Source organism: Trachypithecus francoisi, unplaced genomic scaffold, assembly GCF_009764315.1.
Source record: "Trachypithecus francoisi isolate TF-2019V2 unplaced genomic scaffold, Tfra_2.0 Lachesis_group6, whole genome shotgun sequence".
Classification (NCBI taxonomy): domain Eukaryota; kingdom Metazoa; phylum Chordata; class Mammalia; order Primates; family Cercopithecidae; genus Trachypithecus; species Trachypithecus francoisi.
The window spans coordinates 87,214,097-87,346,784 of record NW_022681471.1 but is presented as its reverse complement, the minus strand read 5'-3'; the positions used below and the strand labels follow the sequence as shown (position 1 = coordinate 87,346,784).

Sequence of the window (132,688 nt, the reverse complement as noted above, 5' to 3'; positions counted from 1 at the left end):
TGCACCCAGCCCTGTTAAGTCTTAATCATCAATGACCCTCAGATTTTTGTTTTGTTTTGTTTGTTTTTTGAGATGGAGTCTCACTCTGTCACCAGGCAGGAGTGCAGTGGCTCACTGCAACCTCTGCCTCCAATTCTCCTGCCTCAGCCTCCTGAGTAGCTGTGACTACAGGCGTGCACCACCATGCCCAGCTAATTTTTGTATTTTTAGTAGAGACAGGATTTCAGCATGTTGGCTAGGATGGTCTCGATCTCTTGACCTTGTGTTCCGCCCACCTTGGCCTTCCAAAGTGTTGGGATTACAGGCATGAGCCACCATGCCCAACCGACCCTCAGTTTTAACCTCAAACCTGTTAATTATTCCACCATCAATGTGTCTATATTCTAGATCTTAAGCCTAGGTCTCTGTTAACATTTTTTTTAAACCACCAGTGCTCCTGGGGCTTTGATCCAGGGTTCAGGGTCTCTGTTGAGATTCCATCAATTTCTTTGTTATAACTTGAACTCAGGCCGTTGATGCAATTCTGACATAACAGCCTGAACCCCTCATCTATGCCCATCTTATGTGAATTTAAATCTGATTCGAACCATTGATAGTTTTCTCTTGTTAATACCCCATGCTTTAATCAAATCTTCCACCCCCATTGGCCTTCTGGTTTGACTTAAACATTGAGCATTGTGGTAGACAGATTAATAGCCCCCAAAAGATGTCCCTCTCTCAACCTCTAGAACTGTGAATATGTTACCTACATGGCAAAAGGAACTTTGCAGATGTGATTGAGAATTTTAAGATGAGATTTTCCTGGATTATCTAGATGAGCCCAATGTAATCAAGAGTCCTTACAAGAGGGAGGGAGCACTTTGGGAGGCTGAGTTGGGAGGATTGCTTGAGGCCAGTAGATGGAATCCAGCCTGGGCAACCTAGCAAGACCCTGTCTCTACAAAAGGTTAAAAAATTGCTGGCGCGGTGGCTCTGCCTGTAATCCCAGCATTCTAGGAGGCGAGGTGGGCTGATCACAAGGTCAGAGATTGAGACCATCCTGCCCAACATGAAACCCCAGTCATAAAACAAATCCTAGTTAACGTAAATACAAAAAATAGCGGGCATTCAGGTGGAGGCTGTAGTCAGCCCTACTCGGATGCTGAGGCAGGAGAATGGCATGAACCCAGGAGGCGGAGGCTTGCAGTGAGCTGAGATCGCACCACTGCACTCCAGCCTGGGTGACAGAGCGCGGAACTATCAAAAAAAAAAAAAAAAAAGTTAAAAAATCAGCTGGGCATGGTGGTGTCTGCCTGTAGTCCTAGCTACTCCAGAGGCGGAGGTGAGAGATCACTTGAGCCCCGAAGTTAAAGGTTACAGTAAGCTCTGATCACACCACAACACTTCAGCCTGGGTGACAGAGCAAGATTCTGTCTCTATTATTAAAAAAAAAAAAAAACAGGGAAGGAGAAGGGTTTGAGTTAGAGAAGGAGACAGAAGGAGATGTGATGATGTGATGATGGAAGCAGAAGGTTACTGTCAGAGAGCGATGTGAAGATGCTACACTGTCAGCTTTGGGAGGGGAGGAAAGGACCACGAGTCAGGAATACAGGGAGTGCCCAGTGAACACATATCATATTTCTGATCTGTAGGACTGTAAGATAATAAATTGTGTTGTTTTGATCAAGTAAGTCTATTGCTAGAGCAGCAATAGGAAATGAATACAGGCATCTTTGAAATATTCCACCATTGATGCCCATCTTGTCTATACTCAAACCAAGTCCTTCTTAACTCTTCCACCATCCCTATCCCTCTGATCTCACCTCAAACCCCAGCCATTGTTAGCAATTCCACCATCAAAGTATCTTATCTGTGCTCTCCAACCTGGGCTTCTATTAATTCTTCCAGTCTAAATCAACCCTTGATTTTACCTTGAACTGGGGAATCTGTTATCCATTCCACTATTAATGGGTTTGGATCTAGAGACAGAATTCAGGGCTTTGAGGGTGAAAAATTAATAATCCCGGGTCTGTGTATTAAGCTTGAGGGTCTGTTCACTTTTCCATTACCAGGGCAATTTACATGTGAATCTTTTTGCATGTCTGTTAACTCCTTCCCCATTACTGTGCCTCAGGTCTTGCTCAACTGCAACCTCCGCCTCCCAGGTTCTAGTGATTCTCATGGCTCTGCCACCCAAGCAGCTGGGATTACAGGCACATGCCACCGCGTCTGGGTAATTTTCGTATTTTTAGTAGAGACAGGGCTTCGTCATGTTGGCCATGCTGGTATCGAAGTCCTGGCTTCAAGTGATCTGCCCACCTTGACCTCCCAAAGTGCTCGGATTACAGGAGTGAGCACTACACTCTGTATCCCTCAGATCTTTATACTGACTGCGGACTTCAGTTAAGTCCTCTCCACTATGATCTTTTGGTATATACAGAAAATCAAAGCTGTACTAACTTTTTAGCTACTTGTGCCCCTTCTCCTGTATCCGCCAACCCCAATCCTCAGTTAACATTTATTTTTATAGAGATGGAGTCTCACTATGTTGCCCAGGCTGGTATTGATCTCCTGGGCTCACATGATCCTCAGGCCTCAGCCTGCCAAAGTGCTGGGATTACAGGTGTGAGCCACTGTGCCCGGCCCTCAGTTAACGTTTTTATCATGAATGCCATTTGGTTTGACTTTGAAGTCAGACCTTGATTAATTCTTCCACCATCATTACCCTTTAGGTATAGGCTGTGAATTCTGGGCCTCTGTTAACCACATCACCTTTAATGGGTCTCTGGTCTGTGGCTCAGACTTGAGTCTAAGTTAACCTTCCATTCAAGGCCTCTCTGAAATAACTTCGGAATTGGGTTACTATTCCACCACCAGTGCCCCTCTGATGTGATCTTTAGGCAGGGTATTTGTTCATGTTTTCTCCATCCATACACCCTGATAGAGGTATTGAATCTTAGGACTTTCTTAACTATTGCAACCATCAGAGCTCCTGCTTTGTATAGAACATTAACCTTTGGTAACTCTGCAATCCTGTTCCAGGCTGACTTCCAATCCAGCCATTTGTTAAACTCTTCTAAAATCAATGTCCCTTAGGTTTTACCTCGAACGTCTGACTCTATGAACTCTTTTAGTTTTGATATGGGTTGCAAAAGGCCATATAAGCCTACTTGAACTAAGGTGGGCAGAAGTCCAGGCTGTAAATGACAGGTGAAGGCAGCCCTTCCGTGTTCAAAGGAGCCAATGGAGGACCGGTGGGCAGTGAGTGACAGACGGGGACGGGTCCTGAAGCCTAGGAGAAACAATAGGAAGGCGGGAGGGCGCCGAGGCCAGGTGGGGAGAGGTGGACGAGTATGTGTGAGCCCCCTGAATGACTGTATGATGTCAAAGGTCTCTTCCCTTTCTCCAGACGTTTTAGGAATCCGCTTCTGCAGAGGAATCTCCCGGAGGGTGCTCTGTCGGCCTTCCCACTTTCCCCGCTTCCCACCCTGCCATATCGCCACGCCTATGCTCAGGCCGTGCCTCTTCTGGTGGCCGGGAACGCCCACTCACCCGCCCGGGACAGTCGCGGCCCTTCCAAGCCTCACACTGCTTTCGTAGGATCAATTTCGAATACCCAAACTCGGAGATATCACGAGGACTCCTCCGGGCCCCCAAACGCACCTCTCCTCTGGCTGGAATGGGAGCCTCCAGAAGCAGTGCGAGATCACGGCCAGCGACAGAGGTCCTGGCGCTGGAGGAATGACGCCATTTTTATTACTGGTAGAGCTCGGTTTCGCGGCTGTTTCGGAGCCAGCGAAAGATAAGCTCCCGCGTCACCCTGACATCTCCCCGGGAGGACTGGAAGGGGAAATGGCCTTTCGGGGGATGTTGAACGCATTTGGGCAGGCGGAAGCCAAGCCCGGCTTGAGAGCAGAGCCGGGGTGAGGGGCCTGGCTGAGCGCTGCGGGTCTATGTGATCAGTGACGGATGGGGACAAGTGGAGGGCCTAAGGAGGGGATTGAGTGACGTGGAGAAGAGTGATAGGGGAGTCTGTGGGACCAGGGGTAACAGTATGTGGGTTACGCGAATGGGAGTTTGTGGGGTGATGGGGGATCTGTGCGGTGTTTGATAATGTCTGTAAGGGTGAGTGATGGGGCTTCTATGGGATGGGTGAAGGGAGTCTGGGGTGAGTGATGGTTGGTCTGTAGGATGAGGGATGCTGGTCCATGGGGTGAATGGATAGGGGGATCTGGGGTGAGGGATGAGGGTCTATGGGGACAAGAATGGAAGTGTGTGGGGTCAGTGTTGACGTTTTGTGGGGTCCATGATGGGTGACTCCTTCAGATCAATAATATGTCCATGAATAAACAAAAATCTCTGCCCTTGTGGTGTCCACATTCCCATGGAGGAGTCCGACTCGGTGGTTTGATTCGTATTTCCCTCATGGGACCAATAAATTTGAGCACATTTTCTTATAAGGATTGATCACTTGGAGATCCTCTTTTGTGAGGGGCCTGTCTTTTGTTCATTTTTCTGTTAGACTCTCTGCCTTTTTCTTAATGATTTGTAGGAATTCTTTCTTTTCTTTTTTTTTTTTTTTTTTGAGACGAAGTCTTGCTCTGTCACTCAGGCTGGAGTGCATGGAGCAATCATGGTTCCCTGCAACCTCTGCCTCCCGGGTTCTAGCAATTATCCTACCTCAGCCTCCAGAGTAGCTGGAATTACAGGTGCCCGCCACCACACCTGGCTAATATTTTTTGTATTTGTAGTAGAGACGGGGTTTCACCATGTTGGCCAAGCTGGTCCCGAACTCTTGACCTCAGGTGATATACCCACCTCGGCCTCCCAAAGTGCTGGGGTTACAGGCGTGAGCTACCGTGCCCAGCCAGGAATTGTTTTTATATATTCTGATACCACTCCTTTAGTAGTGGTATGTGTTTGCAAATCTTCCAATTTTTGGCTTCTCTTTTCATTTTATGGCTTTAAATATGAAGATTTTAAGCTAATTCGAACTGTAAAGCACATTCTCAGTTAAAAAACAGACAACGTCCTGTGGAATTTAGGAGGATAACTAATTTTTAGGGCATCCAGAAGCAAATGGTGTTGAATCTCTGAAAATCTTAGTGCCAGGACAGCTTGGGAGGAGTTCTTTACTTTTTGTTCTTCTATCACCTCGTTCTAAATCACTGGCAATGTGATCTTAGACAACTCATGAAACCTCTCCAGGCCTCAGTTTCCCCACTGCAAAATGAGGATAATAGCAGGGCCTACCCTGTGAGGCTTGGGATGAGAAGTGAGTTAATACCTGAATGTTACCTATTCACCGTAGTTTTGCAGCACTGATTTTGTATATATTTCATGGATCTTCCTTGAACTCAAGGTTACTGCTGCTCACGTAATACCAAAATCTGATGAAGGAAATTAAATACCAAGGAATAAGGTTTTGTCAGCTAGGGTTGCTTTGGAGGGTCACAAACCATTATAATATCTAATAATTTTTCTTTCTTTTATTTGACCACCAAGAACTAATTTTTGCCCCCTTGGGGGCAGTATCACCCCCAATGAGAATGTGTGATCTACATGGTTGTTTTTCTTTTCTTTTCCTTTTTTTTTCTTTGACAGAGTGTTGCTCTATTGCCCAGGCTGGAGTGCAGTGGTGTGATCTCAGCACACTGCAACCTCTGCCTCTTGGGTTCAAGTGACTCTCTTGCCTCAGCCTGCCAAGTAGCGGGACTACAGGTGTGCACCACCACGCCGGCTAATTTTGTTTATTTTTTGTAGAAATGAGGTCTCACTATGTTGCTCAGGCTGAGCTCAAACTTCTGGAATCAAGCAGTCCTCCTGCCTTGGCCTCCCAAAGTACTGGGATGACAGGTGTGAGCCACCACCCCGGCCTGTTATTCTGTTATTAAACAATTAGGAACACATTCTTGTGTTCTGCCTCTTCTTCATTTTACAGTGATGTTTCCATGCCATTAACTTAATTTTCATAGTACTACTTAGTTTATTTCTATAGTAATACTTAAATATAAACCTTTCTTATGGAAATTTTCAAGGATCCACAAAAAGAGAGGGAATTGTATAATGGACCCCCATTATGCCCACCACCCAGTCTCATCAGTCATCAACTCATGGCCAATCTTGTTTTATCTAGACCAGGGGCTAGAAAACTGGGCAGTGGGCCAAATCTGACATGTTGCTTTTTAAAAAAAAATACAGCCAGGAATTAAGAATGGTTTTTTCACACTTTTTATCCTTGGAAAAAAATCAAATGGGGAATATTTTGTGACCCATGAAAATGATATAAAATTCAAATATCTGTGCCCAAAAATGATGTTATTTGGAACACAGTGAGCACCTTTAGTTTATGTATTGTCTAGGGCTATTTTCAACCTGCAATGGCAGGGCTGAGTAGTTACAGCAGAGACCACAGACCCACAAAATCGAAAACATTTACCATATGACCCTTTTACAGAAAAAGTTCACCAAGTCCTCATCTAGGCCACCCTCTCACTTCTTCCTCCCATAATGCCCTTCCTTCCTTCTTTCTTCCTCATTCCCTCCCTCCCTGCCTTCCTGCCTTCCCTCCTGCCTTCCTTCCTGCCTTTCTTGCCTTTCTTTCCTCTTTCCTCACTCACTCATAGTCCAGACTGAAGTGCAGTGGCTCAATCTCGGCTCACTGCAAACTCCACCTCCTGGGTTCAAGTGATTCTCATGTCTCAGTCTCCCTAGTAGCTGAGATTACAGGCACCCACCACTATGCCTGGCTAATTTTTAGTAGGGGCGAATTTTGCCATGTTGGCCAGTTTGGTCTCAAACTCCTGGGCTCAAGCCATCTGCCCGCTTCAGCCTCCCAAAGTGCTGGGATTACAGGTGTGTGCCACCAGCCAGGGTAATTTTTTGTAGAGATGGGTCTCCCTATGTTACCCAAGCTGGTCTCGAACTCCTGGCCTCAAGCAATTTGCCCTCCTCCACCTCTCAACATGCTGGGATTACAAGCATGCACCACCATGCCTGGCTGATTTTTGTATTTTTTAGTAGAGACGGGTTTTCGCCATGTTACCCAGGCTGGTCTCCAATTCTTGAGCTCAGGCAATCCACCCGCCTTGGCCTCCCAAAGTGCTGGCCCACCACACCCAGCCTATATATAATTCAATGACTTTTTACATGTGTAGTCTTTATTATTTTGAAACAAATCCCAGACATATCTTTTCATCCATACACGCTTCATTATGTAAAAGATAAGGCCTTAAAGGTCGATGCTGTTACCTTAAGGTAAAATAATTAACAATAATATCTTCAGATAATCAATGGTTAAATTCCTTAATGTTATCAAATATCTAGTCAGGGTTCAAACTTTCACGATTATCTCAAAAATTTCTTTTGTCTGTTCAAGACCCAGACAAGACCATATTTTACATTTGCTGGCAGTGTTTCCTGAGCCTCTTTTAATCATCTAGAGTTTTGCTTTTAAGGGCTGCCTGCCTTTCAAGCCTTTGGAGGTTCTATAATTTATTTTCCCAGTCTTTAGTGCTGCGCATTTATATTATTTTCAGTAATATGGTGTTAAAGACAAAACTGTGTTGAAGGTTTCTGTGGTTAAATATCTGCACGTATCCATGATTATTACTTTAGGACAAAGTTCCGGATATGGAATTACTGAGTCAGACGAGAAACACAAGTCATCAATGAATTAACAAGCAACACATTGTCACATCCAGCTATTGAAGAGTGGTTAATTCAGCTTGATCTCCTAGACTCTTCTGCACCCCACCCTGTCCCCAATTGCTTTCCAAAGAGAAACAGGAAATGATTGAGTCCCAGGTAAGTTATTTGTTTGCCACTTGGTTTTCCACAACAAAATGGGAAAGGGCAATTCGTTGAAAATAAGGATTAGAGAAATTTAGAAAGAATAGATGATCAACAGGCAAAATTGCTGTAAAGATACACAGATCATCTGGCCTTCATAGAAACTTAACTAAACATTTTGACTATGAGCCTCCTGGCAGCTCCAGTGAAAAGGGTAACATAGCATGATCAATTATGTGATTTGCATTCTCCACAAAAAGAAATCAGTCCAGCTCCTTAGCAAGTCAAGATTTCTGGGACTTTAACCTAAGGAATTTTGTTACTGAGTTTTCCTGAAGGCCAGTGGTTTTCAGTTCAGGGTGGTATTGTCAGTAGTTGTTCTAAAGAGAATGTTTTTAGTTAAAGTTCTCGGGCAGGGGCTTGGAGAGTGGGATAGTTTCCTTGTTTTCCATGGCTCCTTTGCTGTCATCTCAGAGTTTGTGGGGTCTCAACCCAACTCAAGACCAGTTCCTTCTCTGCTCTTCCAATTTTAGTCTGTCTTTTTTCCCCCTCCCTGAAAAGGTAATCTATACGTGGGGCAAAGAATATAAACAATATAGTTAAAAAAAAAAAAGAAGTGAAATATCTCCAATCTCACTCTTCCTCCTTCCCTGACATAACTAGGATTATCTGGTTTGAGGAGTATCTCTTTTCTTTATGCATTTATAACTCCATCTATGTGTGTAGATGGGTGTGTAAATGTGTGAAAATGATCTCATTGTCACATATTTTTTCTTTACCACACACAAAAAAATACACACACTGTTTCTGTTCTATTCTGCTACTTTCTTTTCTTGCCTAATATAAAATATACTCAATAAATGTAGTTTTAATACCTTTTATTGTGGAAAATTTTAATTTTGAACATATACGAAAGTAGAGATTTTAGTGAACCCTTTTGTAATTATCCATCTGCAAATATTATCAACTGATAGCCAAGCTTGTTTTATCTATCTTTTATCCCCACCTACTCCTATTATCATCATCATGATCTAGCCATCCTTTGTTAATATTTTGTTTAGGGTTTATACTACTATGTTCATAAGACGTAAGGGCCTGTAATTTTACTTTCTGGTATTGTTTCTTCCACGTTTTGGCATCATGTTACATTGGCCTCATGTTGGAAAGTATTCTCTTTATATTCTCTGGGAAAATTGGGGTAATATTGGTATTATTTCCTCCTTAATTTTTGTTTTTTTTTTTTTTTTGAGATGGAGTTTCACTCTTGTCGCCCAGGCTGGAGTGCAGTGGCGCGATCTCGGCTCATTACAACCTCTGCCTCCCAGGTTCAAGCCATTCTCCTGCCTCAGTCTCCCAAGTACCTGAGATTACAGGTGCCCACCACCACGCCTAGCTAACTTTTGTATTTTTAGTACAGATGGGGTTTCACCATGTTGGGCAGGCTGGTCTCAAATTCCTGGCCTCAGGTGATCCACCCACCTCGGCCTCCCAAAGTGTTGGGATTACAGTCATGAGCCACCGCACCCGGCCTATTTCCTTCTTAAATGTTTGGAGGAGCTCCCCAGTGAAGCCATCAGGGTATGGAGTTTTCTTTGTGGGAAGGTTTTAAATTATATATTCAATTTATTTAAAAGATATACTACCATTCAAATTTTCTATTTCTTTTTATGTCCGATTTGGTAAATTGTAGTTTTCATTTTGTTCAGTTCCTCTAAGTCAAGGCTCAGCAAATTTTTTTCTGTAGAGGTACAGATCGAAGTATCTGAGGCTTTGTAGGCCATACAGTCCCTGTTGCAACTATTCAAATCTGCTGTTTTAGGTAGAAAGCAGCTATCGACAATATGTAAACCAATGAGTCTGGCCATGATTCAGTAAAAGTTTATTTATGGACACTGAAGGTTGAATTTCATGTAATTTTCATGTGTCACAAAATATTATTCTTCTTTTGACTTTTTTTTTCAATCATTAAAAATGTAAAAACCAGGCCAGGTGCAGCTGTTCACGCCTATAATCCCAGCACTTTGGGAGGCCAAGATGGGCGGATTGCTTGAGCTCAGGAGTTCTAGGCCAGCCTGGGCAACATGGCGAAACCCCATCTTTACAAAAACATACAAAAATTAGCCAGGCATGGTGACATGCGCCTGTGGTGCCAGCTACTCAGGAGGCTTATTGTAGGAGAATCACCTGAGCCTGGGAGGAGGAGGTTGCAGTAAGTCAAGATTGTTTCACTGCACTCCAGCTTGGGTGATAGAGCAAGACTGTCTCAAAAGAAAACATGTAAAACCACTTCAGCTTGTGGACCATTGAAAAACACATTATGGGCTAAATTTGGCCTACAGGCCATAGTTTGCTATGTCCTGATCTACATTGTCCACTGATCTACGTTGTCAAATTAATGTCCATTAAATGTCCATTTAATGTTTGCAGGATACCAGAACCTTGTTGATGGGCTGTAAAAAAGTTATTCTAGTTTTTCTTTTATATACAATAGTAATAATAATAAGAATAATCATAGCTACTGTTTGCCCAGTGCTTATCATGTGCCAGGCACTGCTATTATAAAATACCATGGAATTAACTCATTTAATTTACCCAGGAACCCTCTGTGCTAGGTACCATTGTTATTCCCATTTTTCAGATGAAGAAAACGAGGCACAGAGATCACACAGCTAGTACATGACCTAACCAGACCTCTCAAGCAGTGAAGTCACAAATAAAACAACTTTATAAAGACATCTTTTTATATTTGTGAAGTATTTGTGTAGGCCACATTCTTAGACATGAGTGTGCTAGGTCAGAGGCACACATGCTTAAAATTTAAAGAATATTTTTCAAATTGTATATATATATTTTTTGAGACAGAGTCTCACTCTGTCCCCCAGGTTGGAGTGCAGTGGCGTGATCTCAGCTCACTGCAACCTCCGCCTCCCAGGTTCAAGCGATTCTCCTGCCTCAGCCTCCCGAGTAGCTGGGATTACAGGTGCCTGCCACCATGCCTGGCTAATTTTTGCATTTTTAGCAGATACTGGGTTTCACCATGTTGACCAGGCTGGTCTCGAACTCCTGACCTCGGGTGATCTGCCCATCTCAGCCTCCCAAAGTGCTGGGATTACAGGCGTGAGCCACCCTGCCTGGCCCAAATTGTATTTCGATCCTGTGTAATCAGCTGACACATGTGGCCACAAATTGTTTACAAGAAAGTCCACCTGTTTCCCAAGGTCCCCTTCCCTCCTGCCACCATTAGCCATCATCTGTATTTTTCATTCTTGTTGTTTTTATGATTAAGCATTATATTTCATTTTCATTTGCTTTTCTGTAGGGATTAAATAAGCTTCAGCATCTTTTCACATATTTATTTTCCACTTTGTATTTCTCTGTGAATCCCTCTTTCTTTGTCTTTGCTTATGGTTTCCCAGGAGCTTTTTGTATACGAGTGATTTTGAAGTGCACATTGCAAATTTTTTTTTTTTTTTTTGCCAGGTAGTGATTTTTCTCTCAATCTTTTTGTCTGTCTCCCATCACTAGAATATAAACTCCTTCATGGAAGGTATTTTTGCCAGGGTTTTTTTTCCTGCTGTATCCCCAGTTCCTAGAATAGTGCTTGGTATTCACTAGGTACTCAATAACTGCTTGCTGAGTGAATGAATGCTTATTTTCATTTAACAATATATCTTAGATATTGTGGCATATCAATCAATGTAGAGCTTCCTTGTTGCTTGCTTGCTTGTTTGCTTTCCTTTTTTTTTTTTTTTTCAGGGTTTCACTTCAGTTGCCCAGGCTAAAGTGCAGTGGCACTATCTTGGCTTACTGCAGCCTTGACCTCCCAGGCTCAGGTGATCCTCTCACCTCAGCCTCCCTAGTAGCTGGGCCTATAGGTGTGTGCCACCACACCCGCTAATTTTTTTTGTATTTTTTGTAGAGACAGGGTTTTGCCATGTTGCCCAGGCTGGTTTTTTGTTTGTTTGTTGTTTTGTTTTGTTTTGTTTGAGACAGAGTCTCAGTCTGTCGCCTAGGCTCGAGTGCAGTGGCACAGTCTTGACTCACTGCATCCTCTGCTTCCCAGGTTCAAGCAATTCTCCTGCCTCAGCCGTCTGAGTAGCTGGGACTACAGGCATGCACCACCATGCCTGGCTAATTTTTGTATTTTTAGTAGAGACGGGGTTTCGCCATGTTGGCCAGGCTGGTCTCGAACTCCTGACCTCAAGTGATCCACCTTCCCCTGCCTCCCAAAGGGTTGGGATTGCAGGTGTGAGCCACCACATCTGGCCCCTTCGTTGTTACTATTTATAATTGCATATAGTATTCCCTTATGGAGATTGTAGCATAATTTATTCATCCAATCTCCCATGAGATGATTTCCATTCTTTTGCTATTATAAATAGTACTGTAAAGCAGTGTCTTCACACATGTCATTTGCTCACATATGTGAATGTTTATGTTTATGTAGAATAACTTCTAGAAACCAAATTGCAAGTCAGAGGATGTGTACATTACAAATTTTGAAAGATATTGCCCAATTAATTGCCTTCAAAATATACCATACACCACAGACAACTTGAGTATGCCTGTTTTTTGACATCTTCACTAACTTACACTAAGTCACTGTGACTTATCCCCAGTCATAGCATTTGACCAGTGACTAATCAAATGCCCATCTTTGATAATATGTAAGGGAAAAATTGTGTCTTGTTTTAGCTTGCATTTATCTTCATGTGAGTGAAGTTGAGCATCTTTTTACGTGTTTAAAAAACATTTGCATTTTCCTTTCTGTGAAATGATGGCCATGTCCCTTGACCACTGTATTAGTCTGTTCTCATGCCACTATAAGGAAATACCCAAGACTGGGTAATTTATAAAGGAAAGAAGTTTAATTGACTCACAGTTCCACGGGGCTGGGGAAGCCTCAGGAAACTTACAAACATGGTGGAAGGGGAAGCAAGGAAGCAAGGACCTTCTTCACATGGTGGCGGGAGAGAGAAATGCCAGCAAGGGAAATGCCAGACGCTTGTAAAACCATTAGATCCTGTGAGAACTCACTCACTATTACGAGAACAGCATGGGGGAAAGTGCCTCCATGATTCAATCACCTCCTTCACTTGACAAGTGGGAATTGCAATTCAAGATGAGATTTGGGTGGGGACACAGAGCCAAACCATAGCAACCATTTTTTAAAAAGTTATTGGTCGTTTTCTTCTTGCTTTGCAGGAGCTCTCTCTATGCATGGAAGAAATTAACTCTTTGTCCATCCTATCTGTTGTGTGTATATTTTTTTCCCTAGTTAGTCATATCCTTTGGGTTTGTTTGATGTATTTTGCCATGTAATACATAAAGTAGTCACATTTATCAGTGTTTTCATTTGTGGCATCTGGGTTTTGGGGCATGCTTAGAAGAGTCTTCTCCACTCAAAGATTATTTTTTAAAACCTGTCCTGTCTTTATTTTATAGTTTCTCTTTTTCATTTAAATTTTTGTCCTGAATTTATTTTTGTATGTAGTGTGAGGTAGGGGATTCAGTTACATTTTTTTCTGATAGCTCTCCAGTTTTGAATAATCTGTTTTTCCATAACTGTTTAAAATGCTACCTTTATTATATATTAAATTTCACATTTTTATTTGTATCTATTTCTAGACTGTCTGTTCTGTTCCATTAACTATGCTTGCTAATGGGAGGGTTTTACATTGTTTCTCTCATAAAGTATGCTAGGCAAAGCGCAAAGTAGGCATCCTACATGTATTGCTATGGTAAAAATGACCAGAATGAGCAGATTGTACAGGAATGTGCTGTTATAGGAACCAGTGACATTTGAGGATGTGGCTGTGGACTTCACCAAGGAAGAATGGCAGCAGTTGAATCCTGCTCAGAAGACCCTACATAGGGATGTGATGCTGGAGACCTATACTCACCTGGTCTCCGTGGGTAAGGGCAGATTCCCTGTGTACCAATGAATCAAATCCTCCTCATCCTTCTTTTAGAGCTGTCAATACCATGACCTTTATGATATTCCTTTAATAGAGTGTGTTCTTTTATAGTTTTGGTTTTTCATGTTTATACTTTTGTTATATCTAGAATTTATTTTTATGCTATGGTGTGAGTTAAGGATTCAACTTTGCTGGGAGGCCCCTGCAAGTGCTTCTCTTCATGAATTTCTGAGCTGCCAAGTCCAAAGCCACTACAATTTTCTCTTAACAGGGTGTTCAGGTATAAAACCAGATGTAATCTTTAAGTTGGAACATGGAAAGGACCCATGGATCATAGAGAGTGAGTTGTCAAGGTGGATCTACTCAGGTAAGTGAGAATTGGGTAGATGGTCAAGAGGGCACCTTCTTCTTCCTTGACATCTCTGACATCTGCTACCTTTTTTCTTCCTTAAAATTTATCAGGCCTCCTTTATAACATTCATTCTACAACAGCCACCTTCCTAGTACCTCTGTTCATTGCCAACTGTTTTGTGTGTGTGTGTGTGTGTGTGTGTCTGTCTGTTTGATTTTGCCTCTTTCTTCTTCCTTCAGACAGCGTGAAAGGCCTTGAATCTTCCCAGCAGATCATTTCTGGAGAACTTTTATTTCAAAGGGAGATACTAGAAAGAGCCCCAAAGGGTAATTCATTGTACTCTGTTTTAAAAATCTGGCATATTGATAATCAGATAGATAGATATCAAGGAAATCAAGACAGAGTTTTGAGGCAAGTCACAGTCATCAGTCATAAAACATTGACTGATGAGACAGGTTCCAAGTATAGTGCATTTGGGAAAATGTTCAATCGGTGCACAGACCTTGCTCCTTCAAGTCAAAAATTCCATAAGCTTGATTCATGTGAAAATAGCTTGAAGTCCAGTTCAGACTTACTAAATTATAACAGGAGCTATGCAAGAAAGAACCCTATTGAGAGATTTGGATGTGGGAGACCACCTAGGTATAATGCTTCCTGTTCTGTGCCTGAGAAGGAAGGCTTCATTCACACTGGAATGGAGCCCTATGGAGACAGTCAAAGTGAAAAAGTTCTCAGTCATAAGCAAGCCCATGTTCAGTATAAGAAAGTTCAAGCCAGAGAGAAACCCAATGTTTGTAGTATGTGTGGGAAAGGCTTTATCAAGAAGTCACAGCTCATTATACATCAAAGAATTCATACTGGAGAGAAACCATATATATGTGGAGATTGTAGGAAAGCCTTCAGTGAGAAATCACACCTCATTGTGCATCAGAGAATTCACACTGGGGAGAAACCCTATGAATGTACTGAGTGTGGAAGAGCATTCTCCAGAAGTCACCTTTCATTGTTCATCAGAGAGTCCATACTGGAGAGAAACCCTATGACTGTTTTGAGTGTCCAAAAGCTTTCTCCCAGAAGTCACATCTAATTATACATCAGAGAGTTCATACCAGAGAGAAGTCCTTTGAATGCAGTGAATGTGGGAAAGCCTTCTGTGCAATGTCTCATCTTTTTATACACCGGATAACACATACTGGGGAGAAGCCCTATGAATGTACCGAATGTGGGAAGACCTTCCCTCGGAAAACACAGCTCATTATACATCAGAGAACGCATACTGGAGAGAAGCCCTATAAGTGTAATGAATGTGGGAAAACTTTCTGCCAACAGTCCCACCTCATAGGACATCAAAGAATTCATACAGGAGAAAAACCTTATGTGTGTACTGACTGTGGGAAGGCCTTTTCCCAGAAGTCACACCTCACTGGTCATCAAAGACTTCATACTGGAGAGAAACCTTACATGTGTACTGAATGTGGAAAATCCTTCTCTCAGAAATCACCTCTTATCATACACCAGAGAATTCATACAGGGGAGAAACCTTATGAGTGTGGTGAATGTGGCAAAGCCTTCTCCCAGAAATCACCCCTCATTATTCATCAGCGAGTTCACACAGGGGAGAAACCCTATGAGTGTACCAAGTGTGGGAGGGCCTTTTCCCTGAAGTCACATCTCATTCTACATCAGAGAGGTCATACTGGAGAGAAACCCTATGAATGTAGTGAATGTGGAAAGGCCTTCTGTGGGAAGTCTCCACTCATTATACATCAGAAAACCCATCCTAGTGAGAAACCCCTGAATGTGCTGAGTCTGGGATGACTTTTTCCGGAAATCACAGATGATTACATATCAGAGAAGATACACTGGGGAGAAACCCTCCAGATGCAGTGACTGTGGGAAGGCCTTTTGCCAGCATGTATACTTCACTGGGCATCAGAATCCATATAGTAAAGACACCTTGTATATGTGCTGATTGTGGGAAGGTCTATTCCCAGAAGTCAGTCCTCACTGTGCATGGGAAAACTCACATTGAACAGAAATAATGACAACTTCTCAGCTGTAGAATAGACTCATATGTTCCCCAGTATATATGATTACCCTTCCACAGAATGATCTGGTTAGGCCCTCAGAGTATTTTCAACACCACAAATATGGAATCGATTTGCTCACCCTCAAAACTATCTTGGCCCCCTTCACAGGATAAATGTATCTGCAAGAATTAGCACTACTTTGGTGTTGTCTGGTCCTTAAATGCTTTATTGAATTCTCTTGTGAATTTATTTGGGCATGGCGCATTATTTGAAGGGTATCTCTTTGTCATCTTTCTCTATTTCTTCCATCATATTTTTCTGTTTAGATTATATATACATTTATGTATTTATTTATTTTGAGATGGAGTCTCACTCTTACCCAGGCTGGAGTGCAGTGGTGCAATCTTGGCTCACTGCAACCTCCACCTCCTAGGTTCGAGCGATTGTCCTGCCTCACCTTCTTGAGTAGCTGGGAGTATCGGCATGCAACACCAGGCCCGGCTAATTTTTGTATTTTTAGTAAAGATGGGGTTTCACCATGTTGGCAAGGCTGGTCTCGAACTACTGACCTCAGGTGATCTGCCCACCTCGACTTTCCAAAGTGCTGGGATTACAGGCATGAGCCACAGCACCCGGCCTATATACGCATTTAGATTGAGATATTGATATATCAATATATAGATGTAGAAATATGGACTCTTTGTAATTTTTTAAAATCATGTCTTTCCTCAAGGTTCTTAATATATTTGTATAATTTTGGGTAAAGTAGTCTCATGATTAATTTCCTTTATATCTGGGGTTATTTCTCCAACATAGTTCTCATAGAGTGTATTTGTGATTTTTCCCTCAATTAGGTAAATAAATGCTAATATTTTATTTATTTTACTTTTCCTCACCTGTATTGCAGTTCATGCATTTTGCCATTTTTCTATTTTCTAATTATTCATTTATGCTTTTATTTCGCTAAAATCCTTCCATCTGCTTTTAACTTTTTTTTCTTTTTCTAACTTCTTAGTTTAATGTGTAATTCAATTAATCTCGCCCTTTCTGGTTTATTATAGGTATATTTGGATTATGTATCTTAATCTGAGAACTACTTTAGACATTGTGGTCCAATCTGAGAGCACTCTGTTTTTCAGTAGGTAGATCCTATTGTTCAGCCCAATTTTGTTTGTTGGTATAACAAATCTATTTGGTCTTAGGACTCCCAGCATATTTCCTGTTGTGCATCCTGTTTTCGTTGCTTTATTATCTTTTGACCCTTCATCATGTGGTCCTGATTTCATTTGTACTGTTTTAGATGTGTTACTTTTGTTCCAGGGTGTAACAAAGGGAGGGAGTCTCCCAAAGGGTTTTCAGGACGCTAAGGATAATCCTGATATTCTTAATCTTGATAATCCATAATACCTGGAAGGTGAGAGTTTAAGCTGCAAAGAAGCATGATGGCAGGCCAGTGGCTATAAATGTTCAGAGGACATTTTTACCTTTCCACTTAGTGGCAAGATTTTAGATGGATGATTCCCTTATCGTTTATCTCAGTTCACTTTGTACCTCTACAACAGAATGCCTGAGACTGGTAATTTTTGAAGCATAGAAGTTTATTTCTTACTATTCTGGAGGCTAGGAAGTCCAAGATCAAGACACTAGCATTTGGGCTGGTGAGGGCCTTCTTGCCATGTCCTCACACGGCAGAAGGCAGAAGGGCAAGCTAATAAGCTAATGAGCTAACTGAACACTTCCTGAATCTTCTTTTAAAAGGGCATTAATCCATTAATGAGGGAGCAGCCCTTGTGACCTAATCACCTCTTAAAGACCCCACATCTTAATACTAGCACATTGGCAACATCTGAATTTTGGAAGGGACACATTCAAACCATAGCACAGTCCCTTGGGCAGAGGTGGGCTTTTTTTTTTTTATACTTTAAGTTCTAGGGTACATGTGCACAACGTGCAGGTTTGTTACATATGCACACATGTGCCATGTTGGTGTGCTGCACCCATTAACTCGTTATTTACATTAGGTATATCTCCTAATGCTATGCCTCCCCCCTCCCCCCTCCTCCCACCCCACAACAGGCCCCAGTGTGTGGTGTGCCCCTTCCTGTGTCCAAGTGTTCTCATTGTTCAATTCTCACCTATGAATGAGAACATGTGTTTGGTTTTCTGTTCTTGCAATAGTTTGCTAAGAATGATGGTTTCCAGCTGCATCCGTGTCCCTACAAAGGACATGAACTCATCCTTTTTTATGGCTGCATAGTATTCCATGGTGTGTATGTGCCACATTTCCTTAATCCAGTCTATCATTGATGGACATTGGGGTTGGTTCCAAGTTTTTGCTGTTGTGAATAGTGCTGCAATAAACATATGTATGCATGTGTCTTTATAGCAGCATGATTTATAATCCTTTGGGTATATACCCAGTAATGGGGTGGCTGGGTCAAATGGTATTTCTAGTTCTAGATCCTTGAGGAATTGCCACACTGTTTTCCACAATGGTTGAACTAGTTTACAATCCCACCAACAGTGTAAAAGTGTTCCTATTTCTCCACATCCTCTCCAGTACCTGTTGTTTCCTGACTTTTTAATGATTGCCATTCTAACTGGTGTGAGATGGTATCTCATTGTGGCATTTCTCTGATGGCCAGTGATGATGAGCATTTTTGCATGTGTCTGTTGGCTGCATAAATGTCTTCTTTTAAGAAGTGTCTGTTCATATCCTTCACCCACTTTTTGATGGGGTTGTTTTTTTCTTGTAAATTTGTTTGAGTTCTTTGTAGATTCTGGACATTAGCCCTTTGTCAGATGAGTAGATTGCAAAAATTTTCTCCCATTCTGTAGGTTGCCTGTTCACTCTGATGGTAGTTTATTTTGCTGTGCAGAAGCTCTTTAGTTTAATTAGATCCCATTTGTCAATTTTGGCTTTTGTTGCCATTGCTTTTGGTGTTTTAGACAAGAAGTCCTTGCCCATGCCTATGTCCTGAATGGTATTGCCTAGGTTTTCTTCTAGGGTTTTTATGGTTTTAGGTCTAATATTTAAGTCTTTAATCCATCTTGAATTAATTTTTGTGTAAGGTGTAAGGAAGGGATCCAGTTTCAGCTTTCTACATATGGCCAATTTTCCCAGCACCATTTATTAAATAGGGAATCCTTTCTCCATTTCTTGTTTTTGTCAGGTTTGTCAAAGATCAGATGGTTGTACATGCGTGGTATTATTTCTGAGGGCTCTGTTCTGTTCCATTGGTCTATATCTCTGTTTTGGTACCAGTACCATGCTGTTTTGGTTACAGTAGCCTTGTAGTATAGTTTGAAGTCAGGTAGTGTGATGCCTCCAGTTTTGTTCTTTTGGCTTAGGATTGTCATGGCAATGTGGGTTCTTTTTGGTTCCATATGAACTTTAAAGTAGTTTTTTCCAATTCTGTAAAGAAAGTCATTGGTAGCTTAATGGGGATGGCATTGAATCTATAAATTACCTTGGGCAGTATGGCCATTTTCACGATATTGATTCTTCCTAAACATGAGCATGGAATGTTCTTCCATTTGTTTGTGTCCTCTTTTATTTCACTGAGCAGTGGTTTGTAGCTCTCCTTGAAGAGGTCCTTCACATCCCTTGTAAGCTGGATTCCTAGGTATTTTATTCTCTTTGAAGCAATTGTGAGTGGGAGTTCACTCATGATTTGGCCGTTTGTCAGTTATCAGTATATAAACATGCTTGTAATTTTTGCACGTTGATTTTGTATCCTGAGACTTTGCTGAAGTTGCTTATCAGCTTAAGGAGATTTTGGGCTGAGACGATGGGGTTTTCTAAATATACAATCATGTCATCTGCAAACAGGGACAATTTGACTTCTTCTTTTCCTAATTGAATGCCCTTTATTTCTTTCTCCTGCCTGATTGCCCTGGCCAGAACTTCCAACACTATGTTGAATAGGAGTGGCGAAAGAGAGCATCCCGGTTTTGTGCCAGTTTTCAAAGGGAATGCTTCCAGTTTTTGCCCATTCAGTATGATATTGGCTGTGGGTTTGTTATAAATAGCACTTATTATTTGAGATACGTTTCATCAATACCGAATTTATTGAGAGTTTTTAGCATTGAAGGGCTGTTGAATTTTGTCAAAGGCCTTTTCTGCATCTATGAAGATAATCATGTGGTTTTTGTCTTTGGTTCTGTTTATATGATGGATTACGTTTATTGATTTGCATATGTTGAACCAGCCTTGCATCCCAGGGATGAAGCTCACTTGACCATGGTGGATAAGCTTTTTGATGTGCTGCTGGATTTGGTTTGCCAGTATTTTACTGAGGATTTTTGCATCAATGTTCATCAGGGATGTTGGTCTAAAATTCTCTTTTTTTGTTGTATCTCTGCCGGGCTTTGGTATCAGGATGATGTTGGCCTCATAAAATGAGTTAGGGAGGATTCCCTCTTTTTCTATCGATTGGAACAATTTCAGAAGGAATGGTACCAGCTCCTCCTTGTACCTCTGGTAGAATTCAGCTGTGAATCCGTCTGGTCCTGGACTTTTTTTGGTTGCTAGGCTATTAATCATTGCCTGAATTTCAGAGCCTGTTATTGGTCTATTCAGGGATTCAACTTCTTCCTGGTTTAGTCTTGGGAGAGTGTGTATGCCCAGGAATTTATCCATTTCTTCTAGATTTTCTAGTTTATTTGCATAGAGGTGTTTATAGTATTCTCTGATGGTAGTTTGTATTTCTGTGGAGTTGGTGGTGATATCCCCTTTATCATTTTTTATTGTATCTATTTGATTCTTCTCTCTTTTCTTCTTTGTTAGTCTTGTGGTCTATCAATTTTGTTGATCTTTTCAAAAAACCAGGTCTTGTATTCATTGATTTTTTGAAGGTTTTTTTGCGTCCCTATCTCCTTCAGTTCTGCTCTGATCTTAGTTATTGCTTACCTTCTGCTAGCTTTTGAATGTGTTTGCTCTTGCTTCTCTCGTTCTTTTAATTGTGATGTTAGGGTGTCAATTTTAGATCTTTCTTGCTTTCTCTTGTGGGCATTTAGTGCTATAAATTTCCCTCTACACACTGCTTTAAATGTGTCCCAGAGATTCTGGTATGTTGTATCTTTGTTCTCATTGGATTCAAAAAACATCTTTATTTCTGCCTTCATTTCGTTATGTACCCAGTAGTCATTCAGGAGCAGGTTGTTCAGTTTCCATGTAGTTGAGCGGTTTTGATTGAGTTTCTTAGTCCTGAGTTCTAGTTTGATTGCACTGTGGTCTGAGAGACAGTTTGTTATAATTTCTGTTCTTTTACATTTGCTGAGGAGTGCTTTACTTCCAACTATGTGGTCAATTTTGGAATAAGTACTATGTGGTGCTGAGAAGAATGTATATTCTGTTGATTTGGGGTGGAGAGTTCTGTAGATGTCTATTAGGTCAGGCAGAGGTGGTTTTATTTCAAGCTCATTCTTTCACTCAAATTGAAGCCATTTTTGTTCCCAGATTTATGTCAACAGTATTTACTCACTTTGAGCAGGCCATGTTCTTGAGAATTGCAGCTTCAGTAATCTTGGTTTGGCAGATACTCTCCAAGTGAAGGGGTAGCAATAGTGGATGCGTTTGTGTACTCCCCAAATTCATATTTTGAAACCTAATTACCAAAGTGATGATATTAGAAGGTGGGGCCTTTCGGAGGTGATTTGATCTCATGGGTTCTGCCCTCATGAATGGGATTAGTGACCTAATAATAGAAGCCTGACAGAGCTCATTTGCCTCTTCCACCATGGGAGGATACAGCAAGGAGATGCCATCAATGATAAATGGGCCCTCACCAGACAACAAATCTGCTGGCACTTTGATATTGGACTTGTCAGCCTCTAGAGTTGTAATAAAGAAATTTCTAGGCCAGGCATGGTAGCTCAAGCCTGTAATCCCAGCACTTTGGGAGGCCAAGAGGGGTGGATCATGAGGTCAGGAGATGGAGACCATCCTGGCTAACACGGTGAAACCCCGTCTCTACTAAAAAAATACAAAAAACTAGCCAGACAAGGGGGCGGGCACCTGTAGTCCCAGCTACTCGGGAGGCTGAGGCAGGAGAATGGTGTGAACTCGGGAGGGGGAGCTTGTAGTGAGCCGAGATCACGCCACTGCGCTCCAGCCTGGGCAACAGAGCGAGACTCTGTCTCAAAAAAAAAAAAAAAAGAAAGAAATTTCTGTTGTTTATAAGTTGCCCAGTTTATGGTATCTTGTTATAGCAGCCCAAGCAGACTGAGACAGTGGAGTGTCTGTTTTGTTGAGGTGCTGTGGCTGAGCTTCTGCTGTCTGATTTCCTGTGAAGTCAGTGCTTTGCAGCAAACCACAGGAACAGTGAAGAATTTCCTAAAAATCTCCCATGGTGTGGATAGGCATTGTTTTTTGTTTGCTTTTTTGTTTTTGAGACGGAGTCTCGCTTTGTTGCCCAGGCTGGAGTGCAGTGGTGTGATCTCGGCTCACTGCAAGCTCCGCATCTTGGGTTCACGCCATACTCCTGCCTCAGCCCCCTGAGTAGCTGAGACTACAGGTGCCCGCCACCATACCCGGCTAATTTTTTTTTTTTAATTTTTGTAGAGACAGGATTTCACTGTGTTAGTCAGGATGGTCTCGATCTCCTGACCTCATGATCCACCCGCCTTGGCCTCCCAAAGTGTTGGGATTACAGGCGTGAGCCACTGCGCCCAGCCAGACGTTGTTTTTCATGTTCAGCAAACCTTTGTTGAGCGTGTACTGCATAGCAGACACTATTTTGAAGTTTGTGGGGTTTTTTTGTTTTTGTTTGTTTGTTTGTTTGTTTTTAAGATGGAGTCTCGCTCTGTTGCCAGGCTGGAATGGTCTCGGCTCATCACAACCTCTGCCTTCCGGGTTCAAGCGATTCTCCTGCCTCAGCCTCTGGCGTAGCTGGGACTACGGATGCACGCCACCATGCCTGGTTAATTTTTTTGTATTTTAGTAGAGACGGGGGTTTCACCATGTTGGCCAGGATGGTCTCGATCTCCTGACCTCATGATCCGCCCACCTCTGCCTCCCAAAGTGCTGGGATTACAGACGTGGGCCACCATGCCCAACCTATTTTGAGTATTCTACAGTGAACAAAGCAGAAAAACTAGCTCCTGCTTTGTGGGGACATGGGTAATAAAAAGGTGATATATAGATAGTTATACGTTTTTGTTGTGTGTGTGTGTGTGTGTGTCTGTGTGTATAAGTATTCATCCTCTGATGATGGTATGGATGAAAGTAAATCAAGATAGGAGAACCAGGAATCACTTGTGGATATGGGGTGGGTAGGGAAGGTCTCAATGATAGGGTGCCATTTGAGCAGAGATCTGAAGGAAGTGAGGGAGGATTTGAAGTAGGGCATGCCAGGCAGAGGGAATAGCAAGTACAAAAGCCCTGAGCCAGAGGAATAGCTGCTGTCATGCTTCTTCGCAGCCTGAAGTCACATCTCCAGTGTATCAGCAAAACACCTCAAGGATTTACTTGAAATGGTCCCAGGTTGCAGTGACCCAAGATGCCTGAGAGAAGTAAACATAAATCTACTTTGGTGTAAGCCACCTTTCAACCCACAGATAAAATTTCAAAATATAGGAACTCACAGTGGAAAAAATCATAGCACACAGAAGAAAACAAGACACAAAACACTATTAGCAAGACTCATAAGAAACAACAGTCAAACCTATACAACTTCAGATACTGAAGTTATTAGACATAGACTGTTTAGTATAGGCTGGGTGTGGTGGCTCACACCTGTAATCCCAGCAATTTGGGAGGCCAAGGTGGGAGGCCAGGAGTTCAAGACCAGATTGGATAACATAATGAGACCCCATCTCTATGAAAAATAGAAAAGTTAGCCAGGCCCGGTGGTATGCACCTGTAGTCCTAGCTACTCAGGAGGCTGAGGTGGGAGGATTGCTTGAACCTGGGAAGTTAAGGCTGCAGTGAGCCATGATTGCACCATTGCACTCCAGCCTCGGTGACAGAGTGAGACCATGTCTCAAAAGAAAAGTACACATTTAAAGTAACAAAAGAAGGTGTGCTTGTTTGCTAGGGCTGCCATAATAAGTACCATAGACTGAGTTGTTTAAAAGATAGAAATGTATTATCTCACAGTTCTGGAGGCCAGAAGTCCAAAATCAAAGTGTTGGAAGGGTTAGTTTTTTCTGAGGCTTTTAGGGAATGACCACTCTGCCACTAGCAGAGTAGTCATTGAAAGAGAATAGAGACCAGAAAGAGAACCAAACACAAGTGAGAATTTACTAACATAAGTGACTGATATGATTTGGCTGTGTTCCCACCCAAATCTCATCTTTAAGTGTAGTTCACATAATCCCCATATGTCGTGGGAGGGACCTGGTGGGAGGTAATTGAATCATGGGGCCGGTTACCTCCATGCTGTTCTCATGATAGTGAGTTCTCATGAGATCTGATGGTTTTATAAGGGGCTTTCCCCTCCTTCACCCTGCACTCCTCCTTGCTGCTGCCATGCGAAGAAGGATGTGTTTGCTTTCCCTTCTGCCATGATTGTAAGTTTCCTGAGGCCTTCCCAGCACTGCAGAGTCAATTGAACCTCTTTCCTTTATAATGACCCAATCTTGGGTATTTCTTCATAGCACTGTGAGAACGGACTAATACAGTGACATTTCATGTACCTGGAAGAAAGATTATTCAATACTGAGTAGTCATCAGAAAAAAATATGTAGTTGGACTCTTATCCACTGGACCTTCTACCTATTTCATACCATACATGAAATAAATTCCAGATGTAACAAAAATGTAAACATTTTAAAAATCCAGAAACTACAGAAGTTGTAGTGTAGCAGGACAAACCGCAGACAAAACTCTTCAGACACCGGGTTAAAGAAGTAAGGAGGCTTTATTGGCCGGGAGCTTTGGCAGACTTCTGTCTTAAGAGCCGAACTCCTCAAAAAAGAAGTTACTGGCCCTTTTAAGGGTTTACAACTCTAAAGGGTCCACGTGAAAGGGTCATGATAGATCAGGCAAGCATGGAGAACATGACTGGAGGCTACATGCATCAGCTAACAGAACAGAAAGTTTTCCAGTGCTTTCTTATACAATGTCTGGAATTTACAGATGACACAAGTAGTTTAGGTTAGAGGTTGATATTATATTATTATTATTATTATTATTATTATTAGGGTCATAAATGAGCTGCCGAGGGAGGGGTTTCTTCTGAGGCTTCACATCCTCTCTTGTCTACCTTGGGTGGCCTAGAGGTGTGTGCATCTTACAGAGATGCAAATGCTGTGGTCTCAGGAGTGGGGAGGCTCGCTCTCTGGCAAGGAGAAGGCACCACCAAGATCACTGGTGCCATCTCCTGCCATGGGTCTTCTGGTGTTGGGTCAGACAGAACTTTAGGAATTGATTTCTTTTTTTTTTTTTTTGAGATGGAGTCTCGCTCTGTCACCCAGGCTGGAGTGCAGTGGCCGGATCTCAGCTCACTGCAAACTCCGCCTCCTGGGTTTACACCATTCTCCTGCCTCAGCCTCCCGAGTAGCTGGGACTACAGGTGCCCGCCACCTCACCCGGCTAGTTTTTTGTATTTTTTTTAGTAGAGACGGGGTTTCACCATGTTCACCAGGATGGTCTCAATCTCCTGACCTCGTGATCCACCCCTCTCGGCCTCCCAAAGTGCTGGGATTACAGGCTTGAGCCACCGCACCCGGCCAGGAATTGATTTCTTTCGTCAGGTGGAGTCGGATCTTTCCTTGGCTATCTGTCTCTATACTACTAGCATTGCTGCTGCCTGCCTTCTTAGCCACTGTAGGAGGTCTAGTACTAACTGTAACTAAGTGTCTCTATACCGGAACTGGTCTATGTGTCCTGGCTTTCTAGTTACTTTGTGCCATGCCTTTGAAACAAGAGACATATCTAGGCTTCTTTCTGACTGCTAACCTGCTCCTAATGCTGGCCAATTTATCTTACACAAAGTTCTAAGTTTCTTTGGTGTCACAGTAACTTTATAGTCTTTATCAAATCTTTTCTTGAAAACTTTTAACATAGTCCTTAGCGGAGTGGGCTTACTTTGTGTCTGACCCATTTTCCCTTGAGACAAAACAACATTTACACTACAAGAAGGAAAGGGTAAAAGGTCACTTACTTGTCTAATTTACACTGAATTAAAATTAAAACTAAAGTTAAAGTGTCATTAAAGGCACAGCTGTTCGTCAAGCAATTCAAGTCAAGTCAAAATCAAAACGAAACTAAAGTGCCAATAAAGGCACACTGTGGGTGATCAGGCCAGGCTTCTACTCTAGGGAGTGGGCAAGTTCGCAGGACCGGTCTTACCATATTCCAGATGTCTGGACTTCAAGCGCCAGTTGTTTCCTGGTGTTCAACTACTGGGTTGATCTTCCGTGGGGGGCCTGCCGTGCACTGCTGTAATGAGGCGTTCCACTGGGGCAAATGCCTACCCAGGAGTGCTCTCAGGATCCGCCTCACTCGTGCTGGCCAGAGTCTCCCACAGGAATGCTCCACAGGGCAGGCCTAAGTCGGCTGCCTCGACCATCCGTTAATCACCTCGATTCCCGGTCAGGGAACCAAGAAATGTAGCAGGACGAACCACAGGCAAAACTCCTCATACACCGGGTTAAAGAAGTAAGAAGGCTTTATTTGGCTGGGAGCTTCAGCAGACTTACGTCTTAAGAGCCGAGCTCCTCAAAAAAGAAATTATTGGCCCTTTTAAGGGCTTACAACTCTAAAGGGTCCACGTGAAAGGGTCGTGATAGATCAGGCAAGCGTGGAGAACGTGATTATTATTTTTTTTAACCACCAAGGCCAGGTGGTGGTGCCAAGGTTGTCTGGCCATTTATCTTCTGTTTCTTTCCAACTTCTTGTTTTCTCCCTTTCCTTTTGTCTTATAAACTAGGCAAGACAAGGGGAGAGGAAGGCAGTAGGAGAAGTGGTGGTCTCCTTCCTTAGTAAAAGAAGAAACCTTACATAAAAAGTTCCACATGACAAAAATTTAAACATAACATATTGAAATTGTAAAAGTAACAAGAGAAACACAAGATAAACAAGATAACTTTTTGCTTATAAATTCTTTGTGGGGAAGCCCTTTTAAAGCATTACAGAAAATCTAGGTTTCATAAGAGAGAAGATTGGTAGGTTTTGCTTTATAAACTTTTTTTCAAATTATGCTGAAATCTACCATGAACAAAGCAAATTGCAGGGCACAATATATAGCAGATTTTTTTGTCAAGGAAAATACAGAATATGATGAACAGCACGCTCATTTTACACAAAATGACTCACAGATAGACAGGATTATATGTTTAGTAAATAAAGCCTGTTAGGGTCTATTTCAAACCAGATAATCGTGGTTAGGTTGAGTTGGGAGTTAGAAGTTAGATTATGGAGGATTTTCCTTGTCCATTTATAGAGGCTTTTCCTTTCCTGATGTTTACATATTTATGCTGTTTACATATTTTGCTCCACATGTAGATCATATTTGTAGGGAGAAAAAACAATAAAGACTTTTCTAGTGGAAGAGTGTAGGAGAAGGAATTTGCCTTGAGTTGGGCATAAACTCACAAACAGAGACAACAGCAAAGAAGCCATAGAAAACCAGGAAATCCCACTCTCTGCTCTGCAAGCATCTACCAGAAAATTTAAAAAGAGTTTCATCGGGAGAATCCTGAGCTGAAAATCACTACTGACCTTTAGAAAGAACCAACAATAACATTTCTTAGGCCTAAGTGCCTGGTTTTTTTTGTTTGTTTGTTTTTTGAGATGGAGCCTCGTTCTGTTGCCCAGGCTGGAGTGCAGTGACTCAACCTTGGCTCACTGCAACCTCCACCTCCCAGGTTCAAGCGATTCTCCTACCTCTCAGCCTCCTGAGTAGCTGGTATTACAAGCGCATGCCACCACACCTGGCTAATTTTTTGTATTTTTAATAGAGATGGGGTTTCACCATGTAGGCCAGGCTGGTCTCAAACTCCTGACCTCAGGTGATCTGCCTGCCTCGGTCTCCCAAAGTGCTGGGATTACAGGTGTGAGTCACCACACTCGGCCTGGAAATTTTTACTTCCTAAGAAGTTGATCTATTTTTTCTTTATGGAGAATGAAATCATGTAGCTGATGATGTTTGCCCTTTTCACAGACAATGTGCAGTTTATACAGAAGTGAGGTCATATGAACTATGATTTTCTCTCTGTTTTTTTTCTTTTTTCTCTTTTTTTTTTTTTTTTTTTGTTGTTGAGACAAAGTCTCACTCTGTCACCCAGACTGGAGTGCAGTGGTGTAATCTCAGCTCACTGCAACTTCCACCTCCCAAGTTCAAGCAATTGTCCTGTCTCAGCCTCCTGAGTAGCTGGGTTTATAGGTGCCTACTACCATGCTCAGCTAATTTTTATATTTTTAGTAGACACAGGGCTTCACCATGTTGGCCAGGCTGGTCTTGAACTTGTTGGCTGGGCTGGTCTCGAAGTTACTAATCTCTATTCTCTCTAAATTTCTCTGATGCTGGTTATTCAATTATTTTTCTTTTTCTATTTTGTTTGTTGTGTGGAAAACCTAGTGGGGAATACTATGTTGGGGGTCCCCTAAACCACTCTCAGACTTGATATTTCACTAGAAGAACTCACAGAACTCAGAAGAATGGTTCTATTCATGGTTATGGTTTATTATAGATAAAGATACAGGTTAAACCAGCAAAGAAAAAATGTGCATAGAGCAGAGTTCAGGAGAAACCAGGTAGAAGCTTCAGGTTATCCTTTCTGAGTAGAGTCACGTGAATAGCACTTAATTTTCCCAGCAATGATATGTGACAACACATATAAAGTATAGCCAACCAGGGAAACTCACCTGAGTCTTGATGTCTAGGGTTTTCTACTGAGAACCAGTTCTGTAGGCATGGAATGCATATGACTTGACCTTAGCCATTTAAACCCCAGCTCGCCAGAGGTCAGACTGATACAGTGTGACCCAAAGTCCAAGCATATAAAAATAGGCATTCACATAGATCACACTGTTAGCATAAACTATTTGTCTTGCCCCAAGGCTTCAGGTATACAAAGACACTCTAATCAGGCAAGATATTCCAAGGGCTCAGAGATTATTTCTTAGGAATTGATCCAGGGTCAATTCTAAGGACATTTGGAACGTGTAGGGTTTGGGTAGCCCAGGCCTGCTGAGTTAACACTTTACTGCATAGTCCACTCTTCTGGCCCTTGGCCTAGCCTTCCTTACAGCAAAATGATAAAATTTGTTTGAGCATCTACATTTATTATGGTATTTAACACAGCATATACCAGGCACAGCAATAATATCAGTTTGCATATTCCTAACATTGGAAAAACGAGTGTAGGGTAGGGGTAGATTTAAAGAAACAACCAATCCACCTTACAAAACCATTACATTTCATACTAATTTGATTATTTATTTATTTATTTTGAGACACAGTCTTGCTCTATTACCCAGACTGGAGTGCAGTAGCACGACCTCGGTTCACTGCAACCTCTGCATCCTGGGCTCAAGTGATCCACCCGCCTCAGCCTCCCAAAGTGCTGGGGTTACAGGCGTGAGTCACTGTGCCCGGCCGAATTTGATTATTCATTTACCCTCTTGATCTACTGCTATTTGTACCTTATGACAAATTAGTACAGAACTATTTAGGATAAACATTAGCTAATGGCTAGCTAAATCTAATTCTTCCTCGGACTAGTGATCCCCCATCAGTACTGCATTCTGAATAAGCTTTAACTCAACCTTCCAATAAATTTGATTATTATATCTGTATTATCACATGAGTTATTTATATAAGGCAATTTAATCTTGCTAACAATGTCAGTGTTACACCCTATCACAGTATGGTCAGAGTATTGTTCATTTCAAGTCAGTAAGAATTATAGAGGTATTTGCTAAGCCTTCCTAACAGAATCAGCACTTGTGCATATACCAGATATTATTCCTGACGAGTATTATTACAATTAACTATAACTCGATTATTGGTTATTTCTGGGTTCTAAGACAATTGAGGACAAAACTCATCATCTATCTCAGTCCACAGGCTTGTACTGAGACTGATTTCCATTATGTGCTGTTACAAATTAGGACCCATCTCCCTTCTATGGGGAGGACACAGGTGTCCTTATGGCCATTTCAGCCTCCATCTGTATTAAAATAGTCAAGAGGCCTTGCTGGGTCTGGGTACAAACCCTTTCCCAATACTGGATCCTAGCATTACCCAGCATTGTTTGTTGAGTCTGCCTGCCCACTCACTAAGGCCTTGTTATCTTTCCAGGCTGACACCCATCCTTTGTCTTTCTCCTGGAAGACAATCTCTCTAGTCTACTTATTCTAGTTAATACATCTTTTCCTCTGAATGCTGCTTCTCCTTAAAAGCAAATTCAACTTGTCCCATGATGCCTAGACCAGCACCTATCTCCCCTAAAGCCCTTTTCTGTTCCATGGTCAATGTTGTTTAATCCACTATGCATGTTGTTGCCATTGTGCACTGCTGACCTGAGTGCAGCTAGGACACATGTTGCGTATCCCAAAATGTTGGGACCCCCATAACAGGGTTAGATGAGTGGTAAATCTAGAGGTAATTTAGTCTGAGTATGACATAAAGTCTCACATAACCTTCCTCATCTCAGGGTGGGGCATTTCCCTAGGGAATCTGAGCCTACCACCTGATGTTTACTGCTTTAATCCCACTTGAAACCCATTGTTTTTTCTATTCTGGTTAATATTAGGTTGGTGCAAAAGTAACTGTGGTTTTTGCCATTACTTTTAATGTAATATAAAACTGCAATTACTTTTGCATCAACCTGATAACTTTCCGTCCACAAAACAAGGGTGATATACATTTGTGCATGGCTAACTGTAGCATGTCAGACATGCTGCTGCTATATTTTGCCTCTTAAAACCAGGGACCTTTCTAAGCACTCTATTGTTAAGGTCTGTAGTTACACAGTAATCAGTCTGCTGGGAATTTACAACACACAGTCTGATGGCCTGGCAGGTGTAGCTCCGAGAAACTACTTCCCAAATGATTTTTTTTTTTTTTTTGGAGACAGAATCTCGCTCTGTTGCCCAGGCTGGAGTGCAGTCGTGGTGATCTCGGCTCACTGCAACCTCCACCTCCCAGGTTCAAGTGATTCTCCTGCCTCAGCACTCCTGAGTAGCTGGATTACAGGCACCTGCCAGATGCCAGGCTAACTTTTGTATTTTTAGTAGAGACAGGGTTTCTCTATGTCAGCCAGGCTGATCTTGAACTCCTGACTTCAGGTGATCCACCCCTGTCAGCCTCCCAAAGTGCTAGGACTATAGGCGTGAGCCACCGTGCCTGGCCCCAAATGGTATACTTTTGACAAGAGTCTAAAGATAATGTCATGTAGAGTTTCACTCAGTCATCAACAATTGGTCCAGTTCATCATCAAATGATGTACCCAAAATGTCTCCCAGAATGATGTTACTCAGGTTTGCAGGCTTCCATTCAACCTTGTCAGGTTCCAAAAGGAGAGGTAGTTTCAGCAGACATATGGCCTCACCTTTCAGGATCTGGCATAATCGTGCTAGGAGACAGTATCATTCTCTTGATCTGAGCCTCTCTTGAGGCACCAATGTAATACTGGATTTCCCCCATTCCATAAACCATTTATTCATTCATTTCCTCTCAACTACCATTTCTTCTTCTCTCCATTTGTCAATTATTTATATCCAAACTTTTTTGCCTTTGGAAGGGATGTTAGGTTCAGTCACTGTACTGAATCAGATTTCTGTCAGTAATGCCAGTCTAGCAAGTGCCTCCCCCTCAGTCCATTCCCATTCATATGGGGGTAGGGTTACATAGGTACAGAACTACTGAGCTATTAATATTTTGCCACTAGGTAATACAACTGTATTCACTGTCAACTCCAATTCTGCCAGAGATGTAGGAGGTTTGAGGGATTTGGGGGCCAATGGAGGAATGATATTATCATGAGGTGGCGGTAGCATACACAGCTTTAGTGGGTGGTGCATCAACAGGCTTGTATGTGGCAGAAGTCCCTCACAGCAGGAGTATGTACAGAGGTTACTCAGAAGGGAAGGAAGGCAAGGCATTCTTAGGGGAGATGGGGGTCAGAGAGGGGACTTACGTGTCTAGATGATGTTGCTCAGCCCGCAGTGTGAAGTTATTGGGTCAGAGAGCTCAGAAGGGCAGCAGAGGCTTGGGGTCTTTATGGCCCAGGGCTTATCTATTGTCAACAGATGTGGGGTGAGATTTTGTGGAGTATGCAAAACAGGCAGGATGTAAATTGCTTAAAAATCTGCCTCTTTGGTCTAGTTTTAAAAAATAATTGAGGCTGGGCGCAGCAGCTCACGCCTGTAATCCCAGCACTTTGGGAGGCTGAGGAGGGCAGATCACGAGGTCAAGAGATCGAGACCATCCCGGCCAACATGGTGAGACCTCATCTCTACTAAAAATACAAAAATTAGCTGGGCATGGTGGTGAATGCCTGTAGTCCCAGCTACTCGGGAGGCTGAAGCAGGAGTATCACTTGAACCCGGGAGGCAGAGGTTGTAGTAAGCCGAGATCGAGCCACTGCACTCCAGCCTGGTGACAGAGCAAGATTCTGTTTCAAAGAAAAAAAAATAAAATAAAAATAATTGGATGTGCAAATATTTAAGTTTGCACTGGTGGGCCTTTGAACTAATGGATCTCAGCCTGCAGGGAAGAAATAACCTGGGGGTTAATACATAGATGTTGGGAAAAGGGCTTGTGGGTTTCCTGCATAAACTGTCCATTGTGTATCTGTTTGTACGGGCACCTTAGCCCTTTTCCCAACACATAGAGGCCATGTTTGGCTCATTTATATATGAGAAAACCATCCTGGGCCGGGCGTGGTGGCTCATACCTATAATCCCAGCACTCTGAGAGCATTGCTTGAGGCCAGCTTCGGTGACATAGGTGCAGTGAACTACGATTGTACCACTGCACTCCAGCCTGGGTGACAGAGAGACCATGTCTCAATAAATAACTAAGACATAAAAATCAAAATCCATGCCCTGAACCCAGGTGGCTTTATAATGTTAGTTGTATGTTATTTCATAATAACTGATTTTGGTGTCAGTGATAAAGCAACTATGAGAGTCGTATAAGATTCTTGGTCTTATAGTCCACAAACTAAGATTTCAAAGCCCGTTTGCAGCCAGTCTGCCCTTTTAGTTGGGGAAAGCCAGGAGAAAAGATCAGAAAGGGAGAAGACTGTGATTTGTTTGTCCCTTTGGTGCACATGCTAGCTGTAAGCCTTGGAGTGTGTCATCTACCCTGATCAAGGGTTCATAGTTGTCTATTGCTTACCCTCTGCTTGTCCTTAAACCCGAACACAAGAATCAGGGCATGCCCCTTGCTTGTCCATCTTCCCTTCCAAAGATTGTTTATCTCTGCTTGCCTCCTCCTTCCTCCATAAAGGAAAAACCTTTTTCTGTTTGGCTTTGAGAATCTTGCAGACCTTATAGTTAGAGCATTCTCCCTACTGCAATCATCCTCCTCTCCCTATTTCAATAGTCTTTTTCCCTCCCTTGTAATAACCCTTTTAAATAAAAGTCTCTCCTTACTAAATCCTGATTTGTGTTTCTTTGAATACTAATGGTGCCGTGACTCAGACGGAGTGCTGGCTGTCCCTCGGACCTGTGTCTTCACCCAGGTATTCATGCTGACTTCTGGACCCTTTGCGTCTTTTTCTGCCTGGAAAAGTAGGAATCCATGGTGGTGAGTCATACTTCCTAATCTAATCCAGTGCTTTGGACGTTTATCTGTTGTAATGTGGTAGTCAGGAGTTACGTTTATTCTTCCTGGCAAAGTGACTTCTTTATCCCTTTCTGTGAACCCTCTTCTGTTTTATTATTGGCTTTCTAAACTGGGGGATTATGCATAAGAATTTTCTTGGCATCTCAAACATGGGGATTGTGTGTGGGAATTTCCTCATCTCCTCAATCCCTGGTGATTGCATGGGGCAGGGGGTCCACTTGACTCCACCCCAGAAACTGTCCGTGGGAGTTCACTGGGCTTTCTGCCGTGGAGATTATATGAAGTGTTCCCTTGGCTCTTCCCATCTTGGCTTAACTATCTGTTAATCCCATGGGGAACTCATTCTCTCAGATGCCTTCCCTCCTCTTCTTTCCTGTTTACTACATGCCTTGCCACTGGGGCACTGATTCAGTCTAATGTATTCATATATGGCCGTTACCAGAGGGAATTTGGAACTTCAGTAGCCTATTTAGGGAACTTGAGATCTCCCCAAATTAGCTCATCTAAGACCTTTCCCTTTCCATGGCCTCTACTCCTCCTTCCTTCCCTTAACACCTTTGATCTTCCCTTCAGTTTCCTTGGATCCTTTGATGTGTCCCCATTCATACACCTACCTCCTCCATCTCTCTGTCTACCCCTGCCAGACCTTTCCCTTCTCAAACCAGTACCTCAACTCCCTATAGTCATTAGAACTTTAGTCCTTCTGCCACCACTGGGGGACTCTTGAGGGACTCAGGGACTCCAAAAGCAAGCATCGAAGACTGAAAAAGCTAACTGGAAACATACTGGATATTTTAGCTACTCAGATGGTCTTTGGAGATACCCAGATGGCTGCCGGGTGTCTGTTCAGTCCTTCACCAAATATTTGGTCCACAACATCCATCAGATTACACATCAGTGCAAAGAACATCTTAAAAGTCTCCTCCAGACTGGGCATGGTGTCTCACACCTGTAGTCCCAGCACTCTTGGAGGCCGAGGCGGGCAGATCATGAGGTCAGAAGATTGAGACCATCCTGGCTAACACAGTGAAACCCCGTCTCTACCAAAAAATACAAAAAGTTAGCCAGGTGTAGTGGCGGGCGCCTGTAGCCCCAGGTACTCCGAAGGCTGAGGCAGGATAGAGAATGGCATTGAACCCGGGGAGGAGAGCTTGCAGTAAGCCGAGATCGCGCCACTGCACTCCAGCACTCCAGCCTAGGCGACCGAGCGAGACTCCGTTTCAAAAAAAAAAAAAATGTCTCCTCCACAAATATTGATGGGAAGCTTTAGCCCTCATATTAAATAGGTAAACCTCAACTTGTCCCATCTGCCAGAAACAGAATTCTGATAAAAATACAAAGTGGGGCAAAAACAAGAGGCAACTCCGTTGTATTGACTAGTGAGTTTTGTATTTCTGTGTTTATGCCTGAATCGTGGCTAAAATTTTAGAATGAAAACTGTAAGATCTTTGTTTGCATCTGTCTATATGTTTATGTATTTATTTTATGCATATGTGATATTTTTCTACCTCTGGATGATACTATCAAATTAATTTATAGAATTCCTTAAAAATCCTAAAACTCTCAGAAAAAAAAAATCTGAATGTCTAATACTTCCAGTGTGGGGGAAAAAGTATTCTCTAAAACCTAACATAAATGTTTTAAAAATTCAAGTTACGGCCGGGCTTGGTGGCTCACACCTGCAATCCCAGCACTTTGGGAGGCTGAGGCGGGCGGATCACCTGAGGTCAGGCGTTCAAGACCAGCCTGGTCAACATGGTGAAACTCTGTCTTTACTAAAAATACAAAATTAGCCAGGCGTGGTGGTGCATGCCTATAATCCCAGCTACTCTGGAGGCTGAGGCAGGAGAATCGCTTGAACTCAGGCATGCAGAAGTGGTGGTGATCCAAGAGCACACCATTGCACTCCAGCCTGGGCAACAAGAATGAAGTTCATCTCAAAGAAAAAAAAAACAACAAAATTCAAGTTACATAATTTAGGTAAATCTTTGGCAAACAAATTAGCTTAATATTGTTGTTGGTTTAATAAAATAGCTATGTTTTATGAATTATTACCATTAAGTATAACAGAAGTATACACTTTTGTTCTACTTGGTATGTTCTTCCTAAATGTATACAGGTTTACTAGTCAAATAAGCCAATATTGTATCTACTAGATTATGAGATATATATTCATAAGCTTTGCCAGCCTGCTCTATGATAGACTGTTCACAGTTATCTACTTCCTAGTTTTTCTCTGCAAAGCAAAAGTCATTAGTGGTTAAAATTATAATCAATATATGTAAATGAAGCTACTAGAACAATGGGGCAAAGATAAACTACTTTTATGTAAGATATGCTAAGTATGTTTCCTCAACATTTTTTACAATTAAATCTTCAAGCACACAGAAGATACAAAGAATTGTTTGGTAAGCGCCCATATACCCTACACCCAGACTGTGACATGTTGTTAACCTAGCTTTATCTCATCTTTTATCATCTATCCATGTTTCTATCTGTCCATCAATCCATGTTATTTTTTTAGTGCAATTCAAAGTAAGTTGAAGATTTCAGTGCACTTTGCTTCTAGATAATTCAGCATACATATCATTAACTGGAGTTCAGTATTTACAGTTTTAAGTAAAATTTTATACAGTGAAATGTACAAATCTCAAGTGTATCATTCAAAGAATTTTGACAAATGTAAACCCCTATCAAAATTAAACATGACCATCACCCCAGACAGTTCCTTCATGCCCTTTTCTTATCAATCCCTGCTGCCACCCCCTCCAGAGGCAAGCATTGTCCTGACTTTTCTCACCATAAATTAGTTTAGCCTCTTCTAGAAACTTCACATAAATTGAGCCATGCTGAGCTGGCTTGTGCCAGTTCGCTGGGGCTAGCTGTTATTACACACCACTGATTGCAACCCAGGATTTTGTACTTCAAGGCTGATCCCCTTCTGCTGCAAGACAGGAATGTGTTGTGCTAAAGTCTTCCAACACAGTTTTACTTGATCTGCATGGGAATCTCATGTAATGAGCCTGGCCTCAATTTACAGATGGTGAAGGAGAGTCCCAGAGAGGGTAAAACTTTAGGTCATTGGAGATTGAGTTTTTCCATCAGTTTAAGCTTTATTGTTTGTTTGTTTTAGGTTTCGTTGTCTTTTACAGATGGGGTCTCACTATGTTGCTCAAGCTGGTCTTGAACACCTGGCGCTTTGACCTCCCAAAGTGCTGGGATTACAGGCATAAGCCACTATGCCCAGTTTAGCAAGCTTAATTTTAATAGTCCATTAGGTCTGTCTATCATTACAGGGGAGATAGATGATAAGAATATTCTGTTCTAATATTTTGTCTTTGACCCCAGTTTCTGATACAAGGCTCTTAAGACTGTTGTAGTTTCTTTTTTTTTTTTTTTTTCTGAGACGGGGTCTCGCTCTGTCGCCCAGACTGGAGTGCAGTGGCCGGATCTCAGCTCACTGCAAGCTCCGCCTCCCAGGTTTACGCCATTCTCCTGCCTCAGCCTCCCGAGTAGCTGGGACTACAGGCGCCTGCCACCTCACCCGGCTAGTTTTTTGTATTTTTTTAGTAGAGACGGGTTTTCACCGTGTTAGCCATGATGGTCTCGATCCTGACCTCGTGATCCGCCCGACTCGGCCTCCCAAAGTGCTGGGATTACAGCTTGAGCCCCCCGGCCCGGCCTACCATTGTAGCTCTTGTGTGATAGGAGTGTCTGACACAGAGCTTCTAAATCCCTTGGAATTTCCTGGTGAAGAAGCATCTTTTGCTCTAATGAAATGACCTCTTAGTGGCCTCCTGGATAGCCTCAGGATGGGAGCTGGTTGCCAGGGGAATCAACCATGTGATTAGAAGGTTGGAACCTCCAGCTCCATCCCTCAACTCTGGGGCTGAAGGTTAAATTGATCATCAATGGCTAATGACTTAATCAATCACATCTAGGTAATGAAGCCTCTATAAAAACCCAAAAGGACAGGGTTTGGGGAGCTTCCAGACAGCTGGAAATGTGTGGGTTCTTGGAGGGTGGTGCCCTGGAGGCGGCATGGGAACTCCATGCCCCTTCCCTCATGCCTTGCTCTATGCATCTTCGCCATCTGGCTGTTCATCTTCATCCTTCATTATATCCCTTATTAATAAGCCAGTAAACATAAGTAAAATGCTTGCCTGGGTTCTGTGAGCTGCTCTAGCAAATTAATTGAACCTCAAGAGGATTGTGGGAATCCCGACTTATAGCCAGTTAGTCAGAAGTACAGGTCTCAATATGTGCTTGCGACTGGCATCTCAAGTGGGAGACAGTCTTGTGAGACTGAGTCCTCAACTTGTGGGAGTTCACTCTATCTCCAGGTAGGTAGTCAGTAGTGAATTGAATTAGAGGACCCCAACTCTTCATACCTGTGCTTTATGTTGACTTTTCATATCCTTAGTTATTTAAAAGAATCAAGTTTTTCCACTTTTTAAAGAGCTAAGATATTTTTTGACAACCATGTTACATTCTATATTTACTTTAAAATCACTTTAGTTAAATGGTAGCCCAGTATTGTTTTATCAGTGACCCATGATCCTATTTAACCATGTTTTCAACTATCCTGACGATTTTTGACAGTTTGCCTTCCCCAATCTAATCTTTTTTCTTTTCTCTTTTTTTTTTTTTTTTTTTTTTTTGAGATGGAGTCTCGATCTGTCACCCAGGCTGGAGTGCAGTGGCTCCATCTCGGGTCACTGCAACCTCTGCCTCCCGGGTTCAACCGATTCTCGTGCCTCAGCCTCCCAAGTAGCTGGGATTATAGGCGTGTGTCACCACGCCTGGCTAATTTTTGTATGTTTTAAGTAGAGACGGGTTTTCACCATGTTGGCCAGTCTGGTCTCAAACTCCTGACCTCAAGTGGTCCGCCAGCTTCGGCCTCCCAAGTGCTGGGGTTATAGGCATGAGCCACTGCACCCAGCTCCAAATCTAATATTAAATGGTATGTTTTATACCTAAACCTACGTTTGAGATTTTCCAGAGGGTCCCAAGGAAATCACAAAAGGATTTGTTCTTTCACTTTTTAAAAGGAGGTATTAAAATAATTAGATTTAGTTAATATTATATAAAGTATATGGGAAGTGTTGTAAAAAAAAATACTTAGCCTTCCCTAGATTAACAGGGCAGGTGTTTTGCACATGGACAATTCCATCAGCTCTTTTTAAGTGGCTGAGGGACCCATTTCACCAGTAAAGTAATCTAAGAAATCCAAGTCATTCTTCCTGTATCACAAAAATATGTTGTCCTTGTTATCTCTCCAGATCATCCTTTGTCATCTATCTCTCCTGTAATGATAGACAGACCTATTGGACTATTAAAATTAAAACTTGCTAAAGTGGGTATGGTGGCTCATGCCTGTAATCCCAGCACTTTGGGAGGCCAAGGCAGGAGGATCACTTGAGGCCAGGAGTTCAAGACCAGCCTGGGCAACAAAGCAAGATCCCATCTCTACAAAAAAAAAAATTAAAATAGCTGGGTGTGGTGGCACATGCCTATGGTCCCAGCAACTTGGGAGGCTGAGGTGGGAGGATTGCTTGAGCCCAGGAATTTGAGACTAGCCTGAGCAACATAGTGAGATCCCATCTGTAAAAAACCAAACCAAACCAAACCAAAACAAACAATAAAGCTTGCTAACTGATGGAAAGACTCAATATGCAATGGCCTAAAGTTTTACCCTTAGCCCTGATTGCCTTCTGATCCTCTCTTGCCAGATCACACCAACTATACCCTTATATAATAATAACTGGCAAGCCCCTTGAGAATTCGCTATTCTATTTAGGCTTTCAAATATCCTTACCTGGTCAATTCAGACATTCTAAATTATTTCAAAATATTTATCAATTATACTCAAACTTACCTTCAATAGGTTGAGGCTGATTTTCCTCCAATTTTCCTATCCAAACCATTGTACAACCTAGAAATTGGAGACCTCGTTCTCTAAAGTCAACATCACCAGAAAACTAATCTTAAACCCCGTTAAAAGGGCATCTGCATTGTCCTCTGTACATCACTAACACTGCTGCCAAAACCTGGGAGGTCTACCCCGGATTGATGTTTCTCAACTGAAAATATATTAAAAGCTACTCTAAGTGGAAATCTGCCCCAACCAGAGACTTTAAACTGAGACTGTCTCAAGAGTCCCAAGAAACAGTGTCTCGAAGTAGACAGCTCTCCCAAGAACTTCAGACCAAGTAGGTGACATCACAAGGTGGTCAATTTCCACCCAAGATGCTGGAACATTACCCTGCAGGATTCCTTTGCCAACGTCCTATTCTTACCCTTTTTACTGTCCTTTGCTATGCCCTCTTTTTTTCTCCGTCCCCTCCAGCATCACCTTCACTCTCTGCATAACTTCCTCCATTGCGACTTGCAGTTTTCCATGACGAGGGTTGCTTTGTATTATACCCTCTTCCCCTTCACTCAAGTTATTCTCCCTCTTAACAATTCCACCATCTCTGCAAAGGCCCCAGAATCTAAGGCATTCATTCATTCAACTCATCTCAATCTCAGTCTCACAATCCTGCTTTTCATTGCTTGCTGTGTGTTTCCTTCCCTTTGGCAGCCTGCAGTTTTCCCTAAGTTCCTATACGTGTCTCAGAATTAAAGGCATCCTTTTGCTATCAGTCAGGTTCCTTTAGCTTTTCTCCACAGCACCTTTTAAAAATTTTTTTTAATTTTACTTAAAGTTCTGGGATACATGTGCAGAACGTGCAGGTTTGTTACATAGGTATACGTGTGCCATGGTGGTTTGCTGTACCTAGCAACCCGTCATCTAGGTTTTAAGGCCTGCATGCATTAGGTATTTGGCCTAATGCTCTCCCTCCCCTTGCCTCTCACCCCCAGATAGGCCCTGGTGTGTGATGTTCCCTTCCCTGCGTCCACATGTTCTCATTGTTCAACTCCTACTTATGAGTGAGAACATGCAGTGTTTGGTTTTCTGTTCCTGTGTTAGTTTGCTGAGAATGATGGTTTCCAGCTTCATCCATGTCCCTGCAAAGGACATGAACTCATTCTTTTTTATGGCTGCATAGTATTCCATGGTGTATATGTGCCACATTTTCTTTATCCAGTCTATCACTGATGGGTATCTGGTTGTTTCCAAGTCTTCGAAAGGAAGCTTTTTTCAACTTCAAAACTTTTCGAAAAGGACAATCTATGCTTAACCAGACTGACTGGCTTATTCTTTCACCTCAACTACTCTATTACATCTAAAGTTTTCCAGACACTAGATGAGCCAAAGGGTCCATGGAAACCTGTTACAAGTTTAGGCAGAAAGAATCCCAGCCCCAGAGGGAGGCTGTGACCTTCCTTTCTCATCAGGTTTTCAAGAAGCCTTAGAACAAAAGGCTAAGAGATTGGGAATTAACCAAAAAAATATTGATTGCTACAACATCATATATGGGCAACTTTTATGCATAGAGCCGCTGCTGTGTGGGCCACTCAGTTCACTGGAACTCCTGCATGTTCCATGTTCTGCTAGATGAAATAGCCATAACTATGGACAATCTTACCAAAACCACCACCATCATTGCCAGAGGATGATAAATACTTCTGCAAGCAGAGTGATCCTTCATAATCAACTGGCATAGGACATGATCTTGGCTTCTCGAGGGGGCACCTGTGAAATGATCAGAAGCAACTCCTGTACATATGTTCCCAGAAACCTCTCTGATGTCTCTGCCATCACCAAAAACAGGCTACAAACTTGGAAATTCGTCAGATTGCTACTGTCATCCTCATTCCACTCTATGAATACGCTTTAGACCAAGGGCTAGGAATCTTCTTGACTGGCTTCCTCCAAACCACAAATCTCAAATTTTGGTTTTACTCCTGTATTCTACTTGTTTTTTTTTGTTTTTTTTTTTTTTTTTTTGAGACAGAGTCTCTCACTGTTGCCTAGGCTGAAGTGCAATGGCACGATCTCAACCCACTGCAACCTCCACCTCCTGGGTTCAAGTGATTTTCGTACCTCAGCCTCCCAAGTAGCTGGAATTACAGGCATGCACCACCATACCCAGCTAATTTTTGTATTTTTAGTAGAGACCAGGGTTTTGCCATGTTAGCCAGGTTGGTCTTGAACTCCTGGCCTCAAGCGATCTGCCCACCTTGGCCTCCCAAAGTGCTGGGATTACAGGTGTGAGTCACCGTGCCTGGACTTTTTTTTTGTAATTTATTTTGTAGATGTGAGGCCTCACCATGTTGCCCAGGCTGGTCTCGAACTCATAGGTTCAAGCAATCTGCCTGCCTCGGCCTCCCAAAGTGTTGGGATTACAGGCATGAACCACCACGCCCAGCCTTATTCAACTTTTAAAAACTATTATTTTTATTTTATTCCTATGTATACCTCTCATTGAGCGCCTAGTCTCAAAGTCCTTCTGACAGCTGTCAGTCTGATAGCATACTCAACAGATAATACAGTCGTCCTTCAGTAACAAGAATGTGAAGGCTAACACACTCATGGACACTATTTGAAGAAAATTCAACCTCACAATGCCTCTTATTCCATCCTTAATAGAATTTCAGGATAGACTTTGCACTTATTAATACATCTTGCTGTATGTGAGTTGTCAAAGAAAAATACTTAAAACAACAGGGGAAACAGATCAAGGGTTCACAGTCGTGCATTGCTTACCGTCTACTTAGTCTCGACCAACTTGAGTCAGGCTTCTCTCTCTCCTACAGGCCCCCAAACTCTGCCTGCCCCTAAACCTGTGCAAACACACGAAAAGGAGGAGTGTGCCCCTGCTTCTCTGCCTTTCCCGGGAATGGGCCAATCATGGTGGGATACTTTCCTGGCAGGCCCCACTGGGCATTCCCCCTTGTCTGTGCAGCTTCCTCTCCACAGATTCTGCTTATCTCTGCCTGCCTCCTTACCCTCTACAAGAAAAGCCTTTTTTCCCCCCTGGTTTTTATCGCCTTGGAGACCTTATGCTCACAGTATTCTCCCTATTGCAATCATCCCCCTCTCCCTGTTGCAATAGTCTCTTCTCCTTCCCCACAATAATCTTTTTGAACAAAAATTTCTCCTTAATAAGCCCTGATTTGTTTTTCTTTGACAACTCACATACAGCAAGATGTATTAATAAGTGCACAGACCTCCCCTTCAGCAGCCAGTGGGTAATCTAGGAATATGCAGTTATCTAACACCACGGCCCCCATGGTTGGACAGTACAATAGGATTTGACCAAGAGCTCTGGTTCTTGGGCCATTGTCTAATTCATGTAGACAACTCCTTGGACATAGCTATCTGCATTTCTTTTTAAATTGTGGTGTCCTGCACATATGCTGTTCCTACTGCTCCTAAAATTAGTGATTCTAAGGTGGTTAGTTCCAGGGGAGGTATTTGGAAAGCTCGTTTGTGGCATCAGAGAATTGTAGTCAGCATGGTTTATAGAGGCAAGTCCTCGGAGAATTCCATTGCTGAGTAAAAATCTACTGAAATTTTGAGCCAAATCCAAATGCAGGAAATATTTTACAGTGTCACATAAGGGGAAGCTTGTGATAAGCCCTTTGATTCCCTTACAGACCCACCAGGGTCCTTCTGCTGCCTGTATTCTCTATGTTCCTATGAAGGGAAGTTTGTGTGGCTTAGGGCAAATCCAGGTGATGTCAATAGGAGCTTGTAATGTCATAGGGAAACAAATGTGCATGTTATCCACCGCATATTCAGTACCTGGGTCAACCCAATTGGTTATGGGCTCAGCCCACCATTGTCCACATATTTACATGAGATACCTCTGGGTATTGCTGTTGGATGTCTATAGCCAGGGGATTAGGCTCATCTTGATAAGAGGTTTGTTGGGGAGCTTGGCTGGGAGAGAGGAATTACACTATGTGGATTAAAATCAGGTTGGCAGAAGCAAGCATGCAGTTAAATTTGCCATTTGTGGATGACTGTGGCTAAGGCTATATATATGCACGCTAGGTTTGGTGGGCAATTATTATGTTCCTCTTTGTTCTGATTGGTGTGCATGGTATTCAAGTTTCTTGCCAATTGTCCATATTAAATAGCATCTTTGTACTTCCATGGGTATGGGATAAACTTTGCAGGTGTTCTGAGCATTTTTTTAAAAGTTGTTAATTTAGCCCCATACCAAAGTAGATTCTGTACTATGGGGCACTCACATATGGGATCTTCACAGGGGCATCCAAGTTATTTCAAACATAGACATCAATTGTATTCTATGTTTGAGCCATATCTGTCCTGTGTTTAAGAGATTGGGAATTCCCAGTTGTGGGGACAGTTGCTCCATCCCTTTCATCCTTGGGGATAAACTGTTCTAGGAAAGCCATTTGTGCAGCTTTTTTTTTTTTTTTTTTTTTAGATGGAGTCTCACTGTATCGCCCAGGCTGGAGTGCAGTGGCGCCATCTCAGCTCTCTGCAATCTCCACCTCTTGTGTTCAAGCGATTGTCCTGCTTCAGCCTCCAGAGTAGCTGGGATTACAGGCACCCACCACCACAGCCAGTTAATTTTTGTATCTTTAGTAGACATGGAGTTTCACCATGTTGGCCAGGTCTCCAACTCCTGACCTCAGGTGATCTGCCTGCTTCAGCCTCCCTACGTGCTGGGATTACAGGCGTGAGCCAGCGCACCTGGCCATTTGTATAGCTTTAATAGCCTCTGGGTTGGCCCCTTGGGAGCAAGTGGTGTAAACAATTAGTTGCCAATTTGAGTGGAGAAAGTCCCATGTAGAAAGCAGTTAGATTTCCCCATGGGATCAAATGTGGCTTTTTTTTTTCTTTTCTTTTTTAGAGACAGGATCTCACTCTTGCCCAGGCAGGAGCGCAGTGATGTGATTACAGCTCATTGCAGCCTCGAAACTCCTGGACTCAAGCAATCCTCACGCCTCAGCCTCCTGAGTAGCTAGGCATAGGTGGTGCTGCCATGCCCCACTAATTTAAAAAAAAAAAAGTTGGGTCTCACTTTGTTGCCCAGGCTGGTCTCAAACTTCTGGGCTCAAGCAATCCTCAGCCTGGCCTCTCAAAGTGCTGGGATTACAGGCATGTGCCACCTTGCCCAGCCCAAATATGGTTTTGGTAAGAACTGTCTTTGCTGTAACACCCAAGAACTTTGATGGCTCACTGTGGGCAGCCAGTGTTGCAATTGTTGCAGAGCACAGAGCCCGTTTCCACTGAGTGTGATGTAAAACTTGCTGTTGGGATTGTGAGGTTAGGTTAGGAAAGAGTTCCTAAACTGGTTGTAATCCCTAGTATTGTAGACATGCTTGGTGCAGATAACATGGTGTAACATGCATCACTTTTTTGTATATATTGAAGAGGCCAGGGAGAGGCTTCATGGAAAGATGTCCTCGGCCACTTGGTTAGTGCAATTTCTTTCTCAGCAAGTGGGGCTTGTACTGGAAGGGTACAGAGATCATTATGAGAAGTAGAAAAAGAGGCCAGGAGTTGTAAGGGCGTACACTGGTGGCAGGGTTTACATTTATCATCATCCCAGTGATTTGTAAGAGCTAGAATTTGATCTTTGTAATCCTTAGGGTTTGCTGGTACTGGCTGGATTTAGCATTTTTACTTCGATTGCACCAGTCATGAGCATCCCGGTTGCAGTGTCAGATCCATAGTATCTCCGGGCACACCTTCAATGAGACTCCATAGGTATGGCCCATTGCCCTGTTTGATGGCAGTTGTTAATAATGGTTTTATTGGATTTGAAGCAAAGTTGCACTGTAAGACTTACAAGGCACCCATACTTTGCAAGTGGTATCTGAGTCTGGCTTAGTTGGAATGGATGTTGGTTGCAGTAGCAGAGAGAGGAGGAGGCATGCTAGCCTCAGGGTTAATGTCTGGTTGTGTTAGTAAGAATGATCAGCTCAAATAGCCAACAGTGTGGTTCCCATCATCCCCAGATGCCCCATGTCATGTGTAACCCCATGGGGTGCATGTGAAATAGTATTTCCAGAAATACTTTGATCCACAGTAGGGTGTAGATATCAGGGTAGGGTGATTCCTCAGTGGATGTGTACTTCACACTGGCAAGGGTACGAGCTTCTCAGGTAAGAAAAGGGCACAGCAACAGAATAGGGGTTAAAGTCAGAGGTCATCTGTGGCCAGGAATAAGGATCAGGTTGTCCTTTGGGTATCGCTTAAGTGGTATTAGTGGTTCAGAGGTGATGAGTGCACATCCTGGGTGTGGGGAACAGGTCCAGGTGTGTCCCACGGTACCTCCAGTGGAGGACGTGGGCGGCAGATAAGGCGTCTCTCTCTGCAGATGGTGGCAAGTGGTTTGCTGCTCCATGGGGTGAGGAGACACAGCTGAGGATGGTCCTGGTGGGTGGTCCTCACAGATCTTCATCGGGATTGAAGGGAAGTGGCTCGGCCCTGCACTCTCCAGAAGGGAGGAGGTAAAGATGAAAGTACCAGCTAAAAGTTCCTTTGCTGTGGGAACTACGTCAGCGCTCCCAAGTCTTGTGAAAGCCGGTAACTATCTCTGGTGTGGATGTGTACGCCAGCAGGGGTGGCAGTGTCCTGTTGGTGGTCTCCTCATTTATTGTGAATTTCCATATGGTGTAGTTACGGCATAAGCATGTGAAATAATGATCAGGCCTATGGGCAGTATTTTATTTTTTGCCACTTGGGGGGCCATATTCCTACAGGTTCTCTCAATAGTCCTTGTTTTAAAAGCCCAGTGTGGGCAGGGCACGTTGACTCGTGCTTGTAATCCCAGAACTTTGAAAGGCTGAAGGGGAGGATCACTTGAGCCTAGGAGGTCAAGACCAGCCTGGGCAACATAGCAAGACCTCATCTCCAATTGTTTTTTTTTTTTTTTTTTTTTTTGAGACGGAGTCTTGCCCTGTCCCCCAGGCTAGAGTACAGTGGTGTGATCTCGGCTCACCGCAAACTCCGTCTCCCGGGATCAAGCAATTCTCCTGCCTCAGCCTCCCGAGTAGCTGAGACTACAGGCATGCGCCACCACACCGGGCTAATTTTTGGATTTTTAGTAGAGATGGGGTTTCACCATGTTGGCCAGGCTGGTTGTGAACTCCTCACCTCAGGTGATCCACCTGCATCGGCCTCCCAAAGGGCTGGGATTACAGGTGTGAGCCACCGTGCCTGGCTCCAATTCTAAAAAGAAAAAAAGAAAAATCCCATCATGTCTCTCTATGATACCTGCCTCTGTAGGGTAATGGGGTAGGTGGAAAACCTAAGCAATGTGATTTTGTAACATCCACTGCTGCATTTGTTTGCTGTGAAGTGGGAGCCTTAATCTGATCATACACCTTGTGGCAAATCCAAATGCTGTAAAAGCTGATGTGCTAACCCCGCAATAACGTAAATAGAGCTGCTACCTGGCATGGGTAAGCCGATAGATGCCTGTGTAGGTATCCACCGCTCTTCAGGCATATTCACGGTTCCAGCGCTGCAGGGAGATGCCCAACGGAATCGATTTGCCAGTTTTGATGTAGCCCTTCTCCTCTCTAAATGTTTCCTCCCACGTGGTGGTCCCAATGTCTGGATTGCTGGCACCTGGTACGGTCCCTAGTGACTTTGTTTAACTGTCCCTCCGCTGGGTCAACTCCTCTCTTAACAACATATTTTCACAACCTCGTGGTGCCCAAGTGCCTTGACCTCATGTGCCCATTGGTAGAAGGGGTCAGGGCTTGTCTCCAGGGTCTGAGGACTCGCCCTCCTTCGCAGCCCTGCCTGCTTGGCTGGTTGGGTTAGCTCATGTTTGGGATGGTATCGCGCCTCCTCCGTGTCTTGTTTAATGTGAGCAGAGGTATGGTACACAACCATGGGCAGAGCAGGGTGAATTTGGCTATTTCCACCCCGGCCCCTGCCCCATCTCTTTATCTCAGATGTCTGGGCCTTGTATTTTCAGCCTTGATTCTGCTAACGCCCCAACTATGTAGTCAGCCCATTAGCCTCTGACCTGGAGTAAGTGAAATACCTTGGGAAAATATTTGCCAAGAGCATGGTCTGTGCTAGGAGTACTGCGCGCAGCTCAGCCCGCTGGCACTGGGGCTCCTCCCCCACATGGAAAGTGGACTGGTGGCCTGGGGTGCGGGGCTGTGGGTGTCTGGCTCTCGTATTCCCCATGTTCACTCCATCTGTAAAGAAAGAGCATTGCTTTTCTTGTTTTGAGAGTGCTGTGGCCTTCTTCCCTTTGGTCCCCCTTGAACGAGGGGTGGAAGCATTTCTAGGGTTTGGCAAGTTCGCCTCACAGGCAGGGCACATGGCAATTTGCTCAAGGAGGTTGTGGCATTCCAGGAGGGCCGAGTTTAGCTGGAGCCAGTGGAGCCCATTTCTATTTTGATCAGGGTTTTAGGGGGAGCTTCTCCCACTGCACAGGGCATACTAGGAATCTCAGTGTGTAGGGTGATGGACTGTGTCCCAGAAAGGGCCTCCATTTCCAGAAGTGCCCAGGGCGCTGCCAGGTGGTACCTTTCTCATGGAGAATACCTTTGGGCTGAGGCTGGCAACCACCTACAGCTGAAGTCCATGGGTAGGTGCTTGCCTGTGCATTTGGGATAGATGCTCCAGGAAGCAAATTTGGAGGTGGCTGGACCTTCTCACTGTGAGTCCTGCCCTTGGGGCAGGTTGGGGAGCTGAAGTAACAGCCTGCATGCGTTTGTGGGGCCTCTGTTGCTCAGGTCCCACTGGAGAGTGGAAGAGGTAAGGGAGACTCCACAGATAGTGCCCAGCAAATATTGGAAGTAGGGGATGTGGTGGCACCAGAATCCAAATGCGCCTGCTGCAGTTGGGTGTCCTTGGCAATGCAGGAGTCTGCAGCTCTGGGAGCTTATCTTTTTTTGTTTTCTTTTGAGACGGAGTTTCTCTCTGTTGCCCAGGCTGGTGTGCAGTGGCATGATCTCGGCTCACTGCAAGCTCCACCTCCCAGGTTCAAGCGATTCTCCTGCCTTAGCCTCCCAAGTAGCTGGGATTACAGGTGCCTGCCACCACGCCCAGCTAATTTTTTGTATTTGTAGTAGCGATGGGTTTCACCGTGTTGGCCAGGCTGGTCTCAAACTCCTGACCTCGTGATCCGCCCACCTCGGCCTCCCAAGTAGCTGGGATTACAGGCATGAGCCACCGTGCCCGGCCAGAGCTTGTCTTTTATGGGATCAGGATAGTTTGCCCTTCTGAGTTCTACACGTTGCCCCCAAATTCAACAGACCGGGAGGGGCCGTGGACCTTTTGGAGGGGCAGTTGTCCATCCCCTCACAGTGAGGTACACACTCAGGGCTGTGACAACCTGTGGGACAGCGTCTTGGTTCCTTTCAGTGAGAAGGATGTTTCAGATGTGATGGCAAAGCCGAGCTCTGCTGGGTGTGCAGGCAGCACTCAGGTCCTGTGTGCAAAGCCTGTGTGCAATTGTGGTGGGGGGCAGCTACTGAACGACCCCAGAGTCGGCCAGTACAAGGTGTCTTGTTGGTCCCGAAAGGGGAAGACGATTGTGGTGAGTCTCCTGGGACATTTTCACGCAATAGAACATGTCAGCAGACTCTTCAACTCCAAACTATTTAGCCAGGTTGTTTTGAATGTCATCCTAAGGCAAAGATGTCTGGTAGAAGCGCTCTAAGCAAGGGGACAGCCTTGTTTAAGGCTCCGTAGTCTGGAGTTAGCCTCACACCTTAGTAGTGGCTTTCAGCACAGCTCATACTGGGGAGCTGGAAGGTGAGAAGGTGGATGGTAGAGTTCGTTCCCCTTCCCTAACCAAGTGAGCACAGCAGGACTTGCCTCCGCTACTATGGGGGCTACTATGGGGCGTGTGGACCCCCACACCGGCAGGGGAAGGGGCTTGGTTAACCGGCTCCCACCTGGCAGTGGCAGCAATAGTGCAGGACCCTTAGACGGTTCTCTGAGGTCACCCGCTGACTGAGAGGGCCCGTTCCAGAGATGGGAAAGGGGCGGATTGGGGACAACAACCAGGACAGAAACGTCTTTTAGCAACCCTGAGCCAACCTGAAGAGGGAAGAGGGTGATGATGCTTTCCTGGTTCCTCCTCCCAAGCGGGCCACCTCCTGGGGAGGGCCCTTTAAAGCTGGAATGTCACCTGAGATGAGGGAGATTCCAGCACTCTTGTTGAGAGCCAGCCTATGGCATTGATTTGCTGGAGTACTCCTGTAGGTGTTGACTTGCTGGAGGGCAAACCACAGTTGATGTGGTAAAGGCTGATTGTCTGCCAGAGGGGCCTGCTTCCATGACCAGGAGATCCGTGTGGGGAGGGTCCCTGTCCCTGGCAGAGATCAAGGCAGGTGCTGAAGGTAAGGCCGCCTCGGACGTGGAGGCCTGCCACAGCTGTCCTCCCACCCTGTCTCGTATTGTGTTGTTCCACTGATTTATCAGAGCACATCCGATTTGGGATCCTCTTGTCCCTTAGGGCTCCATACCACCCGTGATGGTGAACTGTATGTGTCAACTTGCCTAGGCCACAGGGGTGCCCAGACACTGGGTCAAACTGTTCTGGGTGTGGCTGTGTGTTTCTGGGTGAGATTAACCTTTCCCTGGAAAACTGAGTGAAGCTGACCTTCCTCCCCGATGTGGGGGGCCCCACCCAGCCAGTTCAAAGCCTGAGGCGAACAAGACTGCTGACCTTCTGTGAGTCAGAGGGGACTCCTCCTGCCTGAGTGCTGGGGCTGGGACATCAGTTTTTTCCCACCTTGGAGCATGAACTAAAACGTCAGCTCTTCCTCGGCCTCAAGCCTGCTGGCTGTCACACTGGACCTGCACCACCCACTCTCCTGGGTCCCCAGCTTGCCAACTACAGGTCTTGGGACTCGTGGGCCTCTGGATCCATGTGGGCCAATTCCTTATAATAAATCCTGCATATCTCCACCTAGACATAGACGTATCGCCTCCTATTGGTTCTGTTGCTCTGCAGACCCTGACTAATAGATGACCTCTTCCGTGCATCTCAGGGCTCCCGCTCAACTGGGGGCCTGGCTGGTGGTGGTTTATTTGCACTACGAGGGGGCGGCCTTGCCAGTGATGTTCCTTGTGATTTAGGCCAGGTGGGGCATTGTCTTCATAACTGCAGGCAACACTGGGCTGTGAGTTTGTCCTCCATGAATGTCTATTCCATCCAGGGCAGCCATGGCCTGGTGGATTGTTTAGCTTTAGCTGTCACTGACAGAAAGCAGGACTTGTACTTGTCAGGCGGCCCCTGAGAAACTACTGTGTGGACTCAGCATTCCATTCAGCCTCCTCAGACTACAGAGTCCTCATGCCACGCCATCTGTCACCAGATAATCCCACTGGAAGGTGCAGAGCTGATGGAGGACATCTTTGGCCTCAGCTAACGTTTTCCATCGCCAGTCTGCCCAGGGGGTTGTGAGGCCTCATGTAGTGTGGGCAGCTTTCCAAGCCACCACAATTCACAAAAATGCAAAATCCACATCAACTAGGTGTATGTGGACTGTGGTGCAAAGCCTCCTGGGGGTCATGCCCAGCTTCTGCACTAACTGTGCAGAATCCTTTAGTAGGGAAGCCACTTTTCCATCCTGTCCTGGGCAGCCAAGTGCTTCACTTCAGCCCCTGTCAGGTGGAGCTTGCTGTGTCTGTGGCTTTTTTTTTTTTTTTTTTTTTGAGATGGAGTCTCACTCTGTCACCCAGGCTGGAGTGCAGTGGCACGATCTCGGCTCACTGCAAGCTCCCCTCCCGGGTTCACGCCTCTCCTGCCTCAGCCTGTCGAGTAGCTGGGACTACCGGAGCCCGCTACCACGCCCGGCTAATTTTTTGTATTTTTAGTAGAGACGGGATTTCACTGTGTTAGCCAGGATGGTCTCCATCTCCTGACCTCGTGATCTGCCTGCCTCGGCCTCCCAAAGTGCTGGGATTACAGGCGTGAGCTACCGCGCCCAGCCGTCTGTAGCTTTTTCGTTTGGTTCCCTGGCTAGGTCCTTAAGGACAGGCAGGGTGAGACAGAGGGTGTCTCCTCCTCCAAATGAGAAATGGCCTCTCCTTCTTGACCCTTCCCTGTTGTCCCTCACAGCAGGAGTCTGTACAGAGGTTATGACCACTGGTCAGCTATTCGGAAGGGCAGAACGACAAGGGAACTGTTGTGGCATCAAGACGGGGGCTTTGAAGTGGATTCAAAGTCTTTTTGACTTTGCTGGTGGTCGCTGGCAAAGGAGAGGGTCAAGTTCCTCCCTCTCTCATGGTGGTATTCTGCTGCATTATCCTCTAGAGGGCGCCGGTTCTCTTCTCCGGGGTCTTCTCCGCCTTCTGGTCTCCTCTGATGAAAGATTATATGACCACAAGGTGACGTAGCACAATAAGGGTTATTATTATTCTCTGCCCCAATCACAGAGTAGACAGCCAGGCTTGATGTGGCTAGTATGAATGAGAGACCTACCCTCTGGGCCGTGTCCTAGCGAGAAGCGAGCAAGCCCAACATGGGTCCCCTGGTTTGGATTCAAGAGGACAGCCACCTCCTTTGGAGTCCTGGTTGGGACAACAATATAAACATCTTGTCTTAGTCACGTGAAGTAACAGTTTTGCCCCACCTCAACAAATCTGGGGTCTTGATATTGCTCCGGAAAGGAACAGAAGTGACGTCGTCTGTAATAGCAAATTCAAATGCGACAAGAGCAGAGGCATGCTAGCTGTTTACAAAAGCGCCTCCCCCAGCTGTGCTTAGGGCATCCACGTCAGCCTGACGTTGCTGCCTTAGAGCCATGTTCACGAGTCATATGCATCTCAAAGTACCCCAAATCACAGGGCCAACACACGGGGCTCCTCCCACTCTAGCCAGTCATGGGGTCAGGATAGCCCACCCTCAGCCCAGAGATGTGTACTCCCCCCACCTTTTGTGTTCAGACCCACAGGCCTTATAGTGTCCTGTGGGTGCCCCAGCAGTTCCCTGCCTAGTGGGGCCCCAGGCGGGTAGGGTGACCTCCTTCCCCAGGCAGTTCCACACCTGATCCCAAAAGTCAGTTCTAATGAAGTGGATTCCTTCAAATACTGGTGTTACTGCTTAGCCAGGCTAGTGAGGCACAGAGAAAACCCACAAATGTAGAGTATGGGACACAGCACAGAGCAATCCCATGCCAAACTGATGTAATGGCATTCCAAGTTTTGAGTTCCACCGCTTGAGACCATCCAGGATTGTTTTACCAATTAATTGTCCTACTGTCTCCTATCTATTTCACGATTACCAGAAATCCTTCCCTTTCCTCCTTGTCACTACAGGGATTTTGAGCGATTTAGGGCGTTGATGAAGGAAATATATGACCACAAGGTGGCACAGCATAATAAGGGTTATGGGGTGATTCTGTGACAGGTTTGCATGAAGTCCCTCACAGCAGGAGTCTGTACAGAGGTTATGGCCACTGGTCAGCTATTCGGAAGGGCAGAACGACAAGGGAACTGCTTGAGCATCAAGACGGGTTTTATTTGTCTAGGTGATGTCACTCAGCAGCAAAGCGAAAAGTCTCTGGGTCAGAGAACTCTGAAGGGCGGCAGCAGCAGCTTTGGGTATTTTATGGCCTGGGGCCTAACTTATCTATTCCCCAAAGATGAAAGATGTAGTGCCAGGTTTTCTGGGGTATGTAAAGCAGGAAGGCTCTCAATAGGCTCTCAATGGATAAAAGTCTATTTGTTTGGGCTAATTATGAAATAATTGGGTGTGTAAAATTTGTTTGGTGCCAGCAAACTTTTTAGTTAAGGGGTCTCAGCCTGCAGTGAAGAAATAAACAACTTGGGGGTCAATACATAGAGACCATGTTGGCTCATTTATATAACAGTGAAGGTGTAATTCATCCTAACTGGTCCTTAGAAATTCTGGTATAAAAGTTTAAGGGTAGAGAGTTATAGGAACAAGATAAGGATGCCTGCTTTCGTCACTTCTATTAAAGATTGTACTCAAAGTTCTAGCCAGATAAATTTTCAGGCAAAAGAAAGAAAGAAAAGGTGCCCAAATTAGAAAGAAAGTAAAACTATTTATATTCCAGATGATATGATTTTTATATATATAGAAATCCTAAAGAATCCACAAAAAAAAACTATTAGAACTCATAAACAAATCCTGCAAAATGGCAGACTACAAGATCAACACACAACTATCAATTGCTTTTCTATACACTATCAATGAAAAAGCCAAAACGGAAATTAAGATAACAATTTTGTTTACGATAGGATAAAAAGAATAAAATACTGAGAAATAAAGTTATCCAAGCAGATGCAAGACCTGTACAAAACATTGCTGAAAGAAAGTAAAGAAGGCCGGGTACGGTGGCTCACGCCTATAATCCCAGCACTTTGTGAGGCCAAGGCAGGTGTTCAAGACCTGAGGTCAGGAGTTCAAGACCATCCTGGCCAACATGGTGAAACTCTGTCTCTACTAAAAATACAAAAAAAAATTATCCAGGTGTACTGGTGGGCGCCTGTAATCCCAGCTACTCAGGAGGTTCTAAGGCAGGGGAATTGCTTGAACCTGGGAGGTGGATGTTACAGTAAGCCAAGATCACACCATTGCACTCCAGCCTGGGTGACAGAACGAGACTTCAAAAAAAAAAAAATAATAAGGAAAACTAAATAAAAAATAAAACTAAATAAAAGGAAAGTGTTCGTGGATAGTTAAGGAAAACTTAACATTGTTAAGATGGCAATACTCCCCAAAGCAACCTACATATTCAATGTAATCTCTAGCAAAATCCCAAATCCCTTTTGTGCCTAAAGGGGAAAGTTAATCCTAAAATTTATATGGAGTTGCAAGAGTCTCCGGATAGCCAAAACAATCTTGAAAAAGAAGAACAAAGTTGGAAGACTCACACTTCCCTATTTCAAAACTTACTGCAAAGGTACAGTAATCAAAACAGTGTGGTTCTGGCACCAGGATAAAATATAGATCAATGGAATAGAATTGAAAGTCCAGAAAAAAACCCATGCAGCTCAAATGATTTTTGATTAGGGTGCCAAGATCATTTAATGGGGAAAGAATAGTCCCTTCAACAGATGGCACTGGAAAAAATAGATATCCACATGTAAAAGAATGAAGTTGTACCATAACCCCATACCATATATAAAAGTTAACTCAAAATGGATCAAAGACCTAAATATAAGAACTAAAACTGTAAAATAACTAGAAGAAAATGAAGAAATAAATCTTCATGACTTTGGACTTGGCAATTGTTTCTTAGATATGATTCCAAAAGCATAAGGAACAAAATTAAAAAATGAATAATTTGACTTAATAAAAATGAAAACTTTTGTGTATCAAATGACATTATCAGGAGAATGAAAAGACAACCCAGAGAATGGGAAAATTATAATCTGATAAGGGTACCCAGAATATATAAAGAACTCTTACAATCTAATAACCAAAAATCCCCAGTTAACACTGGGCAAAGGACTTGAATATATATTTTTCCAAATAAGATATACATGATACACACATGGCCAATAAGCTCATGAAAAGATTGTTATTAGTCATCAGGAAATTCAAATCAAAATCACAATTAGATACCACTCTACATCTGCTAGGATGGCTACAAAAAAAAACCAACGAAACAGCAAGTGTTAGAGAGGATGTAGAGAAATTGGAACCCTAATACACTGCTGGTTGGAAAGTAAAATGGTACAGCCACTGTAGGAAACAGTTTGGTGGTTCCTCAAAAAGTTAAACATAGATATACTATATGATCCAGCAATTCCACTCCTAGTTATACACGTAATAAAATGGGAAACAGGTAGGTATTCAAACAAAAACTTATCCACCAATGTTCATAGCAGCACTATTCATAATAGCCAAAAGGTAGAACAGCTCAAATATCTATCAACTGATGAGTGGGTAAACCAAATAGGGTATAGTATATCCATACAATGGAATATTATTCAGCCACAGAAAGGAATGAAGTACTGTTACTGATTAACCTTGAAGACGTTATGCTATGTGAAAGAAGCCAGACACAAAAGACCACATAGTGTATGATTCTACTTATATGAAATTGTTATGCCCAGACCGTTTGTTCCCTGAAGAAGACCACCAGAGTCCAGAGTCAAAGCCAAGCGGCAAGGATCTTTAATGCAAGTTCGAACTTGGTCCCTCTCTTCTACAACATACAAGAGGGCCCCAAACAATGCGTGCGCTTGCTATTTATAGCTCGAGGTAAACAGGACTTGTCAGGTTACAGAGGAACAAGGCATTTCTCTAGGCTACAGCATTACAATTGGTTTACATGTTAATGTTAAGTTATGCTTTTAGCAGCCTTCTTATCGGTTCCTGCGCTTTTACAAACGGTTGTAACCTTATTGGAGCTTCCCCAGGTGTTGTTTTTCTTAATGTGTTTGTGTCGGGCAGGCATATGGGGCTCAGGAAGTTGGGACACAATAGAGGATTGTTTGTACTGGGCCCAGGACTAAGATATGTGGCAGACACTGGTAATTAGAGCAGGACAGAGACTTTCACAACTTTTGTCCTTACAATGTCTGGAGTCTATAGATAACCTTAATCGGTTAGGTCCGAGGTCGATCTTTAACTAGGCTCAGGGAACCGCCCGGGCTGTTTGCCTGTGGACTTCATTTCTGCCTCTTAGTCTCTTCATTTGATCTCTTTCAAAATAGCCATAATAGGCAAATCTATAGCACCAGAAAGCAGATTAAGTGGTAGCCAGGGACTGCGGGGAAAGGGGAATAGAGAATGATTGTTTAATGGGGATGGGGTTTCCTTTTGGGGTGGTGAAGACGGTCTGGAATTAAATAGTGGTAATGGTTGCACAATACTGTGAATGTCCTAAATGGCACTGAATTGTACAATGTAAAATAGTTAAAATAGCTAAGTTTCACGTTATGTGTATTTTACCACAATAAAAAAAAGGTGTTTATACGAGGTACAAGATGTGTGAATGGTGGCCATGAAGCAGAATGAATGAAAGCAAATGGCAGTGTGACTGAATGGGGGAAATTGGGGGCACCGTGGGAGAGAATAGATGTGAATGATTGGTAGAGTGGGAAGGAGTAGGAGCCATGAGGGCAGAGTGAGCCTGAAGGGGAGTGACGGTGTTACTTTATATCTGAATGGGTCCTGTGCTCTTGGAAAGCAGTCATGGTTACAAAATTCTCACAGCTCCCAGCTCCCTTTGGGGTTCCAGCAATGGGCTAACTTTAAAAGTCTCTGGATTACCTGCTCGGGCTACCATAATAAAATGCCACAGACTGGATGGGTTAACCAGAAGTTTATTTGGCATAGTTCTGGAGGTTGGGAGAAGTCCAAGATGAAGAGGCCAGCTGATTTGGTTCCTGGTGAGGGTTCTCTAAAAAGAAAGCCATAAGGCTTGCAGACAACTGCCTTCTTACTCTGTTCTCACATCACCTCTTTTTTGTGCAAATGGAGAGAGGGTGAGCAAACTCTTGGACGTCTGTTTTTAAAAGAGCACTAATCCCATTACACCAACGCCCCACCCTCATGACCTCATATAGCCTTAATTACCTCCCAAAGGCCCCATCCTCAAATACCATCACATTGAGAGTTTGGGCTTCAACATACGAATTTGGGGGATGGGGGAGGGGCGCAATTCAGTCTATAGTAGTCCCTAATGTATCTGCATATTCTGAGATAAGACCTATCGATATCTGTCCTGATGACTCAAGGATGACTCCTTTGCTTACCTGCCTCTATACAACCCGAGGTCTCCTTATTTGTCTTTGGGATGTTCCACATTAAGGAAAGTTTTCCCTATTGCAATAGCCTGAAAGGGCTCACCTGTGCATTTTCTTTCAGGTGATCAATTGGTAGAGTGTGATTAATAGGGCAGAGTGTTTGAGGTCGGGAACCTGATCACTGTCTGTCTCCGGTTATTCCCCTAGGCCTCAGGAGGCCCCATAGGACTGGGACTCTGGAATCTCCGCCCTCTCAAATCTCTCTGCAACAGGTTCCCGGGAGGAGGATGGAATGTAGGCCTGGCGGAGTCACAGTCAGATCTGTCTTCTCACCTAGTCTCCGACTAAGATCCCACCTCACCCGGGCCCTTTATCCCTAGGCTTCTGTCTCCAACTCTCCCTGCGCCTATGTTTACCAATATCACTTTCTTCACGTTTCTTTCTCCGAGGACAGATTGTACCACACCTCCCTATTGCACCAGTGGTATCTTCCAAAACGGACTGTACCAACCTGAGCCTTCGCCACCGCTAGGTTTATAGTATTTATCTCCCTACTGTTATTTTCTTGAAAGAACTACCAGCTCCACACGTTCTCCCTATCTGCCCAGTGATACTGACCTGTGGAGGGAGGAATGTATTTTCACACCGACTCTGCATCCTTTTTCCCAAGCGTTAGGTACTAGGGAGGTCCGTACCATTTCAGGCCTCCCCCATCTCCTCAGTGGTATCTCCCAGCGGAGGGGGTCTGTGGTCCTGAACTCTACATTTTTACACACCCGTTCTCTTGAAACCCCCCATATACGCCCATAATTTGCCCGTCACTAACTTTGCACAAAGGGCCCCACTTTTATCGCCAAGTCTTCAAAGTCCTCTCGGAGTTCTATCTTTTCCAAACCGTAAGAGGCATATTACTCTCCTGTACGGAATGGTAAGGGCTCTAAAGATGCCTGCTCCCTTGACAAGCTGGTTTACTGGCACGGCCATTTTTCTTGCCAGCCAAAGACGTACAATCATTGCAGTTAAGGAACAAAAAGTTTTGGTGTCTATAGCACTGTTCGATAACTATAGTTAGCAATAATTTATTGTACATTTTAAAATACCTAGAAGAGAAGATTTGAATATTCCCAACGCAAAGAAATGATAAATATTTGAGGTGATGCACATGCTAATTACCCTGATTTGATCATTACACATTCTATGCATCTATTGAAATAACCACTCTGCACCCCACAAATATGTACAATTTTTAAAAATTTAATCCTTAAATTAAAGAAAACCACAAAACAACTTTGGCTGCAAGTGCCAATGGCTTTGGGAACGGTACTGCGCCTGAGCAAGTATAGTGACTGGCAGTACCTAATGCAGGGTAAAGGTCGGGAAAAGGTGGCTGTCAGAGGAAGTTGTGACTGATTTTGGAAACACAAGGGGACCTTGCCCGAATAGGAATTCGGATCTTAACATCAGAGCAGGGTATGAGGCAGGGCAGAGTTCACATAGAACGGAAGTGAGAGGGCTGGTGGTCTGCGGGCAGAGTCGTCATTTAACCTCTTTGTGCCTTAGTTTCCCTAACTGTAAAATGGGGATGATGATGTTAATGATAATAATAATAATACCTGCCTTGTATGGTTGTTGTGTATATCAATTGAGTCAATATAAGTGTTTTACAACAATGCCTAGCATATGCATGAGTTTAATATTATAATATTATTATTAATACCATAAAATGGATACATATAAACACATAAAAAGGAATAGGGAAGTAGAGCAAACCAGGGCCAGGCTGAAATGTCTATATATATATCATAGGATTCTACATAATTATGTTGAGCTACAGTTATTTTTCTGAGCTTCCTAGAAGCCACAACGTAGAGGGGGAAAAAGCTCGTTTGCTTTCTTTATCTCACCCATACAAAGAAAGTAAGCCACTTCCTCGAAAGCAAAGATTTCCTTGATAAGACAGTTCTCTGATGCATCAACCAAGTCCCTTATCAGCAATCTTGTGATAAATACAGGGATAGGATTGCTCTGCTGTGACAAAATCCAAACTCTTGAGGAATAGCAATCTAAAAGGGGAAATTCACTTATAATCCCATATCACCACTCATTCCAAATAACCAATTTCTGATGAATTTGGTTAATTTCCACCTATACACCTCTCTCTCCCCCTTGTTCTTTCTCTTTATATTTACATACACATATAATATATATGTATGTAAATGTCTTCCTTTTGCTAAATCTGCTCATTAGGTAAAACTGTTTTGTCATTCCTTTTGCCCTTTCCAGAATATATTAATAATGGTCACAGTAGTAATGATAATGATAATACAAATGATAATGATAATAGAAGTGACACAACAGGAGCCGACATGTAGTGAACTCACACTGCACCTGACACCTTACTCAGCATTATATATGCATGATCACTTTTAGTTCTCATAATGACCTTAGGAAGTAGGTACCATTGTTATCTACCTCTTACAGATAAGGAAGCCGAGTACCAGAGTGGATAAGCAGATGGCATGGGCTTGCACAGCTGCTCACTGGAACTTAGAGCTGGAATAGCCCTGACTTAACGAACACTTGTTGATGGAAGGTATTTCAGTATCAGGACATAGTGATATTTTTAAGAGATGCTTTTTTTCTTATATGCATGTATCATGATTTATTAATCAGCCCCATATTGAAGGACTTCTGTGTAATTTCTGCTACAGTGTGGCAGTGATCTCTCTTGTCTTTTTCTTTAACTTTTATTTTAGGTTCAGGAGTACATGTGCGAGTTTGTTATATAGGTAAACTCATGTCACGGGGATTTGTTGTAAAGGTTATTTCATCGCCAAGGTACTAAACCAAATGGTTATTTTTTTAATCCTCTCCCTCCTCCCACCCTCCACCTTCAAGTAGGCCCCAGTGTCTGTTGTTCTCCTCTTTGTGTCCATCAGTTCTCATCATTTAGCTCCCACTTGTAAGTGAGAACATGCCATATTTAATTTTCTGTTCCTGTGTTAGTTTGTCAGGGTAATGGCCTCCAGCTCTATTCATGTTGCTGCAAAGGACATGATCTTGTTCTTTTCAAAATTGTTATTATTATTTTTTGTAGAGACGAAGTCTAGAGATGAGGTCTTGCTATGTCGTCCAGGCTGGTCTTGAACTCTTGGGCTCACATGATCCTCCCACCTTGGCCTCTTAAAGTGCTGGGATTACAGGCATGAGCCAGTGCACCTGGCCTGATCTCATTCTTTTTGATGGCCGCATAGTATTCCACGGTGTATACACACCACATTTTCTTTGTCCAGTCTACCACTGATGGGCATTTAGGCTGATTCCATGTCTTTGCTATTGTGAATAGTGCTGCAATGAACATACGCATGCATGCGTCTTTGTGGTAGAACAATTTATATTCCTTTGGCTATATACCCAGTAATGAGATTGCTGGGTTGAATGGTAATTCTCTCTTTAGCTCTTTGAAGAATTGCCACGCTGCTTTTCACAGTGGTTGAGTTAATTTACATTCCCACCAACAGTGTATAAGCATTCCCTTTTCTCTACAACCTCAGCAGTATCTGTTATTTTTTTATCTTATCATCTATCTTTGTACACAGTGGTGAGCATTTCTAGAATGTCTGGTTCAAAAGATGGCACGTTTTGAACTTTCGTAGACATTGCCAATTGCCTTTGAAAAGTTAGTTCAAGTTGACACCCCCCACTAATAATGAATGAAAATACCCTTTCTAATCTTCTTGTCATGGTTTTAATCCTTGCCATTTGATAGTTGAAAATATCTCATTCTTTTGTGTGTGTTTGTCAATGAAGTTGAGTATCTTTTCATATTTTTTTCCTTTTATATTTCTTTTGTGAATCATTCACAAATGCTACTTTTTTTTCTGTGGGAGTTTTAAATCTTTCTCTTACTTTTTTTTTTTTTTTGAGACGGAGTTTAGCTCTTGTTGCTCAGGCTGGAGTGCAATGGCACGATCTCAGCCCACTACAACCTCCCCCTCCAGGTTCAAGTGATTCTCCTGCCTCAGCCTACGAAGTAGCTGGGATTACAGGCATGTGCCACCACCCCCAGCTAATATTTTTTGGATTTTTAGTAGAGATGGGGTTTCACCACGTTGGCCAAGCTAGTCTCAAACTTCTGACCTCGGGTGATCCACCTCCCTTGGCCTCCCGAAGTGCTGAGATTATAAGCATGAGCCACCATGCCCGGCCTTTTTCTTTTCTTTTTTTTCTTTTCTTTTCTTTTTTTTTTTTTTTTCAGGCAGAGTCTCACTCTGTTGCCCAGGCTGGAGTGCAGTGGCGCAATCTTGGCTCACTGCAACCTTTGCCTCCGGGTTCAAGCCATTCTCCTGCCTCAGACTCCTGAGTAGCTGGGATTATAGGCATGTGCCATCATGCCCTGCTAATTTTTGTATTTTTAGTAGAGACGGGGTTTCACCATGTTGGCCAGTCTGGTTTTGAACTCCTGGCCTCATGTGATCCACCCACCTCAGCCTTCCAAAGTGCTGAGATTACAGGTGTGAGCCACTGTGCCCAACCCTCTTACTGTTTTTTAAAATCTTTTAGGGAAAACTAACTTAGATGAAAATGTTTTGGGTCAGACCTTTTATTGAAGCAGAACATACAGAGAAAAGCATATAAAGTATACGGTTTAATGAACTTCCGCCAAGTGAAAACACCTTTGTAACCCATACCTGGATCAAAAAGCAGGAAATGACAAGCCACCCAGAAGCCTTTATCATGCCACTTCCAATCACTATCTCTTGATTCACGGCTAACGACTTTCTGATTTCTACCACCATAGATTATTTTTCCCAGTTCTTGAATGTCATATAAATGGAATCATACATTATTATTCTTTTGGATCTGGCTTCTTTTACTTACCATAATGTTTTGAGATCCATCCTTGTTACTTTATGTGTCAGTAGTTTGTTCTTTTTCCATACTATTCACTATTCCTTTTGTATAAACATATCACAGTTGTTAATCCATTCCCCTGCTGGTGGATATTCCATTTTAGCTATTACAAATAATGCTTCTGTGAGTGTTCTTGTGCATGTCTTGGTGAACATATGTGTGGCATTTCCACTGGATATATACCTAAGAGTGGAGTTGCTGAATCCTAGGTTAGGTGTATCATCTACCTCTTGCAGATAAGTTAGATAACTAACTTAGATGTTAATTTAGATGTTCAGCTTTATTAAATTCTACCAATCTGTTAAGTGCCTACACCATTTTACTTCCAACAATGTATGAGAGCTTCAGTTGCTCTACATCCAGCCAACATTTGGAGGGAAATTGGAAGGGTTGAACAGATCCAGGATTTAGGGGGAGAAAGACTCAAATAGAATGCAGATAGCCGGGCCTGGTGGGGTGGCTCACGCCTGTAATCCCAGTACTTTGGGAGGCCGAGGCGGGTGGATCACGAGGTCAGGAGTTTGAGACCAGCCTGACCAACATGGTGAAACACTGTCTCTACTAAAAATACAAAAATTAACCAGGCGTGGTGTCAGGCGCCTGTAATCCCACCTACTTCGGCGGCTGAGGCAGGAGAATCACTTGAAACCGGAAGACGGAGGTTGCAGTGAGCTGAGATCGTGCCACTGTACTGTAGCCTACGTGATGGGAGCAAAACTCCGTCTCGAAAGAAAGGAAGGAAGGAAGGAAGGAAGGAAAGAAGGAAGGAAGGAAGGAAGGAAGGAAGGAAGGAAGGAAGGAAGGAAGGAAGGAAGGAAGGATTCAAAAAGCCTTTCGGGAAAGCTGAAGATTTTTGGTCTTAATTTTAGTTTTCTGTTGGCATATAGTGGTATCTCATTGTGGTTTAAGTTGGCCTTTCTCTGATGACTAGTGATGGTGAGCACCTTTTTATATATGTATTGGCCATTGGATATTCTCTTTTGTGAATTACCTGTTCAAATCTTTTTTTCTGGTTTTTCTATGGATTATCTATCTATATTTATCTTATTGTTTGTAGGAGTTCTTTATAGTTTCTATAGTATAAAAGTCCTTTGCTATAGATAGGTATTGCAACTATCTCAGAAAAGCCGTTTTTGAAATGAAATATTTCATTTCAAATGAAAAAGTCCTTTTGAAATGAAATATTCTCTCTGAAGAATATGTTCTTTATTTTGAAAGTATTATCATTTTGATTTTTATCCAACCTATTGAATAGAAGCATTCAATTACAGGGATCATGTCATTTGATGATGTGGCTGTGGATTTCACCAGGAGCAGTGGAATGGACTGGTCCTCCTCAGAGGACCCTGTAATGCTAGAGAACTATAGAGAGATATAGAGATGTAATACTATGGAACTTTAGCCATCTGGTCTGTGGGTGAGGATGGCTTCCGTGAGTAATTCATGGTATATCTAGTAGAATAACTTTCCATCTCTGAAGTGCTTCAATATTTTGACCTCAGGTTCTAGGGATTAAAGATTCTTAATCCCTCCTAGACTGAACAAGGTGTTTCTATTTTTCATCTCCATGTGAAATTTACCTCTCATGAATATGTACCTTTCTAACTTTTTGAGATCCCAAAGCCCACACAGACGTGCCCAAGTCTTGTATCATTTCTGTACAGGGTATCCTGTGACCAAACCAGATGTGATTACCTCTTTGGAGGAGGGAGGACTTTGGATCATAGACAGAGAAGTCTCAAGTTTGAGTTGTACAGATAAGAAAGAAATGAGCAGGCCAGGCACAGTGGCTCACGCCTATAATCCCAGCACTTCGGAAAGCTGAGGCAGGCGAATCACTTGAGGCCAGGAGTTTGAGACCAGCTAGGCCAACATGGTGAAACCTCTTCTCTACTAAAAATGCAAAAATTAGCTGGGTGTGGTGGCCACATCTGTAGTCCCAGCTTCCTGGGAGGGTGAGGCACAAGAATCGCTTGAACCCAGGAGGCGGAGGTTGCAGTGAGCTGAGATCGCACCTCTGCACTCCAGCCTAGGTGACAGAGTGAGACCTTGTCAGAAAGAAAGAAAGAAAAAAAGAGAGAGAGAGAGAGAGGAAGAAAGAGAGAGAGAGAAAAGAAAGAAAGAAGGGAAGTGATGAGAAGGATACTGCAGTGGGTCAGTGAGGGCTGGACATCTTTGAAAGCTCAGAAATATCTTCTTAAAGGATATTGCTAACTGCAAATTGTTAAGTTTTGTGAGCTATTGTCTCACAGTAATGTTGGAGTGAGATGGTGAAGAGCTAGCCTCACCACAATCTGGCCTCGTCCTTCTGCTTATTCTCTTGTTCACCTCAATTGCTTCCAGCTTTCCTAAAAGGTTTTTGCGTTGTTTGAGTCCTTCTCCCCACAAATCCTGGATGTGGTATCCTTCTAATCTCCCTTTCCCCTGCTCATGGCTCCCTAAACCTATTTTTACCTTCTCTCACTTATTTAGTTTTATTTGTTTATGTATTTTTGAAGCACAATTTCACTCTGTCGCCCAGTCTGGAGTGTAGTGGCGTAATCTCAGATCACTGCAACCTCCGCCTCTTGGGTTAAAGTGATTCTCATGCCTCAGCCTCCTGTGTACCTGGAATTACAGGTGCATGCCACCACGCATGACTTATTTGTGTGTGTGTGTGTGTTTGTGTTAGTAGAGACGGGTTTTTGTCATGTTGGCCAGGCTGGTCTCGAACTCCTGACTTCAAGTGATTCACCTGCCTTGGCCTCCCAAAGTGCTTAGAGGCATGAGCCACCATGTCTAGCCTCTCCCCAGTTTTAAAGTATTTTTCTTAAACAATAAAATTCGCTTATATTTATCATCACTTTCCCATTCCAATTTCTATTACAGCAACTTGGGTTTTTTGTTTGTTTGTTTGTTTTTTCTCAAGCTCAGAGTGTAGGAAAGAAATGTACTTGGAATTTCTTTCTGACTGGTATATAGGCTTGAAAGAAAAGTCAGTCCCACCAGAGACCTGCTTCTGACAAAGTTGTATTCATAGGCTAGAGTGTGGATTATTATTATTCTTTCTAGAAGCCTGGCAAGCTGATGACCAGCTAGAGAGGCACATTTTGAGGCCTCGAAGATATGAGGGCTGTCAGTTGGAAGCCAAACCTCACCATAAATCTAGCCACAGGTATTAAGGGAAACCCAATTTAATTAATTAAGTAAGCACAGTCCTTGGAAATGATACTCAGGAAAAATGTCTCCAGATTTAATACCAAACTCGCATAGAACAATTCATAAAATCTACTATTATTAAGAATCGCTGTTTTGTCATAATGGAGAATAAGTGCCATACAAGAACAAAAGGGTTTATCAAATGATAGGTAGCTACAGATTTAAAGATAGCCACTAAAGAACAGCAATTAAAAATATACTTTAGGCTGTGTGCAATGGCTCACGCCTGTAATCCCAGCACTTTGAGAGGCTGAGGCAGGTGAATCACCTGAGGTCAGAAGTTCAAGACCAGCTGCCCAACATGGTGAAACCTGTCTCTATTAAAAATACAAAAATTACCTGGGTGTGGTAGTGGGTGCCTGTAATCCCAGCTACTCGGGAAGCTGAGGCAGGAGAATCGCTTAAACCCGGGAGGTGGAGATTGCAATGAGCCACTACACTCCAGCCTGGGTAACAGAGCAAGATTCCATTTCAAAAAAAGAAAAAGAAAAAAAAGAAAGAAAAGAAAAAGAAAGAAAAGAAGAAAAAAACAAGAAATCAGTATCTAAAGCGTTGGCACCCTTTATGGACCCACAGGGAGATGTGAGATTTGATTACCTAGGCTCGTTGGGGCACAAGGCGGGGGAAATCCAGTTGGCATTAAGGAAGGGGGCTCTGGCATTCCTTGGCATGCAGTGACAGCTAGCTGTTTTCATGATCATCTGTGATTATCTTGGTTGAAGTGAACACTTCAAGGCCTCAGGTACTTGAGTATCCATCCCAACCAAAGAGTACAAAGAACATGAGGGACTGCTTCCTTATGGGAGTGGCTGCTTCCAAAGGTGCTGGCCATTGCAAAGAATGGCAAATTGAAATTCCTAAATTCTCTGCTCAAGACACAAAGTGAAACTCAGGCATTCTGTAAGAAGAAATTATTACCATGAGTGTCCATTGAATGTTTTGCCTACATTCCCGCTCTGTTATTTGAAACTTCAGGCTTTGATCATGAAGAGGGGCTGGGGGGCTGGAAGAATGGTGTTGTGTGGGAGGAGTGGGAAAATGTACCTTAACTCCTAATTCCCCTGACTTCCTGTGTAAGCACAATCCTTTTGGATTCATTCTCCCCCTGAAGAGACTGTATCTGCCATAAATAAAGACCCTGTAGTGACCTGAACTGAGAGTGATTTTTTTTTTTTTTTTTTGAGACAGAGTCTTGCTCTGTTACCCTGGTTGGAGTGCAGTGGCACGCTTGGCTCACTGCAACCTCCGCCTCCTGGATTCAAGCAATTCTTCTGCCTCAGCCTCCTGAGTAGCTGGGACTCACCACACCCGGCTAAATTTTTTTTGTATTTTTAGTAGAGATGGGGTTTCACCATATTTGCCAGGCTGGTCTCGAACTCCTGACCTCATGATCCACTTGGCTTGGCCTCCCAAAGTACTGGGATTACAGGCGTGAGCCACCGCACCCAACTGAGACTGATTCTTTTTAAGGGAAGCCAATTTTCATCTCTCCCATCCCACTCCTCTATCTCCAAACCTATAACTGTCTTATGTACCAAGCACTTCATGCGTTTTACAAATATTAATTCATTTAACCCTCCCAATAACCCCATCAAGTAGCTACTATTATTATCATCCTTATTTAACAGATGAGGAAACTGAGGCACAGAGAAATTAAGTATCTCTTCCAAGGCAACACAGCTAGTAGGTGGTAGAGATGGTTTTTGAACCCAGGAGAACACATGCTCTTGATTCACGCTATCCTCCCTTCCTTCCCCACCCTGAGTGATCTGCTATTTCTTAATTAGAGCTTTGAATATATGGAGGAAGTGACAGAATACTGTGACGGAAGGGTACTTCTGGGCATTGAATAAATGAAGAGAGTCAGACATCACAGCATTTTTTGCATTGTTTATCGATACCATCCTTTATTAAACGCACAAGAGAAAGAAATGAAAGGAAAATAAAATCTGTCTCTTCGAATCTGAGTCATGGATGAATTTTCGGATCAATTTTCACGTTCATATCACACCCCTTGAGCCATTCAGATAAATCATGGCCAGAACAGTGCCGCCTCCAAGAATTCCTGGGAAATGAAGGAAAAGAGAGAGCATGAAGTGGACAGGTTGAGGGGTGGCAGTGACACTATCCCTGGCTGCCCACAGTCCGGGTCATCCCCATGAACTTACCAGGCAGACAGTCATTCTGTGAGGACACAATCTGCTTGGCACACATGATGTCATCCAGAATATGGCGATGAGCAGGTCTGAGGGGAAGAGAGGGACATGCTGATCTAGTGCATTGGGGATAGGGTAACAGTGAATGGAGGGCCCAGGGGTTTTGGGTTCTTTGGGGCCTGAAGAACCTCAACCACTATGTTGGCTGATTCTGGATGACCTTGATTCTCTTGTCATTGGTTATAAATGATCTTAATCACCATGTTAGCTGGTTCTGTACAACCTTAACTCATGTTGACTGATCCTGGATTATCTGGATGGTCATGTTGGCTAGTTATGAATAATCCCAACCCCCATACCATTTGGTCCTGGACAACCTCAATTTCCATTTGGGCTGGCCCCAAATAACCTCAGTCTCCATTTTTTCCTGTCTTGGACAACCTCAACCACCATTTTGGCCAACACTGAACAACTTTAACTGCTATTCTATTTTGTCCTCACCCACCAGTCTTATCTGGAAAGTTCTGTCATTTCTGCATGGAGGTTATCTGTTTCTGTTTCTAGAATCAGACATTTGCTTCTTTCCTCGGGGCCTGGGTAACTTCAACCCCAAATCAGGACAGTCTCTATCGCTATTCCACATGGAGATAAGTTTCCTGTTTCCTGAGTCTAAGAAAACTTCAGTGTCCTTTCTGGGTGAGGATTGGGAGCTCTGAGCTCTGAGCTCTTCTGTCCTAAACAACCAAAAGTTGCTCAGGCAACTTTTCTCCTTTTCCCATCACTTTTCTCTTGTTGCAGGAGATTATGGCTTAAACAACCTTGCCCTCCCAAGTGTGGGAGAGTAGGGCCCAGCAGGGCTTCAGTGTGTCCCCAGGGCTGACTTACCATGACAATCCATGTGGCAGAGGTTCTTGGTGGGTGTAATGCCATTGTCACACCACCAGGCAGAATTCAGTTGGAAAATGCCATATTCACTGCTGCCATCAGGATTGTGGTCCACGAAGGCGGTGTCAAAGCCACTCTCATAATGAGCCATGCACAGCCCTGGGGCAGGGAGAAGGGAGGCAAGGAGTAGGTATAGAGCCTGGGAATAGGGAAGGATAGGATGGGGGGAGGACAGGGATGGTTGTCATCTCAGTTGTGAGGGTGGTGATCTTGGTTTAGTGGTGGTGATGTTGGTGATTCTGGTGAGACATCAGTGATGGTGGTAGCAGTGGTATTCATGATGGTAACAGCAGTGATATTGATTGTAGTGATGGTGTTGATGGCAGAGATGGAGGTGATGGTTGTGAAGGCCATAATGGTGGTGGTGTTAGAGTTAGTTAAACTACTCAGCATAGTCAGTCAGGGAGTGACTCAAGGGATCATGCCCTGGCCTGGAGAGGTGATAAAGGACAAGGGGAGCCTGGGTCTGAATGTGGTGGGTGGCTCAGGGGCAACTGGGATTCTCACAGTCTCCAATGCCGTAGCCCTTGTAGCCGTTCAGCCCTGCCCGCTCCATTCTTGCCGCCAGCTCGCAGCGTTCATAGATCTTGGAATCCACAGTGACAACCATCAGCGTGGCCAAGGTCACTACCACAGTGCCCCAGGCCTGCATTATGGCACCTGTAAGCCCTCCCAGGTGACTTGCTCCAGACTCACCCTGTGGTGTTCGGAATTAGGGGCATTCTGGAACTCTGGGCTCTATGAGCAAAGGTCTAAGTGGTAGATTCTGGAACACGGAGCACAGAAACCTAAACACCTCCCAACACTGTTGCATTGGGGATTAAAGGCCCCACCTCCCAACACTGTTGCATTGGGGATTAAGTTTCTGACATCTGAATTTTGGAAGGGACAATATTCAAACCATAGCACTCATCCTTGGTCCACCTCTCTGCACTTAAAGTGCTGTTCCATCCTAATTTACTGGAATGTGCCCCACATTTCATATTACAAATGGCATATTACATATACATTCTTATGCCTGCTTTTTCAACTTCATTCTCATTCTGCCTTTTGTTCCTCCATTCACTTACACTGCCTTTCAGCCACTTATATTCACCCATACTGGGCCTCATATTATCACAATTCCCCACAGTCTGCTTAGCATTACCCAAATTCTCTCATGTCATATTCCTTCTTCACCCCACTCACTCTCGCTCAGACTCATTTCCTATATTTATCTTTATTTCCCACCCCTGCATCAAATGACTCTGGCTTACTCGCACGTGGCCCAGCCTTCAGCTTCTTTCATTGACCTGGGGCCTCATTATTTCCCCCATTCATTCCCTTTCTGCCCCTCCTTCACCTCTATTCTCTCAGATGCTGTCCCAGGAACACCCCCATTTCCTGGAGCTCTGTCCCTATTACTCCCAAACACTAGGTGAAGTTACCCACATATACTTAGCCTACGCTTGGTCACTGTTGTTTCTCAGTTTTCTCTTCATTGCCTCCATTTACTCTTACTCTGCCTCTCACTGCCTCATTCATTTAAATCTATTCCCATTGTAACCCCTATCACCCTCTTCTTGCTCATATTCTGCCTCCCAGTACCCACATTCTGTCACACTGTGCCTCAAATTTGTTACTTTTGCTCACATCGGGCTCCCCATGGTTCCTCGCTTTACTCACCCAAGTAAAGGTGAGTTCCACTCTCTGCCTCGCAATACCCACCTTCACCCATCCTCTGCTCTTCACTTTCATTCCCTCTCACTCTGCCCAACATCACCTCCATTCATGCACACTCTTCAGCTTATTCACATTTGCCGATTCCCACTGGGATCCCTGTACACCCACGTTCCTGGGCTACTACCCTGTATTACGCCCATCTAATCCCAGTCATCTCTAGTCACCCTTCTCCCTCATAGCACCCGCACTCAAACTCGGCCTGCTTCACATTCTACCATGTCTCCATCTCCACTCTTTTCTTCTGTCCTTCCCGCACCCCATTCTTCCCTTTCCATCCCACATTACCCACATTCACTCCTACTGTCTCCCTAAATTCCCCTCTCTTCATTCATCTTGTGCCTCATGAAACCACCATTCATTCACACTCTAATCCTTATAAACTCCACTCACATTCACCCCCTTCAGTTGCCCCATTCAGAGTCTGTTCCCACTTTCACCTTTTTTCCGCTGAGATTGTGCCTTATTTCCCAGCATTTACTTAATCTCATCATAATCTCATATTCATTCATAATTGAATGCATGCATAGTCATTCCCTCACTTTGGCCCACATCCACTCCACTCTGGTGTTCATTCACCTCCATTCCATTGCCCTTTGCCTCTCCTTGCTCTCATTTACTCCCAATTTGCCCTTCAGTCACCATTATTCATGCTCCTCACCCACCAGTCCCATGTGTCTCCTGTTCGCTGACACTCACATTGGCCAACACAGAAAAGTCTGATGGATTGCTCAGGATTTGATTTGGCTGCACGCACCAATCCCACCACAAACACCAGTGGCTTCAAGAGGAGGGAAGCGATTCCTCTTTTGGAGGCAGGTAATCCAGGGCTAGTGTGGTGGCTCCAAGGTCACCAGAGACCTGGCTCCTTTTGTGCTGTTGCTCTGTCAACCTCACATGCTGCCTCTGGTCCAAAATGACTGCTCACAATTGGCGAGGCTTTTGTGGTCTTGATAAAATGTATCTTAAGAGCAATTGTAATGATAACTCGCCAGCCACGTGGGGGCTTCTCTCATTGTCTTTCAGTGGGAATGTCATGTTGTGCAGACTCTGTGGTGGGACCAGCCACCTGTCAGCTTCTCACTCTCCTTCACCTAGCTACCTGCTGCTTAGGTTACTGTACGAGGAGGTCATACCTGTAGGGGCTGATGGTAGAGGTGGGAGTCCTCGCTCTGCAGCAGCAAACTTAGCCTCACATAGCTTGTGCATGCACACCGTGGGCCCTGGGATAGTTTCTGAGGGGCTGTATCACTGGCTCCTCTGCCCCCCAAACTCCCACCAACCCTAAAGGATTTCCTCCTTTGTGTAGGTGTGTGTGTACAAGGTGGTTGGAGATGACGTTTAGGTGCTAGAAGGGGCGACACTGTGATGGGCCCTAAAGGACCAGCCCTTTCTATTTTCTACCCCCTAATACATTGAGAGAGTGGATAACTTGTATACCCAGGAGGTGCTGATGTGTCAGGGAGCAAGAGATGTGAGTTCCTTTTTTACTTTCTTTCTTTGTCTTGTCTGCTGGGAAGCTCCATTCCTTTTTGTTGTTGTTGTTTGTTTTATGTTTTTGAGATGGAGTCTCACTGTGTTGCCCAGGCTGGAGTGCAGTGGTGTGATCTTGGCTCACTGCAACCTCTTCCTCCCGGGTTCAAGCGATTCTCCTGCCTCAGCCTCCCGAGTAGATGGGATCACAGGCGCACTACCAAGCCCGGCTAATTTTTGGTATTTTTAGTAGAGACGGGGTTTCACCATGTTGGCCAGGCTGGTCTTGAACTCCTGACCTCAGGTGATCCGCCTACCTCGGCCTCCCAAAGTGCTGAGATTACAGGTGCGTGCCACCTCACCCAGCTCATTATATGTGTATTTTTAACGTTACTATATAGTGTTAGATTGCTTCAGACTGTTCTTTACAAATCGGATCCTTTTTATGGTTTCCCATATGTCCAGAATGAAATATGAGCTCCCTGGCCAAGGAGGCCCTACAGCACCTGGCCCCAGCCTACACCTCCTACACTCCCAACACACTGACACTGTCTACTCATCCAGAAAAAGCAACCTGTTAGCCACCACTTAATACACCCCTTCACCCCTGGTGTGTGTGTCTCATATCGCCGTTTATTTTTCAGCTTGTCTGCATACCGACCTACCGTCCTTCAAACGCTACAACGTAAACTCCCAGTCCTGACCACTGGATGAAGCCAGTGGCTTTTCCCTACCTCCTACTCTTTGTGCACGCAGAGCAATTTAGCCACAGACCCCGCCGTCCCGTTCTTTTACACTTGCAACCCTGTTGCTGCCCTCTAAGTTCAAAGTGCGAAATTGCCGCCTGCTAGAATCTTTTCCTTAGTTGGGCACTTCCTCTCCCCGCCTTGCCGTAAGAACATTGGTGTCTGAAGTCTTAGGAGTACCGGCCTCTGCAGAGCTAAGTAAACACCTGCTCTGCGACGCAGCCCCAGAAGCAAAAATACACGGTGAGCGCGGCCCTCTCGCCTGGAGGAGTGACGTCACCGGCAAGACTACCTTCCCTCTGCGCCTGCGCTGAGGCCCCATGTTGACTATTGGCGGACGCGGGGTGGGGGTCTCAAAGGCGCCACTGAGCGTGCGCAGAACCGACCGCTGCAGCCCTTTAGGCTGCGGTGCCAAAGAGTCGGTCCCGAAGCGGAAGTGCTTGTTGGGGCCGGGCTTTGTAACGGTCTCCTGAGCAGCGAGCAGAAAATCTGTTATCGAGAGAGAGTGAGGTTGAGGGGGCAAGTGCTAGGGGTCGTGGGCTGAGTGATGGGGAGTTCTGCGGGATGAGTGAAGTGGGAGTTGGGGGTTGAGTGATGGGGGACCGAGAGGTCAGTGGACGAGGTTCTAGGGGCTCGCTGGTGAACAAAGTTATGGGGGCTAAGCAGGATTGAATGGGGCTTATTAAACTTTGACTTTTACACATTTTCCAGCACAGTGACCTGCCCCTAAGGGTTCATGCCCATCCCTCAGGCCCCTCTTTAGACGCGCCCCGCTCCTCCCTCTGCCCTATCCCCTTGCCCAAGCCCCGAGGTGGGGACCTGGTGTGAATGCTCGGGCCGAAGTGAACCTGCACCCCCGCACCCGAAGGCCTCTTTCCGGCTCTTGGGCAAGGCGGCCCCGGTGAGGTGAGCAGAAGGAAGGAGAGGCACCTGCGAGGTCTCACCTGACCCCGAGCCTCGCCCAGAGTTGGGGACCTGGGAGGAGGGGTAGGTGCGGGGTCTGAGGGAGATGGGGGTAAAATGTAATTGGGACAATAGTTTTAGATTGTAGTTTTTTTGGCATTTAATCAATAACATTTGAAGTATAGATTAATTCAGAAATAGAGGAAAAGAAAATCAAAAGGAACTAATTCTTCCCCCACACATTTAAATGTCCATTTTTAGACATTTTTGGTGTGTGTAAGGATATGCCTTTTAAACATTTAACATATAGTTTTAAAATGGATTCCCGCAGTTTTAAAACCTACTTTGTTTTCATATAAAAGTTTAATGTAATTCAGCGTAAGATTTTTTGTACACCTTTAAAAAACGTTTGAGATACGTATATCACAAAGTGCATAGATACTGTACAGTTCCATATAACGCTTTTAACAGCTTTGTAGCATTTTATCTTTTATATTTGTTATTATTAATCCCTTATGTGTCATAGAGGATCGTTTAAGTGTGGCATTATTAAAATCAATGCTGAGACGTGGGTACGTACAGAGAAATTATGATACATTATGATAAATTATTTCCTTAAGGAAAATACCTAGAAATACACTTTATAGGTCAGTACACAATTTAAGATATGTGTATATAAAACCTTTTGTGTTCAATGTTCGCATGAAGGGTGAATAATACACAGATTGTTAAAATCACATGGTTGCCCAGACTCTTCCAGAGAGCAGTCTGATGGCCAGCTGATGTGAGGGGATTGCTAGGCAGCTAATTCTGGGTACTGAAAGTCTGATAGGTCTCCTCATCTGCTCTACTCTTCTCCACTTGTTCCATCTCAGCCGTCACACATATCTGCTTTTTCCCGAGAAGAGCAGGAAATGGCCAAACCCCAGGTAAGTGTGTTGTCTGTTTCTTCATTCCTCTATTTTACTGTGGATGTAGCGAAATTTGTGGAAATCCCTGCCATAAAATAGGAAAGTATTTGTAAATAAGGATTAGGATTAGACAAAATAAGAGACAACAGATCAAGGCCAAGTTAGAATGTAGAGGTGTGCAGGACTCAGGGTGTAACAGATATTGATGTTGGGCTGTCAGTTTCTCTTTGAGCCTTCTGGTAGCCAAAGGAAACATAAGCAGTACCTTGGTTCACCTTACTCATCAGGAGAGAGCACACAGCCTTCGTGGGAAGTCAAGGTTGCCTGGAATTGTGTTTAAAGGTATTTCTTTGCTGGGTCTTCATGTGGATAGTGCAGTTGCCCTCAACCACAGCCTGGTGACAAATGCTTTCCTGCAGATAAGTCCTACAGCTTTCCTCAGTGAGCTGGAGACATCACATCAAAATGTAACTTGGGAATGAAATCTCTTAGGGAACCTGCTTGTCTTTCCAATGATTTTCCTGAAGCAGTTTTCTTAGTTGGACTTTGAATTATCTTTTGTCCAAGAGACAAAAATTTTTCAGATACCTGCAGCCCACCATATTTTTTCTTTCACTTTAAACAATTTTATTTTTTAAATTAACATACAGTGAAATTGATTTTTCTGTTAGATTGGTGTAACTAATCTATAGGACAGATAATAGTTTCATCACCCCAAAAAACTCCTTCATGCTACTCTGTTAATAGTCATATCTTCCCCAGCCTGTAACCTCAGGCAGTGGCAGGTCTGTTCTGTGTCACTATAGTTTTGTCTTTTCAAGAATGTCATATAAGTGGGGTGTCATGTATTATGTAACCTTTTCTTTCTGAGATGATTGATTTACATGCAATTGAAAGAATAATGCAGAGAAATCCAGTGTACTCTTTTCCTAGATTCCCCCAGTGATAACATCCTGCAAAAACCATAGTACAATATCAAAGTCAGGATGTTGACACTGATATGGTCAAGCCCCATCATCGCAAGGATCCCTCAAGTTGTCCCTTACGGCCACAGCCACTACCCTTCCTCCACTAGACCCATTCCTAAACTCTTGGCAGCTACAAATCTGTTTTCCGTTTTGGGAATTTTGTCATTTCAAGAATGTAATAGAAATGGATCGTGTGGTATGTGACCTTTTGGGATTTTTTTGTGTTTGTTTGTTTCCACTCAGCACAGTTCCCTGGAGATTCATCAAAGTTGTGTGTGTCAGTAGTTGTTTCTTTGTTATTGCTGAATAGTAGTCCATGGTATAAATGTTCTCCAGTGTATTTATCCATTCACCTGTTGAAAGACATTTGGGTTATTTCCAGTTTTTGGCAATTGTGAGTAGAGCTACTTTAAACAATCATGCACAGGGCTTTGTGTGAACATAGGTTTTCATTTCTGCGGAGTAAATATTGGATTACTGGGTCATATGGTAAGTGTATGTTTAACTTTTTAGGAATCTGCCGAATTATTTTCTAGAGCGGTTGAACCATTTTTCATTTCGCCCAGCAATGTATGAGTTCCAGTTGTTTCAGATTTTTGTCAGTACTTGGTATTGTCAGTATTTTTTATGTAGTCGTTTATCTCATAATGATTTTAATTTGCATTTCCTTAATAGTTAAAGATGTTAAGCATCTTATATATGCTTATTTACTTTTGGTCTATCCTCTTGATGAATGTCTGTTCAAAAGTTTGTGCCCATTTTTCAACTGGATTTTCTTGCTGTTGAGTTTTGAGAGTTCTTTATATATCCTTTATACAGGTCCTTTGTCAGATACACGGTTCGCAAATGCTTTCTCCAAGTGTATTGCTTGTCCTTTTCTTCTCATACATTGTTGTTTGCAGAGCAAACATGTTTAATTTGGAAAATTTCCAATTTATGAATCATTTATTTATGGATCTTGTCCTTGGTGTCATGTCTAAGAACTTTGCCTAACACTAGGTCATGAAGATTTTCTCCTATTCTATAATTTTATAGTTTTAGAGTTTACATTTAGATAGATGATTCCTTTTGCATTAATTTTTTTTTTTTTTTTTTTTTTTTGAGATGGAGTCTCTGTTGCCCAGGCTAGAGTGCAGCGGCGCCATCTCGGCTCACTGCAACCTCCACCTCCTGGGTTCAAGTGATAAGAATCACTTGCCTCAGCCTCCCGAGTAGCTGGGACTACAGGCATGTACCACCACACCGGCTAATTTTTATATTCTTAGTAGAGTCGGGGTTTCACCATGTTGGCCAGGCTGGTCTCGAACTCCTGACCTCAGGTGATCCACCCGCCTTGGCCTCCCAAAGTGGTGGGATTACAGGCGTGAGCCACTGCGCCTGGCCCTTTTGCATTAATTTTTGTGTAAGGTGTGAGGATTAGGTCAGGGTTCATTTTGCATATGGATTTCCAATTGTTCTAACCCCAATTGTTAATAATTTTTTTGCTTTTATTATTTTATTATTTAATTTTTAAATTTTTTTTTTTTTTTTGAGACAGAGTCTCACTCTGTTACCCAGGCTGGAGTGCAGTGGTGCGATCTCGGCTTGCTGCAAGCTCCGCCTCCTGGGCTCACACCATTCTCCTGCCTCAGCCTCCCGAGTAGCTGGGACTACAGGCGCCCACCACCACGCCCGGCTAATTTTTTGTATTTTTAGTAGAGACGGGGTTTCACCGTGTTAGCCAGGATGGTCTCGATCTCCTGACCTCGTGATCCACCCACCTCGGCCTCCCAAAGTGCTGGGATTACAGGCGTGAGCCACTGCGCCCGGCCTTAAATTTTTTTTTGAGATAGAGTCTCGCTGTGTCACCCAGGCTGGAGTGCAGTGGTGCGATCTCGGCTCACTGCAACCTCCGGCTCCCAGGTTCAAGCAATTCCCCTGCCTTCCTCCTGAGTTGCTGGGACTACAGGCGTGCACCATCATACCTGGCTAATTTTTGTATTTTTAGTAGAGACGGGGTTTCACCATGTTGGGCAGGCCGGTCTCAAACCGCTGACCTCAGGTGATCGCCTGCCTCGGCCTCACAAAGTGCTGGAATTACAGGCGTGAGCCACTGTGCCCGGCCTTATTATTTTAAATTGACACATAATAATTATACGTATTTATGGGGTATACTGGGATGTTTTGGTAAATGTCTACAATGTGTAATGATCAAATCAAGATAATTAGCATATCCATCTCAAACATTTATTTCTTAGTATTGAGAACATTGAAAAGCCTCTCTTCTAGCTATTTGAAAATATACACTAAATTGTTGTTAATTATGGTCACCCTACAGTGCTGTAGAATGCTAGAACTTATTCCTCCTATCCAGCTCTACTTATGTATCTGTTAACCAACCTTTGGCTACCCACCCCCCAACCCTTCCTTGCCTCTAGTAACCACTGTTCTTCTATGAGAACAACTCTACTTCTATGAAAACTTTTTAAGCTTCTACATATGAGTGAGCACATGCAGTATTTATCTTTCTGTGCCTGGCTTATTTTACTTAGGATAATGTCCCCCAGGTTCATCCATTGTTGCAAACGGCAGAATTTCCTTCTTTTTTCTTTTTTTCTTTTTTTGAGATGGAGTCTTGCTTTGTCGCCCAGGCTGCTTGGCTCACTGCAACTTCCGCCTCCCAGGTTCAAGCGATTCTCCTGCCCCAGCCTCCTGAGTAGCTGGGATTACAAGCACCTGCCACCATGCCCAGTTAATTTTTCTATTTTTAGTAGAGATGGGGTTTCACTATGTTGGCCAGACTGGTCTTGAACTCCTGACCTCAGGTGATCTGCCTGCCTTGGCCTCCCTACGTGCTGGGACTACAGGCGTGAGCCACTGCTCCCGGCCTGAATTTCCTTCTTTTTAAAGGCTGAATGATATTCCATTGTGTATATATGCCACATTTTCTTTATCTGTTCATCCACTGATGGAAACTGAGGTTGATTCCATAACTTGGCTGTTGCAAATAATGCTGCAATAAACATGGGATTGTAGATATCTCCTTGACATACTAATTTCAGGTCCTTTGGATATATACCCAGGAGTGACATTACTGGATCATATGGTGACTTTTTTTTTTTTTTTTTTTGAGATGGAGTCTTGCTCTGTGGCTTAGGCAGGAGTGTAGTGGTGCGATCTCGGCTCACTGCAACCTCTGCCTCCGGGGTTCAAGAGATTCTCCTGCCTCAGCCTCCTGAGTAGTTGGGATTACAGGCGCCCACCACCACGCCCAGCTAATTTTTTTGTATTTTTAGTGGAGACAGGGTTTCGCCATGTTGGGCAGGCTGGTCCCGAACTCCTGATCTCAGGTGATCCACCTGCCTCGGCTTCCCAAAGTGCTGGGATCACAAGTGTGAGCCACCACACCCGGCCTCCTCTAAGCACTTCTTTAGCTGCATCCCACACATTTTCATATGTTGTATTTTCATTTTTGTTTAGTTTGAAGTATTTTCTAATTTTCTTTGAGACTTCCTCTTTGACCAATGTATTATTTAGAAGAATGATGTTTAATTTTCAAGTACCTAGAGATTTTCCTGTTATCTATTACTATAAAAAATTCATTATGGTCTGAGAACATATTATACTTTGTATGATTTCAGGTCTTTTACACTTGTTACATTTAGTTTTCTGACTCATGGTCTTTCTTGGTGAATGTTCCATGTGCACTTGAAAAGAATGTATATACAAAATTAGCCAGGCGTGGTGGCACGTGCCTGTAGTCCCAGCTACTTGGGAGCCTGAGGCAGGAGAATCCCTTGAACGCGGGAGGCAGAGGTTGCAGTGAGCCAAGATCACACCACTGCACTCCAGCCTGGGCGACAGAGCGAGACTCCGTCTCAAAAAAAAAAAAAAAAAGAAAAGAAAAGAATGTATATTCTGTTGTTTTACAGGAGTGTTTTGTATATCTCAATTGCATACAGTGGTTGATGGTGTTTAGTTCTATATTCTTGCTGATTTTCTGTCTACTGGTTCTATCAGTTACTGAGAAAAAAGTATTGAGTATACAGTTATTATTGCAGATTTGCCTGTTTCTCCTGTCAGTTGTATCAGTTTCCCTTCATATATTTTGAAGCTCTGTTGTTAGATGCATACAGTTTTAGGAGTGTTATGTCTTTTTGGTGAATTAATTAATTTTTTTTTTTTTTTTTTTTTTTTGAGATGGAGTCTTGCTCTGTCACCCAGGCTGGAGTACAGTGGTGTGATCTTGACTCACGGCAACTTCCCTCTCCTGGTTTCAAGCGATTCTCCTGCCTCAGCCTCCTAAGTAGCTGGGATTACATGTGCCTGCCACCACGCCCAGTTAATTTTTGTATTTTAGTAGAGACGGGGTTTTGCCATGTTGGCCAGGCTGGTCTTGAACTCCTGACCTCAGGCGATCCACCCGCCTCAGCCTCCCAAAGTGCTGAGATTACAGGTGTGAGCCACTGTGCCTGGCCGGTGAGTTTTTTTATCCTTATGTCATTCATTATCCTGGATGAGTTTTGGCTCTGAAGTCTACTTTGGCTGTTATTAAATATGGTCACTCCAGTTTCCCTTTGGTAGTATTTCAATGGCATACTTTTTTTCATTCTTTCTTTTATCCTACCTGTATTATTATATTTGAAGTATGGTGTGTGTGTGTGTGTGTGTGTGTGGTGTGTGTGTGTGTTTTAGCAGGGTCTCCCTCTCACCCAGGCTGGAATGCAGTGGCATGATCTCGGCTCACTGCAGCCTTGACCTCCCAGGCTTAAGTGATCCTCCCACCTCAACCTCCCAAGTAGCTGGGACCACAGGCACACACCACCACAATTGGCTAATTTTTTGTAGAGGTGAGGTTTTGCCATGTCTCCCAGGCTGGTCTCGAACTCCTGAGCTCAGGTGATCCACCTACCTCGACCTCCTAAAGTGCTGGGATTACAGGCGTGAGCCACCGCGCCCCGGCAGGATATTCTTTTAGACAGCATGTAGCTGAATATATTAGTCTGCTCGGGCTGCCATAACAAAGTACCACAGATTGGGTGGGTTAAACAACAGAAGTCAATTTTCTCACAGTTCCAGAAGCTGGGAAGTCCCAGATTAAGGTACTGACTGATTTGGTTTTAGCCTCAGGCACTCTTTCTGGCTTGCAGCTGGCCACCTTGTTGCTATGTGCTCATATGGCCTTTCCTCTGCTCACACACACACAGTAAGCTCTGATGTCCATTTCTCTTATATGTATACCAGTTCTGCTGGGTTAGGGCCCCACCCTTATGACCTCATTTAACCTTAATTGCCTTTATAAAGGCCCAGTCTCTAAATACAGTCACATTGCAGGTTGGGGCTTCAATGTGTGAATTTGTGGGTGGGAGTACAATTCAGTCCGTAACAGTTGGGTAATATTTTTTTAATCCATTTTGAAAATTTCTTCCTTTTAATTGGTACATTCAGTCCGTTGACATTTAATGTAATTATTGATACTCTTGGATTTAGGTATTTACCACTTTATTATTTGTTTTCTGGTTTTTCTCCCTTTTTTGTTCCTCTGTTTCTCATTTTCTGCCTTCTTTTGGGTTATTTGAACATTTTCTTAGATTGCATTTTTATTTGTCTGTTGTGTTTTTTACTTTATCTGTTTACAGAGTTACATATTTTTTTTTGGTGGTTGCCCTGCAAATTACTGTATATATTTAAGTTTACACAACATGCTTAGATTCAATATTTTACCTCTTTAAGTGGTAAACCTTACCATCTTATGTAAGTGTGTGAACCTTACCATCTTATAAGCCCCTTTTCCCTCTCCCCTTTATGTTTTTGTTGTCTTATGTATTAATATTACTTTCATATATACTGAAAATTCTACCATAAAATGTTATTTCTCTTCCAACTGTCAAATGTATTTTAAAGAACTCAAGGATAATCTATTCTATTTACCCAGATTTTTACCACTTTGATGTTCTTCCTTCATTGTTCATAACCTAAGTTTCCTTCTGATATCAATTGCCTGTTATGAAGAACTGCCTTTGGCAGTTGTTTCAGAGCAAGTCTGCTGGCAACATAGTCTTGGTTTTCCTTCCTTGAGAATGTCATTTCACCTTCATTTCTGAAGGAGATTTTTACTGCCTGTAGATTTTCAGTGGACTGTTGTTTTCTTTTGGAACTTTCACAATGCTGTTCCACTTCTTCTGCATGCCCTGGTTTCTCATGAGAAATCCACAGTCATTTAAATAGTTGTTCTCCTGTAAATAATATGTTGTTTTTCACTTGTCCTTAGCTTTCAGCAGTTTGGTGATGATGTGTCTGAGTGTGGATTTCTTTGGGGTTATCCTGTTTTGAACTCGCTGAGCCTCTTGAACATACAGATTTTTGTCTTTTGCCAAATTTGGGAAAGTGTTCAGGAATTACTTCTTCCAAATATTTTTCTGTACTATCCTCTTTCTCCTCTCCTTTTGGAACTCTGATGGCATGAGTTTTGGACCTTTTGGTATTGTCCCACAGGTCTCAGAATCTGTTCATGTTTCTGCAGTGTTTTTTTTATTTTTGGGATTAGGTAATCTTTATTGGTTTACCTTGAAGCTTACTTGCTCTTTTCTCTGTTATCTCTGTTGTGTTGAGTCCATCAATTGAGAGTTTATTTCAGTTATTATCTTTTTCAGTTTCAAAATTTTCATTTGGTTCTTTTTTTTATTTTATTTTTGAGACAGAGTCTCGCTCTGTCGCCCAGGCTGGAGTGCAGTGGTGCGATCTCGGCTCACTGCAACCTCTGCCTCCTGGGTCCAAGCGATTCTTCTGCCTCAGCCTCCCAAGTAGCTGGGACTACAGGCGCCTGCCACCATGCCTGGCTAATTTTTGTATTTTTAGTAGAGACGGGGGTTTCACCATATTGCCCAGGCTGGTCTTGAACTCCTGACCTCATGATCCTCCCACCTCAGTCTCCCAAAGTGCTGGGATTGCAGGCGTGAACCACCGCACCCGACTGGTTCTTCTTTATATCTTCTGTTTCTTTGGTGAAACTTTCTATTTTTTTTGTTGGTTCCTGGAGTGTTTGCCTTTACTTCTTGGGGTGTTTTTATAATAGCTATTTTAAATACTTTCTCAAATAATTCCAACATCTGTGTAATCTCAGTGATGGTGTCTGTTGATTGTTTTCTGTCATGCAAGTTAAGATTTGATTGGTTCTTTGTGTACCATGTAATTTTGGATCGTGTCCTGGACATTTTGAAGATGCAGTTATAAGTTGGGGTTATGTTTAAATCCTGAGGAGAAAGTTGATGTTTTTGTTTGTGATAGGCAGTCAGCCTGGTTGAGTTCAGGCTGCAAGTTCTAATCAGCCTTCTGTGGTTTGTGGTTTCAATGTCAGTTCAGTTTTCAAACCTATGCAGTGCCATTCAGACCTGTCCTGTCTGTGTGTGACTCTGTGGCCATTCTGGGACATAGGCAGGCAGTGGTTTGTCCCTTAGTTCAGTTCTCAAAGTGTTCGCTTTTCTGTTTAGGATTAGATCCATCCATGCACAGCTTGAGGTGAGCCCAGGAGTGGATAAATGATTGTATGGGGTGAACTCCTCCTCTCCATGATTTCTTGTGTACTTTTTGGTTCCCTGTGGCCCTCCTTGCCCTCCTCCTGACAGAAAACTGAGACTCCACTTACTGCGCTCTGCTACACACTTCCCCCAGCTGTGCCTGGTTCTTTCTACCACTCTTCAAGCCAGATCCAGAGGGCTGCTTCTTGAGTTCTCTCTCTCTCTGCGTCTCAGTGCTCTCTTCTTGGTTTGATAATGCCTTGATCCTGGGCCAGGAGATACCAGAGAATAAGTGGCAGACTCACAGTCCATTTAGTGGTACTTTAAATTCTGATGTTTTCCCATAATCTACTTGCTCCTTTTTTTTTTTTTTTAACTTTTCAGAGTCATGAAACTGCTAGTTCATGCATTCTGTCCAAGTTTTTGTTCTGTTTTGTTTTGTTTTGAGATGGAGTCTTGCTCTGTCACCCAGGCTGGAGTGCAGTGGCACAGTCTCGGCTCACTGCAACCTCAGCCTCCCAGGTTCAAGTGATTCTCCTACCTCAGCCTCCCAATTAGCTGGGATTACAGGCGCCCGCCACCACACCTGGCTAATTTTTGTATTTTCAGTAGAGACAGGGTTTCACCATGTTGGGCAGGCTGGTCTCCAACTCCTGACCTCAGGTGATCTGCCCACCTCGGCCATCCAAAGTGCTGGGAATACAGGCGTGAGCCACCACACCTGGCCTTTGTCCAAGTTCTATACTTGTATTCATTGGGAAAGACAGGGTAGAATGTGCTTCCTCCATCTTGCTTGTGCCATACTGCACTGCCCACAGGACAAGATCTCGGGTGTGTACTTGTGTGCTCCAGTTGCCTGGCACCAGCCAAAAGGCACTGCACCAAACCTGTCTGCCATCTCAGCTGTGTTTTACCACCATCACTGTGGGCCTTTGACAAACCATAGTTGCCATACTGCTGAACTGCCAGGCAGATTCTGCAAGCAATGGGAAGGTTAGCTGTGCACTCACACATCTTTTTATTGTTGTTTCATTGTGAGATTTTTGTCTCCTCTGCTGTTTTTTTGTTTGTTTGTTTGTTGTTTTTTGTTTTTGAGATGGAGTCTTGCTCTGTTGCCAGGCTGGAGTGCAGTGGCATGATCTTAGCTCACTGCAACCTCCACCTCCCGGGTTCAGGCAGTTCTCCTTCCTCAGCCTCCCGAGTAGCTGGGACTACAGGCGCGTGCCACCACACCCAGCTAATTTTTTTGTACTTTTAGTAGAGAAGGGGTTTCACCATGTTGGCCAGGGTGGTCTCGATCTCTTGACCTCATGATCCGCCCGCCTCAGCCTCCCAAAGTGCCGGGATTACAGGCGTGAGCCACTGCGCCTGGCCTCTTCTGCTGGTCTTATAAAAGAAATGGAACTCTCTTATTGCAGATGGCACGGTTGCACAAAAACTACTCAGGAATCTAAAAAAGATGTGAATATAAAAAGGCACAATTGGCCAGGCACGGTGGCTCACGCCTGTAATCCCAGCACTTTGGGAAGCCGAGGCAGGTGGATCACCTGAGGTCAGGAGTTCAAGACCAGCCTGGCCAACATGGCGAAACCCTGTCTCTACTAAGAATACAAAAATTAGCTAGGTGTGATGGCGGGTGCCTGTAATCCCAGCTACTCAGAAGGCTGAGGCAGGAGAATTGCTTGAACCCGGGAGGCGGAGGTTGCAGTACGCAGAGATTGCACCACTGCATTCCAGCCTGGGCAACAGAGCAAGACTCCATCTTACACACATAAAAAAGTATGATTGGTTAAATCACCCTCTAGAGAGGAAGGGACTCTGTCAGTTTGCTAAAAGTCCCTAGGGAAGTTTGTCTCTCATTCTTTCTCTTTCCACCCCTTCCTCTGATTCCTTTTCTCCTCCCTGTGTATTTATATAGAATTGGTCATTTTTCTGCTCTGTTGTTCCTGGTTCTTTCTTGATGCTTTGAGATTCATTCTTTTATCACTTCCCTTGTGTTAGAAGAACTTCCTTTAGGCGTTTTCTTAAGAGTAGGTCTGCCAGAGACAAATTCTTTTAGTTTTCCTTCACCTGAGAATGTCTTAATTTCCCCTTCATTCCTGAAGGATAACTTTGCCAGATATAGAATTGGTGGTAGACAGTCCCTTTTTGTTAGCACTTGAAAAATATTATGCCACTTTTTTCTAGCCTCCATGGTTTCTGATGAAAAATCTGCTGTCATTCAAAATTTTTTTTTGTTGTTATTTTTTGTTTTGATTTTTTACCTATAAGTAATGCATTGTTTTTCTCTGGTTGCTTTCAAAATTTTTTCTGTTTCTGTAGTTTTCAGAAGCTTAATTTTGTCATGTCTTGGCATGAATTATGGATTTGGTCAGCTTCTTGAATCTGCAGGTTTATGTCTTTTGCCAAATTTGGGAAGTTTTCAGGTATTATTTCTTCAAATACTCTTGTAACCGCCTTCTGTTTCTCCTCATCTCCTTCTGGAATGGCAATGATATGAATTTTGATCTTCTGTTATAGTCCCATGTGTCCCTGAGATTCTTTTCATTTTTTTTTTCAGTTTTTTTTCACTTGTTTTTCAGATTGAGTAAATTCTGTTGATCTTTTCTCAGGTTCACTGATTCTGTCCTTTGTCATCACCACTAAACTATTGATCTCATTCAGTGAGTTTTTATTTGCTTGTTGTATTTTTTGGTTCTATAATCTCCATTTTGTTCTCTGTTTCATACTTCTGTTTCTTTGCTGAGATTTTGTGTCAGAAGAACTTGTAATCATGGGAGCATTTTTGTGTTGGCTGCTATAAATCTTTGTAAATTGTTACTGGGCTGAATTGTGTCCTCCTCAAATTCCTACATAAGTACCAGAATTAGTGCAGAACGTCCAAGTTAAGGGCTTATTCCTGCAAGACTACCTCCACTTCAGATGCCAGCCATGAGTGGGGTGCCCAGGCTACCTGCGTTTCTGCCTGGTTGACTACAAATTCAGAGATTCTTATGTACCCTTCAGGTTCAGTTATTTGTTAGAACAACTCACAGAACTCAGGAAAGCACTTATGGTTATTAGTTTATTATGATGGATACAACTCAGGAACAATCAAATGGAAGAATTCTATAGAGCAAGGGATGGAAGAGTACAGAGTTTCCTTCCATGCCCTCTCTGGGTGTGCCGCCCTCCCAACACAGTGTGTTCGCTAAACCAGAAGCTACCTAACCCTGCCATTGAGGGGTTTCTATGGCAGTTCCATAACATGGGCATGATTGATTAAATCATTGGGCACTGGTGATTAACTCAGTCTGTAGCCCCTGTCCCCTCCCTAGAGGTCTGGGGGTTGGCCTGAAAGTTCTAACCTTCTAATAATATGCTTGGCTTTAAATTCTAACCCCATCCTGGTGGGGCTCCAGGGAATGTGGTTGTGGGTGTTTACACATGTGCCTTTCAGAGAATTCTTCTTTATCCTGGTGAGCCTATCTGGTGAGCCTTCTTTATCTGGTGAGCCTTCTTTATCCTGGTGAGCTATCCTAGTGCCTGTGTCTGACCCATGACCAGGTGTTCCTCTCCCAGGAAACCTGTTTATTCTGGCAGACGCCCTTGTGGCTCTTGTCTGACCTGGGTACAGCTTGTTCCTACCAAGATAGCCACTCTGTAGGAGAGCCCTGACCGGGAGAGAAGTTAGGTTTGGGTGTGTGGGGCAAGGGAGATGCAGAGGAGGCAACTCAACAGAACACAGGAAGTCACAGAGGCAGCACATTCCTTACAGGTCCAGATGGAAGAGGGCAGCACACCTCGCAGGGACAATGGGATGCAGAGAGCTGTCCATGACATACATGCTCAGCCAGTGAGTGGGGACAGAGAGAAGCATGGGGGGACGGAGCTGTGGGGTGAAGTCTTTTCATGGAGAGTTTTAACTGATGGGTTTAGAGCAAGCAGGCGCAAGTTCCATGGAGTCACGCTGTGACTGGAGGTGGTCACTGCGGCATATTTGCGCAGTCCACGCAGGGGTGGGGATCAGAGGGAGGAGTCAAGTAGGTTGTGTCTAGCTGTCCCCTAGGGAGATGGTCACCAGTAGATGGTTGTATAAGGCTGATATCTGAGTCAACCACATTGAGGAACAGGGAGGAGGTGGAGAACTGGAGACTGTGTCAAGGGTGACTGAGTCCTGCTTCTTGTACAAGAAAGTCCAACTTATATTCAAAGTGGATGCTAAAGCAACATAAAATTCCAGGAATTCACTACACAGGGGACAAACAGTGCTTCCTTGGTTGGGTGCCTGTTGTGTCCAGATTTTCCCCTGCTGCATCTGCATTGTGTCTGTTCTCTGGGTGAGAGAGCCAAGTCTTTGGCCAGCAGGGATGAAGAGCATTTCCTGGCTGGGTGCTTGTTGTGTGGGGATCCCCCTGCCATCCTACCTGACTGCCAGGTGTCTTGAAGTGGAGAGAGAGTGTCTAGATAGGGGAAGGAAGTCTCAGGCTCAGTGGAGAAGAAGAGCACTTCCGGTGGCTGCTTATTGTCAGCAAGGCTCCAGATTAATCTCCTTTGCTGGTGTCACAGGCTTTTCTGGTGTTGTTGGAAGGACTCCTGCTGATTTGGGAGAAAACAGAGACTACCTAGGCCGCGTTCTGTTGCTAGGTTTGGGGTTTAGCGACACAGGCCTGGGTTGCCTTCCGTTGTTGGGGTGAGGGGATCATAAGATGTCCTGCCGCGGAGCAAGATGGCCGAATAGGAACAGCTCCAGTCTCCAACTCCCGGCACAAGCGACACAGAAGACCGGTGATTTCTGCATTTTCAACTGAGGTACTGGGGTCATCTCACTGGGGAGTGCTGGACAATTGGTGCTGGTCAGCTGCTGCAGCCCGACCAGCGAGAGCTGAAGCAGGGTGAGGCATTGCCTCACCTGGGAAGCACAAGGGGAAAGGGAATCCCTTTTCCTAGCCAGGGGAACTGAGACACACAACACCTGGAAAATCGGGTAATTCCCACCCCAATACTGTGCTTTAGGCAAACGGCACACCAGGAGATTATACCCACACCTGGCCGGAGGGTCCCACGGCCACGGAGCCTCCCTCATTGCTAGCACAGCAGTCTGTGATCTAACCGAAACGGCAGCAGCGAGGCTGGGGGAGGGGCGCCCGCCATTGCTGAGGCTTCAGTAGGTAAACAAAGCTGCTGGGAAGCTCGAACTGGGTGGAGCTCACAGCAGCTCAAGGAAACCTGCCTGTCTCTGTAGACTCCACCTCTGGGGACAGGGCACAGCTAAATAACAACAGGGGAAGCAGCAGAGACCTGTGCAGACGTGAACGACTCTGTCTGACAGCTTTGAAGAGAGCAGTGGATCTCCCAACATGGACGTTGAGATCTGAGAAGGACAGACTGCCTGCTCAAGTGGGTCCCTGACCCCTGAGTAGCCTAACTGGGAAACATCCCCCACTAGGGGCAGTCTGACACCCCACACCTCACAGGGTGGAGTACACCCCTGAGAGGAAGCTTCCAAACTAAGAATCAGACAGGTACACTCGCTGTTCAGCAATATTCTATCTTCTGCAACCTCTGCTGCTGATACCCAGGCAAACAGGGTCTGGAGTGCACCTCAGGCAATCTCCAACAGACCTACAGCTGAGGGTCCTGACTATTAGAAGGAAAACTATCAAACAGGAAGAACACCTATACCAAAACACCATCAGTACGTCACCATCATCAAAGACCAGAGGCAGATAAAACGACAAAGATGGGGAAGAAGCAGGGCAGAAAAGCTGGAAACTCAAAAATAAGAGCGCATCTCCCCCTGCAAAGGAGTGCAGCCATCGCCAGCAACGGATCAAAGCTGGTCAGAGAATGACTTTGACGAGATGACAGAAGAAGGCTTCAGTCCATCAAACTTCTCAGAGCTAAAGGAGGAATTATGTACCCAGCGCAAAAAACTAAAAATCTTGAAAAAAGAGTGGAAGAATTGACAGCTAGACTAATAATGCAGAGAAGGTCATAAACGAAATGACAGAGATGAAAACCATGACACGAGAAATACATGACAAATCCACAAGCTTCAGTAACCGACTCGATCAACTGGAAGAAAGAGTATCAGCGATTGAGGATCAAATGAATGAAATGAAGCAAGAAGAGAAACCAAAAGAAAAAAAAAGACAAAAGAAATGAACAAAGCCTGCAAGAAGTATGGGATTATGTAAAAGACCAAATCTACGTCTGATTGGGGTGCCTGAAGTGAGGGGGAAAATGGAACCAAGTTGGAAAACACTCTTCAGGATATCATCCAGGAGAACTTCCCCAACCTAGTAGGGCAGGCCAACATTCAAATTCAGGAAATACAGAGAACGCCACAAAGATACTCCTCCAGAAGAGCAACTCCAAGACACATAATTGCCAGATTCACCAAAGTTGAAATGAAGGAAAAAATCTGAAGGGCAGCCAGAGAGAAAGGTCGGGTTACCCACAAAGGGAAGCCCACCAGACAACAGCAGATCTCTCGGCAGAAACTCTCCAAGCCAGAAGAGAGTGGGGGCCAATATTCAACGTTCTTAAAGAAAAGAATTTTCAACCCAGAATTTCATATCCAGCCAAACTAAGTTTCATCAGTGAAGGAGAAATAAAATCCTTTACAGATAAGCAAATGCTTAGAGATTTTGTCACCACCAGGCCTGCCTTACAAGAGACCCTGAATGAAGCCCTAAACATGGAAAGGAACAACCGGTACCAGCCATTGCAAAAACATGCCAAATGTAAAGACCATCGAGGCTAGGAAGAAACTGCATCAACTAATGAGCAAAATAAAAAGTTAATATCATAATGACAGGATCAAGTTCACACATAACAATGTTAACCTTAAATGTAAATGGACTAAATGCTCAATTAAAAGACACAGACTGGCAAACTGGATAAAGAGTCAAGACCCATCAGTCTGCTGTATTCAGGAGAACCATCTCACATGCAGAGACATACATAGGCTCAAAATAAAGGGATGGAGGAAGATCTACCAAGCAAATGGAGAACACAAAAAAGCAGGGGTTGCAATCCTAGTCTCTGATAAAACAGACTTTAAACCATCAAAGATCAAAAGAGACAAAGAAGGCCATTACATAATGGTAAAGGGATCAATTCAACAGGAAGAGCTAACTCTCCTAAATATATATGCACCCAATACAGGAGCACCCAGATTCATAAAGCAAGTCCTTAGAGACCTACAAAGAGACTTAGACTCCCATACAATAATAATGGGAGATTTCAACACTCCACTGTCAACATTAGACAGATCAACGAGACAGAAAGTTAACAAGGATATCCAGGAATTGAACTCATCTCTGCACCAAGCAGACCTAATAGACATCTATAGAACTCTCACCCCAAATCAACAGAATATGCATTCTTCTCAGCACCACATCGCACTTATTCCAAAATGACCACATAATTGGAAGTAAAGCACTCCTCAGCAAATGTACAAGAACAGAAATTATAACAAACTGTCTCTCAGACCACAGTGCAATCAAACTAGAACTCAGGACTAAGAAACTCAATCCAAACCGCTCAACTACTTGGAAACTGAACAACCTGCTCCTGAATGACTACTGGGTACATAACGAAATGAAAGCAGAAATAAAGATGTTCTTTGAAACCAATGAGAACAACGATACAACATACCAGAATCTCTGGGACACATTTAAAGCAGTGTGTAGAGGGAAATTTTATCACTAAATGCCCACAAGAGAAAGCAGGAAAGATCTAAAATTGACACTTTAACATCACAATTACAAGAACTAGAGAGGCAAGAGCAAACACATTCAAAAGCTAGCAGAAGGCAAGAAATAACTAAGATCAGAGCAGAACTGAAGGAGATAGAGTCACAAAAAACCCTCCAAAAATCAATGAATCCAGGAGCTGGTTTTTTGAAAACATCAACAAAATTGACAGACCGCTAGCAAGACTAATAAAGAAGAAAAGAGAGAGGAATCAAATAGACGCAAAAAAAATGATAAGGGGATATCACCACCGACCCCACAGTAATACAAACAACCATCAGAGAATACTATAAATGCCTCTACGCAAATCAACTAGAAAATCTAGAAGAAATGGATAATTTCCTGGACACTTACACTCTCCCAAGAGTGAACCAGGAAGAAGTTGAATCCCTGAATAGACCAATAACAGGCTCTGAAATTGAGGCAACAATTAATAGCCTACCCACGAAAAAAGTCCAGGACCAGATGGATTCACAGCTGAATTCTACCAGAGGTACAAGGAGGAGCTGGTACCATTCCTTCTGAAACTATTCCAATCAATAGAAAAAGAGGGAATCCTCCCTAACTCATTTTATGAGGCCAACATCATCCTGATACCAAAGCCTGGCAGAGACACAACAAAAAAAGAGAATTTTAGACCAATATCCCTGATGAACATCGATGCAAAAATTCTCAATAAAATGGCAAACCGGATTCAGCAGCACATCAAAAAGCTTATCCACCATGATCAAGTGGGCTTCATCCCTGGGATGCAAGGCTGGTTCAACATTCGCAAATCAATAAATGTAATCCAGCATATAAACAGAACAAAGACAAGAACCACATGATTATCTCAATAGATGCAGAAAAGGCTTTTGACAAAATTCAAAGCCCTTTATGCTAAAAACGCTCAATAAATTCGGTATTGATGGAACGTACCTCAAAATAATAAGAGCTATTTACAACAAACCCACAGCTATATCATACTGAATGGGCAAAAACTGGAAAAATTCCCTTGAAAACTGGCACAAGACAGGGATGCCCTCTGTCACCACTCCTATTCAAACATAGTGTTGGAAGTTCTGGCTAGGGCAATCAGGCAAGAGAAGAAATCAAGGGTATCCAGTTAGGAAAAGAAGAAGTCAAATTGTCCTGTTTGCAGATGACATAATTGTATATTAGAAAACCCCATTGTCTCAGCCCAAAATCTCCTTAAGCTGATAAGCAACTTCAGCAAAGTCTCAGGATACAAATTAATGTGCAAAAATCACAAGCATTCTTATACACCAGTAACAGACAAGCAGAGAGCCAAATCAGGAATGAACTTCCATTCACAATTGCTTCAAAGAGAATAAAATACCTAGGAATCCAGCTTACAAGGGATGTAAAGGACCTCTTCAAGGAGAACTACAAACCACTGCTCAGTGAAATCAAAGAGGACACAAACAAATGGAAGAACATACCATGCTCATGGATAGGAAGAATCAATATCGTGAAAATGGCCATACTGCCCAAGGTTATTTATAGATTCAATGCCATCCCCATCAAGCTACCAATGACTTTCTTCACAGAATTGGAAAAAACTGCTTAAAGTTCATATGGAACCAAAAAAGAGCCCGCATTGCCAAGACAATCCTAGGTCAAAAGGAAAAGCTGGAGGCGTCACGCTACCTGACTTCAAACTATACTACAAGGCTACAGTAACCAAAACAGCATGGTACTGGTACCACAACAGAGAAATAGACCAATGGAACAGAACAGAGTCCTCAGAATAATACCACACATCTACAGCCATCTGATCTTTGACAAACCTGAGAGAAACAAGAAATGGGGAAAGGATTCCCTATTTAATAAATGGTGCTGGGAAAATGGCTAGCCATAAGTAGAAAGCTGAAACTGGATCCTTTCCTTACCCCTTATACGAAAATTAATTCAAGATGGATTAGAGACTTAAATGTTAGACCTAATACCATAAACCCTAGAAGAAAATCTAGGTAGTACCATTCAGGACATAGGCATGGGCAAGGACTTCATGTCTAAAACACCAAAAGCAACGGCAGCAAAAGCCAAATTGACAAATGGGATCTCATTAAACTAAAGAGCTTTTGCACAGCAAAAGAAACTACCATCAGAGTGAACAGGCAACCTACAGAATGGGAGAAAATTTTTGCAACCTACTCATCTGACAAAGGGCTAATATCCAGAATCTACAAAGAACTCAAACAAATATACAAGAAAAAAACAAACAACCCCATCAAAAAGGGGGAAAGGATATGAACAGACATTTCTCAAAAGAAGACATCCATACAGCCAACAGACACATGAAAAAATGCTCGTCATCACTCGCCATCAGAGAAATGCAAATCAAAACCACAATGAGATACCATCTCACACCAGTTAGAATGGCAATCATTAAGAAGTCAGGAAACAATAGATGTTGGAGAGGATGTGGAGAAATAGGAACACTTTTACACTGTTGGTGGGATTGTAAACTAGTTCAACCATTATGGAAAACAGTATGGCGATTCCTCAAGGATCTAGAACTAGATGTACCATATGACCCAGCCATCCCACTACTGGGTATATACCAAAGGATTATAAATTACTCTACTACAAAGACACATGCACACGTATGTTTATTGCGGCACTATTCACAATAGCAAAGACTTGGAATCAACCCAAATGTCCATCTGTGACAGACTGGATAAGAAAATGTGGCACATATACACCATGGAATACTATGCAGCCATCAAAAAGGATGAGTTTGCGTCCTTTGTAGGGACATGGATGCAGCTGGAAACCATCATTCTTAGCAAACTATCACAAGAAGAGAAAACCAAACACCGCATGTTCTCACTCATAGGTGGGAACTGAACAATGAGATCATTTGGACTCGGGAAGGGGAACATCACACACTGGGGCCTATCAGGGGGAGGGGGGAGGAGGGAGGGATTGCATTGGGGAGTTATACATGATATAAACGTCATGCACATGTACCCTAGAACTTAAAGTATAATAAAAAATAAAAATAAATAAAAAAAATAAAAAAAAAGAAAACCCCATTGTCTCAGCCCAAAATCTCCTTAAGCTGATAAGCAACTTCAGCAAAGTCTCAGGATACAAAATTAATGTGCAAAAATCACAAGCATTCTTATACACCAGTAACAGACAAACAGAGAGCCAAATCAGGAATGAACTTCCATTCACAATTGCTTCAAAGAGAATAAAATACCTAGGAATCCAACTTACAAGGGATGTAAAGGACCTCTTCAAGGAGAACTACAAACCACTGCTCAGTGAAATAAAAGAGGACACTAACAAATGGAAGAACATACCATGCTCATGGGTAGGAAGAATCAATATCATGAAAATGGCCATACTGCCCAAGGTTATTTATAGATTCAATGCCATCCCCATCAAGCTACCAATGACTTTCTTCACAGAATTGGAAAAAACTGCTTTAAAGTTCATATGGAACCAAAAAAGAGCCCGCATTGCCAAGGCAATCCTAAGTCAAAAGAACAAAGCTGGAGGCATCACGCTACCTGACTTCAAACTATACTACAAGGCTATAGTAACCAAAACAGCATGGTACTGGTACCAAAACAGAGATACAGACCAATGGAACAGAACAGAGCTCAGAAATAATACCACACATCTACAGCCATCTGATCTTTGACAAACCTGAGAGAAACAAGAAATGGGGAAAGGATTCCCTGTTTAATAAATGGTGCTGGGAAAATTGGCTAGCCATAAGTAGAAAGCTGAAACTGGATCCTTTCCTTACTCCTTATACGAAAATTAATTCAAGATGGATTAGAGACTTAAATGTTAGACCTAATACCATAAAAATCCTAGAAGAAAACCTAGGTAATACCATTCAGGACATAGGCATGGGCAAGGACTTCATGTCTAAAACACCAAAAGCAACGGCAGCAAAAGCCAGAATTGACAAATGGGATCTAATTAAACTAAAGAGCTTCTGCACAGCAAGAGAAACTACCATCAGAGTGAACAGGCAGCCTACAGAATGGGAGAACATTTTTGCAATCTACTCATCTGACAAAGGGCTAAAGAACTCAAACAAATTTACAAGAGAAAAACAACCCCATCAAAAGTGGGCAAAGGATATTAACAGACATTTCTCAAAAGAAGACATTCATACAGCCAACAGACACATGAAAAAATGCTCATCATCACTCGCCATCAGAGAAATGCAAATCAAAACCATAATGAGATACCATCTCACACCAGTTACAATGGCAATCATTAAAAGTCAGGAAACAACAGGTGTTGGAGAGGATGTGGAGAAATAGGAACACTTTTACACTGTTGGGGGATTGTAAACTAGTTCAACCATGATGGAAAACAGTATGGCAATTCCTCAAGGATCTAGAATTAGATGTACCATATGACCCAGCCATCCCACTACTGGGTATATACCCAAAGGATTATAAATCATGCTGCTATAAGGACACATGCACACGTATGTTTATTGCGGCACTATTCACAATAGCAAAGACTTGGAATCAACCCAAATGTCCATCTGTGACAGACTGGATTAAGAAAATGTGGCACATATACACCATGGAATATTATGCAGCCATAAAAAGGATGAGTTTGCGTCCTTTGTAGGGACATGGATGCAGCTTGAAACCATCATTCTTCGCAAACTATCACAAGAAGAGAAAACCAAACACCGCATGTTCTCACTCATAGGTGGGAACTGAACAATGACATCACTTGGACTCGGGAAGGGGAACACCACACATCAGGGCCTATCATGGGGAGGGGGGAGGGATTGCATTGGGAGTTATACCTGATATAAATGACGAATTGATGGGTGCTGACGAGTTGATGGGTGCAGCACACCAACATGGCACAAGTATACATATGTAACAAACCTGCACGTTATGCACATGTACCCTAGAACTTAAAGTATAATAAAAAAAATAAAAATAAAAATAAAAAAGTAAGATGTCCTGCCACTGTTTAAGTCCTTGGGTCTCTAACCTGTTTGCTTTCCTCTTTCCTCCTTTCAGAGTCCTCTTATGGTTGTCTCTTGCATTACTTTCAGAGTTTATAGTTGTACTTCATGGGGAAGAGCAGGGAAAGAGGAGTCTCTGCCATCATGTCAGGACTAGAGGTCTACCATTTCTATCTAATATCCATTTCTTTGAAACAAGGAAGGCTTGTAAGTATACAGTTTGCCACCTTGTGGTTTTCACTCAGTGTGGTAATTTAACAAATACTCATCAAATGAATAACCAAAGTGTGGTCACCTTTTCCTTCTTAACAGTTGCACAAGATTATTGTATTAGTCATTTCAGGCTGCAATTACGAAATACCAGAGATTGGGTGGTTTAAAAATAGAAATCTGTGTTCTCACAGCTGTGGAGGCTGGAAGTCCAGGATCAAGGCACCAGTAGGGTTGGCTTCTGGTGAGGCTGCTCTTCCTGACTTGCTGAGGGCTGTCTTCTCGCTGTGGCCTCACATGGCCTTTCTTCTTTGGGTGCAGGGAGAGAAAGGGAGCTCTGGTGTCTTTTTCTCTTCTTATAAGGACACCAGTCCTCTTGGATGAGGAACCTACCCTTATGGCCTTATTTAACCTTAACTACCTCCTTAAAGGCTCTCCCTCTACATATAGTCACATTGGGGGTTAGGATTTCAACATACAGATTTTGGGGGGACATAATTCAACCCATAACAATTATAATTCAAGCATAAACCATCATTTTTCTTTTGTTCCCTTATTGTTAGAATTTTGGGTTGCTTCCATTTTTGTTTTAACAAAGAGAATTAGGAAGGGAATGAATGTGTATGTCTGTATTCTTGCGGAGACATTTCTGTAGGACAGATTCCTATAACTGGAATTTCTGAAATAAAGAAATTGTTTTAATTTTTAAGAGGACTTGCCAAATTATCTTCTAAAAAGGCCTAACAGGTCATGCTGTCACCAAGAGTGCAACAGAATGCTTGTTTCTGAATATTTTCCCCACAAGCATGTATTATCAGTGTTTTTATACCTTGCCAATCATATAATTGATGGACGATTGCTCACTTTCATTTATTTATTAATGAGGTTGACCAAATTTCCACATGTGCTAGCCATTTCCTGTGGAGAAGTTGTGAGAATAGTTCAATAAATAATTGTATAGCTTTTATCTAGATTCACCAGTTTTTTACCTTTTCCCACATTTATTTTTACTTTATTTCTGTATACATATGCATATGTGTGTGTCTGCATACACACATATGTATGCATTTATTTTGGGGGTGACAGTTTGATAGTTAATGGCAGACGCAATAGCATAATGACAGCTTACTCCTGCTAGCCACTTCAGATAGTTTTTATGTTAGTCGTCACTGTGCAGACCCTAGTGGGGCTGTATGTTGAGCCCTGTACAACCTAGTACCTGTCCATTAATTTTTTAGTGAGAAGCCCATCAGTCTCTTATTTTGAGACCCCGTTATTGAGTAACCAGACCCAGATTTTTGGAGGAAGATTATTTAGAGAAGGGTACCTGATTTGTATTTTTATTGATATTATAGGTATCAACAAAAATATATTTGTAGACATTGGTGATTAATTTTATTATTTTGTCAGTAGCTGTTTTTTTTAATGCCTGAGAATTTGTCAGCTATGATTCGGATTTTGTTGTGGACTAATTGACCTGACCTCCTGATGAATGCTACTCTGGCTCAATAATCAGCAGGAGTGGCATGAACAAACCTAGAAATTTGAGTTAATGATCATCATTCTCCAATGAAGGTGCCTGACCAAGAATACAAATATTTGTAAGAGTAGGGCTGGCCAGAAGGGCCTGAGTCCTGGACTCTAAGTCTCTTTAGAGACTGTAATGTCTTGGCTATATATTCCAAGTCTGATGTGGGGGCAGATTTCTCCTACAAAGCCTGACAGCTGAAGTCTTTGTAATTGTCATTGGTCAGGCCTTTTTCACACAGAGTTTTAGCCAGGAGCTGGACTCCTCAATTTCCTAAGAGCAAGGACATTCTCCTATATCATTAAATTACACTGAACACACTCAGAAAGTTAACACTGATATAATACTATTATGCAGTATATATTCTTTATATTTTAATCTGGAAGACTTCCTTAGCATTTCTTTGTTTTTTATGTCTGTGATATTTTTAAAGCACATAGGCCATCCATATTGTAGAACGTCCCTCACTTTGGATTTGTCTGATGTTTCCTCATGGTTTGATTGAGTTCGTGCATTTCTGGCAGGAAAACAGTGTAAGTGATGTGTCTTTGTTGTATCACATCAGGGGCAAATGATGTTAATTTGTCTTCTTTTTTTTTTTTTTTTTTGAGACGGAGTCTCACTCTATTGCCTAGGCTGCAGTGCAGTGGCGCCATCTTAGCTCACTGCCACCTCCGCCTCCCGGGTTCAAGAGATTCTTGCGCCTTAGCCTCTCAAGTAACTGGGATTACAAGTGTGCGCCACTGCACCTGGCTAATTTTTGTAATTTTAGTAGAGGTGGGGTTTCACTATGTTGGCCAGGCTGGTCTTGAACTCCTGGCCTCAAGTGATCTGCCCATCTCAGTCTCCCAAAGTGCTGGGATTACAGGTGTGAGGCCACCACACCCAGCCCAATTTGTCTCGTTTTTGGTGATATTAACTTTGATCACTTGTTTCTGTCACTAGCCACGTTTCTCTGCTGTAACATTACTATTTTTCCTTTGTAATTAATAACTAATTTGTGGATGATACTTTGAGGCTACATAATTGTCCCATTTTTCATCAAACTTTTCACCTATTAGTATTAATATCCATTGATGAATCTTGCCTGAATCAGTTATTGTGATGGGTACCAAATGACAATTTTCTAACTCTTATTATTTCTTCTGTATTTATTGTCATTTTACTATGAGGCAAACCTTTATCTCCTTTATTTACAATCAGGAATAGAAAATTTTATTTTTATGGGTTTTTATTTTATTCAATGAATATTACTGTCATTATTTCTATGCTCAGTTGTCCCTGAGTTGGCCTGTGAGAGTCCCTTTAAGCTGGCTTTTGTGTCCTTTTGACACATCCCTATAATTTTCTGAACATTTTCTTTAGAAAAAAAAATTATAAAGAAAAGAGGTTTATTTGGCTCACAGTCCTGCAAGCTGTACAAGAAGCATGATACCAGCATCTGCATCTGGTGAGGCCTCAGGAAGCTTCTACTCATGGCAGAAGGCAAAGAGGGAACAGGTATGTCACATGGCAAGAGTGGGAGCACGAGTGGGGGAGGGAGGCACCAGACTCTTTAACAGCCGGATCTCGTCTGAACAAATAGAGTGAAAAGTCATTCATCACCAAAGGAATGGCACCAAGCCATTCATGAGGGATCCATCCCCATTACCCAAGCACCTCCCACTGTGCCCTCCCTTTAACACTGGGGATCACATTTTTTTTTTTTTTTTTTTTTTGAGACAGTCTCTCACTCTGTTGCCCAGGCTGGAGTGCAGTGGCGTGATCTCAGCTCTCACTGCAACCTCCACTTCCTGAGTTCAAGCAATTCTCATGCCTCAGCCTCCCGAGTAGCTGGGATTACAGGTATGCACCATCACTGCCAGCTAATTTTTGTATTTTTAGTAGAGATGGGGTTTCACCATGTTGGCCAGGCTGGTCTCAAACTGACCTCAAATCATCCGCCCACCTTGGCCTCCCAAAGTGCCGAGATTATAGGCATGAGTCACCACATCCAACCGGGATCAGGATGTAAAGGACCTCTTCAAGGAGAACTACAAACCACTGCTCAGTGAAATCAAAGAGGACACAAACAAATGGAAGAACATACCATGCTCATGGATAGGAAGAATCAATATCGTGAAAATGGCCATACTGCCCAAGGTTATTTATAGATTCAATGCCATCCCCATCAAGTTACCAATGACTTTCTTCACAGAATTGGAAAAAACTGCTTTAAAGTTCATATGGAACCAAAAGAGAGCCCACATTGCCAAGACAATCCTAAGTCAAAAGGACAAAGCTGGAGGCGTCACGCTACCTGACTTCAAACTATACTACAAGGCTACAGTAACCAAAACAGCATGGTACTGGTACTACAACAGAGATATAGACCAATGGAACAGAACAGAGTCCTCAGAAATAATACCACACATCTACAGCCATCTGATCTTTGACAAACCTGAGAGAAACAAGAAATGGGGAAAGGATTCCCTATTTAATAAATGGTGCTGGGAAAATTGGCTAGCCATAAGTAGAAAGCTGAAACTGGATCCTTTCCTTATCCCTTATACGAAAATTAATTCAAGATGGATTAGAGACTTAAATGTTAGACCTAATACCATAAAAACCCTAGAAGAAAATCTAGGTAGTACCATTCAGGATATAGGCATGGGCAAGGACTTCATGTCTAAAACACCAAAAGCAACGGCAGCAAAAGCCAAAATTGACAAATGGGATCTCATTAAACTAAAGAGCTTCTGCACAGCAAAAGAAACTACCATCAGAGTGAACAGGCAACCTACAGAATGGGAGAAAATTTTTGCAACCTACTCATCTGACAAAGGGCTAATATCCAGAATCTACAAAGAACTCAAACAAATATACAAGAAAAAAACAAACAACCCCATCAAAAAGTGGGGAAAGGATATGAGCAGACATTTCTCAAAAGAAGACATCCATACAGCCAACAGACACATGAAAAAATGCTCATCATCACTCGCCATCAGAGAAATGCAAATCAAAACCACAATGAGATACCATCTCACACCAGTTAGAATGGCAATCATTAAGAAGTCAGGAAACAACAGGTGTTGGAGAGGATGTGGAGAAATAGGAACACTTTTACACTGTTGGTGGGATTGTAAACTAGTTCAACCATTATGGAAATCAGTATGGCAATTCCTCAAGGATCTAGAACTAGATGTACCATATGACCCAGCCATCCCACTACTGGGTATATACCCAAAGGATTATAAATTACTACAAAGACACATGCACACGTATGTTTATTGCGGCACTATTCACAATAGCAAAGACTTGGAATCAACCCAAATGTCCATCTGTGACAGACTGGATTAAGAAAATGTGGCACATATACACCATGGAATACTATGCAGCCATAAAAAAGGATGAGTTTGCATCCTTTGTAGGGACATGGATGCAGCTGGAAACCATCATTCTTAGCAAACTATCACAAGAAGAGAAAACCAAACACTGCATGTTCTCACGCATAGGTGGGAACTGAACAATGAGATCACTTGGACTCGGGAAGGGGAACATCACACACTGGGGCCTATCATGGGGAGGGGGGAGGTGGGAGGGATTGCATTGGGGAGTTATACATGATATAAACGTTATGCACATGTACCCTAGAACTTAAAGTATAATAAAAAAAGAAAAAAGAAAAAAAGAAAAAAAGATTTGGAGGGAGAGATAGCCAAACTATATCAGTCTTAAAAGTGGAATTTTAAGGCTTTGGTAGGTTTGGTCCATTTCTGAGCTCTGAGCATTTTCTTATTTTCTGGCACAAGATGTTCCAGCCTTCATCTTTAACTTTACTTGCCCTAGCCCTGGAATCAGCCATTTCTCCAAGGAGCTCTGGTTCCTGTTAATGGATAATTATATTTAGAAACCAAAATCTGGGTTCTAGCTGTGCTCATTACTGCTGGGGCATCGTTATTTCTAGGCCCTTTCAGTGAACAGAGATGTGTGTATGGACATATATATCTACATCTGTATGTGTACACACATACACCACACACACATACATACATACTTTGAGTTCATATAGCATCCTGGGAATCTTAGTCATCCCTCATTGCATATTTGCATCTCCCTTCTTTAACAGTGAGAGCACTGGTTCCTAGCATCAATAATTCACTCATTTGTTCAGTCTACAGTATACATAAAGTAGAGTCAGCATTGCTGCACCCACATCACTGTGGAAAACCAACCTGCTGAATATAATACACAATTTGTTTGTATGCTTTTTATCTTTAGACTAAGGATAATGTCAGGATCTCAACCTCTGCTTTGTTATTGTTTCCATTTATTTGTCTGGTTGACCATTGCCTATCCCTTTACTTTTAGCCTTCTTGAATCACTTTGTTTTAGTTGTATTTCTTGTGTACAACATACAGCTGGATCTTGCTTGTGAGTCAATCTGGAGATCTTTTTTTAATAAGCCTTCTTAAGGCCTAATCACATTGATTGATTTGGCTGGTATGTTTGGTCTAAACTGACATATTGTTTTATTTTATAATCATTATGTATATTATGTTGCAATGACTTCTGTATTAGTCAAGGTTCTCTAGAGGGACAGAACTAATAGGATAGATGAATATATGAGGGGGGTTTTATTAAGGAGTATTGACTCACACAATCACAAGATGAAGTCCCACAGTAGGTTTTCTGCAAGCTGAGGAGCAAGGAGCCAGTCTGAGTCCCAAAACCTCAAAAATAGGGAAGCCGACAGTGCAGCCTTCAGTCTGTGGCCAAAGGCCCTGGAAAACTACTGGTGTAAGTCTAAGAGTCCAAAAGCTGAAGAACTTGGAGTCTGATGTTTGAGGGCAGGAAGCATCTAGCATGGGAGAAAGATGAAGGTCGGAAGACTCAGCAAGCCAGCTCCTCCCACCTTCTTCTGCCTGCTTTATTCTAGCTGCCCTGGTAGCTGAATAGATGGTGCCCACCCAGACCGAGGGTGGGTCTGCCTTTCCCATTCCATTGACTCAAATGTTAATCTCTTCTGGCAACACCCTCACAGACACACCCAGGAACAATACTTTGCAACCTTCAATCCGATCGAGTTGACATTCAGTATTAACCATTATAAGTCTACCCCTTGCCAACTTAAAACTGTACACATCTCCTGAAATCACACATAAATCTTCAAGTAAAGACAATAATAAGGTCATAATTACTCCTAACACGATACAGCTATCCCTGTCACAACTGGAAGCACACTAATTCTTAGCCTAAATGCTGTTACATAAAGTTAACAACAATTAAGTGCTGATATGAAGTCAATAAATCTTATGTCACATGATAAGAAAAAAGGAAATAAAATGAAGATATTTTCTTAATACAGGTGTAAACATGCACAGACATATTTTTAACAAAATAAGGAGGAAATCCTCATGACAATTACAGTCCTCCTTTCTGCAGCTGCTTATGTGGTCATAGCTGATATTGATAACTGCCTTCTTCTATCCATTCTGTATTCCCCTTGCCTTCAGCAAACACCTCAGTGGGTTGTGGTGTTTTACCCAGTAGAGTGACCCAAACCTTCTTTCCTGAAGAGTCTGGGCCATTTGTAGTCCTGCCTGGAATCTGTTGGTGTAGTTTCCCATTGACCTTAATCACAGGGCATGGTAATACTAAGAGATGCCCTAAGGGATCTCCTGTATTCCACACATACTCTTCTTTACCTCCATTGTGGAGTATTAGACTGATTTCATCTTGATAGTGTGGGTCAGTCACCCCAGCCAACACCCTTTGTAGCCTGTTGACTTAAAGGTAGGAGGAGCCCAAAGTGGCCAGGTGGCAATCTTAACTTCCAGTTTAATGGAATCATCGTTGTGTCTCCTGGTGGCAGCATTCCTCCCTCTGGAACTAAGATCTCTAGGCCGGCAGAACATAATGTTGCAGGAACAGGAAGCAAAACTTTTGCTAGTGGGTCACTAGGGGTGATGGTGAATGGTGCCACTTCCACTTCCACACCTTGATTCAACTTAAGGGTTCTCAGTATACACTCAGGTTTAATAATTTGGTAGAATGACTCATAGAACTCAGGAAAGTAAATACTTATGATTACAGTTTTATTATAGCAAAAGGATACAAGTAGAACAAAGGGAGAGATGCGTAGGGTGAGGTCTCAGAGGGTCCCAGCTATGAAGCTTCTGTTGTTTACGTTCATGTCACCCTCCCAACACAGTGAGATGTGACAGTATGCACAGTATTGCTGACCAGGGAAGTAGTATTGTTGACAAGGAAAATATAGATGTATTTTCAGTCTTTGTAGTTTTTATTTCCCATAAATGTAATATAAATGTAATCATGCAGTATGCAGCCTTTTGAGTCTGGCTTCTTTCACTTAGCATAATACATTTGAGGTTCATCCATGTTGTTGCATAAATCATTAGTTCTCTCATTTTTATTGCCAAGTGGTATTATATTGTATGTAGGATTCCAGGTTGTTTATCCATTCACTGGTTGGAAAGCCTTTGATATGTTTCTAGGTTTTGATCATTAAAAATGTAGCTGCTATATAAATGTTCATGTACAGGCTTTTGGGTTTACCTAAGTTTGCATTTCACGGAGGTAAATAAACATGGGAGTGGGATTACAGGGTTGTATGGTAGTATATGCTTAACTTCATAAACAACTGGAAAATCATTTTCCAAAGTAGCTGTGTGCCATTTTGCATTCCTTCCTATGACAGGAGAGGTGCAGTTGCTCTACATCCTCACCAACACTTAGTATTGTCAGTTTTTTCCCCATTCTAATAGGTGTGTAGTAGTATCTCATTGTGGTTTTAATTTACAATTCCCTCATGCCTAATGATGTTGAGCATCTTTTTATGTGCTTATTTGCCATCTGTTTATCTTCCATGGTGAAGTATCTCTTTTGCTCAGTTGTTTTAATTTTGAAAGGTTTTTTTATATATATTCTCAATACAAGTTATTTGCCAGATATTTGATTTGCAGATATTTTCTTCCATTCTGTGTCTTTTTAATCTCTTAACAAGTGTCTTTTGAATTTTGGTGTCACATCTAAGAAATACTTGTCCAACCCAAGGTTAAAAACAGTTTCTTCTTTTTCGAGTGCACAGTGAACCCGCTTCACAGCATGCAGTTCATTCATTTTCATTGCTACACAGCATTCCATTGAATGATTGTGCCACAATTTACCCATTCTACTGTTGATGGACATTTGGATTTTATCTGTGATCTAGTATTAGAAATAGTGCTGCTATGAACATCCCTATATTTGTTTTCTAGAGCACATGTGCCTGATTTTCTCTAAGATGTGTACCTAGGAGTAGAATTGCTGGGTCATGGTGTATGCAAACCATTAACCTTTGTAAATAATGCCAAACTGTTACCAAAGCAATTATACCAGTTTATATTCCTGCTAATAGTGTGTAAGAGTTCTCATTTCAACACAATATTATGTGATTTTAGTCTGTTTAATTATAACCTTTCTTGTGGGTGTATAGTGCTGTCTCAATGTGGCTTAATTTTTCACTTACCTGATTGCTAATGGGGTTGAGTACATTATCTTATGTTCATAGATGATTTGGTTTTGCTTTTTAGTGAAGTACCTATTTACTTCTCTTATCCATTCTTTTGTGTGTGTTTCTTATTGATTTGAAGGGGCTATTTTATATATTCTAAATACGATACCTTTCTCCCTCATGAAGATTGCCAGTAATTTCCATATCTGTGGCTTGCCTTTTCATTGTAGTACTTTTGATCTTGTAACACTTGTCTTTTCCTTTATGAGGAGTGCTTTTCATGTTTTGTTATATAATTATTTCCCTACTCCAAAGCTTATGAAAACATTTTCCCATATTATTTTATAGACACTTTCCTCTCACATTAGATTTACAATTTACCTGTAGCTGATTTTTATGTATGGCCAGAGGGGTTAAATTTTGTTTTCTCCATATAGATATCTAATAACCCATTCACATCTATTGAAAAGGTCATCTTCTCCCTACTGCTTTACTGTGCCAACTTTGTCATAAATCAGGTGTCTATACATGTTTGAATTCCCTTTTTAGTTCCACTGGACTATTTGTCTATCCTTGTGCTGATATGGCATTGTCTCAAATATTCTCTTACTTACTTTTTTTTTTTTTTACCATGATTTGTGATTCTCCCACAAAGTAGATCACTAACTTGATATGAAATAGACATCCAGTATTGAGTCGTCATGATGAACCAGGAACCCAATCAGAAGTTCCCCTGCATTTTATCCTCATCACCTAGTGGTCAGCATTTTAAAATAAAAGGAATGTACCATTACAGGGGCTAGTGACATTTGAAGATGTGGCTGTGGATTTCACCCAGGAGGAGTGGCAGTACCTGAACTCGCCACAGAGGACCCTGTACAGAGACGTGATGCTGGAGACCTACAGCAACTTGGTCTTTGTGGGTAAGAATGGCTTCCTTAGGTAATTTTGCTATTTATGATTATTGCATCCAATGGAAGGCATTTCCTTTCTCAGTTTTCCCCTTTTCTCTCCTGAAAAAGTGTTTGTAAGCTCAAAATGCAGGTTAAATGGTTTGACTTTACCATTATGTCAAGCAATAGATTCCTTGTGCTGCCCCTAATATGTAACTTCTTCTGTCTCAGAGGCTCTGAAAGCCAAGGAGGTATCACTGTCATTTCTCATCAACAGGGCAGCAGGTTACCAAACCAAACCTCATCCTCAAGTTGGAGGTAGAAGAATGCCGGCAGAAGGAAAAATCCCATTTTGGAACTTTCCTGGTAAGTGGAATTTTGACCCAGGCTCTGGGGACATGAAGTTCCACCCTATTAGTCAGAGGTGAGGCCCTCTGACAGGGCTTTCAGGAATATCTTAGGAAAAGGTTCTGGCCCTTGGCACTGTTGGAGGACAGGAACATGAACACCTCAGACACAAAACTGACACTCCCACTGTCACCCATACACCAGGCCACTCTCCCTAAGTTGGTGCTTACCTGCAAGTTTCTGCACAGTTCCTTTTGTCCCATATGAAAGTGTCTTTTAAATGCCACAACCTCCTGGCCCTGCCACTTTCACGACTGTCACCTGTCACTGACTTATCTGAAGCCAGGCCCACGTTAGTCACAGGCCTGGACTCTAATGTGCTAATTTCAGATTGAACAACCTGAGTCCAGTCTTCTCATTCAGTTTAGATATTTGTCAGATTTGCTCTCCTAAAACATCTTGGTTATCTATTTTTTAAAAGTAGCTTTATTGAGATAAAATTCACATACCATAAAATTCACCCTTTTAAAGTATACAATTCAGTAGTTTTTAGTGTATTCACAGAGTTGTGCAACCATCACCACTACCTAATTCTAGAACATGTTCATCACACTGAAAAGAAGCCTCTACTCCCTAGCAGTCACTCTCTCTTCCCTCTTCCCCTCACTCCCTGGCAACCACTGATCTATTTTGTCTCTATGGTTTTGCCTGTTCTGGACATTTTATTTAAATGGAGTCAGACAAAATGTGGCCTTTTATGTCTGGTTTCTTTCACTTGGCGTGTTTTCAAGGTTCATCCACATTGTACCATGTATCAGTACTTCATTCCTTTTTATGGAGGAATAAAATTCCATTGTTAGGATAGAACACATTTTGATGGTCCATTCATCAGTTGATGGACATTTTGCTTGTTTCTACTTTTTGGTTATTATGGATGATGGTGCTGTGAACGTTGATGTACACATTTTTGTGGTGATACATGTTTTTCTTTCGAGTAGATACATAGGATTGGAATTATACCATGTGGTGATATAAAAGGAACTGTATGTTTAACTTTTTTTTTTTTTTTTTTAGAGACGGAGTCTTGCTCTGTCACCCAGGCTGCATTGCAGTGGTGCAATCTTGGCTCACTGCAGCCTCCGCCTCCCAGGTTCAAGCAATTCTCCTGCCTCAGCCTCCCGAGTAGCTGGGACTACAGGTGTCACCACGCCAAGCTAAATTTTTGTTTTTTGTTTTTTGTTTGTTTGTTTTTTTGTTTTGTTTTGTTTTGTTTTTGACACAGAGTCTCACTCTGTCGCCCGGGCTGGAGTGCAGTGGCCGGATCTCAGCTCACTGCAAGCTCCGCCTCCCGGGTTCACGCCATTCTCCTGCCTCAGCCTCCCGAGTAGCTGGGACTACAGGCGCCCGCCACCTCACCCGGCTAGTTTTTTGTATTTTTAGTAGAGACGGGGTTCATAGTGTCAGCCAGGATGGTCTCGATCTCCTGACCTCGTGATCCGCCCGTCTCGGCCTCCCAAAGTGCTGGGATTACAGGCTTGAACCACCGCGCCTGGCCAATTTTTGTATTTTTAGTAGAGATGGGGTTTCACTGTGTTATCCAGGATGGTCTCGATCTCCTGACCTTGTGATCCGCCTGCCTTGGCCTCCCAAAGTGCTGGGATTACAGGCGTGAGCCACTGCACCTGGCCCCACTGGAATAATTCTATAAAGAGAAATTGCTTCTCATGTATTACTTGGCTACCATGAGTTACATATCATACAGAAAAGATAGGCTTAGTGATTGAGCTTTTCCTTTTATTTACTAGTTTTCAAAATAATGAATTGATTTTGTAGCATCATCCAAAGGTGACCAATAAGTTATATCTTTTTTGTGAATCATTTATGGACTTATGGGTGTATACATTTCTATGTTTTAATCCATTGTCTTATTTTCCGTATTATACATGACACTGTCCCATCTTTGGCCGGTGGAATCTCCTTCAAGTTGGCTCCTGAGTCTTTGGTCGCTTCTTTGCTTTCTGGTGTTACAACATGTCCCAGGCTCCATTTGTATATTTCCTGCCTCTGACCTAGAATTGGTGATTTCTCCAAGGGACCCTGGTTCTTTTCAGTGGAAAATAATGTTTTAAGCCCATGATTTAGAGGTTAGAGAATTGTTTCGAGGCCTTTTCATTGACAGAGCTAGGAACTATTATGTATAAATTTTTTACAGAAAAAATATCTCGTGTTCAAATTAATATTTCCAAATCAAATTTTGGGCTTAAATGTTTTTAATTTATTAATCTTACATCTGACAGTAGTATTGTTAGTATTCTTCTTGAGACTGTTGCTTGTCTATAGTGAGTTGAATGAATTGAGGTAATCATTTCGGTGCCATTGAGAATCAGGACTTTTCAGCATGGTCATTAGCAAATGCAGCAGAAAGAATATTTACTATTATTAAGGAATCCTTTTATGTTCAGTTTTGCTTTATGATTATATAAAATAGTTACAAAAGATTTACTTGGTTCCAAAATCAATACAGAAAACAAGGTATATTCAGAAAAGTCCAGCTTCTTTCCCTTTCCATTCCATTCCCTTCCTTCCTTCCTCATAGATAATCTTTATTAAAATTTAAAGGTTTATTCTTCCATCATTTTTTACAACATGAACCTGTAGGAATATATATTTATTCATTTCCTACTATGCACAGTGTTTTAAACATTTTTAAAAGTTTTAGTTGACACATAATTGTACATATTTATGGAGTATGGTGTGATGTTTTGATACATATATACAGTGTGTCATGATCAAATTTGGGTAGTTAGTATATTCATCACATCAAACATTTGTTTCTTTGTGGTGGGAACATTCAAAATCTTTTCTTTTAGCTATTTTGAAAGATACACTATATTATTGTTAACTATAGACATCCTGCTGTGCAATGTAACACTGAAACTTATTCCTCCTATCTAACTATATCTTTGCACCCATTTACCAACCTTTCCCTATCCTCTCTTCCCCTCTTCACCTCCCAGTGTCTGGTCACTATTCTGCTCTCTACTTCTATGAGATCAACTCCTTTAGCTCCCATATATGAGTGAGATCATGCAGTGTTTGTCTTTCTGTGCCTCGCTTATTTCACTTAACATAATGTCCTCCAGGCTTATCCATGTAGCTGCAAATAACAATATTTAATTCCTTCTTATGGCTGAATAGTATTCCATTGTATAAACAGATGACATTTTCTTTATCCGTTGATATTCCTTGATGGACACTTAGGTTTGATTCCATGTCTTCTAACACCTTTCTTGCTTCCTTCAAACCTCCACTCCAAGTTGTTTTTCCCTCTTTTAGCAAATGATCTCATCTCATTCCTTGCTGTAAAAGAAGCAAAGTGATGAAACTAATACCATATCATAACACACAAACACACACATGTACACCACACACCACACTTTAAAAACCCTTCAGCTTCCCTGTCCTATGGCTCAAAATAACCTCCAGCATCACCCAGTTTTTCCCTTTGTTTCCTGCCTCAGGTAACAGTGTGTGTGTATGCACAGTTTTATTCACCATTTTTCACTTAATATTCTATAACATGTTAAATATATAAAGATACTCTTTCTTTTTACAGTAATGTAGTAATTCTTAAAAATCATAATAGTAGTAGTTGTAATAGTAATAGTGGTGGTAAACAATTTAAAGCACTTCCTGTGTACCTGCAAGCCCTGTTGTAAGTAATTTAATTCTCTCAACATCCATTTGGGTGGGCACTGTTATAATTCCTTTATGGGTGGGGAAGTAAGATACAAATAGTTTAGATCACTTGCCTGAGGTCACAGACCAAGTGAAAGGTTGAGCCAGGATTTTCTCCTGGGCTAGAGAGCCCAGGACCCTAACCACATGGGCCATACTGCTTCTTACCACCTAAGAAGGTTCAGATTCAGCAGATCTTTGGTGGAGCTTGGGTCCCATGGAGAGCATTTTGTAAAAAGTTCTTCATATGATTTTGTGTTCATCTCTGGTTAAGAACTAATGCTTAGCTAGCCAAAGAAAGGAAGTCACAGGAAGAAAAATCACAGCTGCACAATCCATGTTAAAATTCACTATCACTGTAGCAAAACGTTAACACTATTGAATCTAAGTGGTAATATGGGTAATTGTACTCTTTCAACTTTTTCTGTGCTTGAAAATTTTCATATAAAAATTTGGGGAAAAGTAAGAAGAAAAGTAAACTGTAAAAAAAGATTAAAAACTCACCATATGTACAAAAAGTACTTGCCATAGATTTAAAGACATACCACTAAGAAAGAAAAATTGCCACCAATTAACCTATGACGTTGATTGTAACGTGCATCTGAATTCAGAGATGTTAAAATGTGAAATAATGTGCTGCTTGCAATTGATGAAATGAAATTAAGGGCAAGGCTTTGCAATTTTAACTGTTTAAATGAATGATACAGATGACTGACTACTTTAGAGGTTAATAAAAATTTAAGTTATATAGGAAGATCAGAGTAAGCTTTTTAGAAAAGACTGACCTGCCTCTTGAAAGTTATCTAGATTCTGAATATAGCAAAATACAGAACACAGGGCTATGTGGGTGATGGAACATAAAGAAGGGTTTGGAGTACAGAATAGGCAGAGGTTTTAGTGGGAATAGTATAGACAGGAGCAGAGAAGGTGGTGTTGAAGAACTGTGAATGGAAGCTTTGATGGATACACAGGTGAACCAGATTGGGCAAATATTTTTAGCTTTTTGTTTTTGTCAAGCTAATCATTCTATATTTTTCTTTCATTCATTGAGAATATGGATTTGGTGTTACTATTGTAAGACATGAGTCTGAGAATTATGCTGTTGCATTTCCACCTAGACAGAAATTCTGTAAGTCAGGTACAGTTAAGACTTCATATAATACTGGCCAGGTGTGGTGGCTCATGCCTGTAATCCCAGCACTTTGGGAGGCTGAGGCGGGAGGATTGCTTGAGACCAGGAGTTTGAGACCAGCCTGGGCAACATAGTGAGACTTTGTCTCTACAAAAAATACAAACATTAGCCAGATGTGGTGGCTCGTGCTTGCAGTCCCAGCTACTCAGGAGGCTGAGGTGGGAGGACTGCTTGAGCTCAGGTGGTCAAGGCTGCAGTGAGCTGTGATTTTGCCCCTAAACTCCAGCCTGGCAACAGACCTGAGATCCTGTCTTTAAAAAAAAAAGTTTATATGATAACTGAAGATTAAGGGTATAAATTTCCCAGAGTTAATGGAAGTCAGGTGTGATGTATAAATAGAGGTAAGAAAGACTGAGGTGACAGGGTAAGATTGTTCTTGGTAACAAAAAGACCAGCAGGTGGGAGTTTAGTAAAAACTCTCTCTCCAGGAACTCTGATAAAATGAGATGATAGTGTCAGCTTTCATATGGCAGAATAATTCTAAAGAAGGTCCGTTCCATAATGTCAAAGCATAAAGGTGGTTTATTGTACTTCTTTCTAGAAGTCTGTCAAGTTGGTGAACAGATTGAGAGGCAACATGAGGATGACCAAGATAAATGTCTGCTGATGCAAGTTGGATTTTCTGACAAGAAAACAATTACCACCAAGAGTGGTCGTGACTGTCATGAGTTTGGAAACATACTTCATTTGAGTACAAACCTTGTTGCTTCAATACAAAGACCCGATAAACACGAATCATTTGGAAATAATATGGTAGATAATTTAGACTTATTTAGTAGACGTTCTGCAGAAAATAAATATGATAATGGATGTGCAAAATTATTCTTCCATACTGAGTATGAGAAAACAAATCCTGGAGTGAAGCCCTATGGCTATAAAGAGTGTGGGAAAGGTCTTAGGCGAAAGAAAGGCCTTAGTCTACATCAGAGAATTAAAAATGGAGAGAAACCCTTTGAATGTACTGCATGTAGGAAAACCTTCAGCAAGAAGTCACACCTCATTGTACATTGGAGAACTCATACAGGAGAGAAACCTTTTGGATGTACCGAATGTGGAAAAGCCTTTAGCCAAAAATCTCAGCTCATTATACACTTGCGAACTCATACAGGAGAGAGACCCTTTGAGTGTCCTGAATGTGGAAAAGCCTTCAGAGAAAAGTCAACTGTCATCATACATTACAGGACTCACACAGGAGAGAAACCTTATGAATGTAATGAATGTGGAAAAGCCTTCACTCAGAAGTCCAATCTCATTGTCCATCAGAAAACCCACACTGGAGAGAAAACCTATGAATGCACTAAATGTGGAGAATCTTTCATACAGAAGCTTGATCTAATTATACATCATAGTACCCATACAGGAAAGAAACCCCATGAATGTAATGAGTGTAAGAAAACTTTCAGTGACAAGTCAACTCTCATTATACACCAGAGAACTCATACGGGAGAGAAACCTCATAAATGTACTGAATGTGGGAAGTCTTTCAATGAGAAGTCAACCCTCATTGTGCATCAAAGAACTCATACAGGAGAGAAACCCTATGAATGTGATGTGTGTGGGAAAACCTTCACGCAAAAGTCAAACCTTGGTGTACATCAGAGAACTCATTCAGGAGAGAAACCCTTTGAATGTAATGAATGTGAGAAAGCCTTCTCTCAGAAGTCCTACCTTATGCTACATCAGAGAGGTCATACAGGAGAGAAACCTTATGAGTGCAATGAATGTGAAAAAGCATTTTCACAGAAATCATATCTCATTATACATCAAAGAACTCATACAGAAGAAAAACCCTATAAATGTAATGAATGTGGCAAAGCCTTCAGAGAAAAGTCAAAGCTCATTATACATCAGAGAATTCATACAGGAGAGAAACCCTATGAATGTCCTGTGTGTTGGAAAGCTTTTAGCCAGAAGTCACAGCTCATAATACATCAGAGAACGCACACAGGAGAGAAACCCTATGCATGCACTGAGTGTGGCAAAGCCTTCCGAGAAAAGTCAACATTCACTGTACATCAAAGAACTCATACTGGAGAGAAACCCTATAAATGTACAGAATGTGGGAAAGCCTTTACCCAAAAATCAAACCTTATTGTACATCAACGAACCCATACAGGAAAGAAAGCCCATGGAAGAGCCCACACTCGGAAGTCAAAGTTCATGGCACATTAGAGAGCTAATCAACAGTATATATTATGGACACTGAAGGAAAGTTGGGTCAATTTAATTCACATTTTAAAAGTATATTCTGACTTCTGGTTTAAATATGGGAGTAAACTCAGCCTTTCTTCTTTTCATCTTGGTCATAACCCAAAAGCTACGGGAGAAAAAGCAGAAGTGTAATCTCTGTATCTGACAAAATTAGAAGACAGCTGCATCCCTGATAAGAGGGCTGCCACAGGCAGAGGAAATGCAGCACTGGTGCAGGAGATTTCAGAGCGAGCGTGCTTAAGGCTGCAGATGCGAGACAGCACTGGTAAGGACTCTTAGCTGAGGTTCGGGATATACACTGAGGCGTGGAACCATAGATATAACAGTGGTAACAGTGCGTGGGCAGGTAGGAAGTAGGATGTTTCCTAGACCATTTGGGGTCTGAGGAGAAACAGGCTGGGGCCTCGAGAAGGAGTCGCTCAGACAAGCCATATTTGTAGAAAGTAGTCTACTGATGGGAGAAACAGTTATGGGGGTGCTGGGGGAAGAGAAGGGACTTTTCCTTGTGAAGAGCCCCACAGCTGCCCCTGTTTACTGACTTGGGAGAAATAAAGTCAGAAAGAACTAACAGATGTGGGGGGAAAAAAATCTCAGTTGTCAAAAAAAACTGATCTGCTTAGAATGTGGCCCTGGTTTCTTTTCCCACATGAACCTCCAGCAAATAGCAAGTCCAGGAAAAACTTCTCATTCAAAGAGGAATGATTCAAAAGTAATCAAAACCACAAATGCATTTGGTTTTGGGGCCAGCAATTCCACTTCTAGGAATGTACATACTCACACATGTACAAAATGATGAACATACAGAAGTATTCATTAATGCACTGTTTGTGAAAACAAAAGATTGGAAGCTGTCTAAATGATACCGTATCAGGGTTCTGGTTCCCTAAATTGTGGTATATTCATACAGCCTACTCCTGGGTAGACAACAATGAATAAATAAGGAGAACTAGGATACCATTTATGTAGTGATGTGGGATAACCTTCAGTTTATGTTATTAGGTAGGAAAAACAAGGTTAAGGACAGTGAGTATAATATGCTGCCATTTGTATATAAAAAGGAGAAAAATGGTAAGTACATAATTGTGAATTCATAAGTTATCTCTGGAAAGAGACACGAGAACCTGGTAACCCTGATTATGTTGGGAGGGGAAGGAGCAGTGGTGGCTGTGGGGATGGAATTGAGAGGGAGACAACTGTATCCTTTCATAGCTTTTGAAAATGTGGATGTACTATGTACTATGTGGATGTACTACCTTTTCAAAAATAAAACATTTTAAAAGCTATTTTGTTCTACTGTTATAGTAAAGTCACAGTCTAGGTACAGGATTTTATAATATTTAATATAGATATGCTCAATGTAGAGTTTATTTTTTAGTGAATCAATTGAATAACCAAGCAGATAGAACAACAGTTATTCAATCAATTCCAGAGGCACATAGGCATTATTTTCCTGAGATTGCCAAATCAAGTGATTCTCAGGTCAGCTGGGACCACATTAGGTAACTAAAATAATTGAGACTGGAACGTATTTAGTATGCACAGTGACATCTGTGAAAAGATCCTGTACTAAAGCCCACCGAGGACTTTCCATATCTTAACGAAATGATTTTTATTACATCATTCATACAAACAGTTTTTACAAGTGCTGCAAAACACGAATCCATAGAGAGGTTGAATAACTTGCTCCTCTAAGGTCGCACTAGTGCTGGTGATACATACTTTCTAAGGTGAGAGACCGATTGAGAGTGATGGTCTGAATGGACATAGCCGAAGACCACATAACAGGACGTTTGCTTCAGAACAAGTGGTCCTGCTTGTGAATTACTGTATTTGTGGCCCTCATGGTTCTGTGGCTTTTCACTGGGGCCATCTCTTTGCTGGAACTGGACAACTTAAGCTATGAAAAACTAGGGATGGGCAATGTTTGGATTTATCAAAACGGGTGGGTGAGTTAGACCTGAGACCCTGCCTGTGCCCTTCCAGGCCTTCTTTTTTCCCTGAGTAATACTGCAAGGAAACAAGCCGTGGGCTCACTTTGTGAACTATGTAAGGTAAACATGTCACATTCAGTGCCTTTCCAGGGAGAGGAAATGTGGGGCAGACTGGCTTGCTCCTGGTACAGTCTCCTTGAAAGATGCCCAAGGGCACTGGAAATAAAGCTATTTTGCCTTTCTACTTATAGAGAATCTTCCTAGGGTTTCAGGTCCATTGAAGGTCATCCTGTAGTGGGGTGGGAGTGAGGGTCAGATCTCACCATTTCAGGTAGATCTTGGACTCCTGCTTCCTGGAACGCAAATGGCAAGCTGATGGGCCACATGTGGGTGAATGGAGGTGAGTGAAGCAAAGACAGGGGGATGGATGGAGATGAACCTCAGCATGTGAATAAAAGGATTGGGATTGAGGGAAGAGAGAGGAGGGTAACGAAGGGCCAAGTGGGAAGTGAATGGAGTAAAGAGGGGCAGAAGGGTGGTGAACAGGGAAGAATAGGGTGAAATGGGGGAAATATCCAGTGGTTTGAGTTACTGGAGAAGAAACAGTTGAGTGTAAGTAAACATGAGTAGTGTTGGGGAGAGAAGGAGGGAGTAGAGTGGCAGTGAGTGAGTGGAGAGTGGAGGAAATTGGGAGTGATATGAGGCACAGTGTAAATGACAGTGGTTAATGGTGTTGGGTGAAGAGCTGTGCAGGAAAGTGGCAAAGCATGGCATGACACTAACGAGTGAAGAGGGGAAGAGCCCCGGGCAGTCAAGGTGGGAAGACTGTGCTGGAATGGGAGGCACTCTGGGGTGAGTGATGGGGATCTATGGTGTCAGAGGTTATAGGGTCTTGGGGTCTTAGTGATGCATGACCTTGCGTTGTTGGCGATGGGGAGTTGGGTGGAGGTGGGAGATGATCCCTGGGGTTTCTGCACAACGAGGAGCTGCGCTGAAGACCCTGCAGTGACCACAGGTGTATGGGATGGGATCAGCCTGTGTTCTGGACACAGTGCTCAATGAATGTCACTTCTGTGTTCCATCCCTGATGTCGTTTGGATCTGTGTCCCCATCCAAATCTCATGTCGAATTGTAATCCCATGTTGGAGGAGGGGTCTGATGGGAGGTGATTGGATGTTGAGGGTGGAGTTCTCATGTATGGTTTAGCACCATCCCGTCTTAGTACCATATAGTTAGTGACTTCTGATGAGATCTGGTTGTGTAAACGTGTATAGCACCTTCTTCCTTTCTTCCTCCTGCTCCTGCCATGTAAGATGCCTGCTCCCTCTTTGCCTTCTGCCATGAGTAAAAGCTCCCTCGGACCTTCCTGGAAGCAGATGCTTCCATGCTTCCTGTACAGCCTGCAGAACAGTAAGCCAACTTAACCTTTTTTCTTTATAAATTACCCAGTCTCAGGTATTTTAGCAGTGTGAGAACAGACTAATACAGTTTCCTTGCCATTGTTAATTTATATATACTCAAGAGGGGGAGAGGACCCACTGCAAGAAGTGTCCCTCATACCTCCCCCATACCAGCTCTGTTGTGCCCCCTTGGCCAGCCCTAAGCCCCACCCCCACGTTATTTATGCCGGTTACTTAATTTGTCTTACTGCTTTAGATAAAATGCCTAAAATAAAATTAATTATGGTCCTTCTTCACCTTATTCTTAGGGCTCCCAAAACTATCCTGGTTTCCTAAGATCAGCCCTGTGACCCTTGATTGGCCCTATAACCACCCAGATCAATACTGGGCCCCCAATATTTTAGCTGATTATTTCATATTATTGTCCTATTTCTTTAGGTAAACTCCAAACTGTGAATTATGATCCCTTCCCACTTTATCCTTTGGGCTCTGTTAATGTGAGAAATTCCCTTGATACAGTGATAGTGTTCAATATGCGACCAGGCAAGCTACCCTAGAAGTCTCAGAATAGAAAGGTTCACAGACCAAATTAAAATGCTTGAGTCAGGCCGGGCATGGTGGCTCACGCCTGTAATCCTGGCACTTTGGGAGGCCAAGGCAGGTGGATTGCTTGAAGTCAGGAGTTCAAGACCAGCCTGGTCAACATGGTGAAACCCCATCTCTACTAAAAATACGAAAGTTAACTAGGCGTGGTGGCACATGCCTGTAATCCCAGCTACTTGGGAGGCTGAGGCAGGAGAATTGCTTGAACCTGGGAGGTGGAGGTTGCAGTGAGCCGAGATTGCCCCCAGCCTGGGTGACGCAGTGAGACTGCCTTAAAAAATAAAATTGTTGAGTCACATGGCTTATTAAATCAATTTTTTGAAAAATGCAAATATGTGTATATATAAATATCCATATATATACATATATATGTGTATATATACGTATAGGACAGATATGTATATATATACACATGCAGAAGCAAAGAGAGGGAGCAAGTTAACAGACTTGGGGCACAAACAGGATGAAGGACTACATTTCCTGAGTCCTGTGTTATGGAATTTTCATAGACCCTGCCTCTGTCTCTGCCTGTCTCTGTTCCATCAGCCTTATTGGTTACGAGGACCAGAGTTGAGGTTTGAAAAAGGGCCCCAATCAGACTGAAGGTGCTCAAGGTCAATGACATACCTTGCTTACCTCAGCTTATAGCTTACCAATTAGCCTGAATAGTGATGGGTTTTATCTGTGTTCAGTGGAACAGTACTGAGTGTCACCAGTTGATGGTTAATTTAAGTATAATATAACCAAGGTGGTAGGATACCTTATGAGTTGGTGTTCCGGTCCCTTTCTATCTATAAGTAATATACTCATTTGTTCTATCATATCCTATGTATTCCATTTATCTTTAGTACGTCTTACAAGTTGCTTGCTTGGTAACTATAACACATCTTATGAATTTTGCCTGTCTCAAAAGCTACTTGTTTACTTATCTATACTTCACACATCCTATGCATTTTCTTCATGTCTCATAAGTGTCTAGCTTACTATATATGCTTGGCACTTCTTGTGAGTTTCCTCCTTCACATTTGTTTTCATGACCTCTAGAGGACAAACAATAGCAAAAATCAAAGCTAGTTCTCTGAAAAGATTAATATATGCAAGAAACTCTAGACTGATCAACAATAAAATACAAATTTTCAAATGTCCATCATAAATATCCATCACTACAGATTCTACAAACATTAAAAGGACAGGGAATTATGGAAAATATGCCAATAAATTTAAAAAGTCAATGTAATTAATAATAGGTTATATGATCTTTCTTAGAGATCATATAACCTATTATTTTGATGATATGTTGAATGTATATGAATATATGAATTCATATATTCATAATAAATTATATAATCTATTACTAATTTCTCTAAAGAGAAAGGGATTTGAGAAAATTCAACACAATATAAATTCTTAGCAAACTAGAAATAGAAGAGAACTTCCTTAGCCTGATGAAGGGTGTGTTTAAAAGAAGCATGGCAAAACTTAATGGTAACATGGAAAAAATTTCCTCCTGAGATTGGGAATGAGACAAGGACACCTGGTATGCTCACTTCTAATCAACATTGTACTGGAGGTCGGAGGCAGTGCATTAACGCAAGAAAAAGAAAAGGAGTAATGACTGGAAGTGAATAAATAAGACTTTCAATTTCTGCAGATGATGTGTACATAGAAAAATCCAAAGTATCTATAGATAAATTGTTAGAATTAATAAGTGAATTTAGCAAAGTTACTAAATATAAGCTCAAACTATAGAAATTGTTTTTCTTTGCATCAGCAACAAACAACTAGAAAACAAAGACACCTGATATGGTTTGGATTTATGTCCCCACCCAAATCTCATGTCGAATTGTGATCCCCAGTGTTGGAGGAGGGACCTGGTGGGAGCTGATTGGATCATGGGAGTGGATTTCCCCCTTGCTGTCTTGTGATAGTGAGTGAATTCTCATGAGATCTGGTTGTTTAAAAGTGTGTAGCACCTCTGCCTGTTCTCTATTCCTCCTGCTCCAGCCACATAAGATGTGCCTCTTTCCTCTTCACCCTCTGCCATGATTGTAAGTTTCCTGAGGCTTCCCCAGCCATGCTTCTTGTACAGCCTGTGGAACTGTGAGTCAATTAAACCTCTTTTCTTTATAAATTACCCAGTCTTAGTTAGTTCTTTACAGCAGTGCGAGAGTAGACTAATACAACACCATAACTTCAGTTTGGGAGAACAGAAACAACTGATAGGGCCACTTAATGGAGATCCTTGAAAGGAGGAGTTTTGGGGTGTGGTGGAATCTGGTTGTATAACACAAGTAGAAAACACCTGAGACTTTCACAAGACTGAGAAAAGGAAGTAGAAGTACAAGTCACAAATTTGAAAAACGACAGATCTATAAATGTCTGAGTGCATAAGGAATGGAGTTGATGACAAGTGGCTGGAGGGAAAGTGAAAAGGGTTAGGGAAAGGAAGGATGACCTAGAAAGACTTGCTCCAGCTGAAGGAGGCAGGGATCAGATCCTGAGGACAAGGAAGAGAAACAGGGTTCTTTCTCAAAGCTAGGCAAAGAATGGGGGAAGATGTGGAGATGTCCTTTCATCTGAGGAGCTCGTATCCATGTCCTGTAACCACCAGAGACCCACTTCCTTTGAGAAAGACATGGTATGTCAATGGCATGCCAAAGGGATCAACCTAGACACAATAATCATAAATACCAAATTACCCTGGAAAGTCTTCCCTCCCCAGACACCAGCTGACTAATTCTCCAGTATCGGGTCTCCACACAGAGTCCTCTGAGCAGGGTCCAGGTGCCACTGCTGCCAGGTGAAGTTCTCAGTCTCATCCTCCAATGTCACTGGTCCCTGCATCAACACGTGATGGCCCACTGCAGACTGAGGTTTTAAAAGCTACCTTCATTCCTCATCCTCCAATGCCACGAATCCTGCAACAACACATGATGGCTGTATCCCTGGGTGATAAGAAAAAGATATATGGGATCTTTATTCTTCTCTGTTTACACAAAGGATGCTTGCACTCAATCTGGGTTTTGTTACACGTTGGAGGAGAAACAAAAATCTTATTAGAGAAACTTCTTTTGGTGATGACAGACAAGCTCTTGGCATACCAATGTTCCTATTGAGAGCAACTGGATAAAAGACAAAAACTATTTGGAGGCATCAGAAAGCTGCTGAGGCACCTGAGATTTGAGAGGCCAAGAAGCCAGAGAATTTTTTAAAAGATCAAGGTTGTCAGAGCAAATGAATACTAAGCCCGACTACAGCATGTGCTACCCTTAAGAGTCATAGCTTTCTTCAGTGCTACCCACAAGTCGGGGCTCCAGTCCCTGTGCAAGGGCCTGCCTCTAAGTTTTCTAAGTCTCTCTCCAATGCCTAAGACTAGGTTGGGCCCTTGCATCTGGATAGGTCACTGGACCTGGTTCTAGTACTGCAAGAAGATTGCTTTTGCTGCATGTCCCATATTTCTTTCATAGGATTTTGTGAGATTAAGCCACTAGAATGGTGCTCATGCCAGGTTGGGGTGAGGCTCACATTGAGCACAGGATATGTTCTGGGCTCATAAAGGATCTGCCACCAATCCTTGGGCTTGAGATACATGTGTGGGCTCATGTATTGGCTCATCTGTTAATGTTATGACTGTAGTGCTGCCTTGGTCTCCAGCATCTGAGGACAGCAGGGTGCCTTAATTATGAGTACACAAAAAAGTAGAGAGCAAAGATGGAGAAAGATATGTTATGCAAAGACTAACCTAAGAAAGTAGGTATGTTTACACCAATATCAGATATGGAGAAGTGAACCTCCAAATTCAGGATAGCCATGAACTCTATGGAGAGAATGAGGTGAAAGAAGGAAGGTGTATACAGGGAGCTTCAACTGCATTTATCTATAATGGTGTGTGTATATCTATATATGTATGTATGTACATATATATGTGTGTGTATATATCTGAAACAAATATGGCAAAAAATATATAAAGATCTATCAACACTGGGCAGAGAGAACCTGTCTTAGTCAGCTTATGCTGCCATAATAGAATACTGTAGATTGGGTGGCTTAAACAACAAACATTGCTCATAGATCTGGGGACTGGGAATTCCAAGATCAAGGCACCAGCTGATCTGAAGTCTGTTGAGGGCCACCTTCCTGGTTTGCAGATGGCATCATCTTGTGTGTCCTCACATGGCTAAGAGAAACAGCTCTAATCTCTTTCTCTTATAAGCACACTGTATTAGTCTGTTTTTGCATTGTTATAAAGGAATACCTGCAACTCGGGTAGTTTATAAAGAAAAGACGTTTGGCTCATGGTTCTGTAGTCTGTACATGAAGCATGGTGCTCACACCTGTTTCTGGTGAGGGCCTCATGGTGGAAGGTAAAGGGAAGCCAGCATGCCACAAAGGAGAGAGGAGGAGGTATCAGGCCCTTTTCAACAATCAGATCTTGCACGAACTCATAGAGCAAGAACTCATTATTGCAAGAATGGCACCAAGCCATCCATGAGGGATCCACTTCCATGATCCAAACACCTCCCATCAGACTTCATATCCAACACTGGGGATTACACTTAAATATGAGATTTGGAGGGGACAAACATCCTAACCATATCATTCTGCCCACCTGGTCTCCCAAATCTCATGTCTTTCTCACATTGCAAAATGTGCAATGAGTTCTCACATTGCAACTCTTCTTCCCAGTAGTCCCCCAAAGTCTTAACTCATTCCAGCATTAACTCAGAAGTCCAAAGTTTCATTTGAGGTGTGAGGTAAGTCCTTCCACCTATGAGCCTGTAAAAATAAAAAACAAGTTATTTACTTCCAAGATACAGTGGTGGTACAGGCATAGGGTAAACATTTCCATTTCAAAAGGGAGAAAGCAGCCAAAAAATGGGGGCAACCGGCTCCACACAAGTCCAAAACCCAGCAAGACAGACATTAAACCTTAAAGCTCCAAAATAACCTTCTTTGACTCCATGTCCTGCATCCAGGGCACATTTGTACAATGGGTGGGCTCCCAAGGCCTTGGGCAACTCTGCATCTGTGGCTTGGCTGCTCTCACAAGTTGGAGTTAAGTGCCTTCAGGCTCAGGGTGCAAGCCACTGGTAGCTCTACCACTCTTGGGTCTGGGGGCCAGTGGCCTCATTTGTACAGCTCCACTAGGTAGTGTCCCAGTGGGGACTCTTTATGGGGGCTCCAACCCCATATTTCCCCTTGGCACTGCCCTAGTAGAGTCTCTCTGCGGGAGTTCTACCTTTGTGGAAGGCTTCTGCGTGGCCCTACAGGCTTTCCAATACATCCTCTGAAATCTGGAAGCTGCCAAGCCTCCTTCATTCTTGGATTTTGTGCACCTACAGGCTTAACACTACAGAGAAGCCACCAAGGCTATGGCTTTTGCCGTCTAGAATGGTGGCAAGAGCAGTGTCTGGGGCCCTTTGAGCCAAGGCTAGAGCTGGAGCAGTGGGGATGTGAGGAGCAGCCTCCTGGGGTGGTGCCGGGCAGTGGTGCCCCGGCCCTGGCCCATGAAACAATTCTTTCCTCCTAGCCCTCTGGGTTTGTGATGATAGGGACTGTCCCGAAGGTTTCTGAAATGCTTTTGAGGCCTTTCCCCCATTGTCTTGGCTGTTGGCACTTGGCTCCTTTTCAGTCATGCTAATCTCTCCAGCAAGCGGGTGCTCCAAAACCCACTTGTATTCCTCTCCTGAAAATGCACTTTCCTTCTCTACCACATGGCCAGGCTGCAAATTTTCCAAGTTTATTTTTGTTGTTGTTTGTTTGTTTTTGAGACGGAGTCTCACTTTGTCACCCAGGCTGGAGTGTAATGGCGTGATCTCGGCTCACTGCAACCTCTGCCTCCCAGGTTCAAGTAATTCTCCTGCCTCAGCCTCCTAAGTAGCTGGGATTACAGGCACCCACCACCGCACCCGGCTAATTTTTGTATTTTTAGTAGAGACAGGGTTTCACCATGTTGGCCAGGCTGGTCTCGAACTCCTGACCTCAGGTGATCTGCCTGCCTCCGCCTCCCAAAGTGCTGGGATTACAGGCATGAGCCACCACGCCCGGTCACATTTTCCAAGTTTTTATGCTCTGCTTCCTTTTTAGATATAAGTTCCAACTTTAAAGTCATTTCTTTGCTCCCATATCTATCCATATGCCTCTTTTTGAATGCTTTGATGCTTAGAAATTTCTTCTGCTGGAGGAGGCGGAGATTGCAGTGAGCCAAGATCGTGCCACTGCACTCCAGCCTGGGCAACAGAGTGAGACTCTGTCTCAAACACACAAAAAAAACTTAAACTAAAGATCACATATGACTGAGAAAATATTTGTCATCTCCTTTGATCATATTACTTGTTCACATCCACAAATCATAATATGTCTTCTTTACTCTCTTGACAATAAAAAACCACATTCAGAAAAAATAAATAAATTTCTTCTGCTGGATACTCTAGGTCATCAGTCTTAAGTTTAACCTTCCATAAATCCCTAGGGCATGGACACAATGCAGCCAAATTCTTTGCTACAGCATAACAGGGGTGACCTTTGCTCCAGCTCCCAATAAATTCCTAATTTCCATCTGAGACTTCATCAGCCTGGCCTTCACTGTCCATGTTTCTATCAGCACTTTTTTTCATTGTCAAGACTCATCACAATCTATCAGCATTTTGGTCACAATCATTTAACCAGTCTCTAATGTTAAAGTTCCAAATTTTCCCTCATCTTCCTGTCTTCTTCTGAGCCCTTCAAACTCTTGCAACTTCTGCCCATTACCCAGTTCCAAAGCTGCTTCCACATTTTCAAGTATCTTTATAGCAATGCCCCACTTCTCAGTATCAATTTTCTGTTAGTCCATTTTTGCGTTGCTATAAAGGAATACCTGAGACTCAAGTAATTTATAAAGAAAAGAGGTTTATTTGGTTTGTGGTTCTGCAGGCTGTACATGAAGAATAGTGCCAGCATCTGCTCCTGGTGAGGGTCTGGGGAAGCTTACAATCATAATGGAAGGTAAAGGGGAGCCAGCATGTCACATGGTGAGAGAGGGAGCAAGAGAGAGGGAGGGGAGAGGTGCCAGGCTCTTTTATTTTTTTATTTCAATAGCTTTTGGGGTACAAGTGTTTTTTTTGTTACATGAATGAATTTTATAGTGGTGAATTCTGAGATTTTAGTGCACCCATCACCCAAGTAGCGAATATTTTACCTAATGTATAGTTTTGTTTTGTTTTTTTATCCTTGGCCCCCCTTCCCTCTCCCCCTTCTGAGTCTCTAATGTCTATTATATCACTCTGTATGCCAGGCTCTTTTAAACAGTCAGATCTCACATGAACTTATAGAGTGAGACCTCAATCATTACCACAAGGATGGTACCAAGCCATTCATGAGGGATGCGCCCCCATGACGCGAACACCTCCCACCAGGCCCTACCTCCAACATCAAGGATCACATTTCAACGTGAGATTTGAAGGGGATAGACACCTAAACCATATCAGACACTAACCTCATCACGGGGATTCCACTCTTGTGACCTCATCTAATCCTAATTACTTCTCAAAGGCCCCGCTTCCTAATACCATCCCATTAAGGTTAACGTTAAGGGTTTTGACATATGAATTGGGCAGGGGAAGGGGACACAAACATGTGATCTGCACATTACCCAACTACTTTTCTCTATACTTTTTGGTTTGTTTGAAATATTTCATAATTTTGAAAAATAACTTTAAAAATAAAAACGCCAGGCACACCTATAATCTCAGCACTTTAGGAGGCTGAGGCAGGTAGATCACTTGAGCTCAGATGTTGGAGAGCAGCCTGGGCAACATGGCGAAACCCCATCTCTACAAAAAAATGTAAAAGTCAGCCAGGCATGATGTTGCATGCCTGTGATCCCAGCTACTCGGAAGGCTGAAGTGGGAGGATTGCTTGAGCCCAGGAGGTTGAGGCTCCAGTGAGCTGAGATTGTGTCACTGCACTCCAGCCTGGGTGACAGGGCAAGATCCTGTCTCAAAAAAATATTAGGAAAATGCTAACAGTGAAAAATGGACATAAAATTTGATAGCAAAAACATTAAGTGGGACAAAGAAGGATATTTTAATAATAATAAAAGGTAACATTCATCAAAAGACATGGTGGTAATGCATGTTTATGTACCTAACAGCATAGATTTAAAGTCAGTGATGAACCCTCAATTACAGAGACAGAAATTATCACACATGTCTTAGACAGAAACTAATGACTCATTTGAATAGCACAATGATTAAGCTTGATCTATGTATGATACATGGATATGGGTATACATACACATATTTAAATCCAACGAGGAATACACAGGAAACATTTACAAACATAGATGACTCAGTAGAAGATCACAAAGAGAATCCCAACAAATCGTAGGGACACTTTGTTTAAGCACAATGTGAAAAAATTAGAAATGGAAAAAGTCTCTTTCTTTAATAAAATTATTATTTTATTAAAGAAAAATCAAAAATAAAAGTATGAACATTAGAAGTGAACAACAATGAGTACACATTAAATATAAAATAATATCAATATAAAATTAGAACGTGGCAAAAACTGAATTGAAAATGTGCACATTGCATACGTTATAAGTGGAATCTAGAAAAAATGAACCAAACATTTAATATAAAAACAGCAAAATTAGTTCAAATAATGTAAAAAGTAGGAATTAAGGATAAATGAGACATTAACACACAGAACAAAATATTAAGTTTCATTAACAAAATCACTAGGGTAGATTTTAAAAGTAATAGGTCAATGACATCTGATTAAGAAAAAAGATAAACATTAGGAACGAGAAAGGGAACATTATTACACATACAAGGAGATTAAAAATAAAAAGAAACAATCTAAGTCTTCCAATTAAAAAGGGGAATTGGCCACAAACATTTAGTCTTCTCTCTCCCTAGACACAAATATACTGCCCTTAAAATAATATATATATTTTTTAATTTATAAACCCACCAGAATGAAGGGATTGGGAGAGGCATTTTCATTCATGTTTTAAAAACTTAGCAAACTAGAAATCGATAAGAACTCCCCTAATCTGATAAAGAGTATCTACATAAGACCTACAGCAAACATCATAGTTAATGGTGAATGAGTGACAGTTTCTCCATAGATTAAGGGCCAGGAAAGAATATCTGTTATTACCATAACCATTTCTGCTCAGCATTGTATTAAAGGGCCAATGCAATCATCAAGAAAAAGAAACTAAAAATGTAAAGGATAGGAAGGAGGAAATAAAACTGCCATAATATGCAGATGACATTTTTGTGAATGTAAAAAAGCCTAAAGTATCTTCAGATGACCTAGTACAATTTATAAGTGAACTTATCAGGATCATTGAATAAAATGTCGACATATAAAACTGTATACACACAACTATATTTCTACGTATCAGAACAATAATAAGAAAATGAAACTTTAAGGCTACTTACTAGAACATCAAGAAACGTACAAAAAAAACTAGGAAAAATTTTGACAAAATATGTACAAAAGCCACTGTAGAGAAAATTACAAAATATTATTGAAAGAATGTAAAGACCTAAATAAGATAGTCAAGTACTGGGACGAGGATAGACAAATAGATAAATGGATCAGAGTAAACAATCTAGAAATAGATTTACACATAGATTATTGGCTGAACTACAATAAAGGCCACAGTAAAATTCAATGGGGAATAGATACTCTTTGGTGCTGGAGCAACTGAATAGCCTTGGAAAAAATAATCTTGATCTCTACCTCATATTACGAGAATTAAAGATTGTTACATAAACAAGCCAAAGATGGTCCCTGTATATTGACTCTTTGTTGTTCACTTCCTCACAGCAGGCTGGTGCCAAATTCAAATTCTTACACATCAGTTGCTTTAAATATAGCCCAAGTAATATTTTTAGCCATTCAGAACCTCCCTGCTTTGCATACCCTGCCAAACTGCACCTAGCCTCTGCCAGCCATAGATAAAACAAATTCTGGGGCTAGAAAAGACACCAAGCTGCTGCTGCCCCTCAGAGCTCTCTGACACAGACTCCCCATCTTGCTGCTGAGCCACATCACCTGGACACATAACCCCTTCTCCAATTCCCTTCTCCACCGGGAGTTCCATTGCCCTCTTCCCTTTTTGGGCAGTGGCGCCATGCCACTGTCTCAGGAGGTCTCCTGCTGTAGGGAACTTCCCCTCTTGTGTAATGTGTCCTGGTGCCACCCAAATGACAGCTTGTTTTGTAATACTGACATCTCATGATTATGTCTTTTCTTAGATCAGCCCTGAAATCTTCAAACTTGCTACATGGGGTGATGAGGATGGGATTTTGGCAGTGATCAAGGAATTGGTCAGTAGGATCATCACTTGGCAGATCGATACTGGATGACTTCAAGTAGCTGGGGCTCAATTCTGGAATGCCTCCATATCAGTTTGGCATGACATTGCTCTGTGCTGTGTTATATTCTCTAAGAATGTTGTGATAATTTTAGAGATAATCTCTAAGTCTCTCTAGGCTGGTCTTGGACTGACTGTGTCTATTCTCCTGCCTCTATTTATTTATTTAGTTAGTTTTATATTTATGAGATAGAGTCTAGCTTTGTTGCCCAGGCTGGAGTGCAGTAACATGATCACTGCACTCAAAGTGCGGTGCACTCAAAGCTCACTGCAGCCTCAAAATCCTAGCCTCATGTAATCCTTCTGCCTCAGCATCCTGAGTAGCTGGGACTACAGGCGTGCGCCATTATGCCTGGCTATTTATTTTTATTTTTAGTAGAGACAGGATCTCACTATGTTGCCCTGGCTGGTCTCAAAGTCCTGGGCTCAAGCAATCCTCCTGCCTTGGCCTCCCAAAATGTTGGGATTACAGGCATGAGTCACTGCACGCGGCCTGTGTTACACTATTTTTTTGTGGTCTGTTCCTGTGCTTCATTAACCTGGTCATGCCAGTATTTGAGTGAATACATCTCATTAGAACTGACTTCTGGGGTCAGAGGTGTGGTACTGCCTGGGGAAGAAGGTCAGCTTGCCCACCTGAGGTCCCACTAGGCAGGCGCTGAACACTATAAGGCCTGTAGACTGGCACACATAAAGGGGAGGAGTACACATCTCTGGACTGAAGGTGGCCTACCCTCACCCCAGGATGGGCTAGAGTGGGAGGAGTTCCCTGTGGCCAGGCCAGTGATTTGGGGTACTCTGAGACAAGAGGACATGCTTATTGTTGGGGACCACTATGGCAGGTACATGAGCTAATCAGGCTGAGGCCACTCCCATATGCACAGCTGGGGGAGATGCCTTTACAAGCAGTTAGCATGCCACAGCTGTTGTGACATTCAGTTATTCTCTTGTGGATATCATCTTTGTAGCCCCTTTGCAGAGGAATATCGATAACCCAACCCTTGGGCTAAGCCAGATAATGCATTGCTTAAAGTGACCAAAGACAAGGAAGTTTAAGTCCCAGAGCCTCCAGGCCCTCCAAAAAAGGTGGCTGTCCTATTGAATCCAAACCAGGGGCCCCGTGTTGGGCTTGCTCACAACTGCTCACCAGGACACCTCACAGAGAGGAGGTGGGAGTCCAACCTCCACGGACGACCAGGAGGAGAGGACCCTGGAGAAGAGGATTTGCGCCCTCTAGAGGATAAGGTGGCACAATACCACCATGAGAGAGTGAGGAACTTGACCCTCTCCTTTGCCAGTGATCACCTGCAAAGTCAAAAGAACAGAAGAGACAACAGAGGAGGGTCAAGAAGGAGAGGCCATTTCTTATCTGGAGGAGGAGACACCCTCTGTCTCACCTGGAGGCCCTGCCTGTCCTTAAGAACCTAGCCCACCAACCAAATGAAAAAGCGGCTGCCCGGCTACAGAGAATGTATTCCAAAGAGGAAACAAGCCCCTCTGGCAGACAGTCAGCCGTTACCACCTTAACTGTGGTTTGCTCTCCAGCAAATCAACACCAGTGGCCAACACAGGTGCTGGAATCTCCCTCATCCCAGGCAACATTCAAGCCTTAAAGGGCCCTCCCCAGGAGGTGGCCCGCTTGGGAGGAGGAACCCGGAAAGCAAGCTCCACCTGACAGGGGCTGAAGTGAAGCACTTGGCTGCCCCAGGACAGGATGGAAAAGTGGCTTCCCTACTAAAGGATTCTGCACAGTTAGTGCAGAAGCTGGGCATGACCCCCAGGAGGCTTTGCACCACAGTCCACATACACCTGGTTGATGTGGATTTTGCATTTTTGTGAACTGTGGTGGCTTGGAAAGCTGCCCACACTACATGAGGCCTCACAACCCCCTGGGCAGACTGGCGATGGAAAACGTTAGCTGAGGCCAAAGATGTCCTCCATCAGCTCTGCACCTTCCAGTGGGATTATCTGGTGACAGATGGCGCGGCATGAGGACTCTGTAGTCTGAGGAGGCTGAATGGAATGCTGAGTCCACACAGTAGTTTCTCAGGGGCCGCCTGACAAGTACAAGTCCTGCTTTCTGTCAGTGACGGCTAAGGCTAAACAATCCACCAGGCCATGGCTGCCCTGGATGGAATAGAAATTCATGGAGGACAAACTCACAGCCCAGTGTTGCCTGCAGTTATGAAGACAATGCCCCACCTGGCCTAAATCACAAGGAACATCACTGGCAAGGCCGCCCCCTCGTAGTGCAAATAAACCACCACCAGCCAGGCCCCCAGTTGAGCGGGAGCCCTGAGATGCACGGAAGAGGTCATCTATTAGTCAGGGTTCTGCAGAGCAACAGAACCAATAGGAGGCGATACGTCTATGTCTAGGTGGAGATATGCAGGATTTATTATAAGGAATTGGCCCACATGGATCCAGAGGCCCACGAGTCCCAAGACCTGTAGTTGGCAAGCTGGGGACCCAGGAGAGTGGGTGGTGCAGGTCCAGTGTGACAGCCAGCAGGCTTGAGGCCGAGGAAGAGCTGACGTTTTAGTTCATGCTCCAAGGTGGGAAAAAACTGATGTCCCAGCCCCAGCACTCAGGCAGGAGGAGTCCCCTCTGACTCACAGAGGGTCAGCAGTCTTGTTCGCCTCAGGCTTTGAACTGGCTGGGTGGGGCCCCCCACATCGGGGAGGAAGGTCAGCTTCACTCAGTTTTCCAGGGAAAGGTTAATCTCACCCAGAAACACACAGCCACACCCAGAACAGTCTGACCCAGTGTCTGGGCACGCCTGTGGCCTAGGCAAGTTGACACGTACAGTTCACCATCACGGGTGGTATGGAGCCCTAAGGGACAAGAGGATCCCAAATCGGATGTGCTCTGATAAATCAGTGGAACAACACAATACGAGACAGGGTGGGAGGACAGCTGTGGCAGGCCCCCACTTCTGAGGCAGCCTCACCTTCAGCACCTGCCTTGATCTCTGCCAGGGACAGGGACCCTCCCCACACGGATCTCCTGGTCCTGGAAGCAGGTCCCTCTGGCAGACAATCAGCCTTTACCACATCAACTGTGGTTTGCCCTCCAGCAAGTCAACACCTACAGGAGTACTCCAGCAAATCAATGCCATAGGCTGGCTCTCAACAAGAGTGCTGGAATCTCCCTCATCTCAGGTGACATTCCAGCTTTAAAGGCCCTCCCCAGGAGGTGGCCCGCTTGGGAGGAGGAACCAGGAAAGCATCATCACCCTCTTCCCTCTTCAGGTTGGCCCAGGTTGCTAAAAGACGTTTCTGTCCTGGTTGTTGTCCCCAATCCGCCCCTTTCCCATCTCTGGAACGGGCCCTCTCAGTCAGCGGGTGACCTCAGAGAACCGTCTAAGGGTCCTGCACTATTGCTGCCACTGCCAGGTGGGAGCCGGTTAACCAAGCCCCTTCCCCTGCCGGTGTGGGGGTCCACACGCCCCATAGTAGCCCCCATAGTAGCGGAGGCAAGTCCTGCTGCGCTCACTTGGTTAGGGAAGGGGAACGAACTCTACCATCTCACCTTCTCACCTTCCAGCTCCCCAGTATGAGCTGTGCTGAAAGCCACTACTAAGGTGTGAGGCTAACTCCAGACTACGGAGCCTTAAACAAGGCTGTCCCCTTGCTTAGAGCGCTTCTACCAGACATCTTTGCCTTAGGATGACATTCAAAACAACCTGGCTAAATAGTTTGGAGTTGAAGAGTCTGCTGACATGTTCTGTTCTGTGAAAATGTCCCAGGAGACTCACCACAATCGTCTTCCACTTTGGGGGCCAACAGGACACCTTATACTGGTCGCCTCTGTGGTTGTTCAGTACCCCGGCCCCCAGTTGCACACAGGCTTTGCACACAGGACCTGAGTGCTGCCTGCCCACCCAGCAGAGCTCGGCTTTGCCATCACATCTACAACATCCTCCTCACTGAAAGGAACCAAGACGCTGTCCCACAGGCAGTCGCAGTCCTGAGTGTGTACCTCACTGCAAGGGGATGGGCAACTGCCCCTCCAAAACGTCCACAGCCCCTCCTGGTCTGTTGAATTCGGGAGCTATGTGTAGAACTCAGAAGGGCAAACTCCCCGATCCTGTAAAAGACAAATTCCCAGAGCTGCAGCCTCCCACAGTGGCAAGGACGCCCAACTGTGGCAGGTATGTTTGGATTCTGGCACCACCACATCCCCCACTTCCAATATTTGCTGGGCGCTATCTGTGGAGTCTCCCTTACCTCTTCCACTCTCCAGCAGGGACCTGAGCAACAGACACCACATAAACACATGGAGGCTGTTATTTCAGCTCCCCGACCTTCCCTGAGGGCAGGACTCACAAAGTGAGAAGGTCCAGCCACCTCCAAATTTACTTCCCAGAGTGTCTGTCCCAAATGCACAGGCAAGCACCTACCCATGGGCTTCTGCTGTAGGCGGCTCCCAGCCTCAGCCCAAAGGTATTTGCCACAAGAGAGGCATCACCTGGCAGCACCCTGGGTACTTCTGGAAACGGAAGCCCTTCCTGGGACACAGCCCATCACCCTGTATGCCGAGATTCCTAGTATGCCCTACACAGTGGGACAAGCTCCCCCTAAAACCGAATCTGCAACAGAGGACCCCAGATCAAAATAGAAGCGGGCTCCACGGGCTCCATGGGCTCCACAGGCTCTGGCTAAACTCGGCCCTCCTGGAGTGCCACAAGCCCATGAGCAAATTGCCACATGCCCTGCTGGTGAGGCAAACTTGCCAAACCCTAGAAATGCTTCCACCCCTTGCTCGGGGAGGACTAGAGGCAGGAAAGCCACAGCACTCTCAAAACAAGAAAAGCTACGCTCTTTCTTTACAGATGGAGCGAACACAGGAAATACCAGAGCCAGGCAATGACACCCGCAGCCCCCCATCCCAGGCCACCAGTCCACTTTCCACGTGGGGGAGGGGCCCCAGTGCCAGCGGGCTGAGCTGCGCGCAGTACTCCTAGCACAGACCATGCTCTTGGCAAATATTTTCCCAAGGTATTTCACTTACTCCAGGTCAGAGGCTAATGGGCTGACTACATAGTTGGGGCGTTAGCAGAATCAAGGCTGAAAATACTAGGCCCAGACATTTGGGATAAAGAGATGGGGCGGGGGCCGGGGTGGAAATTGCCAAATTCACCCTGCTCTGCCCATGGTTGTGTACCATACCTCTGCTCACATTAAACAAGACACGGAGGAGGCGCGATACCATCCCAAACGTGAGCTAACC

The 132,688-nt window shown here is 43.1% G+C and overlaps 3 protein-coding genes across 3 annotated transcripts; 2 read left to right on the top strand and 1 right to left on the bottom strand.

Annotated features, from left to right (window-relative positions):
• Positions 1–3,520: 3,520 nt before the first annotated feature.
• On the top strand, positions 3,521–16,430 carry ZNF630 (zinc finger protein 630). The gene is given in 8 exon segments (XM_033201586.1): positions 3,521–3,703; positions 7,597–7,785; positions 13,560–13,686; positions 13,960–14,055; positions 14,280–15,026; positions 15,029–15,826; positions 15,829–15,855; positions 15,858–16,430. Coding segments are annotated over 7 exon segments (1,965 nt in total). The 5' UTR covers positions 3,521–3,703; positions 7,597–7,770; the 3' UTR covers positions 16,013–16,430.
• Positions 16,431–67,378: 50,948 nt separating this feature from the next.
• LOC117078155 (sperm acrosome-associated protein 5-like) lies at positions 67,379–70,582 on the bottom strand. The gene is given in 5 exon segments (XM_033201641.1): positions 67,379–67,572; positions 67,676–67,688; positions 67,691–67,752; positions 68,545–68,707; positions 69,116–70,582. Coding segments are annotated over 5 exon segments (480 nt in total). The 5' UTR covers positions 69,261–70,582; the 3' UTR covers positions 67,379–67,475.
• Positions 70,583–72,942: 2,360 nt separating this feature from the next.
• ZNF182 (zinc finger protein 182) lies at positions 72,943–114,430 on the top strand. Its single transcript, XM_033202061.1, is given in 7 exon segments — positions 72,943–73,056; positions 73,258–73,452; positions 74,325–74,378; positions 105,562–105,688; positions 105,936–105,986; positions 105,989–106,024; positions 111,478–114,430. Coding segments are annotated over 5 exon segments (1,860 nt in total). The 5' UTR covers positions 72,943–73,056; positions 73,258–73,452; positions 74,325–74,363; the 3' UTR covers positions 113,109–114,430.
• Positions 114,431–132,688: the final 18,258 nt, after the last annotated feature.